Genomic DNA, 144,179 nt, shown 5'->3' with positions numbered 1-144,179 from the left:
AATATGAGCCATGATGTGGCTGCAAAAAAGGCAAATGTTATTTTAGGCAGCATTAACAAAAGTATAGTTTCCAAATAGTTCCCCTCTATCTGGCAGTAGTTAGGCCTCATCTTGAGTACAGTGTCCAGTTCTGGACACCACACTTTAAGAAGGATGCAGATAAACTGGAATAGGTTCAGAGGAGGACAACAAGGGTGATCAGGGGACTGGAAACAAAGCCCTATGAGGAGAGACTGAAAGAACTGGGCATATTTCACCTTGAGAAGAGAAGCCTGAGGAAAGATATGATATCACTCTTCAAGTACTTGAAAGGATGTCACACAGAGGAGGGCCAGGATCTCTTCTCAATCGTCCCAGAGCACAGGACACGGAATAATGGGCTCAAGTTGCAGGAAGCCAAATTTAGACTGAACATCAGGAAAAACTTCCTGTTAGGAACCAATGACCTAGGGAGGTGGTGGGCTCTCCAACACTGGAGGCATTCAAGAGGCAGCTGGACAGCTACTTGTTGGGTATGCTTTAATTTGGATTCCTGCATTGAGCAGGGGGTTGGACTTGATGGCCTTATAGGTCCCTTCTAACTCTACTCTTCTATGACTTTATGATTCTATGTGTTTGACACTCCCATTGTAATTAATGTGCACAATTAAAATCTTTTGTGGTTCACACCTACATAGGAGCATAGGAACCTGCCTTATACTGAGACAGACCTTTAGTCCATGCAGCTCAATGTTGTCTACAGCTCTCCAGAGTTTCAGACAGGGAACATTTCAGCTCTTCCTGGAAATGCTGGGGATTAAACCTGGGACCTTCTGCATTCAAAGTAGATGTTATATGACTTAGCTATGGCCCCTGTAATTTTATCTAGCCATTTCATTGCTTATTGGAACAGTTACACATCCAAAAAGAAAATGCTCTCATGTGTTTGTTTTATTGTGAAAGAAATTAGATGTAAGAATGAAAGAGAAATGAAAAAGAACCAGTAGGCATCTCATATATGTCATATATAGTCCCTGATATTTCTTTATATATTGGTTATAAAATGAGTCTTTATGCACTTGGAAGAGATAAAATTATGTGTGCTTCTCTTGAAATTCAGCCCATAAAAGTTCCATTGGTTTCCATCTCAATCTTATGCATGTTTATGAGGAAGCTGGTCCCACTGTGTTATACTTGTACATCAGATTGCAGCCCTAAATCTTCTACTGAAAATAACAGGAAGTAAAAGTGTTTAAACTTGTCCATATTATGCATTTACGACTGCAGACCATAGGTCATGTTACAAAATTCTGAAAGTGCGTGCGTGCGTGCGTGCGTGTGTATGTGTGTATAATTATTAGGACTGCAACATTGATTCAATTAATTAATTAAAATGATTGGTTCATATTTTATAGTGTGTCTAAATAAAGCAATAAACATTTTAAAAATGTTTTCAACGGCATGTGCATACTGCTTAATCATAAATAACTTTATTAAAAATATGAGCACTTACAGAAACTACAAATGCCATCTTTGAAGAGGCATATCCTTCTGTATAAGAGTGAAGGCAGAATGCCTCTTTCAATATATCTGCTTCAACAAATGTTATGTATCATCATTTTTGCTTTAGAAACATTAACTTTGAATGTAACTAATGTTGGCTATTACCTTTAATTTAATTGACAGAGCAGTCCAGTAAACTGAGCTAAGATTACTTTAATCAGATGGCAACACTAATTATTATTGTGTGGCACAACACTACATACCTAAAATTTGATACTGATGTTTATAGTGGGTTTGTAACTGACAAACAACATAGCCTGCCTGAAATTGGATACTAGCTAATTGGCACATGCCATTGGGTGCAGAATCTGGTAACAACCTGGTAAACTAAGGAAGTCAGTAATGTCCATGTCCTTTCTCAGTACACTACTCAAGTGCAGCCAATGTTATTGATGCTGCAGTAGCTGCATTTGGCAATCATAGCTGTGTAAGTACAGCAGTGGCCCTACCATGGCATGACGTCCTAGATCAGCTTCTGAAAGTAGCAGAGCCTCCACTGACCATAGATTTAGCAGTTGATGCATCTCAATAATAATTGTATGGCTTAATCATTCATAATACCAAGCTGTACATCTTCTAATTCTTATCCATGTAAAGGGAAAGGTCGTTCCTAGTGGGATTTAAACAAAATTCAAATGTGATATGTATAACAACAACAACAAAAACCAAACAGACAAGCTATTTTGAGATGAACTTTAATGCAGGTAGCTGTATATGGCTGAGAAGAAAAGACCTTGTGATAGAAAAGAATTTTAAGAAACAAAATTAATAGATTTCTAGGAAAGAATGGCATAAACAGCTATCGTGACTAAGATGGTCTTTACTATGAAACCCTTATCACATCAGATAGTAATGAAGTATGACATTTAAATCCTTAGCCATTCTAAATGGTGACTCAGAAAATGGAACATTGCTGATATCTTTGACAAGGAGAATGTATGAAGTAAAAGGAGATGTCGAGTTCAGATAAGCTATTTATTTTTACTGACCCCAGTCAATCTCACCCTTGTTTTTCAAATATTTCACCCAACCAACAGGCTACAGGATATGACATTCATTAAATCTGTCAGAAGAAGCAGGCAGATAAATAGACAGCAAGGATTAGCAGAAGTCTATGAAAAGGAAGGCATACATACCTGCCTTTTGCCAAAGTGGTAGCAATGAAAAGGAGACTTGGCCGTTGCCTGCCTTCCACGCTGGGTGCCACACTTCCAGGTGGGGCTCAAAGAAATGAGTAGAAACAAAAACTGTGGGTTCAAGGAGGTCACCTATTGCCAAGCCCAAGTATGTGTGGGCAATTCAGTGACTATGAATGGTTACAATGCAGTCCTCTCCATCAGGGGTGGAAGAACACAAACATGGGGGCCAAATGTGGTCCTCTGGATCCCTTTGTCTGGCCCTTGGGACTCTGCCCAGGCCACACACCCTAACTCAGCCATACTCTTCACTAGACCTTCATATTTCCCTTAAGTCTTTTTGCCTGGCTGGAATGTGTCCTTTAATGTGTCTTAGTTGCCTGGATGGAGAACAAAAGGATGTGTGAGCATGGCTAGAATCTAGTCTACTGTACAAAAGTAGCAGTTACATTTTTTGCTTTGCCCACTTTCACTTCTGGCTCTGCCCACCACTGGTATGTAGCCCTCAGAAGGTTGTCCAGAAGGGAATGCAACCCTCCATTTGAAAAAAGTCCCCCATCCCTGCTGTACGTGTCTACTCAGCAAGCTTATTCAAAGGAACCTGTGTATAGGGCTGCAACCTTAGTGTCAGAAATGTACATTTAAAAAAAAAAGACCATTCTTATTCAGGTTTAGAGGGATTTGCCTATTTAGGAATCATTACCTTTCTCAACAAATAATTTCCTTAAGTTATTCCTTGCACCTTTAAGCACCTGCTATGCTCAAAACTGTAATAGGTAAGGGATATTTAAAAAAAAAAGTCTTAGGCATGATAAGGGTGACAGTATCAGAGGGAATCTTGGTTGGGCAGGACTGGACAAATCTGATGGGTTGAGTTTAGAGTACTGCCATTTTGAGGATCACCATTCACCACTGATTTTTGCCACCTAAGCCAGATTTTTTTTTCCTTTTTAAAAACAAGCTCTCATTCTTTAAATCAAGGGTGGTGAACTTCAAGCTAAGGGCTAGGTCTGGTTGACTTTAGCTGCAAGTGGCCTGCCTGAATAGGGCTTTTGTTTTCAGAATGAAGTAGGGTGTTGAATGGTGGTTCTGGCAATGCATTGTGTTTCTGCATAGCCCACACACTGTGGTATGGTTAAAATTTTCCTCTTACTAGCAGGGCTGGCTTGCTGTTGAACATACTGAGGTTTCCAAAAGAGCAGGGAATCTATTCAGCTACAGATCTAAAGGGATCTGAGCTAGATGAAGAGTTGAATCAGCAAATGCTAAGGATCTTTACAGCCAACCCTCCTGTCCCATCCACACCTGAAGCATTCCTTTCTGAGTAGGTCTCATGGAAGGGAGGCATCAGGCTGCCAAATGGAAACCATGTCTTTTGATCTGGGTTTCTGCTTGGGCTCACCCCTGTCTCAGCTCCTGGAGTCCTGGGATAAGCATGGAGGATCTGGAGCTAGGGGCTAGAATGCGTTAGATTGGACTTAGTCGCCTGAATTTCCAACCCTCCTTGAGTGGTTATCAGTCTCCCCTAACATCCTTTGATCCCTGTATGTGATACAGCTGATGATAGGATTATCAAATCCTGAGGAGGACTTGTCTTGTCCTAGTTCTGTTCCACTTCCAAGGGCATGACACACACCCACAGTGCCAAATCACAGTCCCCAAGTAGCATTGTGATAATGTCTATGCACAAAATATTATCAAAAACATCAGAAAAAGGAGAGGGTATTTTCAGGTGGTCACAAGGCTGATATCACTTTACAATCTAATTTTGAGACAAAGCATGATAGGATTGTGCATTCATAAAAAGCAATAGTTGTGGAATTCATCATCAATTAGATCTGTTCACTTTATTCCTGCCACATTGCAAAAGCAGAATTCAACTCGGGTTGTGGGAGGAGAGAAATCTAGGCTGCTGTCAGAATCCATCTGCTGTAGATCAGGAAGACTTCCTCCTCTCCATGTTACATGCATGACATTTCAAAGGGGGTGTTGACATGTTAATACTGCTAGTGTGAGGGGAAAAATAATTTCCTTCATAAGTGCTTGAAACCTATCACTATTTTTCTTTTTAAAAAAGGAAAATTGCATTTTCCATTTCTTCCCCTATTTTTTCAAATATCCTTTGTTATGATTACTGTTATCTCACTGTTCTGTAACACTGACTGTTCCAGTTAACTGGTTCCTTTGTTGCATTTGTATTAACTGTGTTGCCATTTTAAAAAGAGAGAGAGAGGAGGTTATCCTATCTGGGAAACAGAGGGGAAAAACTGATTGTCTTGCCCTCAATCAGCTAATCAGTACTTTCACGCACAAAGGGCTTTAAGTACGCTTTATTTCCACAAATTTCCTTCAGCATTAATGTCAAGTGTAGTTGTTGGTGAATGAGTTCTTTTCTTTCTTTCTTTATCAGTATGAAAATCCGTGGTATTACCCAGGATAAAAACAACTATGGAGCACATAAGAGGTACTGCAGTGTTCTTAGAGCTTACTGTTTGAGCTATTCATTAGTCCAAACGTAGAGAGAAATCCTCCTCCTTCTTGGCTTTATTTTTTTCTCCAAGTGGCATTGTTTTCACATCAGTTTAGCAGTAAAAGATTTAACTACAAGTAGAATTGGTTTTTGAATGAATTGAGTAGCAAATGAAAGCAAATTAGAGGGGATTCAGCTTAAGCCATCCCTTTTTTACTGAAGTGGGGAAAACTCCATTTTGCAATCTTTCAAAATATTCTATAGCATAAATTGCAGGCAAAAGAAAAAAGTTAATCAATAAATATTATTTTAGAAAACTATGCATCGAAACTTTCAAATAATCTGGTTCTGACTATACTTCAGACCTTATAAGTCTTAATAGCGTGGTGGAACTTTGCAGAATTTTGTCCTCATCTTTGGAGGAGGAATTTGATATAGCCATTTGCAAACCAAGATTCCTCCTTTCTCTTTAAATCTCCTTCAGAATTGGTATGGTACCCCAGTCCAATTATCTAAATTTCTACCCCAACAGCTGTAATAAGCAGCATTCCAAAAGTGCCACACAGCCAGTTGACAGTGGCAAGATTAGGGGGATTTGGGTGGGAGAACTGAGGACATTTTGAAGGTTTAAAGGCAAAGGGGCAATCTCTGGATTGTAACAACCTGGCAATCCTAAAGGCAATTTGTGTTCCCCTCCCATGTATGCAAAAATTATATAATGGTAAATTCCACCACCGCCACCTATGTGCAATTCCTGGAGAGATTAGCCCTGATCCAGACAATCTCACATGTAGCATCACACTGCTGTGAGCAATAAGCTGGTCCTTTAATGAATATCTGATTTGTCATCCAGTCCACATTCTGTTCCTCCATTCCCAATAGACCTCAGAGGAAAATACCTATCATATAAATTCATCATATATATTCAGGAAGACATTCTCGTAAACAACCCACTATTCCATGCATCTGTGATGGATCAGAGTCAAGAACTCCAGAGACATGAATGGACTGTTTAATCTTCTTCATAGGCTCCCTTATTTATTTGTTCAGTTTGCTGTGATGATCTTCACACTGTTAGTATTTCTCACTTGGCCTGAGAATGAGACTGTGATCTGCAGTATAGCACTGTCTATTCCCAATGTCTGGGGTAGTTTCTTTTTAAAAGACAAGTACAGGGTGAGGAACTGCTGGGAATAATTGCATTTTTAAAAATGAAATTTGCATCCAATCACCTTGTAGTACCTCAAGATTGCATGCAAACTACAACTGGAAAGAAATCTATGTCCAGAAAATAAAAATGAAAATACTCAGCTAAAATCTGCAGGATGGATGGATTTTATGACAAGCAAGTGCCCCTCATAGTCACCAATAATCCATGTGGGAGAAACTGTAATAGGTGCCCAACAAATTTTAGGAAAAGAAAATTCATTAACGGAGATCTGTTTCATAATAAATAATTACTGTTTCAAGAGCCAGTTATAGGAAACATAGTTCCCAGAAACTCAGTACCTGAAAATGATGAACAGTTTGTGCCAGACTACCAGACTGGCTACTTCATTTTGGTTAATTCACATGACTAGTTAACGCCTCATTCCTTTGATCTATCTCATTATTTGTGATCATAATTTCCATGGACTGTCAATGGTGCAGAGTAATGCAAGAGCCACAATATCAAGGAAAGCATAAAATGGCCAGGTTGTTGTGTGATAATTGTGTGACAGTCATGCAAATTAATTGGATCTATGAGCCGACTCTAAATCATGAATTGCTAGTTAATCTTTCTGTGTTTCAGCAGCTTATCCAGAAAGCTGTCACTAGCAAAAGGTTGCCACCCAAGGGAAAATAGCCAAGGGAGTCCGCTTGACAGGGAGCACTTTGGGGATGATACAAGGCTGAGGATAACTTTATGTATATGTAATATTTGTATAGAGATTGTTTTATTGGATAAATGATACCAAAGGTATTCAACAACTACTGTCCAGGTGCAATATCCCCTTCCTCAGCAAGGTGTTCAGGAAAATTGTGACTAGATAGCTTCCGACATTCCAGGAGGAAATAGACTCATTCTACTCTAGAATAAGTTGGATTTGATGGCCTTATAGACCCCTTCTAATTCTACTATTCTATGATTCTATGATTCTACTCTGGTTTCAGGAGTAGTTCCATCCTGAAACAGCGTTTGTTGCCTTGGCAGATGATCTTTTTCAGGAGATAGACTGGGGGAGTGTGATTCAATTGATTCTTCTAGTTGGTCTTAGGTCTGAGAATTAAGACACGCAATTTACATTAGATGGGGTTGAACTCCCCCTGAAGGAGCAGCAGGGCTGCATTATGACTTTTGTGGGCCCTAGGCACTTTTGCCTTCATGGGCCCCTTCCTCCATAATAATATCAATATTAAAAAATATTTTTGATATAATTTTAAATACTTCAACATTTTGGTTTCTTTTCTGTTTTAAGCAAAATTTAACAGATTTTCGTGGGCCCTAAAAAATTCATTTTTTTCTGATGTGAGAAAAAAATTAAAAGATTTTCTTTGACCCTAAAAGGTCATTTTTTTTCTTCTGATTTTAAAAGAAATTAAAATATTTTCATGGGCCCCTAAAAGTATCATGGGCCCTAGGCACTGTGCCTACTGTGCCTTATGGATAAGTCGGCCCTAGGAGCAGGTGTGTAGCTTTGGGGTACTTCTAGATCCAACTTTGTCACTGGAGGCCCAGGCTGGCTTACTAGCTACAGGTATTTCTGGATAAAATCATGTTCTGGTAACATCTTGATTGGATTATTGTAACATGCTCTAAGTGGAGCTCTCCTTGAAGACAACTTGGAAACTGCAGATGGTGCGACATTAAGTAAGAGCACTGAGAGCACTGAGTTGAAGCTTTATGACACATTTCTTAAGGAACTGGCTGTCAGTATATCTGAATACAAGATGGTGGTGATGACCTATAAAGCCCTAAATAACTTGGGGCTTTAATACTGAAGAGTTCCTATCCTGAGCTCTTCCATGGAGGCCTTCCTTAGTGTACAACTTTTGGGTACTGCACTTTATGTAGTGATACGGGAGATAGCCTTTTCCATATTGGTACCCCATTTATTTATTTGATTTATATCCTACCCTTCCTCCCAGCAGGAGCCCAGGGCAGCAAACAGAAATGCTAAAAATACTTTAAAACAACATAAAAACAAGCCTTAAAATACATTAAAACAAAACAAAGTTAAAAACATTTTTTTAAAAAAGCTTTAAAAACATATTTTAAAAAAGGGTTAAAAACATTATTAAAAGCATATTAACAAGCAATTCTAACACAGATGCAGACTGGGATAGGTCTCAACTTAAACGGCTTGTTGAAAGAGGAAAGTGTTCAAAAAGCGCCAAAAAGATAGCAGAGATGGCGCCTGCCTAATATTCAAAGGGAGGGAATTCCACAGGGTAGGTGCCGCCACACTAAAGGTCTGTTTCCTATATTGTGCAGAAGGAACCTCCAGATAAGATGGTATCTGCAGGAGGCCCTCACCTGCAGAGTGCACTGATCGACTGGGTATATAAGGAGTAAGATGATCTTTCAGGTATCCTGGTCCCAAGCTGTACAGGGCTTTGCAAACCAAAACTAGAACCTTGAACTTGGCTCGGTAGCAAATGGGCAGCCAGTGCAATTCTTTCAGCAGCTGGGTATCATGTTGGCGATACCCTGCCCCAGTGAGCAGTCTCACTGCCGCATGTTGCACCAGCTGCAGCTTCCAGACCAACCTCAAGGGCAGACCCACATAGAGTGCATTATAGTAATCCAGCCTAGAGGTTACCAGTGTGTGGACAACAGTGGTCAGGCTATCCCGGTCCAGAAACGGCCACAGCTGTCTTATCAGCCGATGCTGGTAAAAAGCACTCCTAGGCACAGAGGTGACCTGGGCCTCTAGCGACAAAGATGGATCCAGGAGCACCCCGAAACTACTAACCTGCTCTTTCAGAGGGAGTACAACCCCATCCAAAGCAGGCAACTGACCAATCATCTGAACTCGGGAACCACCAACCCACAGTGCCTCCATCTTGCTAGGATTCAGATTCAGTTTCTTTGCCCTCATCCAGCATACCAGGCAGCAGTCCAGGGCTTGCATGGCCTCTCCTGTTTCAAATGTTACAGAGAAATAGAGCTGGGTATCATCAGCATACTGCTGACACCTTGCCCCAAAGCTCCTGATGACTGCTCCCAAGGGCTTCATATAGATGTTAAATAGCATTGGGGACAAGATGGTACCCTGCGGCACCCCACAGCACAACTGCCAGGGGCCTGAAAGACAATCACCCAATGCTATTCTCTGAGAGCGACCCTGGAGATAGGATCGGAACCACTGTAGAAGAGTGCCTCCAATACCCAGCTCACCAAGTCAGGCCAGAAGGATACCATGGTCAGTGGTATCAAAAGCTGCTGAGAGATCAAGTAAGAATAACAGGGTCACCCTCCCCCTGTCCTTCTCCTGATAAAGGTCATCCATCAGGGCGACCAAGGCCGATTCAGTCCCATAACCAGGCCTGAACCCAGACTAGGATGGGTCAAGATAATCTGTTTCATCCAAGAATACTTGCAATTGCTGTGCCACAACCCTCTCAATCTCCTTCCCTAAGAAGGGGGTATTTGCAACTGGTCAGCATTTGTCACAAACCAATGGGTTCAGAGCCTAGAAGATCAAAAAGAAATAAATTGCAATTACTGTTACATGGTCCCCAAAAGGAATAAATTACTATTGCAATTACAATTGTTCTGAAAGGAATTTATTTCTTTACCATTACTCAAAAGTATTCACTACAATTACAGTTAAGTTAAATGATACTAGAGGTATTCGACAACTACTGTCCAGGTGCAAATATCCCCTTCCTGAGCAAGGTAGCCTAAAACATTAAAAATAAACACACATACAAAGAGGTAATAGAATAATTCCTTTTATCTGTAAGAAAGCAGTGGTGGTCTCTCCACTGGTAAAGGAGGTGGGGAGGGAGGCAGAGGCCACCACTCAGATCTTTGCACGTCAAACCAAGTGAACACACACTCATGCAGCAAGAGTCATCTCTCTCACTCAACCATTTTCCAGACCCTGCCCCGCCACCAACTAAGGCACACCCACCCAAGCAAACGTTTTCCCCATGCAAAAAAGATAAAATATTGCAAATGCAGGAAATAGCCAGGGAGGGTGGCAGAGGCCACTTCACACACCAAGTGTGAACACAGTATTCACACACAGAAGTCATCATCTTTTCCCTCCACAGTTCTTTATATCTATTCCGCTGCTGCCTCCTTCTCCTCCTTTATCCACATCCTTGCCCTCTGGCTCCTTTCTCCCTCCACTCTATTCTTCTCCACCACCATCTGTTTTTTAAGCAACTGTTTTCTCCACTCCACCCCGTCTTACTCTCCACATCCTCCCTCATTGCCTCCTAAACACCCACAGAGCATGAAGGAAGAGCAATGCTGCGTAGAAGCCCAGTTTGAGGCACATGATTTTCATTCACGAATCAGGGGAGCAGAAGACTTCCCCTGCTTCCCCCCAGTAATGCTCAAAAGTAATGCTGAACATATTACAATTACTCCTCACAAGTAATAAAATTACTCCTTGTTCTACTACAAGCAAAATGTAAAGAAATTACCTCAAAAGAGTAATAAATTACAAGTAATTCATTTTTTGTAACTAATTACTTCCAAGCTCTGGTATTCGTGTATTTTATTGATTTTTATACCAAGAGGACTTGATTACTGGACAGTCTAGAAATGGCATAAGTTATATAATTATTGTTGTTATTATTATTAACCTGCTAAGTGGTTGTTCCTTCTTCTTTATTAGTCTCCAAATACCTATGCTCAGTAAAGCAAGTGAAACCGTGTTGTTGGTTTCAGTAGGACAGACGGTCAAATCCTAATATAGGAAAAATTAATTGTAGCACATCTTCCTCCCTGCTTACTTTTTCTGTGCTGGAAAATACCTCAGAGGGAAGTCTCTGCTCTCATGCCTCATATTCACATAATTTTCTTTACTGGTATTATAATCAAAATGGATTTCCTCTGAACCTTCATATTTACTGTTCACAGAATGCTATCTTAAAATGTGGATTTTTTTAGTTCTCATTTTCAGAATTAGTGGGCCATGTGGACATGGGAGAATACTGCATTACTATGGCAAAGACTGATCCTCCCTCTCACCTTTTTCTGCCTTTATTTGATTTTGAAAGACTGTACAACTGCAAGACCAAAAACCCCAGTATAAATTGTTTTGCAATGGAAGATGTATGTGGACTCTCAGAGTACCTTGTTAAGTCATTCAGAAACAATCAGAGTGTTTCTGGAAATGGGACAGGCTAGACTTAGTCCTGTCCTCCTACAGTACTGGGATGGACTGGACTTTAATGGGTCTGCGCAACCCCATCTCTGAGTAGACATGTACAGGGCTGTGCTAGCAATCAGCCATTTTGCCTGTACTAAATCTAGCCCACATACTTTCAAGCCATTGTTCAGGCTTATGTAAGACTTAGCTGAAGTTAAGCATTCCAACAGGCTTTCTCCTCAAGGTTCTCTCTTGACATGACAATCATCTCATATTTCATTGCCCATTATATTTTACTGCTGGCTAGGCTCTGAACCTATGTTCTCACTTCCCTGAGGCAAAAGAGTAAACAAATTTGGTATCAATACAGCAGAGTACTAAAACCCTCCGTGTAATGCAGGAGTACCTGGGGAAGACACGTTCTCTGTTCTTACCAGGTATACCACACTGGAGTAGGGGTAATAGTTTAATATGGTTGTTAAACTATATTTACCAAATTCTGTACCTACATGGAAATTGCAAGCCCTAAAATTATCACTAACAATGATGGCAGAAAGTTGGTTGGATCATAAATGAGTTCCCTGTTGCCATGTTTCTGTGGTATGAATGTTCTGAATGTCTTAGAAACAGAAGTAGCAAAGAGAACTGATTTTGTGTAATGGATAATTCAGAAGATTGTGATACCCAAATATTTAAGGTGCTTTGAAGAACTCTCTCTGTTAATAGGCCATGCTAAATTGCTGTCACATAAAAATTGTAGCTTCCCCGCTATGCAGCTGGAAGAATACTGTGGGAAGACTGCAGAATTTCTGGAAATACATTCTATACAATAGTTATATAGCATACTGCTAGAGGGACTTGTGATATATCAGAAGGTAATTTGTGTTAATGAATTTTACAGCTCTAGATGCTCCACCGTTGTGCTCTTTGCAGGTCTCATGTCGTGAATTCTAACAATTGCCATGCATTTCAGCACTTGTCTTCTCATAGTGTTATACTATCACCAGCAGAATAAGCCAACATTGTTATTCTGCTTGATGAGCAAAAAGGATGCTCTGTATTTAAACACAGGCATAAGTTTTAATGGTATCATCTATATTCAGCCTTATACCTTTTTCAGTACAAAGCTGTTATTATAGTTGGGTGTTTCCCTTACAGTTTAATAATATCTGCCTTTTATAATTTAAAGTCATTGCTGCATAGGAACATATGAAGCTGCCTTATCAGATCATTGGCCCATCTAGCTCACTGACTGGCAGCATAGTGTCCACGGTTTCAGGCAGGGGACATTACCAGCCCTACCTGAAAATTCCCAGGATTGAAACTGGGATCTTCTGCATGCATAGCCGGTGCTCTGTTGCTGAGCTACACTCCTTTCCCCCAAGATGGCACTAGAATAATGAATAAGCAATGAAGTTATTAGATTTCAGAAACAATTTCTGCAGATTATTGTTAAATATATTTGATTATATATCACTGTTATGTCCTGCCTTTGCCTTTTCTTTGGTTGCCTCCACAGGAGGAAGCTTTAGCAGTGCTGAAGCATTGCTGTTTCATAATCAGGGGAAGTACAGTTTTAATTATGATTCCATACAATACTTAATATATTCTGCAGTGCCCATGACTACAGCAGAAGCAAAAGTGCAGCCTTATAGCAAAATCCCAAGGATGTTGAGTGAGAAGAAAGTCTCATTCTGTGCAATATGACTTCCTGGCTGGAAAATATGCACAGGTCTAGATTAATTCATTTTAAAAGCTGTCACATTACAATCAAAGCTAGTCATACCATTGGGGTTGGAGGACAAAGGATGCATTATGACAATGAGGACACTGAACTTGTCAAGGATTATCAATACCTTGGCACAGTTATTGACCAAAATGGAGATAATAAGAAATCAAAAGAAGGCTAGGACTGAGGAGGGCAGCTATGAGAGAATGAGAAAAGGTCCTCAAATGCAAAGATGTATCACTGAACACTAAAGTCAGGATCATTCAGACCATGGTATTCCCGATCTCTATGTATGGATGTGAAAGCTGGATAGTGAAAAAGGAGATAAGAGAAAAATCCACTCATTTGAAATGTGGTGTTGGAGGAGAGCTTTGCGCATACCATGGACTGCAAAAAAGACAAATAATTGGGTGTTAGAACAAATTAAAACCAAAAACAGAAAGTGGCAAGCATCCAAAGAACCAGAAATAAAAAAGGGGGAAATCCCAAGATGCTGAAAAATGTGTTTGTTTGTTTATTTATTTATTTTAAAAAGCCCAAAGCATTTCGGCCACTGGATAATCTGGCCTTCGTCAGGGGATGGATTGGTCTGCTATGTTCTTTTCTAGCAAAATTGCTTGAAATTATAGATGACCACAAAGAAGAATTCACATGAGCGTGTTTATGTATATGCATCTCTAAATCTCTTTGTGGCCGAAACGCGTTGGGCTTTTTTTGAAAGTAAACTACGTATTTTTCAGCATCTTGGGGTTTCCCCCTTTTTTATTTTTGGCCTTATAGAACAAATTAAACCAGAACTATCACTAGAAGCTAAAATGATGAAACTGAGGTTCTCATACTTTGGACACATAATGAGAAGACAAGATTCACTAGAAAAGACAACAATGAAGGAAAAATGGAAGAGAGTAGAAAAAGAGGAAGACCAAGCAAGAGATGGATTGATTCCATATAGGTAGCCACAGACCTGAATTTACAAGATCTGAACAGGGTGGTTTATAAGAGATGCTATTGGAGGTCACTGATTCATAGGGTCACCATAAGTCATAATCGACTTGAAGGCATATAACAACAAATAGGGCTTCCATGTTATAATGAAAACTGCACTAAAAGGGTTAAAAACCAGTGAGTACTACTGGTTCCTAGAGAGGCAAAAAAAAAAAAACCCACTGCCACTGTAGCTGAACAACGGACGAGGATGGAAGAAGGAAGGGTAACAGAGAGGGAAAAACAAGTTAACACAAATAAAACTCCACAGACAATGATTAAAGAACTTAGAGAAGGCTCACAAAATAAGAGTCCCTTAGAAAAAAAAATTCCAGGAAGGAAAAAGGTGGGAGGGAGGGGGACTTCAGTAAACATATTTTTAAAAAGAACACTGAGGGGGGAAAAATACTCAGGGCTTATCCACAGAGTAAATTACTATGTTTCTGGTGCTACCAGTTTCCACAGTTCACATTACTGGCAAACAGAAGCTATCACACAGTTTTCCCCCTGTAAATCTGTACTAACCCAATCCTCTGATAATCCGAAAAGGGAAGGAAAAAATGTCTCCACTCCATATCTCTAGTGCTTGCAGATGCTGTGCTCCGATGCTTTTATGTGTGTTTGTCAATTGTTACCTTCTCCATGCCCACTTCTTTCTCCTCCCTTCGTTCATTTTATTTTTTGCAGCTTACAGCTGCTGTCCCCTGTTCTGCAATGCTTTTTATGTTGCTGAAAACAGTACCATTACGTTCTCCCCCCCCCATATTTTGTGCACAAAAGCATAACATTGCTCAAGCAAAGATTTATATTTCAGCTGTATTGTACCAGTGAAAATACAAATAATCATACTTCTGGGTTGTTGGGTTTTTTTAATGAAACCTACTGGTGGAACAAACTGAGCATGCTCGGTTGCCAGGTAATGAGAGGGAGTAGAAATGTTAAATTAGAGGGTGTGGTCTTTAGGAAACTGTGTGATTGATGCTTCCCCTCAAGTGTGAGTAGAAAACACTGTGTTTGCAGCTGGCACTGATCCCGTACTGTAGACAGTGCAAACAGAAAACGGAGGTGAAAACAGCGTTTTTAGCACAAAGTTATGCTCCCATGTGGATAAGCCCTCAGAAACATCCAGGAGAAGCAAATGGAGGACTCACCAGAGACAAGGAGCACAGAGAAAAAAAAGTGATATAAAACAGAAAAATAGGGTATAGAGTATTTTATTTGGGGAACATGGTTATACCCACAGTATATCTGATTCTGCAGTACCGTATGACACATTATAGCAAATGTTTATTGTATTATTATTTGTTGTTGTTGTCATCATCATAGTAGTAGTACAGTGCTTGCACTGTTGTGTAGCAATGGCAATGAAAAGTAATAGTAGTAGTAGTATACTCTGGATTCTCTTCTGATATTATTATTATTAGCTTTGGGCTATGTTTAAAGGTAATCGGTGGAGGATGTGATGTGCTCATATCCTAAAAATTTAAGCACCACATTTTCCACAAATTTGTGCTCAAAGTAGTTTACAAAAAAAGTATAAATACAATAATACAACCATAAAACATATTTATGATTATAATATTGCTATAGCACTAATAGTTTAACAGTTAACAATTTGTTTAAAATATATGAAAGACAATTAAGTGAGTACAAAGCTTACCAGCAGACCTGTTAATACCTCAAAGTACCTCTAAATCTAATGACAGTAGTAATTAGGACACAACCCCATTTTTTCCCTAGTCTCAAAAGGTAGAAGACCCCTCACAATTATTTTGGCTGCTGCTCGCTTATGAAGGCTCCAGAGACAGGAAGGTAGAGCATGGCAGATGGAAGCAACCATCACCTGATGGCAAACACAGTCCCTCTGTAACAAGCTTAGATTCCTTGTGTAACTCAGCTGCAGCTTCAGAGGACAAGAAGCACTTTGGTAATGCTGGTGAGTGCTCATCCTGTGGTAGAGAAACATTTTCAGCCTAAGGGCCACATGTCAGTAGTGGGTAGGACCAGAAGCAGAAGTGGGTGGAGCAACAAATGTCAGGCAAAAAAACTCAAAGTGGGTGCAAAGCAGAGCCAGTGAGGATGTGACTGGGCAAGGTGTGTGCACTGGTTAGAATCCTGAGGGTCAGACAGAGAAGCCTGAACAACCTGAGTTTCCACATCCATGCCTCAGTGGTTCACGTCTGTTCCCACAACTCATCTCCCAACAGACAGGAATGACTTTCTGACTCTTTCTGGATGGGTTTTCCCTCCCCCAGCTGTGTACACAGTAAAAAATTGCTTTGGAATTTGGCTTAGTCTGGATTTCCTACACATATTGGTTTCTGTTCTCTCCATATAATCAACAAGATCCATCAGGCCAACAGAATTTATAAAACTATAACCTGATAATCAATGATCTAAAATGACATCCCTGCATCATACTGAAGGGAAGTCAATATACTAACATCTGCACAGAGTAACTCTGCTACTCTGTTCCAGTCAAGTTTTATTAGCGGTGCGGTGTTCAGAATCTTTGTGTTGTTTAAAGCACATTTTCGTCTTTGCAACTTCCCTAAAAAAACCAAAAACCTCTTATTCTCTCTGTACCACCAGCAACACCACACATACTCAACTATAAATCACAAAAAACAAAACAACAGATAGATTGCCGCATTACAGATCAATATACCGAGGTTCAGATGTTATTACACAACTGCTGGAGCTTGGCTCCTGTGGTTAATGATATCATCTGGACCCCTCAATTGATTAAGAACAGGGTAATCCATTCTTCCCTATTCATTACCCTACCAATAATGACTATAGATTTGATTATTTTGGAATACAAACAATATGCTCAAAACTTTTCATGTGTACATAAAAAGGGCAGTTGTGAAAGCATTCTGAATATAAATAAGGTGTGAAAGAATGTTCTGTTTAACAGAAAATATTTTATTTATAAGGTTTGGCATTTTCAGTAAAAAAAAAAAAAACAACACACAACCACTTCACGAATGAAGCATGGAAAATGATGGAGAAAAACAGATGGTCCTCTTTTACTGTTTATATAATTCATTTTCACTGGAGCAAAATACAAAACCTTGCTATGTTCCCTGAGAGGGGAAAAGCCTCTTATTTGATGGCAAGCAGGAGTGCTGCTTATCTTTTCTCCATAGTCTTACCCCCCACAATGGTAACTTCTTTTATCTCTCCTGTCTTTTCTTAGGTATATTTCACTGGGTGTGGGAGTCTTTATTTCGTGTTTAACTTCTTGTAATGAAAATATATAACAAGACCTCCCTGCAGAAATGAGATGAAGTCCAGAGAGCTTTACAGAGCCCACTGCTTCTTGGAAAACAATTCCCCGTGGCACTCACATATTCAAAATATCCGCCCCAATTTGAACTGAGAATTGAAAGAGGTGCATGAAGTGGAAAATCCCAACAGCACTATATTAATAAGAGCAGAAATTCTTAAAGCTCTAATTTTGTGGAAGTTGTGTCTTACTATAATAATATTTGCCCACACCCTCGTTTTATTGAAGCTATTATAAGCTATTGAAGTGCTATAAGAAAAATGGAGAATTACAGTGAATTAATTAATGTATACCTAGATAAAGGATCTTAAGACGCTTTGAAGTCTTCACCAATTTGCAGGAATGACACCAAACGGAAACAAGGATGTTCTATAAATCAAAGAATATTTTAGGATCCCACACAGCCACACAGATATATACACACTATCAGTGACAGATACTTCCTTACCTCTAATGATACATTTGCAGGACAGACATTTCAAAAGGAAGTATTATTTTTTTATACAGTATGAATCCTTTGGCTCAAATTCTGGCATCTATCAATCATTCCATTGTATGCTACTTATCACTGTAGTATCTCAGAACTGTACAAGGATTAAAAACATGGTAAGACCTGACAGAGGCAGTCAGTTGTACATCCTGCTCAGCATGAACAGAACCCTTACTGGGAGAGTGATACCAGACCAGACATCAGGCAGAACTCTCATTGTAATCCTGCTCCTTTGAACATGCTGTCACAAGTTTTTCCATTGTCTGTTCTTTAGTGATGCTGCCATCAACAGTTGAGTTTTGCACCACTAATAATGACAGATGAATCCAATGACTCATGATTAATATTTTCTTACGATGTGGGTTCTAGATTCTTATTGAAAGGGATGTGGTTGTTTTGCTCTCCATCTCTGATAAACAGTTGTCATAATTTATATTGCATACTTCTACATACAAACAACTTACAACTTACTGGGAATTCTGTTGGTGTACCGTCCACCCTGCTGCCCAACGGCTTCCCTAACTGAGCTGACAGATGTAGTCTCGGAGGTATTGTTGAGGTCTCCCAGACTATTGGTACTGGGAGACTTCAACATTCATGCCGAGGCTGCTTTATCTGGGGCGGCTCAGGACTTCATGGCCTCCATGGCAACCATGGGGCTGTCTCAATTTGTTACTGGCCCAACGCATGTGTCGGGGCATACTCTTGATTTGATCTTCGCCACTGGACATGGAGATGGTGATCTGGAGGTGGGGAGTTTTTTCTCGACCCCATTGTCATGGACAAATCACCGCTTGCTGAAGTTTAGGCTTACAGCTACCCTTTCCCTCCGCAAGGGTGGAGGACCTATTAAGTTGGTCCGACCTCGGAGACTAATGGATCCTTGGGTTTCCAAAGGGCTCTGGGGGATTTTCCGGCTGATAAGACAGGCGCTCCTGTCAAAGCCCTGGTCGAACTGTGGAACTCGGAAATGACCCGGGCCGTGGACACGATCGCTCCTGCGCGCCCTATCCCATGCAGAGCTCATGCAGCCCTGTGGTATACCCTGGAGCTGAGAGCGATGAAGCAAGAGAGGAGAAGGCTTGAGTGCAGATGGAGGCGTACTCCTGACGGATGCAATTATGCCTTGGTAAGTGCCTCTACTAAGTTGTATACAGAAGCAGTGAGGGCAGCGAAAAAGCGATACTTCGCTGCCACTATTAAAACATCTCTCAACCATCCAGCGGAGCTCTTTAAAATTGTCCGAGGGCTTTTACACTCTAGTCCTCAGGAAATTATAGAACTGTCGGAAACCCGCTGTAACGAGTTCGCTGGGCACTTCCAAGATAAAATCTCATGCATCCGCCGGCACTTAGACTCCAGTATTATGGCAGCTGAACCTAATGAGGTATCCGGAGCGTGGTCTTGTCCTCATTTATTGGATGAGTTTCAGTTGGTACAGCTCGAGGACGTTGACAAGGTGCTTGGACTGGTGTGTGCAACCACTTCTGTACTGGATCCTTGCCCCTCTTGGCTAGTGAAAGCTGGCAGGGTTGGAACAGCAGGCTGGGCCAGGGAAGTGATAAATGCCTCCTTGAGAGAGGGAGTGGTCTCTAGTCGCTTAAAAGAGTCGGTAGTGGGACCACTCCTGAAGAAACCTTCCCTGGACCCAGATAATTTGAACAATTATAGACCGGTAGCGAATGTCCCATTCCTGGGCAAGGTCTTAGAATGGGTGGTCGCCAGCCAGCTCCAGGTGCTCTTGGATGAAACCGATTATCTAGATCCGTTTCAATCCGGTTTTAGGCCCGGTTTTGGAACAAAAACAGCCTTGGTCGCCCTGTATGATGACCTATGTCAGGAGAGGGACAGAGGGAGTGTTACTCTGTTGATTCTCCTTGATCTCTCAGCTGCTTTTAATACCATCGACCATGGTATCCTTCTGGGGAGACTCACGGAGTTGGGAGTTGGTGGTACTGCTTGGCAGTGGCTCCGCTCCTACTTGGTGGACCGTCTCCAGAAGGTAGGGCTTGGGGAACATTGTTCGATACCCTGGACTCTCCATTGTGGAGTCCCGCAGGGATCGGTTCTGTCCCCTATGCTTTTTAACATCTACATGAAGCCGCTGGGTGCAGTCATCAGGAGCTTTGCAGTGCGTTGTCACCAGTATGCTGATGACACGCAACTCTATTTCTCCTTCTCATCTTCTTCAGGTGAGGCTGTTGATGTGCTGAACCGTTGCCTGGCCGCGATAATGGACTGGATGAGAGCTAATAAACTGAGGCTCAATCCTGACAAGACTGAGACGCTGTTGGTGAGTGCCTTCTCTGCCCAGATGGTGGATGTTCAACCTGTTCTAGATGGGGTTACACTCCCCCTGAAGGAACAGGTTCGTAGCTTGGGGGTTCTTTTCGATCCATTCCTGTCTCTCGAGACTCAGGTGGCCTCGGTGGCATGGAATGCATTCTATCACCTTCGGTTGGTAGCCCAGCTACGTCCCTATCTGGAAAGCGACGACCTCACTTCAGTTGTGCATGCTCTGGTAACCTCTAGATTGGATTACTGCAATGCGCTCTACGTGGGGCTGCCTTTGAAGACAGTTCGGAAACTACAGCTAGTGCAAAACGCAGTAGCTAGACTGTTGACAAGGACCAGGTGGTCCGCACATATAACACCTGTTCTGGCTCGTTTGCACTGGCTACCTATTTGTTTCCGGGCTAAATTCAAAGTGCTAGTTTTGACTTATAAAGCCTTACACGGCGCGGGACCACAATACCTAGCAGAACGCCTCTCCCGATATGAACCTACCCAGTCACTACGTTCAACATCAAAGGCCTTCCTCCGAGTTCCAACCCACAGAGAAGCTCGGAGGGTCATTACAAGATCTAGGGCCTTTTCAGTGGCTGCCCCCGAATTATGGAACAGTGTCTCCGATGAGGTGCGCCTGGCACCTACACTTCTATCCTTTCGGCGCCAGGTTAAAACCTTTTTATTCTCCCAGGCATTTTAATCTATTATTTTAATCTATTTTTAGCTCTTATTGTATACCAGGTTGTTTAATTGTTTAATATGTATGTTTTTACTGTTTTTTGTGATTCTATTGTATTTTATTCCCTGTTGTGCACCGCCCTGAGAGCCTTTTGGCTGTGGGCGGTATAGAAATCGAATAAAATAAAATAAATAAAAAATAAATAAATTTGTTTTCCTCCCTTTCAAAAGGCAAAAAGCTCTGCATTGACAAAGGCAGCCTTGTAGTTAATGGACCCTTCTGGATGAAGTGGAAAGTGAAGCCCTTATTTGCAGTGTGACTGTGTTGAGTCAACTGTAGAGGTTGTGACAGCAATGCACCCTTTGGCTCATATTGGTCAATCTGATGTGATGTCTTAGAACTCTAAGGAGCACTCTAAATCTGAGAGAATAGAAAAGGCAGAGAGGGGTCTTGACAGACAGCCTGCTCTGAGACAAAGTAGATAGGTTGAGAAAAGGTTCAAGGGAGACCAGAACAAGAAATTGTTAGGGTCATCAGTAGAAAGGAATATAGACGCCTGAGGGAAGAAGAGAGAGAAGACTATGAACAAGCCAATCACAGAATATTGAGAACTGGGAAAAGAATACGACTTCCGGGAAGGGTGACTTAGCCTGTGCCTGCTTTTGAGACGGGCTCCTGCCTCAAAAGAAGCTTATTCAGATATATCAGTCAGATTTTTTTTTTTTTTGACTGATTAAACTTCTCCCGGGTAGGGAGAAACGAAGAGATTAACCTCAAAGCCTATTTTTGTTGGGACGACCAGATCTCATTAATTTATGGGACGAGGTCCAGCCGACGAAGGTGGGACGGATTTTCAACAACAAGCTCTATCTGATAAAGCGAACGTTCATCTTATCTTCTAAGAGAGAACGCACTAACAGGCAAGCACCCTTCTTTCTATATTTTTCTTTTACTTGACTTAAATTGTTGCTGTTTAAAAGAGATTTGCCAGATTGATCGGTTTTTGACATCTCACTGGGGAGCCATAACTTCTCTCTGCTACTCACTAATTAATAGCTTATCTCTGTTTTTGTTGCAAAAAGCTGTCCTGGATTTGCATTCTAAAGATATACACAGAAGAGGGATTTCTATTCCAGATTTTTATTTTGAAGAATATTATATTGTCTGAGACTACTCTCTTTTTGGTCTATTTTATTTTGACGAATCTGTTTCCTGACGACCGCCATTAATTGTTTCGATCCTGGGAACTGCATTTTGTTTACTTAAGCATGGAGAGATAAGGCTGTCTGCTCTGTTTATACTGTGATGTCACCAAGTTTGGAGTATTAACCCAATTGTTGCTGAAATAAGAAGTGGTTTTCCTATATTTTTCTTTTAAAATGGCAATTAAGAAAGTGGCTGAGAATCTGGAAATAACTATGTTTCAGAAAATAATGGATGAGATTGAGATAACGAAACAAAACCTGCGACAGGGTTGTAAGGAGCTGAAAATTGAATTGAGTAAAATGAAGCAGGAGATTAAAGATATAGGGGTCCCTGTGAGAGAGGTGACCCTGGAAGGGGTCCCTGTGAGAGAGGAGACCCCGGAGATTGGAACAAACGTGGAACAGGAAAAAGATTTGGAGTCTATGGACTTTAGAAACAAAATCTATTGTTTGGAGACACAGGAGATTAAAGACATAGGGGTCCTTGTGAGAGAGGAGACCCTGGAGACTGGAACAGGGGTCCCTGTGAGAGAGGAGACCCTGGAGACTGGAACAGGGGTCCCTGTGAGAGAGGAGATCCCGGAGATTGGAACAAACGTGGAACAGGAACAAGATTTGGAGTCTATGGACTTTAGAAATAAAATCAATTGTTTGGAACTCAATGTTATCTCTGAAGAAATTAATGAAGATTCTAGAGATAAAGTTATCAATGGCATGGATAATCTTCTGGACTGGAATGATGTGATGGAGCCCAATATAGAGAAAATCTATGGAATTAACTGCAGCCATGTGACAATGGAAAAACTTTCAAGAGATGACCCAGTGTATTTTGAAAAAAAGAACAGAGATATGATTTTACAGCAGTATTTCAGCAACCTATTCAGAATGGATGGCAAGAAAATATTTGGGATAGAGGTAATTCCCATCAGACTCTTACTATATGACTATGGCTTTGACAGCAAGATTATTATGGAATACTGATAATGGAAGATTGGATACTGAAATTACTGGACTTAACAAGACTACTGAAGATGGAAGATGGAAAATGGAACTAATAGGGATAATAGAACAATGGCTACTGAAATTACTGAACCTAACAGATTCTGATGTGATGGATTAATTGAAATGTTTATTTTGACTATGGTTATGACAATAAGATTATCATAATTAGTAATGAGATGGATTAATCGATATGCTTATCTGGAAAAAAAAAATTGATAGATATATTTCTTAAAGAATTGAAACCTCTCTTTGACTTTTTGTGGAAAGAATAAAGTAATGTTTATGAGATTTGATGATTAAGTAAGATAACTACTGGAGGAAAGTGATTTTATAATATGACTTAAGAGACAGGATTGTTATATATTATAGACTTATAACTGATTTGATCTTTGACAAATGGGAAGTCAATATTTTACTCTTTATTTTTTATTTTTGTTTTTTTTTTCTTTTTTTCTTTTTGTTTAACTATTTTTGATTTTGTTTTTTGTCTTTGAATGTTTTATGATTTCGTCTTGTATGTTTTATGAAAATCTGAATAAAAATTATTGAAAAAAAAAAAGAGAACTGGGAAAAGAATACACATGAAACTATGTGCAAAAAGAAAGAAAAAGTCTCTATATCGTTTACAGGAGGTGAGGGGGGTATCACAATAAAGAATGCTGTCTTGAAGCCAGGGCACTACTTTGGAAGTAGAAGATAGAAACTTATAAATTATCAAGAGCATATGAGAACAAAACTAATTATGATAAAAAGGAGGGTTCTTCACCTGAGCAGCTGTTGCCAAGTGGGGATAATTTATAAAGCTGGGAAGAGTAGGCATGACCAGTGGGTTGACATATGGATGGTTTGAAAAAAGTGGGATGTTTGAGTATTTGAGTTAGCCCTGGCCTTTCAGGCTGGAGATTCTTTTGGTGACATCCACACCATATATTTAAAGCCACTTTTACATCATTTTAATAGAGATGACTCCCCCCGTAACCCAAAAAAGAATCCTGTGAACTAGTTTGTTAAGGGTTTTGGAAATTATAGCTCTTTGAGGGGTAAACTGCATTTCCCTGGATTCTTTCGGAGAATCCATGACTAGTTAAAGTGGTATCAGTGTCCTTCAAATGTATGGTGTGGATGTGACCCTTCTCAACAAAGGTGGATAATCAGGATTTAAATTATGTGGGGAGCCTCCATGAGTAGAGGAAGCTCCCTGCTTTGCAATGTCATCCTACAACTAATGAAGGAATGTTGGAGAATTCTTCTCCTTGGGATCTTTTGCTGGGGGTCCTTTAAGTAATCAATGGCACAGGCTTAGAGCAAAAAGGTAGGCCATTATTAATTTACAAGCATATGCAGGGTCAGTCCCCCAGAAATCTTAAGAGGACTGCACTGAGGCACTGTGTGCAAGCTCTTTTATAGAGTACAGTTACAGCATGTGACAATGATTCCACCAATCTCATGAGTTCTTGCCCACATAACATCACAGTTCCTCCTCTCTACAATTGTTCCAAACCAATCAGAAAGTATTAGCTAACTCCAGTGGTGATTCCAAGATTCTGTCAATCTCATTAATGTCTCCATTGTCCTACTGTCTCTCAAGACTAATGAATTTTGGGACTAGTTGGAACAGTTACTATTGTGAATATGTTTTCAAGCATACTTGGTACATTCAATTGTTTCATTGTTTCTGATGGGTCAGGCTGACTCAGGTACACCTGAAATATTTGGACAAGTTCCCTGAGTTAAGTTTGCCTCAAATCAGGGTGTTTGGGAATGTATGAGCACCCCCAGTTCTATTCCTTTTCCATAGGGGTTCTTATGTCCTTATACTTTCTCAGAAATTCCATTCCTTTACTTATGAAATAAATAGCTCAAGAGAGGGGATTATTTAAAAAACGTGAACTTCATTTTGAAGCCACACAGACTAAGGAAAAACTGGGTAACGCTGGTTAACTAGTATCTTTCAGCCTCAGGGATATAGAGGAGGCAGGCCACCCCCTCTTTCTTAATGAAAACACACTTATAAAGTTGTAAAATCATTATAAAATCTCACTATTTCTCTTCATTAAACCCTTAATAATTATTACAGACTTTTCCCCTAGGCGGCATTATAGCTTTACCCAAGAATCAAACATGGACAATTCCTACTTATTACATCAATCACAGCTTCTCTCACAGGTTAAACGAAACTTGATACCAAACAATAAAGTAATCAAGCATCTGTCAGTCAAGCATCATTCAGGTCTTGGCAAAGAAACAGAAGGTCCCTGTGACTGCTGCTGTTTGAAACAGGTTTTCCTTACATATCTGATCGAGGCCTATGGAATTTTAGGGTGCTCTCTGAGCCTGAATCTCAGGTCTTAATAGGCCTAAAGTTCAATGCTTAACTCTTTATGATTTTAAATAATATGCCTTCTTAATATCTATGATTATATGTGTGTGGATATATAAAATTCCCCATTAGGAATGGGGGGGAAATGAAATGGGGATGCACTGGAGGGCATTGGAGCTTTATGACACACGCACACATACTCCTGCAAGTGATAATGTCAGTAAGCAGAACACTTGAAGAGGGCTAGTATTAAATTTGGATCAGACTGTTCTGGGGTCAGTTTTCTATTCAGCCATGTTGTTCACTGGATGGCTTTATATCAATCACTGTTTCTTAGTTTAATCCAACTAAAGGGTTGCTGTGAGATAAAATGAGGAGATCTTATGTACAGTGCCTTAAGCTGCTGAGAAGAAATTTAATTTTAACCAATAGTGTTTACATATGGGGCCAGATATAAAGTTTTATAAGGATTGGAATGAACAACTGATTTGCCTTGAAATCAGTGAAATTTTAATGCTTCTGTCCTCCCCCAACACACACACACTGCTCTTTCATTGGTGATAGTGGGAATCTCAGAGAAACCGGTATAGGCCCGAGTGCATTGGAATTATCTTAGTCCTATCTTTCTAATGTCCCCTTTTAGAAACTAGAAGGGAATGTCACTGAGGAATTTGAAAGAGAAGGTTGAATAAATGATAAATCTTATCTTTATCATGCTGGTGAATATCCTGGGCTCATAGCCATGAATTCCTCTTTTTTTATCTAGGCCTGTATACAACCTTGGCAGCTGTTCTGAAACATCTACCACTACCTCCCCATTGTGACTTAATCCTTCTCTTGAGACACCAGTTCTAGAGGTCAAATTTCTCTTCTGTTGCTGCAGTGCTGAATAAAATGACAAACTAAATGGAAAATATGAAGTGCAATGTTGGGCTAAAATGAAGTAATTCAGGGAAATGTGAAATGGATAAACTTATTCCTTAAAATAAGCCAGTTCAAAATGCATTTGCCACAATGAGATGTAACTCCATGGCCTTCATCTGCTTATTCAGACGGATAGGTGTGTAAAATAGCCCTTGATTAATATCTTCCAAATATATTTCACTCCAATTAAATTGTGTTCTAATATATAGCCTAATATATAACGATTACACTGACAACATACAAAGCTGTGTACTTCCAGAATTTACTCTGTATAAAAGCTTCTTTCAAAATAATATAACTATAATAATATTCTGATTTTTATTTTCTGAGAATTTTCTTTTTCAGGCTACCCATGAATTGTTGAATGATTTCAGCCCTGTACACTGGAAAATATTTATTGAAGTCAGCCCTCCTCCAATTTCACTGCCTACATATAGAATGGGGAATTTGAGAGCACATCTGTTGATTGAAGTTATCCACTTCCAGTTAGGGTTGTAGCAGGGTATGGACTATTTCTAGTCTGCATCAGTTTTGCATATGTTCATTGAAAAAGTATTCTATCCCATTTTTGCATGAATCTGTGATTTTATTTTTTAAAATCTGAATGAAAATTCATATTTAAATATGTATTTAAATGTGTATTTGATACCAATGTATGCATTTCTAAACAAATAGGATATAACATTTCCCACCCCCTTTTTTTAGCCAAGAGAAAGTTCAGAGAAGCGTGAAATCTAAAGGATGGTTACATTCCAGTCCATGTATTATTATGTAAGATGTGAAGTAGGTCAGTTTGCTTAAAAATGCAGACTGGATGAAATTCTCCTCCATACTTAGTAAAAGATGCTCCTTACCATCGACACAATTTGAATCTTCAGTAAGAGCACTTTCACACTTTGTATCAGATCCTTCAGAGGAAGTGCAGCCCCCTCTAGATAGGTTGAATCCCGCTCATTCATACTGCAAAACCACCCACTAACAGTGTCTCTCACTTTAATTGAGCATCTGTGTTTGTTTGTTTTGCCTCATCCAATTTATTATTGTGGCCAGGCACCAGTCCAGCATCATCACACCCTCACCTAGCTCCAAAGAGAAGGAGAAAGAGAGCTGTGTGTCACCTGCAAATTAATGACAATACACTCCATTCCTCAAATGACCTTGCTCAGCAGTTTCATGTAGATATTAAATAGCAGAGGAAATACAATTGAACTTTGTGGAACCCCAATGTGAAGATGATACTCTATCAAGCAGAAATCCCTATAGCATCACCTTCTTGACATGGCCATCCAGGTAAGAGTGGATACACCTCAAAGCAGACCTGCCCACACCCAACTCATATAGCTGTACCAGGTGGATGCCTTGGTCAATGGTATCAAATTCTGCTAAGAGTCCAAGAAGGATCAACAGGATCACACACCCCTTGTCATTTTTCCAACAATGGTCCTTCCACAGGATGACCAAGGCTGTTTCCATATCAATACTAGGCCTAAACCCAAAAAGTAATCGACTCAGAAAATCTCATCCAAGAGTGTCTGGATCTGTTCTTGAGAACATTTCCCAAGAAGGATACATGTGCCACTAGTCTATAATTATTAAGATCTTCCAGGTTAAATGAAGGTTTCTTCAGGAGTGGTCTCACTACTGCATCCTTTAAAGAGGTGTTGACTACCTGCTGGATCCAAGCAGCTGTCTCCCTCTTAAGGAGGAGAGAAGATTTAGTTTCATTTGTTGTGGTAGTTTGTTCAAAGCCTGTTGTTTCAAATAACAAGAAAAAGAAAAAGGCCCTTAATATGGCAACATGCTTAAACATATCAGACATATTATGTTTCTTGATATATCTTTTCATTTCAACAGTTATTTTGAGATTTTTTCATATAGATGTAATAAGTTAATGATAAAACATAGATCTGTCTTCCATCCTCACCTATAACATATTTGGGAATCAAATTATATATAATTTGACTTACATTACATTATATTAGTTCTGGGCATCTTTAATGACCGCGAGGATCATTCATGATGAAGTATTGGCTTCTAGTCTCCTTGGTGCTGCCCCTTATTTTTCTACGATTATTTATAGTATTAAAATTACACACACAGCATGAATACCACTTGCTGGGTATCACAAGCAGGTGAAAGCACTCATGTTGTGCCTGTGAGCTTCCCATAGGCATCTTGTTGGTCACTGTGAGAACAGAATGCTCGACTAGATAGGCTTTTGGTCTGTGTCAGCAGGGTTCTTTTTATGTTCTAATGTTCAAAATCGTTCTCTCTCTCTCTCTCTCTCTCTCTCTCTCTCACACACACACACACACACACACACACACACTCACTCACTCACTCACTCACTCACTCACTCACTCACTCATCACATGCATACATAGAGAAAGAATGGACAAAATGCCTATAAGCCCAAATTAACTGAACCACGTTTCCTTTATTAGAACACCAAAGCAGTCAGTTCATGCTGTTCCCATTCATTCTACTTAGGTGTCCACTTTTATAAAATGAGAGTTCCACTTGTACGTAGCACTTGCAGCTTTATCTGGATTTCCTAGCCAAACACTTCACAAGCACCTGAAATGTTCAACAACCCCTAAAGAAGCACATGCCTACTCTTGAACAGAGACCTTTTGATTTTCTTTTCCATCAGCTATCAGCAATGGCAACTCTTGTCTAATGTCATTTTAAGTACTCCCTCCTTCTGATGTACCAGATCAAAAGTAGAAGGGAAATGAATATAATACATAAATTATCCAATGTAATATAAAGCAAGCAGTGGTGTCTCTGCACACTGGGTCATTCGTATTATGAGAAACAGCCGTGAAATTAGCAGTAATGAGCATGAATAGCTGGCTTGTTAGGTGCTGTGGCTGCCTTACTTCATGCAATGAAGCATTTCCTGCCTTCATTGTAACAAACTCTCAAAGGATTTTATTCTGTTCTCTGTGATCAAGTGAATATACCTATGGACCACATCCTCAGCTGGTATAATATTGGTGTTTCTTCATTGGTTTCACAGGTGTTAATTCATATTTCTGATACCAGCTGAGTTTGTCTTTTGTCTCTCAAATTCTGGAAGATTCCAGAAAATAACAGCCTGTAGCAACAGAAGATAAAAAAATGTTGTCACAACACAAGGATTAATTGGTTTATTATGGTATGAACATATGTAGGTCACAGCATACTTTATCAGATCTGGGAAGATGACTGAGAAGATGGTGGGTATATCTATGTTTATTTATCTGTATCCACATATTAGTGGAAGGGAGAACTAAAAAAAGCAGGCAAGGAAAACAAGCAAAAACCATTATCTTGACAAGTGGAGTGTTAAACATGAATACAACCTATATACTTTATGGAACATCAAATACAAATACTAAGTACAAATGCAACACATAAGAAATGGGGGACAATTACTATTTGTAGTGAAAAAGCATCTACAGTCCTTATTTAAAGGCAAAGTAATACAGCCAGATTTGTAAATTTAGCAGTATCTGTCTCCCACATTTTTAAAAAATATGAAAATGGAAATGGACTGCCTTCAAGTCGATCCCGACATAAGACAACCCCATGAATAGGGTTTTCATGGCAAGCACTACTCAGAGGGGATTTACCATTGCCTCCCTCTGAGGCTGAGAGGCAGTGACTGACCCAAGGTCACCCAATGAGCTTCATGGCTGTGTGGGGATTCGAACCCTGGTTTCCCAGGTCATAGTCCAACACTCTAACCACTATGCCACACTAGTAATGCTTAAATCAGAGATAGTGAATGACTTAAACTTTTAAGCATATATGTGCATGTAGGAAGCAAATGAGAGTTGCATGGTCTGTGTATGCTAGGGATGTGCATGGGCCCCAAGATTCACCTTGTATCTGTGACTTTTTTTTTTTAAATGATCTGTTTCTGAGTCACTCTGTGCTATGTCTGCTTCTGTTTGTGATTCAGGTTTCAAGCCACTGTGTATGACACATAGCTTTGTGTTCCCCATTCATTCTATGGGCAATCCTGTGATTTTAGGAAGGGTGGGATAACTGAAAATGGCTATGACCTTCTTTTCATTTTGGCAGAAGCAGATGAAATTTGCAGGCATGGAAGCCCCACCAGGGTGGATGAAGATTGTCAAACTGCAGATAAATAAGTCCAAGGGGTTTAGTGAGAGAAGTAAAAGGGAATCACTTTCATATAATCCATATTAGGACAATACATTTTCTAGGTCAACAAGTTTCATATTTCTAGGGGGATGTTCTTATCTTAATATAATTAAGATATGGATGAAAGCTGTGTATTCTTGCTGATATACTGTTTTAAAAAATATTAGGTGAGGAAATATATGACATTTAGCGATGTGGCATACAAGCTCTAGATAGTACAGTTGATGTTATGTTAGCAAAGCTGATGATCAGATATAGAAATAGGCTTAGGTTTTATTTACTTCTTTATTACATTTATATCTTACCTTTCCTCCCAGAAGGAGCCCAGGGTGGCAAACAAAAGCACTAAAAACACTCTTAAAACATTAAAATAAAACAGCTTTAAAAACATATAACAAAACAGCTTTAAAGACATCTTAAAAAGTAAAACAGATGCAGACGGGGTGGCACTAGAGGGCATCCAGGTTGGGCCCTGCCTGAGGGTGCCTGGGTCCCAGAGGGGCCCTGAAGGGCCTTTCAGGGTGGGTGGGGCATAGTGCTCCCATCCCGCGATCTGCAGCATTGTCGGCTCCTGACCCTGCCATGGATCACAGGGAGGGAGCTCCCAGGCATCCCCCTTCAACTGTGCAGGCCCATAATGCCCACCTGCATGCCCCACCTACCTCTCCCATTGAGGTGTATGCTGGCTGTGCTGCAGGTGCATGCCTGCCATCAACCAAGATAGTGGCCAAGGCTTCCCTAAGTGGCTGATGCATCTGCTGCCATCTTGGGTGATGGCAAGCATGCGTGCACACATTCATACATGCGCACACACATTCATGCATGCGTGCCATCAACTAAGATGTTGGTGGAGGTATCAGCCCCTTAAGGAAGATTCAGCAGCCATCTTGGTTGATGGTAGGCATGGGCGTGCAGTGCAGCCAGCATTTACCCCAACAGGAGAGGTAGGTGTGGGTGGGCACCGTGGGCCCAGAGCAGGCTGGTGCCCAAGAGCCCAGTCATACCTGGCGCTGGCCCTGGACGCAGACTGGGATAAGGTCTCTACTTAAAAGGCTTGTTGAAAGAGGAAGGTCTTCAGAAGGCCTCAAAAAGATAACAGAGATGGTGCCTGTCTAATTTTAGGGGAGGGAATTAATAATAATAATATAATAAAATTTTATTTAGCAGACGCCCATCTGTCCGACTGAACGGACACTCTGGGTGACGTACAATATAAAATACAATATAAAATACAATCTGCTCATATACATAATCATCACATTATTAATATCATAACATCTCATCTGAAGACCATCTTACATTAATACAGTGTAAAACCTAACCCACCCCAGAGATCCCATAGGCCTGCCTGAAGAGCCAGGTCTTCAAGGCTCGGCAAAAAGTCAACAGGGAGGGGGCATGCCGAAGGTCAAAGGGAAGTAAGTTCCAGAGGGTGGGGGCCACGATCGAAAAAGCCCTCTCCCTGGTCCGCACCAACCTAGCTGTCTTAGTCGGTGGGACCGAGAGAAGGTCCTGTGAGGCTGATCTTGTTTGGCGGCATATTTGGTGATACTGGAGGCGCTCCTTCAGATAAACTGGGCCGGAACCATATAGAGTTTTAAAGGTTAAAACCAACACCTTGAATTGGGCCCGGTATACAACTGGCAACCAGTGTAATTCAATCAACACTGGGGTGATATGATCGCGGCGGCGGGTCTGCTTTATTAAGTGTGCCGCCGCGTTTTGTACCAGCTGGAGTTTCCGGACCGTCTTCAAGGGTAACCCCACGTAGAGCGCATTACAGTAGTCTAATCGAGAGGAGATCAGGGCATGTATCACTCGTGGGAGCAGATGTATGGGAAGATAGGGTCGCAGCCTCTGTACTAGATGAAGTTGGTACCAAGCTGCCCGGCTCACTGCAGAAACCTGAGCCTCCATAGACAGCTGGGAGTCCAAGATGACTCTGAGACTGCAGACCTGGTCCTTCAGGGGCAAACTCACCCCATTAAGTATCAGATCAAAATCACCCAACCTTCCCTTGTCCCCCACTAGTAATACCTCAGTCTTATCGGGGTTCAGCTTCAGCCTGTTCTCTCCCATCCATCCACTTACGGACTCCAGGCACTTGGACAAGGTATCCACAGCCAACTCTGGTGAAGATTTAAATGAGAGATAGAGCTGCGCGTCATCCGCATATTGGTGACACTGCAGCCCAAAACTCCTGATGATGGCTCCCAGCGGTTTCATATAAATGTTAAATAGCATGGGAGAGAGGATAGAACCCTGTGGCACACCACAGTTGAGGGGCCAAGGGTCTGAAACCTCATCCCCCAACACTACCCGTTGATATCTACCGGAGAGATAGGAACGGAACCACTGTAAAACAGTGCCTCCTATTCCCAGTCCCTCCAGGCGACTCAACAGGATACCGTGGTCGACGGTATCGAAAGCCGCTGAGAGGTCCATGAGGACGAGGAAGGTATGTTCTCCCCTATCCAACGCCCTCCTCATATCATCCACCAGGGCGACCAAGGCTGTTTCAGTTCCGTGTCCAGTCCTGAAGCCCGACTGGAAAGGATCTAAATAATCTGCTTCCTCCAAGTGTGTCTGTAGCTGCTTTGCCACCACACGCTCAATTACCTTGCCCAAGGATGGTAAATTGGAGACTGGGTGAAAGTTGTTTAAATCTTGGGAATCCAAGGAGGGCTTTTTCAGAATAGGTCTTATCACTGCCTCCTTGAGGGGTAATGGCATTACACCCTCCTCCAAGGATGCATTTACCATTGCCTTGATCCCATTGCCCAGTCTCTCTTTACAGCTCATAACGAGCCATGAAGGGCAAGGATCAAGTAAGCAAGTGGTTGGTTTTACAGTAGAGAGCACCTTGTCCACTTCATCAGAGAGAAGAGGCTGAAACCGATCCCAGCAGACCGGATTGCAACTGGCCGCCTCTGGACCCCTACTTGTAACCACGACGTACGGAATCTTGTCCTTTAGGTGCTCGATTTTATCGGCAAAGTGTTTAACAAATGTGTCACAGGAGGCTTTTGATTGTTCCATAGTTTCCTGCGCTACTGGACCGACCAGGCTTCGGACCACTTGGAACAACCTCCTGGGACAGCACTCTGCCGACGCAATAGAGGCAGCAAAGAATTGCCTCTTTGCTGCCTTTGTTGCCCGCTGGTAGGCCGCTATTGCCGCTCTAACCAGTGTCCGATCACCTTCAGTGCACGATTTCCGCCATCGGCGCTCTAGTCGTCTCACTTCCTGCCTCAGACTGCATAACCGTGGTGTATACCAGGGTGCAGTCTGAGTTCTATTCAGGAGAAGAGGACGTTTCGGTGCCACCCGGTCTATTGCCCTAGTGATCTCCCTATTCCACTCCATCACTAGGGCTTCGACCGGGTGGCCTTCAGTTAGCTCCAGATCACCCAGCGCATTTAGGAATCCAATAGGCTTCCAAAGGATAGGTGCCACTACACTAAAGGTCCACTTCCTATGTTGTGCAGAAAGGACCTCCTGATAAGATGGTATCTGCAGAGTGCAGTGATCAACTGGGTATGTAAAGGGTAAAACAATATTTCAGGTATCCTGGTCCCAAGCTGTGTAAGGCTTTGTACACTAAAATCAGAACCTTGAACCTGGCCCAGTAGCTTTTAGTAGCGGGTTAACATGTTGGTGATACCCTGCTCCAGTGATCAGTTGCGCCTCCACATTTTGCACCAGCTGCAACTTCCAGACCAACCTCAAGGGCAGCCCCACACAGAGCGCATTACAGTAATCCAACCTGGATTACCAGTTACCAGTGCATGGACAACAGTGGTCAGTCTATCCTGGTCCAGAAACAGCCACGCCTGTCTTACCAGCTGAAGCTGGTAAAAGGCACTCCTAGCCACTGAGGTCTCCTGGGCGTCTAGCTACAAAGATGGATTCAGGAGCACCTCCAGGTTTTGTGGCAGGGATTAATCTTTTGATCTGTCTCTTGACTAATGATTATATTGGTATTCATCTGTCAGACACTGTGGACTAGGAGTAGCCAACATGGTGCACTCCAGATGTTGTTGGATTGCAACTCCCTTCATCCTTGACCATTGGCTCATGCTGGCTGGGGTTGATCGGAGTTTGAATCCAACAACAACTACTATGGATACTAGCCATGATGGCTATGTTCAATCTTCACTGTCGGAGGCAGTATCCTTTGAATACTAGTTCCAGGTGGGGAAAGTACTGTTGCACTCATGTGGGCTTCCCATGGGCATCTGGTTGGCCACTGTGAGAATAGGATTCTGAACTAGATGAACCTTTCACCTGATCCATCAGTCTTAACAAAACTGTAAGGGAACTACATTGACTAGGAAGCATGAGCGATTAATACTTCCCGATCTCATCCAGAGAAAACATTGTGTGTGTGTGTGTGTGTGCGCACGCGCGCGTGCATATGTATGTATGGTTTTCATTTATAAACTTCCCTTCTATTTAATAGATTTAAATATCCCTTGTGGATAGATGCAATTTACTGTATATCTCTGCATTTCCCCATGGGAGACATCTATACCATTGTCTGCTGCCATGTATTTTTGCAGCAGTTGCCATGGTTTTTGTTTTTCTTTCTCCAGCTCCCCAGAATGACAGTATATTTGGGCCATTTTAAGATTAAAAATATGGTGACTAGGTTGCTTGCCAATAATGGATCCATGCTTTTGCTGGCACTGCTGCATACATTGACAACAAAATTAAGTTTTGAAAAAAAATTAAGGAACTTCCCCTGCCACCACAGGTCAAAGTAACTCCCCCATCCCCAAAGGCAGCAAATGGCAGCTCCCTCCATAAAGCAATCTTGTATTTGCCCCATGATCAGATACCTGAATAGCCTTCCCCACTTCATCAGAATTGCTCAGTCAGTCAGTTCAGTCAATCCTCATCCTAGCCCCAGGCATCACCCAGAAAAATTCATCTGATATCCTCAAGGAGATAGAAGATGGAGATACCCTTGTTTTTTGTACTTTACATCTTGCAGTTAATACCTCTGAACATGAAAGCTCCTTTCTTAGCTATTAAAGTCAGTATCACCAACCAAGAGGCGCCATTTATTTATTTATGTATTTATTTCATCAACGTATCTTTATCATTAAAATAATTCAACTCATTCTCACAAATGGAAGGTAACTAACATCGTCTTTTTTGCACTTGGCAACATCCTGTAATAATGGATACCTCATAATGCATTGAAATATGAATTGTATTGAAATTATCAGCATAAATTGTGCTATATAAAAAGGAAGACAAACCTCTTGGGAGGTTCAGGTCCCCAAGCCTCCTAATCACTTAACCATGCTCACATCAAAGATTTAAAGCCTTACATCTTCTTTAGTAGCTTCCGGCAGCTCACAGAGGAATTAGCTGGTGCTATTTTTAAAAGTCAGCAATTCCATCCACTTTCTACATAACTACAAAGTGCAGATTGTCAGCATTCTGCCCTCCTCTCCCTGCAAAACTGTTGGCAGACCATCTGATGTAACAAAGAATGATAAAGGGAAGCAGCAAATCAGAAAAGTGACATCAAGGGCTGCTGCATAAAGCATATATTTCTGACGTGAAGGTGCAACCTCTGTGCAGAATTAAAATTTGATTTTGTTATTGCTGTTGCTGTTAAACCTGTGGTTTCATATAAAAATAATGCCACAGTTAATCTCTGCAGAGAATGTCACTGCCTGTGATTTCTGGAAGGCGATGCTGAATAGAAGATGTCGGGGCTCTCTGAGAGAAACCCTTCCTCCCCCCCCCCTTCCACGGAAGATGTATTGTTTCTAATTGGTTTTTAGTATATTGTTGCTTGCCAGTTGCTTCAACTCCTGTTGGCAAATTGCATGTATTTTAGGAGTTGCCTGTGCAAAAGATGACCTATACAAGGTATTGTGTTAATACAGCACTAGAATACAATGAAAAACTGTAGAACAGGCTCCCAGGGGACAGCTTTTATAGATACTTTTTTAAGAGAGTTGCACTGCCTAGCTCTATGTGTTGTTTAATGAAACCCTCTTTCCCCCCCTTCCATCACCATGTACATTCCCATTGTATATTAAGGGTGTTCCTTTCATCTTTCACTTCAGAATGTGATTGATGCTTGCCACATTGTAAGTGAATAATGTATAGTTTTGAATATCTTCATTAGTAAAAGAGACTTCAGATATGCCAAAATTGCAGATGAACAATAGGAGTTGTTCTTATCTCCTCATATCATTGTAGCTGAACACAAGTGATCAGGCAAGGACTGTCTTTCTTTTCACTCTGCCCCTTTACTCAACCAGTTTCACTTAAAGTCTACAAAAACCAAGTGTCAAATTGCCTGTGTGAAATTAATTTGTGAAACTAACAGACTGAAGAGACTAACAGACTACGCATGCCTATTCAGAAAAAAAAGCCCCATTGGGTCCAGTGGGGCTTCTTTAAAAAAAGAAAGGTAACACTGACAAATCAGTGAACAGAGCATTTAAATCTGCCTGTATGCACAGTACTTGACATTCAATACCACAGCTTTTGTGGGTGGGGTGGGTCATCCCAAGCAGAACACGATGCTGCTGTCACATGCAGATTTAATGCTATCAGATTTGGGATGAATAGAGACTGGGAGTGTCTAGCTTACCTCAGAAATAAAATCTCTTCTGCAAGTTCATCTTGCTTTGACAATTTATTACCAGCAATCTGGGGTATAGTTGTCCAGGGTCTTGGGGGGTCTGAGACCCTTTACTTTTCTGGGAATAGGGCCCCAGCAGGGTTCCTATGTCTCTAGCATCCTATGAGCCAATCACCATGAAAGGGGAGTGTGTTAGCCACTAGGAAGAGTCTTCTAACATGCTTCCTTGTCCTTTTCCTGCTGATTGGAGCCAATCAGAGTGAAAGGAGGCAAGTCATCCACTGGGAGGCAAGTCATCCACCAAGAAGACTCTTCTCCGTAGCTAACAGTTGCCCCTTTCATGCTTATTGACTCCTAGGGATGTCTGTCGTTGTGGGAGAAGGCATTAACAAGGATCTCATTTTCAACTAGGCAGCAAAAATGGGGGAAGGGGGCGTGGCTGTGACTAACATGAAGGAACCCTGCACTTCTGAATTTGCCACTATACTACTGCCAGCAATACTACCCATTTTGCTACTTGCAGTGGACCCCAAAGATTTAAAAGGTTCTCCCATATAATTCAGACATCAATTCCTGCCTTCAGCTATTACACCCACACCCATAATGCTACCAGAAGAAGGTTGCTTTGTCTAACTACATGGCAAGCTACATGGTCATTTACAAAGCTGTGCACCACAATCCATGGCACATCATCATAATTTTCACATTGTGTGTATGTCAGCAGGTGGTGATACACAATTGTAACATCTCACTGATCACAGTTGGAAGTCATACTAGAAATATTCCAGGTGTCCATTGCCCTGCCCACTGCACTGGCAGTACTGATGGGAGGATCTGTCAGTTTCATGTCTCTCAGTTTCTCATTTTTCCAATCTTTAATTCAGTTCTCCAGATTTTAAAAAAATCCCCATGAATATTCTTCACACACTTAATTGGCAAAAATAGATAGTGGATGCCAACAGATCATTAGGAAGGATGTTTTCACACACTGTTAAAGTGCTGGGAACTTGGCCTTCAAAGGCAGCTGCAATGAATCAAGCTGCTACAAAGCAAGGACACTGACCAAGTGAATGGATAAACAAAGGCAGAAGCATGAGACCCCCCCCCAAAAAAAACACCATCCCCACAGGTATAGCTAGTTAAAGTCACAGGTGCAAACTTGCACCCAGGTCCAGGGGCTCTTTTGGGTAAATGTAAGGGTCCCTAAATCCTGCTCAGGGAGCCTCAGCGCAGGCCCTGGCCAGTTGGGGGTGCTGTGTAGGGCCCAACTGGGATCTCCGCTGTTGCTTGTCCGGGGCTTCCAATGGCTGAAAGGAGATATAAGATAACAATTGTGTTATTAGCTGCTTTATCTGTCTATTGCCTGCCTGCCTAGAAACATCAGCTTTGCTTCAATAAAGCACTAAATTTTCTCCACAAGTGTGTTTTATGGTCTTTGAAATCAGAACTTTCTTGCCTCTGGCAAAACATCTGAGTACTGTCCTCCTGTTTTCTCTTGCATGCTTTAAAAAAATAAATCCAGCTGCCTACAAGAAGCCTACAAGAAGCTAGCTAATGCATGGGGCTCTTGCTGCTGCATGCGCTGAAAACAGAGCAAGGGGTCTTGATGATGTGCCATCACTCTCAGTGGGTGTTGTATATATTTTAAGTATTTTACATACATTTTTACATATTTTACATGCTTTTCTTGAATTCCCACTGAGAGCACCTGTGCATCATCAAGATGTATAGTCAAGACCATCGCTCCCAGGGGCACTTGCATTGTTTTCAACACATTTGATTGATTGATTGATTGATTGATTAGATTTATATCCCGCCCTTTCTCCCAGTAGGAGCCCATGTGGCAACAGGAGCCCCACACACTGTCACTTGCAGGGGGCTGTACCTACTTTTTTAAAGCAACCAAGAGAAGACAGAGAGGTAGTCATTCGACTACCTCATATGAGATCTATAATGCAAATGGGGGATTCAGCAATGTTCGAACTTCAGAGTAGATGCACAAGCCAATCCACACATTGGCCAGGATGGTGCAGATCAGATGATTCTACATCAAGATTTACTTTTGTTGGATTCCCATCCCATCACCAGTAGTGACCACTTTCCTGGACCCAGGGCCCAGGTTGGCTCACCCAACAATACCCAGTTAAGCTGGAGCTTCGGCTATGGGGAGGTAAATAAATAAATAAATAAATAAATAAATAAATATCCCACACATGTTTGGTTGCAGACCCTGTTGCCCAAGTTCACCCATACATTGTATCTCATCTTGACATTTCTGCTGTACGCTCACAAATGCCTGCCCTGATGATGAAGGGGGACAGGGTAAGCCTGAAGTTATATGCCTTGTTGTAGTTGTCATACCCTGTTCCTGTCACTTCTAACATCCTTCAATTAATACCTGTGGCTCTCCTCTCAACACTGTGGCTTCCTCCTCACTGTCTGTAATTCCTCTTCTCCAAAATAAATTTTCTGAACAATAATTGGTTCTGCCACATAATTCTAAGAACTCAGGAGCACAGGAACATAGGAAGCTGCCAATGTTCATTGGTTCATCTAGTTTGGTATTGTCTATGCTGATTGTAAGCAGTTTTCCAGGGTTTCAGACAAGAGTCTTTCCCAGCCCTCTTTGCAGATGCCAGGGATAGAACCTGGGACCTTCTGCATGCAAGGCAGATGCTCTACCACTGAGCTATGGCCCTCCTTCTGCTATCTCTGTGCTCTGCCCTTAACAGATAATACATATGGGCATCTCTCATGTTTTGGAAATGTCTAGGAGCAGATCATCCAGCTGTGTTTCCATGCCAGCTTGCCACCCTAGCTTTTCTGGATCTCTAGGCCTACATATGCGCCCAATCCCACTTCTACGTACATGGCAGAATGAATGCCCAATAGTGGAAGCATTCTTGTCCCTTTGACAATAACACAGTACGTCTACTGAACTACAATTTTGCTATGTGAAAATATGTTGTATCATATAGTCTTCAAGTCAGAAACTGAGTTTTCATTAGTCTACCAAGGGGTTAGAACCCACTAACTGAATTAGCTGAAATTCCTAGAGACGTTAATCTTGGAACAGATGAAATTGAAAATGGATGGCAATTAAAGGCTAATAATTTTCAGCTACTACTTTGACTACCAGATGTTCTGAGCCAGACAGAAAGTGTGCAAAAAAATTAGAAGATGGAAGACATTTTTTTACTTATTTTGATAGAAGCGTTACCATGTATAGAAGATACATTAGTACTTCTCTTCTTACCTTCACTTACTATGAACCCAAACTGTCTCCTGTTCAGTTACATCAGCTAATTTCATCTGTTCTGTGACTGTTCTCAGACTTTTGCTCAAAAACTTTTAGCAAATTTTAAAATCTCCTTGGTTGGTACCTCAGTCATCCTCACTGCAACATGATGATTTAAAGCATTCCCAGTTCACAAAAAAATAGATTAAAGTCATCAAGAAAGAATACACCTGAGATGAGCTTTGAATTTTGGATGTTCCCAGATATCAATCTGACTTTCTGTCTAATTGACAAAACCATAAGCTCAGTAGTGAAGCATTTGATAGGCAAAGATAAAGGCAGCCTCACTCTGTAAGGTCATCTCCTTAATAAAGCCCATATAAGAACTCTCAAAAGTTTTTCCATGATTGTTTAATATTCGAGTTACATCAATGTATTAGCAGAGCTTCAAACCCTGTCACATTACACCTTTAGCATACCATCTCTCCCCTCAAAACTATTTCTCCTTTCACTGATTGAAGACACATCAGAGAAAAAGGGATGTCTTTGGGTCTCCTGCGCTTTCCTTTTAATTAGACAAAAGAGCAACTTTTCTGTTGCAATGTTATTGGTTATCATCATGGCAATTTTGTTAAATCATTTACATCTCAGTTATTTCCCATGATAAATCTCTGGTCTTTTAGAATCTTGCAGCATTTGTTACCTGTTGAAACATGTTTCAATCTTGAAAAATATATAGGCTGTTTACCATTCCTGTTTAGAATGGCCAGCTTTTTACAAATAGCTTGCAGAATTGAATTATTCATCATTTATATAAATTAGCCTTATTTGTATAAACAACAAAAGTTAGGCAATAAAGAAAGGTATTTCCTATCTGTTCTATGAGACTACATCAGTACTATATATATTTCTACCCTGATGGTGCTTAACATTTAAATAATAAATGCTCATAGCATTGCAAATAAGTAGGCTTCATTTGTTTCAGGGCTATTATATAAATGGATACTTACTTAAGTGGTTCATTAGCTTCTTTAATCATGCTTGAATAGCCATCATCAACTGTATGGTTTTTGGTTTGAATAGCCATCATCAACTGTACGGTTTTCCAATTCCAGCAGCTAATTTGTTTTAGACATTCGTATCTCTTGCTACATTTGGAACTTCATTTTAGGGATCATCTTTATTTGTATTTGCAGTGCTCACTGGTTTCATGGATATATACTAGGGATCCTGGGATCTAGTACTTTGCTTGTAATATCCTCAGATCTGCCATGTGAGTGATTTAGATTCAACGTCTAAGCTTATTTTGCTGGGGCTTGCATTTCTTTTCAACTGGTGGAAAAGGTCTTTTAAAGGCAGAATTTCCAAAAGCATTTCTTACTTAGCTTTGCTCTTCACTCCAATGTGTTCAGGGGAAAGAAAGGGAAAAAAACTTTCTGAACATTGTGCTTTACACTTTTCCTTTTCCATGTTCAATTTTTAGCCATCTTTCTAAATAGGACTCCCTGAGGGCATTTCTGATACTGCATTGCCCTTTGTTCTCTTTCTCTGTGTCTTCAAAGGGCTTCTCATTCTGATGCGGATGTCATGAACCAGCCTGTGAGGTAGTGGCATGAGAAAAGAAGCCTTGGAATAGTATTCACTTATTTGGGACTCTGTCACAACTGCTCGGGCAGATTTCAATCTCTCTTCATTTTATCTTTATATCCTATCAAATCAGTTAGGTCAAAAAATAATGATTAATTCAAGGCCAACTTGCAAACTTCATTGACAAGCAAGAATTGCAGTCTGGATCTTCCAAGCACTCTCCATAGTTCATCACACTGCTTGGGGTCTTTAAGAGATTATGGGGGTGCGAGTGGAGGGAATACATGTTTAAAAATAATTTGATTTTTGCATTTCTGTATCTTGATATGTTTGTCTGTCTGTATGTCTATATTTCTATCTATCTATCTACCTAGCTGATTTTCACTGGTGGTGAGAAAGCAGCTACAGCTTCATTGAAATGGAATAGGATCAGCAACTAATCTGTGCTTTCAACGTATAGCAGTGCACATACCTTTAACAGCAAGCCTGGCTTGCATTAGTCTTGATAACTATGGCCAAGCTGCAGTATGCAATGTATATGGTATAGCTATCTATATAAAAGGGTTATGGAAACAATATCCAAAGCGCTATGAGATATTCACATAAATGATGCGATATTGATAAAACTCATATTCATAAAAAACAAGATATAATGATGGAAAATGAGTACTTTTTGGTTCCTGTTTATGCTAGGCAGCTGAAATATTTTGCTTGCTATATAATACAAATGATATCTCACTACTTCAACCAATACAATTTATCTCCCCCCTTCATGCAGGCAACTCTCATATAAGCATATCACAGTTCTCCTTTATCTTTCTAGCTGGGGAGTTGAATCAACCACCTTTTTATTATTATACCAGTTGCAACCTCATCCTGCCCATGTTGATTTGGAAGTAAGTTCAATTTACTAGCAATGTATCATAGACGTAAACATGAGGAGAACTGTGGCCTCAGGTGTAACAGGTGTTACCATCCATGTTTCTCTCAATGGTTCTTTTCATTGTTTTGAAGGACTGGATCATTTCTAATTATAAAACAAACCAAACTAATTGCTAAATGGCATCAGACAGTTTTCATATGGGGAGGGTGTGATGTTCCTGTAAGTTAGCATCTGTAAATATGGTAAGTGCGGGTCTATTAGGTGATGTATGGTAAATGACTGAGAGAGAAAGGGGGAGTACATGGGTTAGAAGCTGAAGTATGCTGGATGATGATTGGCTGAGTGGCTGGCTGGCTGGCTGAAGGTATAACTGTGAGGATAAGAGTTGTGTGAGGGGGGAGAAGTTGAGTTGGTTGGAGTGAGGTCGTTTGGTGAGGGTTGGTTGGAAGAGTTCTGAGGGAGGTTTGGATTATATTTGGCTGATATTTAGAAAGTATATAAATGAACAGAAACATAAAGAGTGACAGTAAATGAAAACATACGCTTGTTAAACAATCCTAAGTAATCTTGTTATTTCCTGGTATTATTGAATAAATACTTATTTGGTTTACCAAAGGCCTGATCCTTGTCTGGGGAATATACATACCAGAAGGGAGGGCAAGGTAATTATCAAGGCTGAACAGAAACAGTATCTAATGGTGGCAGCGGTGAAGGGAGATATTGTAACAAAGACAAGTATCCAGAGCAACCCAGAGTTGTATGCTTTATAGAGACAGATACAAGGTGGTTGGGAACAGCATAAGCACTCAGTCACAAAGTAATCTGCTATAGAGAGACTCAGGCAAAGTCTCTGGGAGTATTGGTTACAGGATGTGACTGGTGGTGTTGCCTAGCAGTGGGATCTAGTGAGATCTGTGCTAGAGCGGAGTGGAGAAAACATAAAAATGACGATCCTGACTGGCAGTGTCCCTGGTGGTGCCTAGGGAAAGGCAGTAGCCACAAGCAGGTGGGAACCTGACAGTAAGAGCCAGGGAAGGACGCCACAGAGGGGTTTTTCTGTATTTCTTTTAGCTATTGATATCCATCCCATTTTACTAAGTTCTGTCATTCCAGAACTCTGTCTTCAGATTCAGGTTAAACAGGTTAATCAGGTTAACAAAATCAGAAAGTTTGGCTTTAAATAATGTTGTGCTTTCATGGGAAACACAGAGTCAGTAAGAAAAATATGAGACCTGGATCGTGTCCCAACATATGTAACAGTATTAGGGATGGAAAGATCTGCCCATTTCGGTTCTCTCAGTTTCTCATTTTTCCAATCTTAAATATCAGTTCTCTACATTTCTGCAGCAATTTGCAATTTTTATGAAAAAAATATTCATGAAAATTCTCCAGGATTTTAGTGTAAATTTCTCAGAGTAAATACATGTTTGTAGTCAGTTGTGACTAATGTACACATTTTGCAAGCAATTTCTTGTCATAGAATGCATTTCTGTATGTTATTTTCACTCATATATTCATATTTATACACCTTTCCTCTAACATATGCATTTTTGTAAACATTGCTTAGTTAGCGAATTGCATTGCAAAATTCAAATAAGTGCAAATTTCAAAGGATGACTGTGTTTTGGTTCTCATGTTTCAGAAAGTGCAATTTGATGGATTTGGCTTGAAATGTGATCTGAATTTCTCATCCATCCCTAAACAATGCACATTCTGGACTTGGCTGATCAGGAGGAAGGTGATCCAAAGGTGGAGGGCTGTATATTAATTCCTTTGTCATGGGCAGATAATCTCTTGCTGAGATTTAGACCTATGACAGCTTTTCCCCTCTGCAAGGGTGGGTGCATATTAGAATGGTTCACCTCCAGAGGCTGATGGATTCCCAGGAGCTTTCTAGCTGATATAACTGGCACTCCTGACAAAGCCCTGGTCAGTTTGTGGAATGCAATTGACATGATCACTCCTGAGCATCATCTCCCATTTGTTCTGTGATATACCCCAGAGCTGAGGGCAATGCAGCCAGCTGGAAGACAACACAAATGCAAGTGGAGAAAGGTTCCTGATGAATGCAATCTGCATTCACAAACAGGCACAAAAAAAACCCTTGGGGTTTAAGAATGTTCCTATAGACAACAGATATTTCTAACAAACTTTAAAAAGCAGGGAAATTGGACAGCTATAGTGAATGCACCAGGGGAGCAGGAGACCCGACCTCCTCTCTGAGATATTGTACTGCCCTACAAATTTGTAAAAATGCAAACACAGTTTGGCCTTTCACAGTCCAGTCCACTTCCTGTGTAGCTTGGAAGGTTTGCAGCAATTCATAGTGAGTTGGTTCAGACTAAATTAGTTGAACTTAGCTGTCATTAAACCAATGGGACTTAAATTATGACCAACACTGATTTCAATGGGACCTAATTTACCAGTCTGGATCCATCCTGTTGTTTTTCTCCTCAAGTCCATGGCTGCAGTTCAGCATAGTTAAGCCACTTAAACTCTGTTACAGACAATTTTAGCAGGAAAAGTGTGATACTCATCTTGTCATTCTGCCATATTATTAATAAATTATTGTAAATCTGATTTTAATGGATAATCTGAAAGTATATAAGTCTCCTCATTCCAACAATTCTTCTAAGAATTCAGTAGTGCAGGTATTTAGAGGAAGGCACAGCTTTAGACGTTCCTTGTTTCATTTTTCAGGATGCTGTCTCCTGGGAAAACACACTTTCAAAGTATTTTTTGTAAAACTAGCACTATCAGAAACATCACTTATGTGTTATGTAGGACATTTTCCTCCCACTTCACATCTTCGCTTTTGTTTGTTTTAGTAAGCAAAGCCATTTCTTTCCATTCCATTCTTCACTATAATCTCGAACAAGGCCCATCAAAGAGAGTTTGTTGTGAAGGCAGGCCCACTATGTGAAGGCAGGCCTACTATGTATGAGAAAGGGAAAGATCTTCTCTAGGGATCCAAGGTTTAACAGGATGTTATCAAATGGCACTTCAATACACCTTCCTTTCTTCAAATTTCTCCTCCAAGAATGTCTCAGAAAATGTAGATTTTTTTTAAAAAAATCTATGTAGAATAGTTCCTGCCTGGCAAATGGATCCTCACCTTTTTATACAACAAATGCAGTTTATTATTTAAAACCAGAGCTTGGAAAAGTTACTTTTTTGAACTACAACTCCCATCAGCCCCAGCCAGCATGGCCACTGGATTGGGCTGATGGGAGTTGTAGTTCAAAATAGTAACTTTTCCAAGCCCTGTTTAAAACCCTCATGATTGTGCAGGGTTCTAAATAGCATGTGAAGCCTCCATGCGTACAGGAGGCTCCCTACTCTAAAACTTCACCCTTCAGCTCATGGAGGGGTGTAAAGAAGGGGAAGGTGATATGATGGGGAGCGATGCCTGCCAGGACATCCCAACTCTCCCTCATGAGATGGCAATCATATGAACTCACAGAATGCCTGAATCAGGCTACACACTCATTTATCTCTGCCATTTTGTTACCAGTTCCCCAGATTGCAGAAACCCATTGGGATCTCTTTGCAATCCACTTTGGTTTTCATCACCCTGAATAATTTGCAGTAAAACGTAGCTATTTCACAGTTTACCCCTAATTTTAGATCATTAATGAGCCTTTTTTTAGTGTTCGTAATGTAAAAATAATAATGAAGTATATATGTCATTCTATATCATATGATATGTATGCTGGGAAGCAAGAACATACTTTCCCACCCCACTGTCCCAGCAAGCATACCCCTTCTCTGACAACTCTGGCTATCCACCAGGGATCTGACATTCAAATATGGCCTATGCATATGCAATCAAATTTGTTTTCCCAGATTATGCAGTCAATGTAGATTAAATCCAAGAATCTAAAGCATCTATCTGCATTTGACTTTATGTGTATAAACCATATTGAAATATTGCAACACTAAAGCACATTTAACATACATTTCAACCACACCCAAAGAATCCTGGGGGCTGTAGTTCCCCCCTACAAACCTACAATTTCCCAGCAGCCTAAACAAACTACAGATGTCAGAAGCCATGTGCTTTAAGCTTACTTTAAATGTATGGTCTGGATGTGGACATCAGAGGATGTCAGAGGTGAGGCAGACAATGGGAAAGAATGTTATTGCTCCCTACTAGAGCTATTGACTGAATTACACTCACATATGGAAATGTTAACATCTTGGAATGCAGCCACATTCTGCAATGCTTATTGACATGTACTGGAGTCTTATCACATTAATGCACAACACATCCCTGGTAAATGGCTACTAGTCCATAGTGAGCTGCCAGTCATTTAGACAAACCCAAAGTTATGGAGTATATTAGAAATCTAAATAAGTAAATGAAGAAGCAACCATTGTAAGGCTATGTATAGATAATGAAATGCAACCACTACTATCATTATGGTGGACAAGAAAATCCATAGGCATTTGACTGTAACCTTGTTTTTCTTACTCAACAACGATCTTTATTGCGTAGTCTACAGACCATTGCGAACAACCCACTTACAGAACAAGTACGGACATTTTAACAAACAAAGTATAGACTTTAAAACTAAAAAATGTAAACAGTTCAATAAAATCAAGACCTATGCCTAGTCAGGTGTTTCCTGACCTCCATGGCCTGATTCAGAAATTTGTCCACTCGTATTGTGATTTCTTTATCAGAGCCCTGGAGGAGGGTTGCTAGAAGTGCACTCGTGGAGCGACCTGGGAAGGCTTGAAGAACAGGAATTAAAAGGTCATGTCTAGCACCATCATAAAATCTACAATTAAAAAGGACATGAGAAACCATCTCCACCTAAGACATGTCACAAGGGCAATACCTATGAATCCTCGGGATCTTATCATACCTGCCCTCTAAAAGTTTAGAGGGTAAAGCATCGAAGCGAGTCAGTGAGAAGGCTCTTCTATACTTGGGGACAGAAAGCCAACATAGGTAGCGCATCCCTTCTTTGCTCGGGGAGTCTGCCAAACCCAATGCGCGGGGGGAGCAGGGACCAGAGGCTGCAGCAAGGAGCTCTTGGTTGTCAATGTCAACTAGTCACCGTTTCACCATTGCCTTGGCCCCGCTGAGTTCCATTTCAAGCAGGTCTACAGGGGAAAGACCTACTGAAGCAATTTTCACTAATACCAATTTGGACCAGGATGTATTAGATGAATCACTTAAAATCTGTCTCACATATGACTCTTGGGTAAGCATAAAAGAACACCAAAGCCAATAATGAATAGTATAGAGCCATGCTAGACAGTTTATGGAATTTAAACCAGCTTCCAGCATAAGGGTAGCCCCAGAGACACATCTGGGCACACCAAGGATAGATCTTAAAGAGGCGTGGAGAAAGCCTTCAAGGTGTCCCTTGAAATAGGGGGTCCAGATCGGGGCCCCGTATAACAACATCGGGATTATTTTAGATCTGATAACACGTACTGCAGCTGGAACAAATTTCCTTCCTTTAAAGAAATTTCCAACTGACCATCTCTTGAAACCAGATCCCCAGATACTTGAAAGAGTTGACCAGTTCTATTCTGACAGAACCTAAATACCAAGGAAACCTGGCCTTTCTTTTAGAGAACAAAATTACTTTGGATTAATAGTTAGAGAATTACCATTACAGTAATCTGCAAAACCCAAACATAATCTTTTTAGACCCAACTGGGTTTGAGATATTAAAACCGCGTCATCTGCATAAAGCAGGATAGACACTTTGGCAGACCCTAGTTTGGGGGGGTGGGATTGTATCCTTCCCAAGACAGAGGGAAGATCAGCCAAGTATAAGTTGAATAAGGTGGGGGCAAGAACACATCCTTGTCTAACTACTTGTGAGGAGCGTATTTCTCATGAAAGGTGGCCACCGTGGCTACAGCGAACTTGGATGGAGGTGTTATGATATAAAGCCAATATCAAAAACAGAAGTCTCTTCTCAATAGAGAGAGATTCTAGTTTGCTCCACAGACATTCACGGGAGATGGAATCAAAAGCAGACTTCAGGTCAATGAAGACTGCAAAAAGTTTACCTCCATGAGGCTTGGAGTATTTGTACGCCAGCTGAGCTAGGACCAAGCAGTTATCGAGAGTAGAGCAACCTGATTTAAAACCATTCTGCTCTTCTCCCAAGATGTTATTTGCGCTTACCCACAGTTTCAGCTTGGAATCTAAATAGCTGGCATACATCTTACCCATGATGGAGAGCAGACTAATTGGCCAATAATTGCTCAGGTCATTTTTAGGTCCATTCTTATAAATAGGGATGATAAAGGCTCTCAACCAAGTTACGGGGATCAGTCCCAATTTATTAATTACCGTAAAAAGAGAGGCCAACAGAGAAGCCCACTAACTGATGTTGCATTTCAGCAACTCAGAGGGAATACCATTGGGACCAGGGGCCTTGCCCAACTTAAGATGTGTAATTAATTCCACAATGGTATTAGGGTCAACAGGGGGCCACTCAGGGATATCAGACGTCAAAGGGAGAGGGGGTCTGGAACCTAAAGAATCAGGATTGTTGAACACAGCCCGAAAATGCTCCTCCCAGATGTCAGCTGGAATGTGACAGTCGGGGCTTCCCTTATGGCTACCCAGGGCTCCAGAGACTATCTGCCAAAAATACTTGGTACTACGCGTAATAGTTGCTGCTATAAGCGTTCACCAAGAATCCCTGACTGCCTCATTGTTGTTCTTACTCAATATTGTGGCTATGAATAGTTATGTTGAATCCTGGATAGGAGAAACCAAAGCAAGCCATATTACTTTCTTGTACACCTTAAACTATTAATCTGGTGTGCCAGCCTAACAATGTTAGTTATGATGGGGTGATCTCTGCAGAGACTTTGAACCTTTAAGGGTGGTTGACATCTAAAACACAGTTTGAATGGATATAGCATGTGCTGAAACATAGCCATTTTTGCCCTTTAGAAACAGTGTCTTTTGTGAATTGTAAAAATAAATTCTACAGAAAAGCCCTTAGCAGCAGGTGCATCTGACATGTATCTGTCATGCTTGCCTGGTAACCTCACCTTTTGTCTTGAGGACTATATTTAAAATGTGACAGATGTTTGGTTCAAAAGGCCTCGGAGTGTAAAGTTATCATTCCCAATAAAAATATGTAGTTCACTTTCATGATTGCCCCCCTCCCTACATTTCTGTTTTATTTGTAAATCAATGAGTACACCAGTACAAATAGGTCTTGGCAATCGTTTATATTAACAAAAAATGAAATTTGCATTCTGCTTGCTTTTAGCATTAAAACCCTAAACAAGTTTGGACCAGGTTACCTAAGGACCACCTCGACCCATGAATCCTGTCCAGCAGCTGTACTCCTCAAATGGGACACTCCTGAGAGTACCACATGCTTCAGAGGAGTGCTTAGTTTGTGCTAGAAATGGGGCTTTTAGTGTTGCAGCTTCAGTCCTCTGGAATCAATTGCCAGCTGAAATTGGACAGTATCCAGCATCATGATGTTTGGGTGCTTGCTGAAAAAGTTTTTGTTCAAGAAGGTTTTCCCTCTGGCATGACCCAGTAATTTATGGAATAATAACTGTACATCTGTAGAAATTGTTTTACTGTTTTTAGACTTTGTATGAATGGTTATATTGTGTCAGAGCTTGTAGAAATTAGGGATTGCTTGAATTTCACAAAAATTGAATTTGACACTGGATTTCCTATTCACCTTTCCTGTCTTCATGGATTGGTTTTTTTCTAGTGGTTTTCTGCAGCTGAAGCAGATTTTTTTTAAAAAAATTGCCTCAAAATATTGATATTAATATCAATATTTTCCTCAAAATATCGATATTAGTCTTGAGATTTCCCTCAAAATACTATTAATGTTATTTCATTTCAAATATCATTTTTTTAAAAAAAAATCCTATGAAAAAAATATTTTAAAAAATATCAGTATTAATACCGATAGTTATGTGGGGGGGAAAGGACCAGTATTTATTTATAGCAAATAGTGAACATTGATCCCTGATAAAGCCATACCAGAAGAAAATTCGGTACCAAAATGCGGATCCTATGGTGCATGTGTGCGTGTACGTGTGTGTGTGTGTTTAAACTTATACTTTTTGTATTTTATTTCATTTTTATCTTGTATGCTGCTTCAGTGACTTTGTAAAATAAATAACACAAATAAGCATGTTCCTGACTAAAATGGACATGTCTCTGCCCCAAAACCCTGCCTAAAGAAGCAACAGATTTCCCACTGATTTTCTCTTCTGCAGCTTGACTTGTTCTGTGCTGAAATGTTAGCTTCTAATATATAATATATGGTAGATGTTGCTTCCCAATATGCTCTCCTAGTTATCATTGTAACTAGAATGATTGTAGCGCTGCATCTTGGGCTAGTCTAGAAGCAGGACCAGTCCAAGACATTTTGCTGTCTGAGACAAAGAATAAAATGGAGCACCTTTCCTCATTCCATGTACTGAAGTCATCTGCTCCTGAAACTGAATCTTCCTTCATCCCAGGGACAGGACCGTATCCTCCTGATGACACAACACTGTCTTAGGGGGCTCAGAACAGGCCATGTGATACATACAGCTCTGTCCTCCAGCACCTTGTCACTACTCCTTGATCCCCAGCATCTGCTACTTGAGATGGCTCCCTCACTCAATTTACAGGTAGGGCCAGCATTGCCAGGAAAGAAATGACTTAATTCTTGCACACATTCTTAGTTCCTAGCTAGATTTTTCTAATAATCAATGAGTTTGGGGCTAATTTGTCCCAAATTTCAGCTTTCTGTGCAGCCTGAAAGTGTGGTACCTATTTAAGAGTCATCTTCCTGCCTGAGTTTTTAGTTTAAGACTTTAAATTGTCTTCCTTCCCTAATGCTATAGTAATTGCATGTCTTGGGCAGTGCAAGGGCCAAATTGCAATTCTCTATGTGGCCTAGTCATTTTTGTTACACTTTTGAGTCCCAGATTTTGAGAAAAAGGTATACAAATGTGTAGATTTCTGCATTTTTAGTAATCAGAGTTTATTGGACTATATGCCTTCTAGATCTCAGGGATCTTGTATATTTAATAATCCTTGTGTGTGTGGAGAGAGAGAGAGAGAGAGAGAGAGAGAGATGCTCTAAGAGTCAAAGCTCAGACTTCTGTCTCCTTTGATGCTAACCACAGTCTATTTCTCTCTGTGACTCCTCCCAAGCAGGTTGGATGTGTCAATGGATAGCAGCTATCAGCTGAAAAAAATTACCAGTGCTCAATTAAGCAAGCACCTTCTAGCTTCTACAAAACAAAAGATTAATTAAACAAAGGCCTTGAGCAAAGGGGAAGGGTTGCAGCTCAGTGGTAGAGCATCTGCTTTGCATGCAGAAGGGCCCAGGTTTAACCCCTGGCATCTTCAGGTAGAGCTGGGAAAGAAACCTGTCGGAATCCTGGAAAGCGGTTGCCAGACAGTATGGACAATACTGAGCTAGATGGACTCAGTATAAGGCAGCTTCCTAACTTCCAAAGGTCATCATCTAATTTGAGAATGTCTTTCACCTGTCTTTGGCTACTGTTCTGATCCCTAGTGTGGAGCTCTGCAACCTGGTGATTTTTTCCCCTTTTACTGCTTCCTTTTCTTTCTGGGTATCCAAAGGAAACAATGCACTATTTCTGTCTTGAGCAGCCTTTCCCAACCAGTGTGCCTCCAGATGTTGTTGGACCACAACTCCCATCTTTCCTGACCATTGGCAATGCTGGCTGAGGCTGATGGGAGTTGTGGTCCAACAACATCTGGAGGCACACTGGTTGGGAAAGGCTGGTCTAGAGCAATGAGGTTGGAGAACTATTTGCTTGCCAAACCACTCAAGAATGAAGAGTTGTGCTGAGATTAAATTCAGTTCCATATTTGAGAAAGCATGAAGAGATACTCACTGAAGGCAAGCCTGGCTTCACCTTCTTACACAAATTCTGAGAAACAGATGGGTAGTTTATACAAGATCAGCCTCACAAGAACTTCTCTCGGTCCCATCGATTAAAACAGCTAGACTAGTGCGGACCAGAGAGAGGGCATTCTCGATTGTGGCCCCCACCCTCTGGAATTCCCTTCCTTTTGATCTCCGACATGCTCCCTCCCTGATAGGTTTTCGCCAAGCCTTAAAAACCTGGCTATTCAGGCGGGCCTATGGGATTGGGGAGGATTAATTTTTATGAGGTTTTAACTGGAACTGGTTTTAAATTGATTATGATTATGTTTGCTGGTATATTATGTTGTATATTATGTACTGTTTTATTATTGTAAGTCACCTAGAGTGTCCACTAACCTGGACAGATAGGCGACCAATAAATAAAATTTATTATTATTATTATATTATTCCTACAGACATCCAGCAGATGATAAGAATGACAGTTGTTACAGTGGAAGGGGGGACTCTCAGTCCCAGGGGCCAAATGAGCCCCTCCAAGCCTCCCTATCCAGCCCTTGAGGCTCTGTCCAGACAACACCCTCCCAGACCATACCCCCTCATGGACTCTGTGCCCTCCTCTAGTTATTTTTCCAGGCTGTAATGTCTCCCTGAAGTGTGATAATGCATTTTGTTTGCCTGGATGAAAAATGGAGAGAGAATGTATCTGGCCACATTCACCACTGCTATGTGGTCCCTGGTCCCTGGAATGCAGGAATTTGGCCCTTGAGCTGAAAAAGGTTTCCCACCCTCATGTTAACAAATGAGGGGAGAGAGGAAAAAATAGCACCAAAAACAGAATTTCTTCAGAATATTTATTTATTTATTATTTGATTTATATCCCGCCCTTCCTCCCAGCAGGAGCCCAGGGCAGCAAACAAAAGCACTAAAAACACTTTAAAATATTGTTATGAGCATGGGAGTTGGGATGGATGGTTCCTGTGGGTCCCCTTTCCAGCCTCTGATTTGGAATCCTGTGTCTTGGAATGAGGAACTCTCTGCTGGTCAAATGAGTCTTTTGTTAACCGAATAGATTGACCAGGTAAGATAATGGGTCGATCAGTTGCCTAGCAATTCTGAATGGGCCAGGGAGGCCCTTTTGTCATTGAAACTCTTCAGGAGAGGATCCCCCCCTCCTGGAGCCCAGCAGAGGCTTATAGTTTGAGTGTGTGTCTAGAGAATTGCTGGGAACTGGAAGGCAGGCAGAGAGATGGGCTCTCTGCACCATGGCATTTGGGATGCCTCCTGCAACCCAGATGGAAAAGCTGGATATTGGACTGCTGATGCATTGAATCCCTCCAATCTGAAGCTCAGGTTGGAATGTGTGTAAATAAATAAACCATATTTCATAAAGACACCGCAGTCTCTGCTGACCTTCTTCCCAAAGGAAACCAAACCCTGGATGAGTGCAGGGACCCCAGAAATCTCACCACTTGGAGATCCGGGGAGGTGCACAACAATATAATAAAAACAGACCTTAAAATACATTAAAACAAAACAACTTTAAAAACATTTTTTAAAAAAGCTTTAAAAACATCTTAAATAAAAAGGGTTAAAAACATATTGTTTAGAAAAAAGGTTTTAAAAAAACATTAAAAAGCAAAAAAGCTTTTTAACTCTCCAGTACTCTCCAATGTTTCTCCAATGCCATTCCCACTTGCCTCCACACACACCCCATTTCAAGAAAGATGCAGGTGGTTCTGTCCAAGGAAGGAGGAAGGTCATGTGTGACCTCTGATCCATTGGGGGAGGGGTGGTGAGCAAGGCTTTTTAAGCTTGCTCTGCCCTCCAATCTCCCTCTTCGTTTGCTTGTGGCACCCGCCCTCCCACTCTTTCAGTATGAGTTTAGCTAGTAGCCATTTAGAGGCTGAGTAGGAATTTGGGGGGAGGCATCCTTAGCCTCCCCTTTGGTTTGCCTACTCCATACTGTGGATTGGCTTCTTGAGTGGCAGGGCTGCTGCCAGTTTTTATGGAGTTCAGGCAGGTGAGGAGGTTGGAGTGTTAGTATGAGGTATACTGAGGCAGCTATGGGATTAGGGATGCCCTTTGGGGAACTAGTTTTTAGGCCTGGGGTGCACCTGGGGGTGCCTCTGGGGGCCTATCTTGTGCATTCTGGTGAATGCTGGTACAGTGGGGCCTGGATGCACAGGGTGGGTGACTACCCAGGGCTCGTCTAGCAAGGGGGGCCACAGCCTATGGCTGTTGACATGCCCAGGAGTCTGGGGGGGATGTTCCCCTCCAGAGGTAGTTTTAGACTCACCTGCCCAAACAGGTTTAATTTGGTTGATTTGGTTGATTTGGTCTGCAGGTTCTCAAAAACTGATTGTTATATTTTAATAAATATAACATTTTCCCAATCTTTGTGTCTTGAGTCTTTCTTGGTGGTGTGGGGGCAAAATCCGACGTTTCCCCCCCTTCAAACATGAACCCAGTAAATTTCAGGAAAGCCCCAGTTTTATGTAGAAAGTGTCAGAAATGCCCACCATCAGTTTGTGCATTTACCATTCAAGACTTTTCCTTTTGCACAAATGAATCCTCAATGAGTTTGGTATCATTCCCACAAAATGCTAATTTCACTGTAAAGATTTGAAACCTCTAAACATAATTCAAAAGTTATACAGCCTTGTGCATTCTCCATTTATCAGAACAGCCAAAGCCTATAAAGCAATGACATTTTCAAACTGTTAGAAGTGAGGAAATTATATCGGAACAAATGAGGATTAAGTGTCCCTAAATTAACATCTAACCTTCTCAAATGCACACTTAGCACAAAGTTAGCCTCCTCAGTGCTCAGCTCACACAACTTCTACTTCAGAAACAACCCCTCAGAGTATGAAGACTGGATCAAATGTTCACAGCCCAGTTCACCAAGCAGTTAATCCAGAACACCTGAACTGATGTTCATTTTTGCTTGCATTGCTATATACACTTCCAGCTAATTGTATTTTAGAATTGAGGGACTAGCCCAATTGAAAAAAGTAAGGATCTAATCCTAAGTATAGGTTTTAGCCTCAAGTGGTGGCTTGAGACACTCTACTCAGCAAGCTGGTAGTTCTGCTCCTTCTTAAGTTTTTTTTTGGCAGAGGTAGCCTGACACCCCTAAACTGAAATTCCACCCCCACAGAGGTGTATCTGTCAACTTTATCGTACAGCTTTTGTCATATGCTCAGGATGTATTTCTTTACCCTGGCACTTGACACCAATGGAAATATATTTTAGGACCCACCCTATCCTTCTGATTTTAAATTGTTTTAACTGATTTTTAATATTGCATTTTTATATTGTTGTAACCTACCTTGGGGCGTTAGGGTGAAGGGTGAGAAACAAATAATAGCAATAAATACCCTGCCAAATACTGAACAGAATTTTATGCTTCCAGACCAAATGACAAATCTGGGAAAACAAAATTCTCCTCACCGCTTAGCAGAACAACACAAGCTAGCTTATTAAATGGTTATACACACACTGTGTTATGATCACTTTGGAAATGCATTGTGATACCCAGGTTAGTCTGTGCTGTGTGTTCTGCAGTGTAGAGGAAGCAGAGATCTATTTATTATTATTGATTAAGCACATAATATCTCAAAAATATGCAATGTAGGCAATGTTCATCCATAAACTTCATCCAGAGTTATGGTATGTACCTGTACTGTACAATGTACGAAATACTGCAAGAAACTAAACAAGAATAATAACATGTTTAATTTTAAATTGGATATCAGTTGGCCAAAATATGTGAAAGTTCATTGAACATTTTAAGCAATACCAGAAGATTTTATTAAGGAAATGGAAAGTGTTTCACAACATTCCTAAGGGACCAACAAGTTGATAATTTAGGAGAAAAGCACACACTACATTAAATTGGATAACAGTTTAATGGAGTTAAATCCTTCATAGGGAGGAATAAGAGCAAACAGCCTCACTACTTAGAACAATTTTGATTTTGTAATATGGTTTCAGTAATTCTGATTCCCAAACAAATTATTCCAGTTTGGCTTCACTGAATTCAATGGGCTTACTCAAGATAAAGTCATTTGAGGACTGCATTCAGCAAGGTGCCACAGTTGTCAAGGTTTATTTAGCCTCAAGCTCTATGTCCAGGAAACATTTCTTCTCAGACTGAAACAATAAACATTTTAGTTATGATGAAACATTAGAAAACATGGAAATGCATAGTTAGAATAGAAAACATTAATCTTGTTGATCAGCTTTCATAATAGCAGGACTTTCTGTGACAGCAGCAGCCACAAGCAATCTTAGGAGTGATTTTCAAAAATATAATATCCAAAGGAGGAAATGATCTTCAAAAAAAAAAACAGCCCCACCAAAACAACATTCTTTCAAAAGCAGATCAGCCAAATCCTGCTGTGAAATAATTTTATCTTGTCCACTTGTTATCACTTAAGGCCTCTTCCTGATTTCTCAGTTGTATTCCTTGTATGCTTTCTCTGCATGATACCTTGAGGTCTGTTCCAATTTATTTATTTAGATTTCATGCACAGGGGTAACTCCTTGAGACAGAGCATCTCATTTTCAGGACACCCCACAGATATCAGCAATTACACCAAAATACAAAAGATTTCCATCCAAGCAAATAATTTGGTTTCTGGTGAAGAAGAAAGGATATCTCACTTCTGAAAGGGATTTTTTGTTTCTTTCATAACTGTGAATGACCTGGGAGACCCATCTGGTCGTTCCACAAATGAGAGAGAGAGACCTTTCAAGGGGAAAATATTGCTTATTCTATGAGAAAACAATTTTCAATTAAAAAATAAAAAAAGAAAGCACTTGGCTTATATCTCTGCATGTTGGAACCACTTTGAGTTAGTACTATTATACTCACTTAAATTCTATATTGTCTAATAATACCTGTGTGTAAAGCATAAAATGCTCTCTCTGCAATAAGCAATTCCACAGAGCCACAATGTTACCCTCATATCCCTGGGAATAAATAAATAGCAATCCAGACTTACCAGTAGGTTCCAATAGCTTTCTGGTGCTCTGGTGCTATTACGCTATTATCTACCTCATTTAACTATTCATCCTAGCTAGATTTACCATTCTTTGGTGTCACCCAACCATCTTTACTGTCTCCTTTAATTGTTCTAAAGCTGCAACCATGACAGTCTGGTGATGCCACACTGTAAAGACAGCCAGGATGAATATATAAAGGGTTGGACCAGAGTATCACTGCAACAACCAGAATAGCCTATTATGACAATGTATTCTGGTAACTGCCTTATAATGAGCCAAACCATTTTGGTCCATCTTGATCAGCATTTGTTAATCTTTTTGGGATCACATGTTAGGAGGGCAGTGCAAAAAGTGGGTGGGATCACCTCTCTCTCTCCCTCCCTCCATCCCCCTCTCTCCCTCTCTCTTACATCCCCCATGTATTCCCATCTACACATGCATCCATACACATAACACCGATATAAATCTATTCTCACAAGTAAAACTCACCCATTCATTTTCACTCACTCACACACACCCATACTCTCCCTCTCTCCCCTACATAAACACACAAGCATTGGAGCTTTCCCCCCCTTTACTGCAGCAACAGGAAAGGGGATCTCTATTGAAACACTGGGTAGCTGTTGACCCCATTCAGATTGGGAGTCATGCCTGTAGAACCACAAGAACTGAACAAACATGTGCATCAACTTAAGAGACAATCAAAAGAAGCCTTTATGTACTTAGTGTCAATACTGAAGTCTAAGCTGCATATTTTATTCATAAAAATTACCTTTTTCTGTACTTAAAAGGCCTTCCTTTGATTTAGAGTTGTAACCTCCTGTCCTGCACCAGGTTAGCCTTTGAGTTATTAGTTTTTCATTTTTTAGCCTTGGGCCAGCTGTTTCTAACCTTTTTGTTGTGCATCAATGGTATTCAGCCTTTTGTAGTTTACACCAATCATGTAGCAATGACCTTATATACTTTCATCACCCATCTCCCTGAATGTTCAAATTCACATCTAGACTGGCAGCTTTACTGTGTAGCTCCGCACTTCTGCGCTCCAAGTTTTCAACAGACACCAGTTCTGCTTCAGCAGGCTCCGGCCTTTGCTTTCTAATATTGCACTGGAGTCCAAATTACTGAGATAGCAATCTCTGTAGGCCATTTATTGGGATCCATTGTTCATCCTGTTCCCATATTGCAGTATTACAATCTTTACAAGAAACTGTAGCAATTCTCAAAAGAAATCTTTCTCCCCTTTACTCCTGGCCCCTATTCATAGCTTTTAAAAGAAAAGAAAAATGCAGGCAACTGGATTTGGTTTTTTAAAATATATATACAAAATAAATACAATGCCCCTGTGGAGGAAGAAAGTATTTGATTTTGTCTACATATCCATTTTATACCAACATATCCTTCACATCATATGCAGTCATTTTATTGCTTTCAAATGTTATTTATTGCAGGTTCAGTTTTCCTTCTTTACTTCATAAAAATGCATTGATTCAAACAAAAGAGAAAAGCTAATCTTTTGATGGATTAATATCCTACAACTCCATCACACTGATACAGGGTGAATGTGGAGCTTTATCAAACATTATATGTTAAAAAAAGAAAAGTGAAAACAAGCATAGCACCTGCTTCCTTTTCTACACAACACACAAAGATAACAGCGAACATTTGATTATTCAAATTATGAACAGAGAAAGCAGCTAAACGTCAATATAGCTGGCATAGGAACATGTGTTATGTTGTCCGTCTATAGCCCAGTATTGTTTGCTCTGACTTCTCCAGAGCATCACATGCCACCCTGTCAATTGAAGATGCCAAGAATTTCTCCTTGAACCTTCTGCATGCCCTGAGGGTATACAATGCAGCCACCTTGCTGAAGCTAAGGAACGCTGGACCTGAACAGTGCCTTTGGGTGTTTTCATATGTTCTAATGGGTTAAGATGTTTTAGATTGCCCCAAGGAGTCCAGTTGCCCCCCAGCTGGCAGTTGCAGACAAGGAAGGGGCTGGCTTGTGCAGCTGTGGCAAGCTGAGCAGGCCCTAGCCAGCTGGGGAGGACTAGCTTCAGAGGGAGGCAATGGTAAACCCCCTCTGAATACTGCTTACCATGAAAACCCTATTCATAGGGTAGCCATAAGTCAGGATCAACTTGAAGGCAGTCCATTTTCATTTAATTTCATCTAAATCATCCTCATGTATGTGGGTTCTTATCCCATAGCTGGGAAATTCAGATGTTTCTTGTTTCTTTGTGTGTGTGTGTGTGTGTGTGGTCATTCCCCTGAATTCTTTTAGTTCATTGTAGCCAATAGCCTATGTTCCTTTTTGTACTTCTGGTCCAATTACTACTTTAAGAGATGGTATGCACTTTGCCCATAATACTGACATCCAGGATCGGTACCCCACTAGTAATGTACAAAGTGGACTATGTTTTCAGCAGACAAATGTTACATGGGTATATGAGTTTTTCCCCAGACCTCAGATGTTGCAGTTGCTACCCTGCAACAGAAAATCCCAAAGGAAATAACTTCAACCTGGAAATGTCTACCAGAGAAACCTGATGTTAATGTTTACTAGCCTTCCATATTCCCCAGATGTTCCATGGTCTGTGATTCTGAAGTGTTCATCATTCTGATCACAATCACTGAACCTCATTGGACCCTGCACACTTTCTCAGATTTACAATTAGCCTACTTTCCTCCAGACCATCTCCCCAATTCACATCTGACTTTGCTAAATCTGAACATTCTACTGTGCAGAGTAGGAAAACCACTACAACACACCCTTACACCCACAACTCTTCACTTCTCTTCTCTTCCTTTCCCACCCAAACCCACAAAACCCTGGCCCTGGCCACTTTGGATCAAAGAATTCACACTCAGGCTTACTACTGGTGGTCAGATCTTTTTGATATCTGTTTTTGATAGGATGGATAGATGAACATTCTAGGCCTTGAGTAGACAATGGAATGGAGGCAGCATCCATGCTTCATATTTGTTGAAAACTCCAACTTGCATACAGTACACATAAGTCAGAGCAAGTCCATTCTCAGATCCTACTGAAGTAACTGGGATTTAATGCTTTATGAAGGCTATGACTGGACAACCTTCTTACAGACCAAGAGCCAACATTTAATAAATGACCTGCCACCCTGGGCTCCTACTGTGAGGAAGGGTGGGATATAAATTAAATAAATAAATAAGAGCAAGGATGTGTAATTAGAGACCAAAAGTCACATTGCATAGCCACTATTAATTCACTAATAGGCAAAAACCTTGCTGTTAAGAACTCTCAGAGGCATATGTTACCAAATTCTTCCAAGCTACACAGGAAGTGGATTGGATTATGAAAGACCATCCCAAATTGTGTTTGCATGTTGACAAATTTGTAGGGCAGTACAATATCTCAGAGAGGAGGTCAGGTGTCCTGCTTCCCTGATGCATTCACTATAGCTGCCCAATTTCTCTGCTTTTTAAAGTTTGATAGAAATATCTGTGGACTATAAGTATGTTCTTAAACTGCAACGTTTTTTGCCTATTAGTGAATTTCTCTGCTTTTTAATATGGGAGGTAAGAAATGGGATCCTGTACAAGTTTGCTGAGAATGGGTTGATCGTTTGCATGCTTATTGAGTTCAGTGGGATTTACTCCCCTGCAATCATGCTTAGGTTAGGTGAAACTGACCACAGGGGATGGCAATGGGGAGGGAAGGAGGAGGGAAGGAAGGGCAGAGGGGAGGAGGGGGAGGGGAGGAGAAGGACAGGGTTGATCATTTGCATGCTGATTGAGTTCAGTGGGAATTACTCCCATGCAATCATGCTTAGGATAGGTAAAAGTGACCGAGGGGAGGGACGGAGGACTGGAGTGGGCAGGGGAGGAGGAAGAAGGAAGAGGGGTGGGGATCAGGAAGGGAGAGGAGAGGGGAGGAGGAGAAAGGCGGTCTGATCATTTGCATGCTTATTGAGTTCAATGGGATTTACTCCCATGCAATCATGGTTACTATAGCTAAAACTGACCATGGGGGAGGAGAGGGAAAGGGAAGGGGAAAGAGCAGATTGGAGGGGGGCAAAGGAAGGGGGAGGGGAGGGCAGGTTTGATTATTTCAATATTTTTATAGAGTTCAATGCAACCATGCTTAAGATAGGTAAAACTGACCATGGAGAGGAGGAGGGGGAAAGGGAAGGAGGGGATTGGATGGGGAGGGGGAGGGAGGGGCAAAAGAAGGGGGAGGGAATGGGCAAGAGGGAGTGGATAGGAGGGAGGAGAAGTTAGGGTGGGTTTGATGATTTGCATACTTTTTGAGTTCAGTGGGATTTATTTCTGTGCAATCATGTTTGAAAATGGAAATGGACTGCCTTCAAGTCGATCCTGACTTATGGCAACCCTATGAATAGGGTTTTCATGGTAAACAGTATTCAGAGGTGGTTTTACCATTACCTTCCTCTGAGGCTGAGAGGCAGTGACTGGCCCAAGGTCACCCAGTCAGCTTCATGGCTGTGTGGGGATTCAAACACTGGGCTCCCAGTCCAACGCTGCCCTGGGGAGGGAGGGGAGGGGGAGAGGAAGAGATTGGGTGGGTCGGCACTGGGCAGAGGGGAAGCCCCGTTCCTTTCCAAAAGGAAAACATTGTGAACAGTATCATTGCTTTTCAGTGTTTCCCCTAACTTTATATTCTACAGCAGGCACAAATTTAATCCAGAGCTATTCCTGGCTGCATCCACACCAGGCCTTTATTTCATTTTGGGCAGTCATGGCTTCTCTCAAAGAATTCTGGGAAGTGTAGTTAGTGAAGGGTGCTGAGAGTTGCTAGGAGATGCCCTGTTCCTCTCACAGACCTTCAATCAGAGTGGCTGGCTGTTAAACTGGTCTGGCCACTGGAGTTCTGTCAGTGGAATTCACAAACTACACTTCCCAGGATTTGGGGGAAGCCATGACTGTCTCAAGTGAAATCAAAGTATGGTTTGGGTGTGGCCCCCTGATTAGCCAAATCAAGCAGCTGTGAGTCTGACTTTTAGAACACTGACAGTTGGTTCTTACTGAGCATGCCCACCGCTATCATTCAGTTCAATGCAAAATTTATTAAATTAATTAAAAATCACCCAGGCATTTTTTTTAACTTTTAAACTCCAGAAGATGAAGGTCAGAGTATGGGGCAAGGTCAGGATTAGGATTACAGGTACTCTGTGAACATGGCTGATGAATTTCAACAGATTATGAAAACTCTGACAGAAAAAAGTCCAAAAGGGGGCAGGGGTTTCCCCCCTTCTCTTTTTAGACTTGAAACTCTCTATTTTGTGTATCGCCATGAAAATTGAGAGGGTTGTTAAGCAAGCATTTCTGAGTTTAGGACTATAAGTTTTGTAAGGTTTTGTTTTGAAATGAACTTATGGGAAGCATCAGAATGGCATGGGGATATTTTCGATTTAACATTGTGGAATGTGAAAAATCCATGCTAGCTATAGTATACAGCCACTCTTATTCAGTTAACATCATAATTTCATCCAATATTTTATTTTCTATACCACTGTAAGGCATCAGAGGTATTGAACTGTGGAATGAAGCACCAGACCCAGGCACCTTACCGTCTGTGTCACCACGGTTCCTTGGCAGTAGAGCTGATTGTCTACTCTCTGCTGTTCTTCACTTTATGCTCCCAGAGTCCAGCAGCAACCAGGACACCAAGTTGGAGGCTACCAGCTGTGGAGCCAGAATGGCTTTCTGGCTCAAAGCCTGATGCTTGTGAACAGGGGACCACTGAATCTGAGTCTGGCAGGCAGGAGCCTACTGACCCAAATGCCACCGCATCAGGGTTTGAAAACTTGACTTTCATGGATGCTGTCCTCTGGACCTGAGGAACTGAAGGCCTCCCACAGTATCTCACCAGTCTGATGGTGCAGGGAATGATTCAGGAAGGAAGTGCTCATCTTCAGGCCTGAAGATTTGCCCTTTAAGAGGCTCTAGTTCTCTAACAACTAGAAGAGGTAGACTGGAGGCAGAGGCTTAAAAGGCTCCAGTTCACTTCCAACTCTAGTTGGAGTACGTTTTTACTAGGAGCTCTCCATGGTGCTGTAACAACCAATCTGTCTCACAGCCTTGCTCCATGGGCTCTTCCACAGGACCAGGGTAACTTCCACACTATACATTTAAAGCATTCTTAATCTTACTTTAAAAGTCATGGCTTCCCCCAAAGAATATTGGGAGCTGTAGTTTGTTAAGGGTGCTAAGAGCTGTTAGGAGACCCCTCACAGAGCTGCAGTTCCCAGCACTCTTAACAAACTACAATTTCCAGTATTCTTTGGGGGAAGCCATAGGGGTTAAAGTGGTATAAGAGTGCTTTAAATGTAATATGTGATTGTGACTCAGAATAGGGCATTCAGTGCTTCAGATGATCAAAGAATGGAAACAACAAATTCAGCAGAATTCACATGACACAAAAGACCTGGGTGATGCTCGGTTCTCAGAGCTATTTGTTGCTCAGGCACACTTACAGCTCTTTTTCTCCCACCCACACATCTGCCTGATTCCCAGCTTGATTTATACAGCCATGAGAGTGGCTGTATACTATAGCCAGCATAGATTTTCACATTCTGCCAAGTAAAATTGAAAATACCTCCAAGCCATTCTGCTTCTTCCCATAAGCACATTTCAAAACAAAATCTTATACAACCTATAGTTCTGAACTCAGAAATGCTTGTTTAAGAAACCTCTAAGTTTTCATGGCAATACACTAAACACTCGGAGAGAATCCAGAATTCAAAGTCTAAACCAAGAGTAAAACAATCCAGACCCCTGTTGGATTTTTTATGTCAGTGATCTCATAGTTTGTTGAAATTAATTAAAAGTCAGCTAGGTTCATGGAGTACATGTAATCCTATTACTGACCTTGCCCCAAACGTCATCCTCTGCATTTCAAAAGTTTAAGAAATGCCTGGCTGATTTTTAATTAATTTAAGAAAATAAACATTGGAGTCTATGATAGCACAGACATGCTCAGTGAGAACCAACTGTCAGTGTTCTAAAAGACAGACTCACAGTTGTTTGGCTTGGCTAATCAGGGGGTCACGCCCATGCCAGACCTTTATTCCACTTTAAACAGTAATGGTTTTCCCCCAAAGAATCTTGGGAAGTGTAGTTTGTGAAGCATGGTGGGAGTTGTTAGGAGACTCCTATTCCCCTGACAGAGCTCCAATGGCCAGAGTGGTTTAACAGTCAGCCCCTTTTCACAGAGAATTCTGGGGACTGTAGCTCTGTGAGGGGAATAGGGCACATGTTACCAAATTCTTCCAAGCTACACAGCAAGTGGATTGGACTGTGAAAGACCAACCCAAATTGTGTTTGCATTTTGACAAATTTGTAGGGCTGTACAATATCTCAGAGAGGAAGTCAGATCTCCTGCTCCCCTAGTGCATTCACTATAGCTACTCAGTTTCCCTTTTTAAAAATTTGATAGAAATATCTGTTGGCTATAGGTGCATTCTTAAACCACAAGTTTTTTTTGCCTATTAGTGAATCCTATCTTGGATCCAGATTACCTCCCCTGACAACAGTAAACATTATATTACATTGATCTAATTTTAAAAATGTTTATTGTATTGTTGATTGTATTTTAATATTATTTTGTTATTCATTGTATTTTTATACTATTTTATGTTCACCGCCCAGAGAGCTATCGCTAGTCGGGCGGTATATAAATTTAATAAATAAATAAATAAATAAATAAATATATACATGTACATGTGTATATATATATATACATATTGTGAGTTTGGGGAGTTGAGAAGGATAATTCCTATGAGTCCCCTTCCAGCCTCTGATTTGGAGACTTGAGCCTGGGGGTGAGAAACAGATGAGTTTCTTTTGTTAATCTAATAGAGTGGCCAAGTGGGTTAATGGGTCTATCAGGTCCATCAACTGGTGAATGGGCCAGGGAGACTCTTTTGTCATTGAAACTCTTCAGGAGAGTGTGTCCCCCCTCCTGGGGCTGAGGAGAAGCTTGTGTTTTTAGTTAAGTCTGAGAAAGGCTGGGAACCGGAGGCAGGCAGAGAGACTGGCTCTCTGCACCATGGCTTTGGGGTGCTTCCTGTAACCCTGATGGAAAAGCTGGATATTAGACTGCTGATGCCTTGAACTCCTCCATGCTAAGCTCAGGTTGGAATGTGTGTCAATAAATAAGCCATATTTCATAAAGACACCACAGTCTCCGCTGACCTTCTTCCCAAGGAAACCAAACCCTGGGCGAGTGCAGGGACCCCTGGAAATCTCACCACTCGGAGATTGTGGTGGCGTGCAACAATATACTATATAAATTATATACATATATGTACATATATTCTGTACGTTTCAACCACTTGTTGAAACCAAGTTCTCCTAAATATGATATAATTTATTATCATAGCAACACCAACAAGCTATTAATCTGTCCAACAACAAAATAATTGTCTTAGAGTGCAATCCTGTGGAGTGTCACTTGCAGCAAAACAGAGTGGGCCTTCCCAAACCTTTTACTTGGGAGGTATCTAGGGTTGCCAGGTTCAAGGCCTGAGACTGATCCTGTATCTTTAGGAGAAGAGAAAGTCAGCCAAGTGCAGGTGTTCTTGCAACCCTGTAATGGGAAAAACCACAAGGTGGAATTCTCCCTTCCCTCTGCACAACTTTTAAAGATACAAAATACCGCTTGGAGGCTGGGCCTAGCAACCAAGAGGTCTTCTGTATCTTTAAAAGTTGTGCAGGGGGAAGGGAGAATTCCACCTTGTGTTTTTTCCCATTACAGGGTTGCAAGAACACCTGCACTTGGCTGACTTTCTCTTCTCCTAAAGATACAGGATCAGTCTCAGGCCTTGAACCTGGCAACCCTAGAGGTATCCATAGCAGGGTGCTTCCAGTGCTTCTTAAAAATACAACTCTTTCCTTGGCTTTTAAGCACTGGTTCCAGTCAACGTATACTTCTGACTATGTGTGCTAACTGGGGCTTTTGTTTGAAATGATTTTACTGTATTTTTTATGCTGTAAACAGCTTTGGATTTTTTTTAATGGCAAGTGGTATTGAAATGCTTTTAAATAAATGAAATAAATACAGCAACTTACCTGGGAGTAAGCCCCAATGTGCTCCATGGGACTTATTTCTGTGTAATGAATACTTGTTATAACCTTCAGCGTATACTGCTGGGCAAGTACATGGGCATTACCCACTGGAATAAATCTGAATCCATTGGGGAAATTCCCAATTTTCTTCAAAATTCCTTAAGGGATCTTTTGGTATACTGAGCTCTGAGCATTGCATATTCTTTTTCCTTTCTCTCATTCAACATTTCCTTTTGCCTTGCAGGATTTTTAAAAAAATAGTTAACACAATTTTACCATTTCATTTTCTCTTGAGATATTCACTACATCTCCCAAACAAATCAGTTTCAATTTTTCTCTTGCTACCCTTTTTTGTGCAATGTGTACTTTTGACTTCAAATGAAATGATAAGCTTTTACCACAGTGATTAGCTGCACCACTTATCTACATATAACCATCATTTTACTTGATGCTTTTACTTGAGTCCTCCAGCTGGCTTGAGACTTGGGATTCACTGCTCACTCCAAGATGCTATGCTGCATTATTCTAAGATATGCCTATATCCCATAGCTGGTGCTGATAAATATATTGTGGGAGAAACTGGATTGGTCAATTTGCTAATAAAAATTCTGGAGTTCAAAAGAGAGGTAACATTTTTTATAATAAAAGTTGCAACTTAAGAGTAAAAAGGGATGAGTGTGTTATAGAAATAATACCTAATTACTTATGTGCACACTGAGAAACTGAAAAAAAGCTATCTTTTGTTTCTCTCAATCTACTCCCAATCTATTTCAGTGGTGATCCCGAATTCTAGCAGTATGAGAGAGAGAGAAAAATAGCTATTTCACAATTAAAAAGAAATATTAATAATGAAAGTATTCCCTCTCCCACAGGAACAGAAACTAAAAAGATCACATCCACACCATACATTTAAAGCACATGGCTTCCCCCAAAGAATCCTGAGAACTGTTCTTTACCCCACCAGAGCTACAATTCCCAGAAGCCTTAAGAAGCTCCAGTTCCCAGGTTTCTTTTGGGGTAGCCATGTGTTTTAAATGTATGGTGCTGATGTGACCTAACACCGGGGCAATTATGAGAAGTTATTCAAGGGACAATCATAATTAACCCCCAACCATGATCAATGGGAAGTCATAACATGGGCAACATCTACGAACAGGAAAAGATATAAAATATAGAAATATTAAAAAAAAAATTCAAAGCACTTTGTCCAAACTAAACAGTTGGTGATGCAATTGTATTTTATCACCTAAACAGTTTGCAACAAACCAGATCTAAAAAAACATAGGTAGACAGTAAACACAATATGTTGTCCAGGTGCTCTGTTAAAAAATGAGTGAACAAAGGATAGCATTTCAAAGAAAGGGGCTAGCACGGAAGCAACCTTAGAAGGAAGAGTACTGTGCCATTCCAATTTTAGCGACATTGAACTGATGCAGTAACTGTACCTTGATTTGCAAGATGGATGTATGGTGAATCATTTACTCTGCACAGATCCACTTAATTCACATTTTCAACACAGCAGGTTGATAGTGTAAATTGGTCCTCAGAGATGTAATGATCATGGGAGCTGACATAAATTTCCTCTTAAATCTTTCTTTCTCTAATTAAGAAAAACAAAATATTGCTTTCTCCTGTCCTGGTGATCTGTCTATTTTTCTGCACTGAAATGATTTCTTCTTGCTTCTTTGAAAAACAGGATACACAAATCACCAAATGTTACCAAGTTAAAATATTTTGACCATTTAGATTGTCATCAGAGAGAGTCCTTTGTCTGACACACAGAATTAAAATTGAGAATTGGGGAGTTTAAAATCACATGGCTAATTGAATTACTCCTGATGTTCCTTCAACAACAGGGGCTTTGTGTTAAGTATCTTTACAGGAAAAGAGTGGAATTTCACTAAGTACCTCCAATCTGAATTGTCATAGGATAGATTGCAGGACAGATTCTTTTAAAAGCCTTATTAAAAAGATTTACTATAAAGGGTAGGAAAAATCAATTCATTTTTATTCATGGTTACTGTAAAAGGAAAGATATTGGTCTAATTACAGCCATTTCAGACCACTTTCTAGCTAGTTCTATTGAAAATGATCCTACCTGAAGTGGGAACCATTGATCAAAATTTTGCCATCTCTGCTGTGCAGTCCAAATATGCATTCTATAGCTAATTAGAACAGTGGTCTACAATGAATTTTATAGCTGCATCAGAGTCTGGAGTTATGTTTTGTAGTTCCCACTACAAATCCATGACTGCAAAGGTCAACATCATTGCTCTTGATGTTTTCCAAATTGTAGCACTTAAGTAAGACAAAAACAGAATATGTGAAAAAAAGAAACTGAACCAACATTCATTGCCAGACCCTTGTGTTTTATATGGGGCTACATGTATACAAATATATTTCCCAGGCGACCTTGAGTACCTTGAATATTGTAGTTACAGCATTTTAGGCAAAATTAAAGAATATTTTGCAATACATAGAGGAAACAGAGTGACCATACTACTACTTCTCCCCCAGTTGTCACTGCTGTACCACTACTACCACCAATATGTTTTGGGATGTAGTGGTGAACACTAATACAAGTCAACCTTGAATTTGGATGGATCTGGGTTTGGCTTGGGATGGTGTGAGTTAAGGCTTTTAGAACTGGGGAAGTTCATACTACGTGATCTTATAGATCAAGGGTCATCAGCATGATGCCCACAGCCACCGGTATGTCCGACAGTACTTCCTATGGTACCCATGAAAGATCTTAGTAAACATCCCTCAAATATCTGCAGTGCGTGAAAGACAGTTTGCTCTTCCTACTCTGCTCCTATTTGCACTCATTTGGCCTCTACTACATTAAACATGCCCCCTCATACATGCCCACATTTCACTGGATGTCAGGATAGATCACCAGTTCTCTTCTGAATGGAGGAGGGATGTGCAAAGCATCTCTCTCTGAGTGACGGCAGTAGTGAAGTGCTTTTTTTTTTTAATTGATTGGGCAGGGTGATGAGGGGCATGCCTGGTCTTTTTGTGGTCCTGTCTCTTTTTCTGATCTTTTTAGATGTGGCAGCCATTTGTATTATGCTACATCCCTCATGACAGTCATTTTGTGACTGGTACCCACAGCACTTTCTCAAAATTTCTAGACTGCCCACTGACCCAAAAAGGTTGGTGATTCCTATAACAGATGTTTAAAATAATTATCCAAATTGCTTTCTTATTTATGTCCATCACTTTGAGAACTCTACTTAAAATCTTTGGCATTTCCACTCTTCCATAGAAACCAATGCCTGTTTTGGGTCCTCTTCAGAAATGAAAACTGGAGCATCCAAAGCAGAAAAAGGTTCCTACTTGGCCTTACCTGTGTTGACGCTCTTTACTTTGAAATAGTCTGCCTTCTGCAAGTTGTGTCATAAGTGAGAATTGGATGGACCTCCCCTTAATAATTGATGCAATTTAACCCACAGTAAAAAATCAGCATAATAATAACTATAACAACAATAACAATAACAACACCAATAATGATGATGATGATGATAGATTTATTTATTTTTATTTTTATTTGTTTCATTTATAGACCGCCCATAGCGAATAGCTCTCTGGGCGGTGTACAAAAAGTTAAAATACAGAATATGACAATAAAATCAGACTACACACAATAACATTATAAACATTTACACATTTAACAGTTAAAATGCCTGGGAGCATAGCCAGGTCTTAACCTGACACCAGAAAGACAACAGCGTGGGCGCCAGGCGTACATCTTCGGGGAGGCTGTTCCACAGTTCGGGGGCCACTACAGAAAAGGCCCTGGATCTAGTAACTATCCTCCGGGCTTCCTGATGAGTTGGTACCCGGAGGAGGGCCTTAGATGCTGAGCAAAGTGACCGGGTAGGTTCATAGCGGGAGAGGCGTTCCACAAGATATTGTGGTCCCACACCGTGTAAGGCTTTATAGGTCAAAACCAGCACCTTGAATCTGGCTCGGAAGCAAATAGGTAGCCAGTGCAAACGGGCCAGAACAGGTGTTATATGCGCTGATCGGCTAGTTCCCGTCAACAATCTGGCTGCCACGTTTTGCACTAGCTGGAGTTTCCGAACTGTCTGCAAGGGCAGCCCTACGTAGAGTGCGTTACAGTAATCCAGTCTAGAAGTTACCAGAGCATGAGTAACTGAGGCGAGGTCATCCCTGTCCAGATAGGGACGTAGCTGGGCTACAAGCCGAAGGTGGTAGAACGCATTCCTCGCCACCGAGGCCACTTGTGCCTCAAGAGACAAGGAAGGATCGAAAAGAATCCCCAAGCTACGAACCTGTTCCTTCAAGGGGAGTGTAACCCCATCTAGAACAGGGTGAACATCCACCATCTGGGCAACACAGTGAAGTACAACACAGTGAAGTACAACACGGTGAAGAAAAACAGTTAAATAGTAGCAAGTAAACATCAGCTGATTGTTTTATGAAGACTTCTATGAATATTTTAAAATTGCTAGTGTTTTAAAGTTCAGAGTATGTATGTGCAAATCCAATGGATGAACATAATAAAATTAAATCTTAGATGGCACTACAACACACATAGTTTGTTAAAGGACAATAATCCAACATAAATTCTGATTCATACTGAATCATACTGATTCACACAATAATCTTTAAAATAATTCAGATTTCAAGGGGCACAGCATTGGCAGTTAGTTTAGGCCCTCTTTTTTCATTTCCCTTCACATGTAAAATAGGGAATGAAGCTACATCTGCTGGCTCTGCCCATGATGTCATGCACCCCACCCGTCCCACGCCACAATGTATGTGTATTCTATGCTAAGCTTGTAAAGCTATACTCACAGAGACTTCCACAAAGACATCCTGTGTGACTGGGGTTCCAAATTCTTTCTTTTTCTTCTGAATTACTGTGGTGAATAGTGTGACAGGAGATGTGGCAAGCAGCTGGTCCTATATACTTGTCTGCTGGGATCTTACAACATACTAGATAACACGATAATGCTAAGGAGCCTTTTCACCTCCCATTGTGCAACAGCATTCATCTCACACAAGTCTGGTTCAAAGCCTACATAGCTGCAGGTACCTTTACACAATTTTTGCTTTAAATGTATGGCAGTCTAGCAAGGGAACCCCAACTGACAAAGCATCTCAGCCCCAGTGGCAAAGTATCAAGGTAACAAGTAGCTTGGGCAGCTGTGCAAGAAGAGGGTAAAGCACCACACATTTAGTTTATGTATTTTATTAAATCAGCAGTAAAACTGTACATAGTAATAATTGTGTGCCAGGAGCTAAATCCCAGTGAGGTAAATCTTGTACACCCTTACAGCTCAGGAGCTGAATCTTAGGCACATGGGGAAGAACAGTAGTTCACTGGTAGAGCATTTGCATTGTATTCTGTCACCAGGAAACCACTTGGAGCTGATTGTGAGGGCCTGCACCTGCTGTTGAGCCAAAGAGACAGTAAACTGGGGGTGCTGCTGGTGTACCATCCACCCTACTGCCCAGCAGCTTCTCTGATGAAGTGCCAAAGGCCAACTTGGCTTTGGTATTGGAGGAGCCCAGAATGACCGTCCTTGGTGATTTGAATGTCCATACTGACTAAGGTTACCTCTAGTAGAGACCTTACCCCAGTCTGTGTCTGGGTTGGAATTGCTTTTTAATATTTTTTTACACCTTTTTTACACCTTTTATATGTTTTTAAAGCTTTTTAAAAATGTTTTTAAAGAAGTTTGGTTTTAATACGTTTTTAATGCTTGTTTGTTTCAGTATATTTTAAAGTCTGTTTTCATGGTGTGTTAAAGTGTTTTTAGTGCTTTTGTTTACTGTCCTGGGCTCCTGCTGGGAGAAACGGCAGGATATAAGTCTAATAAATAAATAAATATATAAATAATGTTCTGGCTCGGGACTTCATGGCCTCCATAACAACCATGGAGCTGTCTCAAGTTGTCACCAGTCCGACACATAGGGCAGGGCACACCCTCAACTTGGTTTTTGCTCCAGATGGAGGAAGGGGTGTTCTGGAGATGGGAGGATGGATGTCATCTACATACAATTGGTGTTAATGGATTATAGGGCATAGTATTACTTAGTCTTGTAAACTACTTAAATCTTTTGTTATAATCAAGCAGTATATAAATTTTGATAAAATAAATATTCTGGCTTCATATCTCATGACATTAGACATCTAACAGTTGAAAAACTGGATACCAAAATATCTCAACCAAAACCCAACAATGACAATACACATTCTCTACTATTCACTTCAGAGTCTTATAGGCACCATTGCCTTTAACTGTATTTTTGAACTTCTTGAGATTGCCGAAGACAAGAAACCTTGAAAACAGTAATATATTTTCCCCTATTGCTTCATGAGGATAAAGATACAAACCCCGCAATATTATGTCAAGCACATATGGTGCCTATTATCATTTAATCAAACCACCTTGCCATCTTCAGTGAATTTGCCCTCACAATGCACTTGTGAAATTAGTGCTATTACCAGACTACATTAGACTTCTGTGTAATTGAGGTGCTGTTATTTGCCCAAGGTCATAGAGGACATTTGTGGTAGCACTGATCTTCAGTCTCCAAAGTTCAAGTTTAGTGCACTGGGACATGCTTCCTGTATGTACAAAGTGACTTTGTTATAATAGAGTCCCCAGCCCTAGAGAAAATTTCAAAGAAAATGGGCATACAAAATGAATACGATTAATTAGGTGGCAAGATCTCTTCACCTCAGAAAACACTGCAGAATTTCTACTGGCTCTAATTCAGCCAGCCTAGTACTGAGAAATGAGGCTTTACACTTTCTTGCATTGACTTCTAGGATGATCTGCATGCATCTGACACAATGAAATTCTCTATATACTTTTATTAACTTTGAGTTTATGCAGAAAGCCTACATCTGTATCTGTGTTTTACAAATACAGTATATTGTCATTCTATCACTTAGTAAGATTTTGCAGTGGTAATATTTTATTATTTATTATTTTATTTATTATTTGGATTATATCCTGCCCTTCCTCCCAGCAGGAGCCCAGGGTGACAAACAAAAGCACTAAAAACACTTTAAAACATCATAAAAACAGACTTTAAAATACATTAAAACAAAACATCTTTAAAATCATTTTTAAAAAAGCTTTCAAGACATCTTTTTAAAAAAAGGTTAAAAACATATTGTTTAAAAAAAGTTTAAAAACATATTAAAAAGCAATTCCAACACAGACGCAGACTGGGATAAGGTCTCAACTTAAAAGGCTTGTTGAAAGAGGAAGGTCTTCATAGGCACCAAAAATTAACAGAGATGGTGCCTGTCTAGTATTTAAAGGGAGGGAATTCCACAGGGTAGGTGCTGCTACACTAAATGTCTATTTCCTATGTTGTGCGGAACAGACCTCCTGATAAGATGGTATCTGCAGGAGGCCCTCACCTGCAGAGCACAGTGATCGACTGGGCATATAAGGGGTAAGACAGTCTTTCAGGTATTCTGGCCCCAAGTTGTATAGGGCTTTGTACACCAAGACTAGAACCTTGAACTTGGCCCGGTAGCAAATGGGCAGCCAGTGCAATTCTTTCAGCAGCAGAGTGACATATTGGTGATACCCTGTCCCAGTGAGCAGTCTCGTCACCGCATTTTGCACTAGCTGTAGCTTCTGGACCAACCTCAAGGGCAGCCCCACATAGAGTGCATTACAGTAATCCAGCCTAGAGGTTACCAGTGCATGGATAACAGTGGTCAGGCTATCCCGGTCCAGAAACAGCTGCAGCTGTCTTACCAGCCAAAGCTGGTTGTGGATGGGATATATCTGCATGATGATGATGATGATGGTGATATTCATTAAAAAAGACAGTCAGGTGTAATACAGCAGATCCCAAAATGTATATCTCTCAGGTGTCAAAGGCCAGGGTTCGTCTTGAGCATGTGAAGAAAGCTGTACAATGAAGGTACCAGACATACTTCTGTGAGGAGAAAATTCCACAGCAGAATGTCCTCTGCTGTCAAGAGGGCCCCCTCCATGGATTTTAACTCCTAAAGGATCTGTAGGGAAAGAGACGGTCCTTCAGGTATTTGGGGCATGTCCACATCAAGTGCATTGCAATAATCCAGCCTGGAATTTACAGAAGTACAATGGCCGTAGCCTCTTTTGCATATTTTCTGACAGTATTTTCTGTGCTAGACTGGAGCCTTCTTCAAAGTTCCCATTAAGTTTTGGAATATCCATGTTGGATGGTGAAACTGGGCCCATTTGGAAGCAGGGACCCAGAGAACTCCCAGTGCAGCCCTCTGCATCTTTGTCTGCCTCCATCTCTTCTACATGAGAGCCAGAGTCTCATGCTCACTTATCACTAAATATTAATCAATATCCATGTGAATAAATGAATCAATAAACACACATTATAAGGTGATCTTCATCTATAATGGTGACATACCAAATATGCATGAAGCAATGTGTACCCTTATTACCTTTATTTCTATTCCCCTTCCGCTGCAAACATCATGCTATTTTAATCTTCAGTTTGGGGTATAAAGGGAATAATTCTATCCTTTCCACAGCAGGTTACCAGCATTATCAGTAATAAGAGACCCAGCCACCTTGATCAGTAAGGAGGGGGATAGAAACCAAAGAAAATGGTAACAGCTTTTACAGACAGCTTATATGAATGGAAGTGAGCAGAATAATAAACGTGTAGTTTTCCTAATTCTCCTAAACAAGCAAATCTCATAGGATTATTTTTTTAAGTTTGGAGGGTAATGTTATCAATGGCTATTAGCCGTGATCGCTTTGTACTACCTCCAGTGTCAGAGATGATAGGACTCTGAATGATATTTGCTGGGGAGCACAAGTGGAGAGAGTGCTGTTGTCCTCAGGTCCTGCTGATAGGTTCCCATAAACATCCAGTTGGGCGCTGCGAAAGCCATTTGGTCTGATCCATCAGGGCTCGCCTTCTGTTCTTGTTTGTTTAATTAAGCATTTCATTTTCTGTTAAATTACCTTCCATTTTTTTTAATCTCAATCAACATTAGATTGCAGATTAATCTGAAATGATCATAGTTAGTAATGCTGGTTTTACTCTTACACCTGTAGCTGTCAGTATTTGATTGTTAAATGGCAGCTACTGGAAAAGGGAGATGAAAATAAGAAAATTCAGGTCTGCCTTTTCATTTCTTATTGCTGTCAGTACCTCCAGCTTGACTATAAAAAGAAACTGCATTTCTTTGACAATTCAAAGAAAGAAAATGGAATAAAGCCTCCAAAGTCAAGGCTTCAGCTATGTCATCGTTCTTGTGTGATGTCAGTATCTGTAAATGGCCCAAAGACAGATCAATAGGTGAAGACTCTCTGGTGCTCCAGGTTTCCTTCTACAAAGGGAAAAATGTGGCTTGTTCTGACTGTAGCTGCTACAAGGTATTTCTGCTTTTATTATTTCAGCATTTTCTTCAGTGCAAACAGTGTGTGAATGTCTGTTACCAAGAAATAAGAAACCAGAATATTGTGAAAACACATACACACACACAATTTATTTATTTATGAACACATTTGTAAGCAATGTTATACTCAAAGTATTTAGCCAGCTGGTTACTGCTAGACATTGTGTGCTCCAGAAGTCCTTCCCCTTGGTCAGGAGTGATTAACCTCCGGACCACATGGAACAGCTCAGCTGGGAAGCTTCTTGAGGATGTAATGGAAGCAGCAAAGTAGGATTGCTTTGCTGCCATCACCACCATGTGGAAGGCCCAATTATGAGCCTGAGCATGTGCTTGGTCAGCTCCGGAGCAAGATTTACACTACTTATGCTCTAGCCCTTGCTAGACATTTGAATATCCATCAAAAGGCAGCACTGATATAACTGGCATAGGGCCCTTTTGCCCTGACATCACTCTTTGTAGTGACTGTGTTTACATGGAGAGAATAAATATTACAATGGCACTGATGGCCCATGTAATTTTTCTGGAGCAAAGCCAAACAGGAATAGAGAATTAAATGGAGATGGATAGCTAAGTGAAACAGGATTTTCACATATACTGAAGGGAGAAAGTGTTGTATTGAGGATTCTTAGGCTCAAATCTTCAATTGGTCATGAATTTCATTTGAGAGAGTCCTTACAGCCCAGTTTTGGCCATTCCTTTTCCTTTTCCTTTTCCTTAAGAAAACACAGAAGGGAGCATGCTGTCAAGCCCCTCCAGCACAATCCATCCATCCATCCATCCATCCATCCATCCATCTCACTTTCCTCCAGGTTTTACTCCTCTGTGGGTTTGAAGGCAAAGTTCTGAAGAGGAAGGCTTTTCTACTCATGGGGGCTACCTGTGCAACTTACAACTCTTGTTGTGCAGGCAAAAACTAAAATAATAATGTAGACACAGCACTGAGGTAGATGGAGATGTTTAAATCTCTCTTCCCACACCAGTGCCTTGATAGAGATGAAAATTGCCCTTCCCTGGTCATCAAACTCTTGATAAGTAGTTGAGAGAGGATGATGAGAGGACAATGAGTAGTTGGGAAAGGAGAGAGGGTTGGGTGGCATGTAACCTCCAGAGGGTTGGTCAAGATAAATGCAGTTCTCAGGTGAAATAAGGTTAGTCACCTCTGATTGTCTTAAAAGCCAATCGTAATCGCAAATAATTATTATATTATTATTATAAATTTATTTATACCCTGCCTTTCGGCCAAAGGGCTTCAAGGCAGCTTACAAAGAAAATAAACACAAGTATAAAAATACATCAATAAAAGCAATACAATCTACAAAAATTAAACTAAATAAGAAATAACATTATTTAGGGGAAAAATGTCCAGGAAAGAAACTCAGAATAAATTGCATACATCTACCACTGCTCTGCTGTGGGACTGAGATGGGTACGAGTTTCCCCCGGCATGACATCTTCAGCTGAGTGGGAGAAATAGGAACAGAGGCAAACATAGTGCCCTGTCCAGGTTCTTTGATGCCAGGAGCATGGAGCAAAGGACAGAGAGTCTGCGGGCTAGGGCAGGGCGCACCCATCTTCCCGTGGGGGGGCGAAGGAAGCAAGGCATCCTCCCTGAGGGTTTAGTCGTTGGGGATGCAGGTGGGGTGGAGCTGGTCTGCACTGCCGACACTGCCGGTGCTGGAGCTGCTATCGCTCAGGTCGTGGAGCCCGCAGGGCAGGCTAAGCTCCAAGGAGCCACTGCCGGGGCTGGGCTGGTGTCAGGAGACGCAGAGGTGCATTCCTCCTCGAGGGCCAGGCAGAGCTCCTTCAGCTCCAGGTTGTCCTTGGCCAGGCACTTCTGGAGGCCCTCCAGGTCGGCCAGCTTGTGGAGGCAGGCAGCCACCTTGTCGCACAGCACCTGCGCCGCATAGTGCCCAAAGAGCTGCCAGTGGTGCACCAGGCGCTTGGCCTTGAGCCAGTCCTTGTCAAGGAAGCAGCACAGGTTGCGCAGCTCACAGTTCTCAGCCTGCCGCCACCTGTTAACCGCCTTCAGCTTGCAGATCTCACGGAGGTGCTCCTGCAGCTGCTGGTTGACGCCATCTTGTTCTTTCTGCCGGGCTGGGAGGAATAGGAACAATATCCAGATAATGTCATAAGAATGCAAAATACAGCACAAGGGATGGCATATGAATGTTAAATTATATGCAAAAGTGCCAAACATTTGGCTTACAACACTTGGTGGTCCACAAAAACAGACACAACACTTTGAATATACACAGTGTTCAGTTTGACAACATTGCTCTTTAGAAAAGGAGAATGACATGAAAAGCTTTAAGATATGATTTTCACCTTTAGGAGAATCATATGATGTCCCTTCAGCAACTGTAACACTTTAGGCTGCAGGTGAGGGGCCATGGAGATGTTGCACAACTGAATGTTCCTTGCCATCAGAACTGTGGAATCCTAATTTAATTGAGAAAAGGCTGTAGCCTCTCCCTCTCCCTGCCATGCTAGGTGTCAAGAGCCCTATTCAGATATTCTAACTGTGGGCAAAATCAACATGTGGACTGGGATTCCGGCTGCTATTCGTGCCCTTAACCTCCATGCATTGATCAATTCATTTGTAAAAAGAGCCTGCACATGTGTCAATTGCATGAAGATAGGCAGTACTGTTCACAACAATCAGCAGGTGTGGAGATTGGGGAGAGTGCCTGCCATCATAATCCTGATGCCTTTTCCATATGGTCATTATACCCACAATCAGTGGAGACTTGTCCATTGAGGTTAATGGAGCACTGCCCCACCAACCTCAGTCTGCCCTCATCCAGCCTCCACTTCTTACTTGGCCATCTTCTTACTTACAAACCAGGGGGGTAGTATTGCCTATCAGCTTCCTTCTCCCTAGTCTGTGTTGCCACTTGTAGAACCCAGCAGAGAGGAAGATGGAGACAAAATTAGAATTCGTTGGCTCTGCTTGTCAATGGCTCTGGCTCCACCTACTCTTGGTGTCCCTGTCTTGCACCCTACCAGTCCCAATGGGCACCAGCCACCTCTGCCCACAATATTTGCATCGGGTTTATGTTACACTTTCTTTCATCTCACACTCAGAGTTAAGCATGAGTTATAGAGGGGCAGAATAGCTATTGGAGAAATCTCTTCAGGGTGCTGATATTTCATGTGGGATTGTAGAGGAGACAAACATCTAAGGATTAAAAGTTAATAACATGTTTAATATTTTTGCTGGGCATCAGAATGGTCTTTGGGCATCACACTTACAATGGAAGGAACCATACACAGTCAAATAACTTTACATCTATGAAATGGAGCTTCTGCTCGAGACAGGAGGTATTGCCGTATCTTCTTGAGCAGGCTCAAGAGAAGTGTTAGGGTCTAATAGGCCAGTGTATTAAGTCAGGAAGATTCATGTAATTTACTCCCAAATTAATAAATCACTCCCAAGCAGGTTGAAGAGAGGGGGAGACAAAGTAAGAAGAGTATCCTTTGCAAAGCAAGGCCTGGTTTGCATTATACTGATTCACTACAGATGATAAGTCATCATCATTTGTAAGACAAAATAGTCTTGGTTCAGACATGCAAGACAAAATGAGTCAGTGTGGAGTAATGGTTAGAGTGCCGGACTAGGACTGGGAGACCAGGGTTCCAATCAGTCATGAAAGTGGTTGATCTTGGGCCAGTCACTGTCTCTCAGCCAAACCTACCTCACAGGGTTTTGTGAGGATAAAATGAAAAGGGGGTAGAGATGGATGCGAATTTTGATTCAGTTCAACCCAAATTGATCAAATTCACTTTCTGAAACAATATGAGAACTGAAAAACAGCCATCCTTCGAAATTCACACTTATTCATATTTTGTGATGCAGTTCACCAACCAATGTTTACAAAAATGCACACATTCGGGAAAAGTATGCATAAAAATGAATTTATAAGTGAAAATAACATGCAACAATGCATTATATGAAGATAAATGGCTTGCAAATATGTGTACATTAGTCAAAACTCCCTACAAAATGTATTTTTGAGGAGAAATTTGCATTTAAATGCTGGAGAATTTTCATGAGGATTTTTTTTTAAAAAAAAGTCTCAAATTGCTGCAGAAATGTGGAGAACTAAATTTATGATTGGAAAAATGAGAAACTGAGAGAACTGAAATTGACAGGTCTTTCTGTCCCTGGGAGGGGGAGAACCATGTGTGCCACCTTGAGCTCCTTGGAGGAAAGGTGGGATATAAATGTACTAAATAAATAAACATTTCACATCTTCTGTGAGGAAAAGGGGACATGGACTGATGTGCAGTTAGGAACCAGAGGTCCGAACTGCTTCAGTTCCAGCCTCAGTCCTAGTTGCTTAGGTCCACATTAGGCACTACTGGGTATTCTTTTTTACTAGCACATTTCAACCATCCCTTTACTGTGATACTGAGGACTCTGCTCCTCATTTTGTAGTCATATCCCCATGATGTGATCCTATGTATTCTGTTCGCTATTTCTGTCACATTCATGTCAGCTAGCTCCCAAACGTGTAGTGTGAGATGGACTTTCAACATGCAAGCTTGTTTGCCAGGTGGATTTTCCCTAGCTCTAATTATAATGAAATATAGCTGTGCAGTCTGGTCATGAACGTGCACTTGTAAGCAGAAATAAATCTGCTTAAGTAGCTTATTTTAAAGGATGCTTGTGTTCTTCAAAGTATACACTTGCTGCAGAGAGAAAAAGGAGCAAGTTTTGCAGTTTAGTGGAAAAACCTCAAGCCAACAATACTTCTGCCACGAAAGATGCTGCAGGGAATCATGGGTAATTTCTACTCATTTGTCTAAGAGAGGAAATTGATTATTTATCCTTCAAAGTAAATGCCCGTAGGGACAGAAAGTTGCAGTGTCTGAAAGGCATGCTCATTTTAACTATGCTGTTATTTTGTGAAAAAAGTAGTTGTTGATTCCCACCCATAACTTGTCAAGTGTGTCCATCTGTGAAGTTTCAACCCAGAATGAAGAACCTCAGGAGATGTTCAAATAGGTAAGTGGCTAATACCATAAAAAAACATATTACTTGATATATTATTTCTGCACTTGGCACTTAGATATTACCTTGACAAAATAACGTTTTGCCCCAGACTTTAATATTCTATGTTTTAGCATATTGGCTTTTTTCACCTGGATTCTCCAAGAAGCTGGGCACTTGATTTCATCTTAATTTATAACCTTTCCTTGGCTAAGAGCGGATAAAAGTTAATTTCAAGACTGGTAAGCGAGAAGGTGGTTAGACAGGCAAAATGTGTCTAGATTTTCAAGAGACAGCTGGACAGCCACCTGTCAGGTATACTTTAAGTTGGATTCCTGCATTGACGAGGGGGTTGGACTCGATGACCTTATATGCCCCTTCTAACTCTACTATTCTAGGATCATCCAGGCTTAATTTGTACCCAATCAAAAAATTGCTCAGAGCAATCTTGCCAGATTATCAGTTTGTAATCCACACTAGCAATCTCCAAAATGTTTGTTTTATTGTTGTTGTTGTTCAGAAACCTTGCACCAAGCGAGAGAGGGACGAGGAACAACTCTAGACTTCTCCTAGATCTCTATTCTTTCTCTTAGCCTTTGGCCTTCCCACTGTTGTTGGAGTCTAACTCCTATGAGATTCAGCTGGCAAGGCCAATGATCACTGTTGATGTGAGTTGGAATCCAGCAATATCTGAAGGACCACAGGTTCCTCATTCCTGTCCTAGGCTACAGTGATGAAAGACTATAATGCTTCTTCCACCAAACATGATTCTTCTTCCTACTTCCAATCCTTCCAACCCATCCCCATCTCTCTCTCACACACACACAAAAGCTGAATCTCTCAGCTTTTTTCAGTCTAATCCATCTGCTGGGGAGTCAAAGCTTTATTTATTTATTTTTATTCCTGTTTAGGTCAGTTGCAATTGAAGCTGTTCAAAGATTTACTAATTGGCTGGAGGCACATTTTATTTTATAAGATTTCTTACCCACTCTTCTTCACAAAATCCCAGACTGTCTTACAACGATATACTCATACAATTAAAAACAAGTAAAACAGTTACAAGTGAAAGCAGCACAGTAGAGTGTTGGACTAGGGCCTGGGAGACCAGGGTTCAAATCTTCACTCAGCCATGAAGCTTGCTGGATGACCTTGGGCTTGACACAGACTCTCAGCATAAACTACAAGGTTGTTGTGATGACAAAATGGTGAGAAGGGGATATCCATGTACACCACTCTGAGCTCCTTGGAGGAAAGGTGGGATATAAATATAATAAATGAATAAATAAATATAGGTTAACAAAAACAAAAGAAGTGGGTAGCCCCAAAATAACGGCGAAATACCAGGTAAAGAGGTGGATCTTCAGCATATGGTGACAGCTGTACAATGAAGATGCTAGATACATCTCTGTGGGGAGAGAGTTTTCCTATTTAGGAGATGCCACAGAGAAAGCCCTGTCCCAGGCCTCCATTGCCCACACCTTCTGAAGGTGGCAGAACTACCACAAGAGACAGCAAATATCATGTTATAATAATTTCTTACACAGCAGGGCAGGGCAAGTTAATGGGTCTAAACATTTTAACCTATTACAGCTAAGAGTCAGCAACAAGGGCCATGGAGCCTTCACCTTGAAATGTTGATTCTCTTTGCAGCTGAAGAGGCATGACAAGGTGAAGTGTGGGTAAAACAAGGGCCACATCTATTTAGATAAAGCCAATTAAATAAATGATTATTCAAAAATAATCTGCAGAGTGATTTTGTAGGATTTAGCTCTCAAACAAATAATTGGGTAAGGACACCTTGCCATGTGAAAGGGGGTGGTTCAAGCCCATTCCCCTTCCACCAGCCCCAACCCCACAGGGTTAAGAAGGCCATCCTGATCCATCCCCTCCCAGTGAGTGTTACAAGTTAGCCCCAAAGGTGAGCCTTTCCCTGTCAATAGGCTTCACCAAGCCAGAAGACAAGTCTCAGGTCCCGCTCTTCATCTTAAAGGGTGCCTAAGGGTGCCCATCAAGCCCTACCCTATGAAATTCCCACACATATCCACCAACGTGACCAATTAACCTAATTACAGTATTGACTACTTGGCAAAGAGCAACAAAACAGCCAAATTCCAATTAAACAAATTAGCCTAATAAAACAAGTCAATCAGCCAAATTGAAAGAAGCACAGGATAGGCAAAAAACTTGTCAGCAAACAAAGGCCAACAAGCTAAAAATTCCTTCCCGGCTTCATATGGAACTAGTAAAAACACATACTGCCCTGAGGGGGGGTGCTGTACAAGACTGGGAAAAGGCCTAGGAGGGGAGGAGCAGGGCTTAAATAGTAGCGCCCTACCCCACCCCAGTGCAGCACTGCATGTGTAGCCATGCTCGTTCTTCCTTGACACAGCTGGAAAGCCCCGCCACTGCTGAAGTCCTGAAGGCCTGCCATCAAGGCGGGAATTTTATGGAATCAAATTTGAAATATCTCTTTATTGGGTTGATTTGATACCTACCCATGTTGAAAATGAAATGTGATGTGTAACTCCACATCATCATAACTCTAGCCAGTCCACCAATGGCCTCTCTCTTATCACAAATCACTCCCACAGAAGTGGGAGAAATGTCAGTTGGCTTCAAATTTAAAGGTAAACCTACCTAATCTGCATTTTCCAAACAGTGCACCAACCAAAACACAGCCATCCTTTGAAATTCACACTACGCCACATTTTGCATTGCAGTTCTCCAGCCAAGTAATGTGTACAAAAATATTAGTGAAAATATACCATACCAGAATGCATTATATTAGGGAAACATTTGTGCAAAAATATGTGTCTTAAGCAGAACTGCATGCAAAATTTGTATATTAGGAGAAATTCACACTAAAATGCTGATGAATTTTCATGAGGACTTTTTAATTATTATTATTATCATCATTTATTTATATAGTGCCATCAAACAAAAACCACTCCCTGCCATAAAGGCATACAATCTAAATAAAATAAGGACAACAAAGGGAGGATATATATTTTTAAAAATCAAAAAGACCCTAAACCGACGTTCCAAAAGCTTTCGAAAAAATGAAGTTTTTTTTTAAATAAAAAAAACACCACAAACTGCTATGGAAATGTGGACAACTGAACTTCAGATTGGTAAAATTGGAAGCTGAGAGAAACCAAAATGGACAGATTCAAACATCCTTTTATGCTTACACAGAAACTCCTCAGGCATTATGTAAGCATTAGGTTTCCACATGAGGTGAGGGAGCATGAAAGAGCATGCTAGCCCCATTCAGCTAACCGCTGAGATCCAAAGAAATGTCACATTTATTTAAGGATGAAATCATCTTTTGTCTGGGAGGCTGCTGATGAAATGCCAGAAGTGCATTCAGTTTGTCCAGCATGCACATTTTAGTACTTTGGATCCCGGATTGTAATATCTGCATTGGGATATGATTGTTGAACCCAAAACTGTGGGGTTACAATGTACGAATGCCGAATCTTGAGAAATTTACAATCATCATTGTACAGAGATGGTTAATTTCTCATGAGTCTAATGCTGAGTAGCAGATGCTGCCTTTGCAGGAACACATGGGAAAGGGTCCATCAGATGGTGAAATAGCAAGTATTTTTGAGACAGTTCCAAAAATACAACTGAAAAGCAGAACCCATCCTACAGTCCACCTGCTAGATGTAGAATTAGGGAATTGTTTGCATTTCTGTTGTAACTAAATGCTTTTATATGTAGATAATGAGCTTTTAGGGAAACTTGAGCAATGGCAAATGTTTTTGGATGAAATTATTTCAGATCTGTATACTCTTCCACAAAGTCTTTCAAAACAATATGGGGGGGGGGACTAAAACAAGATGAGCAACTGCTTTTCTGGGCATGAAACACAAAGCAGACATATTTTCTTCTCTCCCCCTCCCTCTGTTCCCCTTTGCCACTACTCCATGATATGCTGCTTCAGTAATTAAATCAAGAAGTTGTTTAAAAGTAGGAAGCACACAATTTGATGACTGTGCAGAGCAACAGATGGGCAACCTGCTGCCCACGGGCCACATGCAAGACCCAACCTCATTTTGTGTGTACCCCCAATGCTGTCCCATTCTTCCACATGACCAGAGTTCCTTCATTTCTCTTTGGGGGCACAGGAAGCTGTCATATAGTTATGACATCTAGCTAACTATGATGATCAGTGGCTCTCTAGGATTTCAGACAGCGGTCTCTCCAAGCCCTATCTAGAGATTCCAGGGATTGAACCTGTGTGCATAACAGATGCTCTGCCACTGAGCTATTGTCCTTTTTTTGTGTCTCCAAGTACAAAGTACAAGTAGTGTGTGTAGCACCCTAAAGGCAGAAAAGAATTACTTTCCCTTGGTTTCCAGAATGGTAGCTTTATTGTCTACCAGCTGTATTGGTTTGTTGAACAACAACAAAAATCCTCTGTGCACTTATTTGAGGGTAACCCAATCAAACCTAGCACAGCTTCATCCTGAGTACTCTTGACTAAGATTGGGAATTCTAATATGAGGTAGCCATGATGAAAATTGAAGCAGGTGGTCTTTTTCCCCAGTATAATTAATGTCTCTGTCTCTTCTCACAGGCTCTGATTCTGCCCACCACCAACCTTCAGTCCTCTACAGACCATACCTGTCGGATGCTGATTATGCCAAGCTGGAGCTCCCATAACCTCACCACTGTCTCACCCCATTCCAGTGAGTGGTAGCACTGCTGCTACTGGGAATCAGTACTGCCTTTCCACATACACACCCATGTGCCACTGCTAGTCAAATGGCATTGGCATCTGTTGTTCCAAGAAAAAGCTTTTTTAAAAAAACAAAAACAAAATCTTCACTGAGTACCTCTTAGCTCTTTGACACACTCTAGATCCTGCCCCCAAAATGTTGATTTATTTTGCTACCAAGATTAATAATCCTCATTAACAGTCTATGAGACCCTAACTATGAACAGGTTCATAAATCTGGATGAAATTCCTCTTTGTGTGTGGGAGGAGGAACCAGCTCTTGATTATGGAGAATGAAGCAGGAGAGCTTTTACTGAAACCCACAAGTTCCAACCACTGATTCTTCCCACTTTTAGCCAATCCATGGCTCCCTTTAGCTTTCTAAACTCTCTCTCATAACAGGCAAAGGAGCCAGGCCCCTTCTGCCCCCTCCCTGTAATTTGAGCACTAGGAGGAACAACTGAACATGTATCCTCCCCATGCACATAACGTGATATGTGAGCCATGCACAATGTACATAATAGCCATCCATAGAGGCCTGATAATAAGCACAATCTTTTCTTCTGTTTTGTGAGAGGGAACAACTCCATTTGGCCAAGTTCTGTCTAGCACTCCATGTGTAATACGCTGGCCACACATTACTGGCAGCTGCTCTGCCACTTCAGAGGTGTCTTTGGCCAGGTGAATGTGTGATCTGGCTCTATGTGTCATCCTTGGCCAAAGCACTGCTTTAGATAAACATATTTGGTCTCGCTGAAGAGAAATGACTCAATTTGTCTGGTTTTTATCTTAAAGCAGGCCACCCATGACAGGCCTTAATAAATTATGCATGAAATTGATTTAATCTCTGTTGGAAACATAATTTGTTTTGTAGAAAGTCCTGTGCGTTGTTTAGTCACACATTCATTGCAGGCACTGGCTTCTGGGTCGAATTCTAGACATAACATGTTTTAGAAACTTTTTCAAGCCTTCCCACCCACTCACCAATACTTCCCATTTTCTGACTGAAACTATTAAACAAGCTAAAATCCTGTCATTAAAATGGAGGCTGTGACTCATGCCATCGTCCAGCCATCATAGACCGTGATTGAAAATGTGCAGGAGACAGCAAGATAGGTAGCTAGGTATTTCTGTGAAGCTTCAGCTCCTGTGGCTGATAAATCTAGCTATTTTAAAAACAGCTTAGCAGTAACCATCTACACTAGAGCCTTTTACTGCTACTAAACCACTGTTGTGCTGCAAGTATTTGGAAAAGCAGTTATTTCTGGCAAATTTCCCCCAGTAAAAAGGGGCTGATCCTATGCTGTACATATGGTCCTATGCAGTGAGGGCTGGTGGTTCCAATGTCAGCGGAGCAGTGAATCCACTCCGGATTTTAGTCTGAACTTTCAAGAAGCTCTCCAAGGTGCTTTCAGTTTGGACTAAAACCCAGAGCAGATTCACTGCCCTTCTGACATCAGAGCCACCAGCCTCCATTGGCCCTATGTCTTCCTGTTCTTTTTCATAAGTCATGAGTACAATTAGCCCTCTTTGGTGATCAGCTGCAGGTTTGCCTTTCAAAATTTGATTTTTTTCATAAGACTATAATCAGCTGAACAGCAGTGCCTACAAACCCTGCTTTGCTGTGTGTTTGCCTTCCCCACACCTGATGTCATATATAATGTCAGGTATGGGGGGGGCATGGTTTAACAAAAATGGTCTTGCAGGCCAAATTAGATTCCCCACCACTGCTGGAGTGGTATACCAGCATTAATGTGGTTCCACTGATTTCTAATGTGAAATTAACATGCATGGTGGAGGGAGAGGAATAACACTGAGAATGTCTCCATTTCAGCTGCCTCTGCCATTTTACTGTGCATGCAGCTGAAATTGTTATAGGGGAGTGTTCTCTGGCTGCCAAGAAAACCAGAGCTGTTCCTGGCCACAGTGAAACACAGGAATACTGTAATACTATAGATGTGCTCAGATAATGGTGACCAAGGGTCTCCACAGGGAGGGTGCAAGAGGAGTGCTCCCCCCAAAAAAATTCTAAATATAAGAGTGGGTAGAGTGGGTTGCCAATGGCCTGTAGGAACAATTCATAGATGTCCCCCCCCCGGGAAATATTTCTGTGGAGACTCCTGATTGTGACAGAAAATCCAGAAGGCACTTGCAAGGTGTAATGATCTCAGGTATGGAAGCAGAAAGTACTGGGTGGAATGGCCAGGGAGACCTGGAATGGTAGTTAGCCCATCACCAACACATCTTACTGTAGGTAGCAGAATAGTTATAGGTCTGGCTAATCTGAGTGGATTTGGGCTTCAGGTGGAGACAGCCCTGGATTGCCCCAGGTCGAGTTGGGCCTCCCAGAGCACGGAAACAGACACACACATTCAAAATGAGCAGTATTAAAGCCTCTGCTCACCAGCTGGTGAGTGGAGGGTTCAAAACTGCTAGAGGCTTTAGATTGGATCAGGGAACTGTGCACAGCACTACTATAAATTAGCTACACAGGGAAGTGAATGCAGTCCGATCTCATCTGTAATTGAAAAATTGTGACAAACAAACTTCAGGAAAGAATGAAATAATTGCAGAGAAAAACACTCCACGTTAGGATCTGTGAACATTTTCTGGAAGGGTACTGAGTAAAAAGTGAGTGATCAAACAGTGGCAATTCCAGATTAAATTATCATTGTGGATACCCTGCCCCCAGTTCATCAGTCCAAACAGAATGTTACTAAAACTTCAAAGGAAGTTTCAGCTTTTGTCCTCTATATGTGCATATTTATACTCTACTCTCGAAATCAAGTATGGAACACCCAGGATGGAAATTTCTGCCAGAGTAGGAAAGAGTATATCCTTGTGACTCTCTGTGCGGGCAGAAAAAAAGTGGGGGTTCACAATGGCCACTCCTCCAACACCTTCCCCAAAGCCAAGCAGCCATTAATTATTGCACACAAGGAATGTCAGCAACTTTATCTGGCATACAGGTGCTAGCCACATGATGGCTCCGGAAGAAAGGAGGAAACTGAATATGTTGGGGGCAGGAGAAGTAGGAGATCTGCCCTACTCACTATTTTTTCATCTACTTATTTTTTATTCTGAGCAGTGCCTATCCAAGGCAGCTTATAAGAAGATAACCACAAAACATCAATAAAAGAAAAATGCAGAAGCATCCATCTCCCCTTCCAGTGCACAATTTGTCCCTATGCCAGCCTGCTACCATGTTACATGACCTCCTGGGGCATCTTGGGAGTTGAGAAGCAGCAGCTGCTAAGTCTGCTGGCTCTTATGGTGCTGGCAGAAAAGGAAGAATGTGCATCTGGTTGCCACTGTGTTCCAAGTGTATATTGGCATGTAGCCATTTCTGGCTGTCAATGGGAATATCAGAAGTGCACCCTACATTTGTTTTACTGCAACTAAAGTGAAGAACAGGTGTTAAACTAGATGTGTAGAGCAGGTGTGGGGAACCTTTGGTTCTCCAGATGTTGCTGAAATACCACTCCCATCAGCCCCACTGAGCATGGTCAGTGGCCAGAGATGATATTTATTTATATTATTTCAATTTATATACCGCCCTTAGCAAAATAGCTCTCAGGGCGGTGAACAAACAAGATAAAATACAATATATCATAATAAAAATACAAAAACATATACAAACAAACAACAAAAAGCACAGCAAAAACAAAATAAATACTACAAAAATTAAAAATACAGATTAAAAGATTAAAAAAGATTAAGAAGATTAAAATGCCTGGGAGCATAAAAAGGTCTTTACCTGGCGCCGAAAAGATGGAAGTGTAGGCGCCAGGCGTACCTCTTCGGGGAGGCTGTTCCACAACTCAGGGGCCACCACAGAAAAGGCCCTAGATCTCGTAACCACCCTCCGGGCTTCCCGATGGGTTGGTACCCGGAGGAGGGCCTTAGATTCTGAACGAAGTGAGCGGGTAGGTTCATAGCGAGAGAGGCGTTCCACAAGGTATTGAGGTCCCACGCCGTGTAAGGCTTTATAGGTCAAGACCAGCACCTTGAATCTCGCCCAGAAGCAAATAGGAAGCCAGTGCAGACGCGCCAGGACAGGTGTTATATGCGAAGACCGACTGGTCCTCGTCAATAATCTGGCAGCTGTATAGGAGTTGTAGTTCAGCAGCATCTGAAGGGCTAAAGGTTTTCCACACCTGGTGTAGAGCATGTCTGTATATGTTAAACACATGTTTACTTCCTTCACATGTAAAGCAAGGGTGGGAAGGTCCACTTGTTACACATACAGGAATGTGTGGAGAAGTTAAACAACTTTGTCCCCAGCTTTGTCACACTGTACTCCACTGTTTTGAGCAGCTCTCCTACTGCAGTGGGGAAGTAAACTTGGCAGGGAGGAAATGATGGTTAATCCTTTTTAACCCAGAGGTCACATTCACTCTTGGACCACATACCAGCAGTGGGTGTGGTCACCACACACTATTGCATTCACAGCACACTCACACACACAAAGCCCCTCTTCAGCATCAGCTAGGTAATCTGAGGTGGGGGTAGGTTTCGCTGTCCTCAAACGTGCTCCTTTTGCTGTAAATAGTCGGAGCAGTTACCACCACCACTTTGTGTGTGAATGAGGCTAACACATGTTTGCCATACACATTGCTCTTGAAATGACATATAGGGAGTGATTTGTAATATGTGGGGCATCTAACAAACAAGCTGTGCCTATGTCTGGACCACAGATGAACATGGTGATCCATGGAGATGGGCCTGCTTTAACTCCTTTTCTTTCCAATTATACCAGCACTTTTGTACCACAGGGCTGGCTCTGTGAAGCCCTGTCAAGCTCCAGCCTTCCACCTCTTCTTGATCAGACCAAAAGGTCAGCATCTTGTTCTCACAGTGGCCATCTAGGTGACTATGGGAAGCCCAGAAGAAGGTCATGAGCCCAACAGCACTGCCTCTCACTTGTGCTCCCCAGCAATGTTACTAAGAAGCATAATGGCACTGATACCAGAAACAATGAATAGTTGTCACCCTGGGCTCCTTCTGGGAGGAAAGGTGGGATCTATCTATCTATCTGTCTGTCTGTCCATCTGTCCGTCCGTCCATCCGTCCGTCTGTCTAAACAAACAAACAAACAAACAAACAGTCATTCATAGCCTTATCTTCCATGAATTTGTCTGTTCCTCTTTTAAAGTTGGTGGCCATCACTGCCTTCTCTAGGAACGATTCCATAGCTTAACTTTGCACTGTGTGAAGAAGTACTTTCTTTTATTCACTCTTAGTCTTCCAGCATTCAGCTTCATTGGATGTCCACAGATTCTATTGTTATGAGAGAGCGAGAAAAACCTCTCTATGCACTATCTCCATGCCATGCATAATTTTATATACCTCTGTCATATCCCCTCTTACTTGCCTTTTCTCTAAACTACCCCCCTTACTTCACCCATAATCCTCAGGGGCTGCTGCCCACTGGCCTTCATCTAAGTTATATCAGAAAGAGACAGAGAGTTTAAATTTCACTGTCTTCTTCTTTGAGAGCTTTTGTCTCTCTCTGCCCATTCTTGCTGTTGTCCCAACCTCATGTTTGCACTAGTGCTGATTGTGCCATGAGGGCTGGCATGTATTCTCCAACTGAAGGCCTGGTGATGGAGTGGCATGGCACTCTCTCAAGTATTCAGAAGAAGAGTGGAAGAGCTGTGAGTCCTTGACATGGCAATGCCTTCCTACAGTCCAGTTATGAGATCCTGACATACAGTGGTGTCAAGGCACCAGTAGTATCTGGTGCCCATTGGGACTGGTAGATCAGAAGTCAGGGAGCCCAACAGTAGGTGGAGCCAGAGCCAATGGCAGGCAGAGTTAACTAACAGTTTTGTCACCACCCTCCTTCCTGGTGAGTTCCATCACCGCAGCACTGAAACTAAGTTGGAGGAAGCTGATACCCTCTGGATTGGATATAAGGAAGACGGCAGGTGGGTGCCAGCTGAGGAAGAGTGAGGTTGGTGGGGCAGTGCCCCATTTGTCCTAATGGGCCAGCCTCCACAGCAGGGAACCATTAGAACATGATAAGTAATCACCCTATATCACATTGCTTTCGCTGAAGTCAGGGATATGAATATTATACAATAAAGTTGCCCAGAATAACTTATTTGCCACTATAGCATAATAGTTTTGTTGTTTGAGTTTTTAAACAATGTTATTGCCCTCTAATAGTTTTCCTTTAAATATATTTGAGCAATAAATATTTCCTACTGCAAAGCTATCACTACCTCAAAAGAAAAAAATAGTATGAGACACACAGTAAATGAAAATGAAAAAGTCAGTAATACTGGTCATCAAATGAACACTCAGGGAATTCTATGAGAAATTAAATTGGTTTGATTATAATTACCAGGAGACTTCATGTTTGTATAGATATTTTGGGAGTGGTGGGAGGATAGAAGAACTGCTTATATACATAAGTGGAAAAATAGAAAATGAATTTTCATCTATCCTGAAATGCAATAAGCAAAATGTGCAAGAAAGTATCCTGTGAGCAATATTATTTGACAAGAGAGTCTAATGCAAATCCTTCTAAAGAACAGACCAACAATATAAAAAACATTTTAAAGAAAACCTCAAGTGCTAGAGCCATCAGCAAGCCTCCTGTTGTAACATTAAGCCAGCCTCCTAATTTGCGCAGACTGTTAGTGAGAGCTGTGCTTAAGCCACCTATCACCAATCCTGGGTCTCATATTACATCAAACAAAACATCACCTGCAGGTCCTGCAATATAATTTATGTCATTGAATGCAAAAGACCAGGATGTCATATCCAATACGTAAGAAAAACCACAACTGACCTACACACATGCTTCAGAAACCACAAATCGGCAATCTTAACCAAAAAAAGTGGAGCAACCAGTTGCAAAACATTTCAGCATTGAGGGTCACAGCCTGTTGCACTTTTCTATAACAGCGATAGAGATGCCAGCAGATCCAGCGGCATTGACTAAAAGGGAGAACTTGTGGATATACTCTCTGGACACATTGGCACCACATGGCCTGAACTTGGAGGACAGTACCGCCACTACTTAGCTTCTGCAAATGACGCATTCGGAGCATTCCATCCTCAAAGCTCTATAACTGCCACCTTGGTAACAGCATTTGTATGTTGGCAGCTGATGAAGGCGGAAGCTGAAACGTTTTGTTAATACAATAAAAAAAACTCTGTTTTGTTAAATCACAATTACGTACATGTATTTTTAGGTGATGTTCACAGAAACAAAACAATTTTTTTTTAAGTAATGGGAAATCCATCATCATCATTTTCTATCACTAAAGTAGTCATAGTATGGGTATCCCAATGAACTTCTTTAGGAAAAGTGACGATCTATGAATTTTTTCACATACATTGTGTATATGTGAAGCACAAATTTGGCTATTTTCCATGGCCTTACATAGCAAGCCCCATTTAATATATGTCAAGAGGGCTTTGCTTTGCATTGGAGTTAAAGACTGGCCGTCCCAGGGCCAAATACAGTAGAAAGAAGCTAATTATTCCAATGGCTGAGCAAAATGCTTCTCCCTGACTTGGCTTCCTAGACTCACAGTTATATTCCTCAGAATGGTGATCTTTTCCATGAGAAACGTATGCAATAAGAAAATTCCCCAAATTGGTGGTACGCAACCATGTACAACCACATAAGCAACCATTATCAGCTTTTGTATAAGCTAGAAATGATTGGGAAGGTATATAGTTAGTGTTTTACCTCACTTCCCTCCTCTTGGAATAGTTCTTTGCATTTGCACATACAAACTGCAGAAAAGCAATCCTGACAAGATTGTACATCTGACCGCAAAAAGATTTTAATGATGCACATATGTGCTCCTGTGCATTGGTAATCTTGATACAACTGTGCATATACTCAACATTGTAATAATAATAATAATAATAATAATAATAATAATAATAATAATAATAAAGTAAAACTAGTGCATCACCCTTATTAGACACATTACTGCTGTTGCCCACTGGTAATTCTGCTCTAAAGTACAAACAGTATTTTGTGCATGTAACATGTCAATCTGATTCTAATTGTCTCAGGTACATCTGAAGCTAATGCAAGAATGAACACTTTCAATATACTTCCCAGGCTTTCAGTATATTCCCTTCCCCCTAAAGGCTCAGACTTGTGATGGTTCATTCACACATGCAGGCCACACTTGGTGCCGTGTTTACTAAAATTGCTTCAGATATGTATTTACATCATTGGATGACTGGTGATAACGTGCAAATATGAATGGACCGCTTTAATATAATATCAACGATTGAACTTTTTGATCATTATAAACACCACAGGTTGTATCCAATAGTGGTTTTGCACTAGGAGAACCCACTTCCACTTTCACAAGGAGAGGAACCCGATTTTCCATGCTTTCCTCATACCTCAAAAGCTGCTCCTGAAGATTGGGGACTCTGGAACAGTAAGGGATATTGTCACAGGGCTGCAGGAGGTAGGGTGATGAGCAAAAATTTGCTATCCTGCCTTGTATGTAGAAGTTCTTTCTGCTAATGTAAATCCATGTTTGATACAATGGAATGCTTTTCAGTGTTGTCAGTCACAATACATGCATTTAGTCTATGACCTTTGGTCTATGATGTCCATTTCTCTCTTGCAAACAATCACATGATGCAGCTGCATCTTGGATAAAGAACATATATTTGCGGATCCACCCAAAAGCACTGAGTCTCCAAGATCTTCCCAGGTAGACATCTCCTTAACCTACATGCTTACTTCTGCAATGCCCCACCTTTCTGCTTAAGGAATATTGTGTTCTGGATAGCAATGGTTGATCAATGTCACCATTTGATAGGTGGGTGGCTCCACTCCTGCCTCACAGTGGCTGTATTTGGCCTCTTGGATCCTTTCTAACAATATGACAATGATTTATAGGGACATCAGGGTTTGTTCCTGAAAACAGACTAATTGCATTGTCCAATAGTTCATTTGTCAAAAACAAAACAAAACAAAAAACCATTAGCAGTCACTTCCAATTGCCTGTTCCTTTTGTTTTATCCCCTGCTGCTCTTAATAGTCTTAAAATTAAACCTCACAAGTGAAGATCAGCTAATAATATTATCAATATATAATGTGTGCATTTATTTCCATATGGCTTATACTGCTGTTTATGCTGGTAACAGGCACAGCCACTGATTTTATTGGCTCTTTGTTACTCCTCCGGAATTCTGGCATTTTACTCTGTATACTTCTGTATCTCTTTCTTAAATCAGGGAGTTGTGAAAAATGATGATGTTACTGTTATTGTTCCCAGGCATCACACTGTGTCTGAGCCCAATCTTTGCCCTTTCTCCAAAGCACAACTTGCAGAGGTAGCTGTTTTCAATGTCAGCCTCCATTTCTCCCTATGTTTTTTTCTTCTTCTTCTCGATGACAAAATTATCTTTATCTTCCTTGGCTTGTCTGAAAATCCAGAGTGATGTCACTAGAACCCTGGGGGTTGTTATGCAGTGGCGGCAGCAGCAGGAAACGACTGTGGAAGGCAAGGCAGAATTTTGAGCTGTGCTTGGCTTTGTAATAGCAGCTTCCTCCTTCTGGATTTGTCCATTTTGATTTTGCAGTTCAGTCGGCAATGGCATGTGCTGTTTGCCTCCTGTCTGTTTTGTAAAAGGAAAGGAGTCATTTTCTCTTTCAAGTGACACATTTGCAAAAAGGAACCTCTCCAAAGTTTCTATAATGTTTGACACAAAAACTGCATTCTTTCCTTGGATGGAATAGCCATTGAGGATTGCATGATTTGGGGGATATTCCAAGAGCTTTGGATAACTTCAATAAAGCAGGCATGGGGAGCATGTAACCCAGGGTGGAGAACCTCAGGACTGGGGGCTGGAAGTAGCCCTCCAGGCCTCTCTGTATGGCCCTTGGATCTGTCCCCAAGCCGCACCTCTCCCCAGGTCACACCCCTCAGTGTCCTTGCTTTACACTCTACTTGAGGGTTTTAGCCCAGCTGGAATGTGGCCTTCAACTCGTATAATGACTCTGGTTTGCCTGGATGGAAGATAGAAAGGGATGTGTGAGTGTGTGTAGAAACTCACCTATCATACAAAGGCAACATTTACATTCAGCGCTCAACTCACTTTTGCCTCTGGCCCCACCCACCACTTGCCAAAACGTGGCTGTCGGGCTGAATAACAACAACAATATTTATTTTTGTTGTCCACCTCTCACCTGGAATGCAGGTCCCAAGGGGGATTACATAGATTTAAAAATACAAATACATAAAACCATTCCGAAATATAAAAATACAGAAGCATACAAAGATCCGTACATAAACAAAACTATAATTTATTTATTTATTTATTTATTTATTTATTGCACTTGTATACCGCCCCATAGCTGAAGCTCTCTGGGCGGTTTACAGCATCAAAAACATTAAAACAAATATACAATTTAAAACACATATTTTAAAAAACAATTTAAAATACATTATCAAAATTTAAAACAATATAAAAACAATTTAAAACACATGCTAAAATGCCTGGGAGAAGAGGAAAGTCTTGACCTGGCGCCGGAAAAATAACAGTGTTGGCTCCAGGCGCACCTCATCAGTAAGGTCATTCCATAATTTGGGGGCCACCACTGAGAAGGCCCTCTCCCTTGTTGCCACCCTCTGAGCTTCCCTTGGAGTACGCACCCAGAGGAGGGCCTTTGATCTTGACCGGAGTGTAGGGGTGGGTTCGTATTGGGAGAGGCATTCCATCAGGTATTGTGGTCCCAAGCCGTGTAAGGCTTTATAGGTCAAAACCAGCACCTTGAATTGAGCTCGGAAACATACAGGCAGCCAATGCAAGCAGGCCAGAATCGGTTTTATATGTTTGAACCGTCTGGTCCCTGTTACCAATCTGGCCACTGCATTTTGCACAAGCTGCAGTTTCCGAACCGTCTTCAAAGGCAGCCTCACGTAGAGTGCATTGCAGTAATCTAATCTGGAGGTTACCAGAGCATGGACAACTGAAGCCAGGTTATCCCTGTCCAGATAGGGACGTAGTTGGGCCATCAACTGAAGTTCGTAGAAGGCACTCCGTGCCACCGAGGCTACCTGAGCCTCGAGTGACAGAGATGGTTCTAGGAGAACCCCCAAGCTACGAACCTGCTCCTTCAGGAGGAGTTCGACCCTATCCAGAACAGGTTGGACATCCACCATCCGGTCAGAAGAACCACCCACTAGCAGCATCTCAGTCTTGTCTGGATTGAGCCTCAGTTTATTAGCCCTCATCCAGTCCATTGTTGCAGCCAGGCATCGGTTCAGCACATTGACAGCCTCACCTGAAGAAGATGGAAAGGAGAAACAGAGCTGCGTGTCATCAGCATACTGATGGCAACGCACTCCAAAGCTCCGGATGACCGCAACCAACGGTTTCATGTAGATGTTGAACAGCATGGGGGACAGAACTGACCCTGTGGAACCCCATACTGGAGAGTCCAGGGTGCCGAGCAATGTTCCCCAAGCACCACCTTCTGGAGACAACCTGCCAAGTAGGAGTGGAACCACCGCAATGCAGTACCTCCCACTCCCAACTCAGCTAGTCTCCCCAGAAGGATACCATGGTCGATGGTATTGAAAGCCTCTGAGAGATCAAGGAGAATCAACAGAGTCACACTCCCACTGTCTCTCTCCCGACAAAGGTCATCATACAGGGCGACCAAGGCTGTTTCCATGCCAAAACCAGGCCTGAAACCCAACTGAAATGGATCCAGATAATCAGTCTCATCTAAGAGTGTCTGGAGCTGACCTGCAACCACTCGTTCCAGGACCTTGCCCAGGAATGGAACATTTGCTACCGGCCTATAGTTATTAAGATTTTCTTGGTCCAGGGAGGGTCTCTTCAGGAGTGGTCTCACTACTGCCTCTTTCAGGCAGCCAGGAACCACCACCTCTCGCAGAGAGACATTAATCACTTCCCTGGCCCAGCCGGCTGTTCCATCCCTGCTAGCTTTTATTAGCCAAGAAGGGCAAGGATCTAGCACAGAAGTGGTTGCACTAACCTGTCCAAGCACCTTGTCAACGTCCTCAAGCTGCACCAACTGAAACTCATCCAAGAAATCTGGACAAGGCTGTGCTGTGGATACCTCCCTTGATTCACCTGCTATAACACTGGAGTCTAAGTCCTGGCGGATGCTAAAGATAAAGATTTTATCCTGGAAGTGCCTAGCAAATTCATTACAGTGGGCCTCAGATGGTTCTACCATGTCCTTGGGGCCAGAGTGTAATAGCCCCCGGACAATTCTGAAGAGCTCCGCTGTGCAGCAGATTGATGATTTGATAGTGGCAGCAAAATATTTTTTTGCTGCCCTCACTGCCCCTAAATACAGCTTACCATAGGCACTTACCAGTGTATAATTGCATCCACCAGGAGTTTGTCTCCATCTGCACTCAAGCTGTCTCTGATATTGTTTCATCACTCTCAGCTCTGGGGTATACCATGGAGCCGTACGAGGTCTACACAGAAGAGGGCACTGAGGAGCAATCATGTCAACCTTCCGGGTCATTTCTGTATTCCACAGTTCAACCAGGGTTTTGACAGGAGCGCCAGCCCTATCAGCTGGAAAACTCCCCAGAGCCCTTTGGAAACCATCCAGATCCATTAGTCTCTAGGGGCGGACCAACTTAATAGGTCCCCCACCCTTGCAGAGGGGAAAAGCTGATGTAAGTCTAAACTTCAGCAAGCAGTGATCTGTCCATGACAGAGGGACTGATGTAAGGCCCCCCACATTCAGATCACCAACTCCATGTCCAGATGCAAAAACCAAATCTAGAGTATGCCCTGCTACATGTGTTGGGCCAATGGCATTTTGGGACAGTCCCATGGTTGTCATGGAGACCATGAAATCCTGAGCCGCCCTGGATAAGGTGGCCTAGGCATGGATGTTGACATCTCCCAGAACCAACAGTCTGGGGGATCTCAACAGTACACCCAAGACCACCTCCGTCAGCTCAGCTAGGGAGTCTGTTGGGCAGCGGGGTGGGCGGTACACCAACAGAATCTCCAGTCTGTCCCGCTGACCCAACATAAGGTGCAAACACTCCAGACCAGTAGTCACATGGACAGGGTGCCTGCAGAGGAAGATGGAGCTCCTATAGACCACAGCAACCCCCCTCCCCAACCATCAGGTCTACCCTGATGCTGGACCAGGTACCCTGGTGGACATAGCTGGGATAAAGTGACTCCCCCCTGCTCACCCACCCAGGTCTCGGTTATACATGCTAGATTGGCTGCCTCATCCACAATTAAATCATGAATGAGTGAGATCTTATTATGCACCGATGTGGCATTTAGCAGCAGCATCCGGAGGCCTAAGAGCTGGCTGATAGGGCAACCAACAAACCTGCGGGTGTGGGTAGGACCGGAACAAAGCACAGCCATTAACTGCCTGGGCCACGTTCCCCTTACCTGGCAAGTCCTCCTCACAATGCCATATCTCCCTCGACCCGTCACTACACTAATTGGGGGGCCCCTCAAATCTCCCCACATGGCTCTGAGTCCTCTCTCCCAGGCACATGACTGAAGACCCAGAAAAAAAAGGCAGACAAAGCAGGAGCCACCTCAGCCAGCCGGCTTATTTATTCCCTCCAGGGGAAGGGACAGATGGAAGAAATCAGCCACAGCTGGCTGAGTACGTGGGGCCTGGTCCTGCAACCGGGAAAGGGTGGTGGTGGTGGTAGCTGAGCAGTAGCAGCACCAATATTTTAATATCCTTAAAATCCTTAAAAACTTCAGTACAAAGAACATAAGAACATAACAACATAAGAAGAGCCTGCTGGATCAGGCCAGTGGCCCATCTAGTCCAGCATCCTGTTCTCACAGTGGCCAACCCGGTGCCTGGGGGAAGCCTGCAAGCAGGACCTGAGCGCAAGAACACTCTCCCCTCCTGAGGCTTCCGGCAACTGGTTTTCAGAAGCATGCTGCCTCTGACTAGGGTGGCAGAGCACAGCCATCATGGCTAGTAGCCATTGATAGCCCTGTCCTCCATGAATTTGTCTAATCTTCTTTTAAAGCCATCCAAGCTGGTGGCCATTACTGCATCTTGTGGGAGCAAATTCCATAGTTTAACTATGCGCTGAGTAAAGAAGTACTTCCTTTTGTCTGTCCTGAATCTTCCAACATTCAGCTTCTTTGAATGTCCACGAGTTCTAGTATTATGAGAGAGGGAGAAGAACTTTTCTCTATCCACTTTCTCAATGCCATGCATAATTTTATACACTTCTATCATGTCTCCTCTGACCCGCCTTTTCTCTAAACTAAAAAGCCCCAAATGCTGCAACCTTTCCTCGTAAGGGAGTCGCTCCATCCCCTTGATCATTCTGGTTGCCCTCTTCTGAACCTTTTCCAACTCTAGAATATCCTTTTTGAGATGAGGCGACCAGAACTGTACACAGTATTCCAAATGCGGCCGCACCATAGATTTATACAATGGCATTATGATATCGGCTGTTTTATTTTCAATACCTTTCCTAATTATCGCTAGCATGGAGTTTGCCTTTTTCACAGCTGCGGCACACTGGGTCGACATTTTCATCGTGCTGTCCACTACAACCCCAAGGTCTCTCTCCTGGTCGGTCACCGCCAGTTCAGACTCCATGAGCGTATATGTGAAATTAAGATTTTTTGCTCCAATATGCAAAATTTTACACTTGTTTATATTGAATTGCATTTGCCATTTTTCCGCCCATTCACTCAGTTTGGAGAGGTCTTTTTGGAGCTCTTCGCAATCCCTTTTTGTTTTAACAACCCTGAACAATTTAGTGTCATCAGCAAACTTGGCCACTTCACTGCTCACTCCTAATTCTAGGTCATTAATGAACAAGTTGAAAAGTACAGGTCCCAATACCAATCCTTGAGGGACTCCACTTTCTACAGCCCTCCATTGGGAGAACTGTCCGTTTATTCCTACTCTCTGCTTTCTGCTTCTTAACCAATTTCTTATCCACAAGAGGACCTCTCCTCTTATTCCATGACTGCTAAGCTTCCTCAGAAGCCTTTGGTGAGGTACCTTGTCAAACGCTTTTTGAAAGTCTAAGTACACTATGTCCACTGGATCACCTCTATCTATATGCTTGTTGACACTCTCAAAGAATTCTAATAGGTTACTGAGACAGGACTTTCCCTTGCAGAAGCCATGCTGGCTCTGCTTCAGCAAGGCTTGTTCTTCTATGTGCTTAGTTAATCTAGCTTTAATCATACTTTCTACCAGTTTTCCAGGGACAGAAGTTAAGCTAACTGGCCTGTAATTTCCGGGATCCCCTCTGGATCCCTTTTTGAAGATTGGCGTTACATTTGCCACTTTCCAGTCCTCAGGCACGGAGGAGGACCCGAGGGACAAGTTACATATTTTAGTTAGCAGATCAGCAATTTCACATTAAAGGTAAAACCTTTAATCAAATGCTTGAATAATTGGTCTTCAGTAGCCATCTAAAAATGGAAAGAGAGGGGGCTGATCTTACCTCACAGGGGAGGGAGGTCCCCCTCTCCTGCTGTAGAGTGCCACTGTCTATAAGAAAGTGGGACTCTACCTCCCATCAGGTACATACTGCTTACTTAGCACCATGGACTCCATCTAGACTTCTACCCTGCACCAACTAGGCAGCTGGTACAACCAAGAGGTGTTTTTCCTGCCCCCCTTCTACTCTGGCCCATGTGAGAACAGGGCTTTTGGAATGGGGGGTGTTGGTCCATCAGGCCACACTGCTGCCAGCCAAGGGTTTGGAATGCACTCTAAAATGGGATTGCCCACTGCAAGCTAACTTCAGCTCCTTGGAGGAAGGGCAGGAAACAAATCAGTTATATATATAGAAATGAATCAAGCCTAAAGTGTTTTTCTGAATGAATGACAGAAAGAAATTGATGTAGGGATATATTTCAAGAGCTATCCTCATAATGCTATGATATTCTTAGACACTATCCAACAAATATTAAGCACTTTTACGATCCTTTGATTTCAATAGGAAGAATTTAAGTGTGTGTTTACTTCTCCCACTGAAATCAATAATGCTTATAAATATTTCATTTTAGATGCTTTGTGCCCTTGAATATGAAAGATATTCAGGACTACATCGAGCTGCAGAAAAAAACCAGAGTAGGCTAAAATACTATGCAAAGAAACTAATACCATCAGCTGTATAGGTGGGCAAAGTTACTACTCCTACACCTTCCTACTGGGAATGATTTTTTTCCTGAGCAATTTGTGGCCTCATCTACTAGGGTAAGAGAAATAATTGGAACACTGTCTTCATAGTCCTCTCATGGACAAATGTAACATATGATCCTTGTGATTGCAGACATGACCAACAACATCTGTGATTTTGGTAGCTGGGGAAAAAGTGTCACTGTGATCATGAGCACTGTTGTCAGTCCAAGCCATGGCGGGGGAGATAAAGAAGCTTTCTTTCCCTCTGTTAGGGATAAATTGAAACCCCCAGTGCCAGTAAAACTATAATTCACTTGTCTTACCTAAACCAGCTTAGGCTTCATGGGAAATAGAACCAAAGTGGCCTTTATATGACTCTTGATATAAAATGTCGGTTTATTTCCTGGTGACCCGACCCTTACCTACATTCCAGTGGCTCACATAATAAAAGCCGGTTTAAGCTGGAAACTTCCCTACTATGCATTTCTGTATCACATTTATGCTTATGGCCTTGCTTATTGTTACAAACGTGCATTGCATAGAAATGTCAAACGCTATTCCAATGCCCCTCATATCCTTGACTTGTACTACTCCTTTGATATGCAAGCAGAGTAATATCATGTCTGTCTCCAGTTTAGGGGGCGCCCAGTTGCAGCTGGGCCTCCCCTCAATAGTTGCCTTTGTCTGTTCCTGCATAGTGCTTATCTCAAGGACATGCGAAATATGCAGACATAGAGTCTGAGAGATAGTCTTGATGTTTCTACTTTGTCCTTCCCCCTGTACCCCTTTTACCTCCTTACATATGCCCCAAAGCTATGACAGTTAGCAATTGCTTCTTTTGTATTTTATGACGTGAACCCGATATTGTAAACTTCGGGGTAAGCCTATATAAACCCTTGAACACCAATAAACGAGGTTCCCATGCTGGCCTGCTTCGGCTTGTAAGTATTGGGTCCCCTTTGCAAAGGTTTTTGTCACGTGCTACTTGATCTCTGATAGTGGGTTCATTTGCACTCAGCTCCGCACTCTTCCCGGGTGTAATAAGCGAGTTGGGGTAGACAGGGCGGCTTGCGTGTTGGGTTTGGACCTAACACCTCTTTCATCCCCCCACCCACTGCTGCTAGTGGTGGAAGGCAGAGTAGGAAGCCAACAAGGTGCCCAGGTGACTGCTGCTGCTGCTGTGAACAGTGCCCAAAAGAAGAGCTTCTTTCTCACATAGCAGCAGCAGGTGCTTGGAAACCACACAAGAGATTTTGATAGGTGGGCAGGGCCACCTGCCTGTCAATCACATGATGTAAACTTGGCTGATGAGGTCAATCTTGAAAAGGCTCAAGCTGAACCTTGAAGGGTGTCTGGTAGCAAATTGTCAGCCAGGGCAGCTCCCTCAGCAGAGGTGTTATATAGTGTTGACAGGATGGCACAGTCAACAACTGAGCTGCTGCACTCTGCATCAGCTGCAGCTTCGAGACTAAGCCCAAGGGAAGCCCCATATAGAGCAGTAGTCCATTCCTGAGGTTACCAATAACATTCATACATGTTGGTGTCCACATATGGCCTGATATGATACAGTCTAAGGAAAGGTTACCTACTTGTTTCTGTATGAAACTGGGCCAAAGTGATAAGCAGGTATGAAACCCGTAAGCTTGAGAATTACAGGGATTTAATTGTGAATTGGAGGTTTTCTTTGGCTTAAGATGTAGAACCGTTTGTCTTTTGGACAAAGGCCAGTAACAAAGTCCAGAAGTGACAAAGGCCAAAGAGATGGATTGTACTTATGTATTTAAGTTTAGATTATTATTTTTGTAATATTGAATTTATTTTATGTTTGCTAAATTGTTTATTTTTGTCTTATTTGAATGTATGGCTATGTTTTGTAAATTGACTTCTCTCCCCTACCCCAGTACTTTTATTTTGAGTGTTTGTTGTAAGCCACTTTGGACACAGGTCAGTGTGGAAAGGTGGCATATAAATAAACCCAATCAATCCATCCATCCATCCATCAATCAATGCTGGACTGTAATTAGGTTCTCCTCTATAGAAAACCCTAACACAGGAGCTCTGCATAGTTCAATGATCAATCTCTCTGTTATAATAGAGATGGGGAATGTTTTTCAGCCCAAGGAGCGCATTCCCTTCTGTTCAACCTTCCAGGGGCCACATGCCAGTGGTGGGCAGGGCCAGAGGCAAAGGTAGGCAGAGCAATAAATGTAAATGTTACCTTTATACAGTAGGCTAATTTTTTTCACATTCGCACATCCCACTCTATCCTCCACCCAGGCAAGCAGAAGCATTGTCAGAGTTCAAGGATATATTCTAGCCAGGCAAAAATACTCAAGGAGGGTGCACAGTAGGACAACAGGATGGCGTGTAGCCTGCGGAGAGTCCTGAGGTCCAGATAATGAGGGCAGGAGGATTGCATTTGGCCTCCAAGCCTCAGGTTCCCTATTCCTGTCTTATAGAAATGAAGGGCTATAGCTACATGCATCTAGATTTGTACATAAAAGTGCAGAACACAGATTTTCTTATATAAAAAGGCTTTGTTCATGACCTGACTGTTATTGAAAGGTATGGTTTATTGGGACGCAATACGAAGATGAATTTCGAGACTCACATCCCTTTTTGCAATTAATTCTGAAGGAATTCATGTTGACTTGAAAGTGAACACCACAAAAGCGAAATCTATGCTGTTACACAAGCCACACTATAAAAATGCAAATGCACCTTGACGCATACCTTATTCATGAATCCCTTAAAGTGTTCAATCCCTTTTAAAAAAAATACAAAGCAAAAGTAAGTCCCTCCATTTGAAAAAGCTGGAACATAGAATATGTATTTAAAAGGATAAATTATACATCAACATTGTATATAATTTATTGCTTATAAAAGTTTTATTAAGGGCACAAGAAGAGTTGGATGTATGCAAATACAGCAAACAAAAATAAATATTTTGATAAGCCAAGCACACTTTTGTACATAGTGTTATTTTGTAAAAAAAAATGTTGCCTAAGAGAAAACATCCTGGAAAAGTGGCACTCAATAGGCTTTCAATATTCATGCTTTGGTAATGTGTCATGATGCTTGGACTAGTGCACAGACAATGGCCATGCTAGCTCAATTCAACCAATTTTTTTGCTAACATAAGCATTCATCCAATATGACCAAGATTTCTGTTTGCTATGTGCAGACCACTGTGAAGTCCTCATTTCAGCCTATGGTTACCAATCAATCCATCAATTTGCTGAGTAAGTCTGCAGACCATATAAGATACAATAGAAACAATTTTTTTTAAAAAAAAAAGCAATTGTTGAATGCATGAATCTTAAAACAAATAACTACAATCTCAATATAAAATTTAAAATAATAAAAACATTATGAATGCCCAACATGACTTAAATGTGGTTACCACGGCTCATTGATCAGACATTTTTTCCCCTGAAACTGGCCACCTTTCCTGCAAAGAGGACAACCCTCTGAGTCACAAACTGGTTATATCCTCTTAAGAGAATGTCAGTTTACCTTCAACCTCCCAATTTCTCATACAGTCAAGAGATGGGGATAAATAATGTTCCCTCCTATTGGGATAAACCAACATTCCAGTAAAGAGCATACCACATCTTCCACTTCATTTGCTCCACATACACAAAGTCTGTCTTGCAGTGGAATGCTCTAAAATCTCCAAAGAGATGGGTAAAGGCCATGTGTTTATCCCTTTTCATTGGGAGAAACAGGTATTTTTCTTCCTGAAATTGGATTTTAGCCCTCGCTAACCATTTCATATACCTTGTGTTTGACAGAGCAGCTATATCCATCTATGCTCTGGTGTCTAGTATTCTTTGCTTTAAAACATTTCTTATATTGGGACTAGAAACTCTCAGAGCCTCTACACTATAACCATAATTAAATAACAATTTTGAGAAATGACACAGCCAAGATTTTTCTAACGTTGTAGACGCCTGTTCGTTTAGACATTTGCGAGTGAAGGGACGAAATAAGACAAGGACACATCAGCTTGGGTTGAACAAGGGCCACTTTATTAAACTATACAAAAACACCTTTTAAAGTGACCTGCAGAGGGAAACCAAGGTGCGGAACTATCTATAAGCAAGCATCTTGCCATACAGCTCACGGGCGACCAGCCCCTGCTTGAGACAAGGGCAAGCCCCATCTGCTTACCCCTTCTGCCAGCCACACCCAGTAGGTGAGTAGGGGGACCTTCTCAGGTCACCACCCCCCGGGGCCACACAACCCTCGGGTGGATGAGTTAAGTTGGCCCCAAAAGCAGCCCATATCCTGCCCTCAAGCCGCAAAGCTCTGACAGACAGGCCTCTGGAACCGCCAATCACCTCCACAGGTGCCTAAGGGGGTCACCGAGCTGTCCTTACCTATTTCCCTTTCCGCACCTTCCCACACCAGTGCCCCAATTATAAACTGCCCTCCTAAGGCAATTAAACTTCGACCATAACAAAATAGCCAAATTAGCCAAATTCACCTATTAATCACAACGCCCCCTAACCCGATTCCATCCCACTCTCACAGTGTGGAGTAGGCAAAATACCTGCCCGCCAAACAAGGGTGGGCAGGGTACAAATTCCTACTTGGTCCCAAAGCGACCATTGAGCACACTATAAGAGAGGGAGGGCAGGGTGGGCGTCACTCGCTGAAAGAGGAGGTAGGACGGGCGGCCTGGCCTTAAATAGGCCCATGGCCCCTCCCCTCCCTGCCGCACGTCACGCACACATAACGCTGCGACACACGACATTGCCCTTAACAAAGATGGCCACGGGAGCATCGCTCCCTCCTCGCAACTATGCCCCGCTTATCCATGCTGTGCAGGTAAGTGGGGCTTCATTTGCGAGTGAAGGGGCGAAATAAGACAAGGACACATCAGCTTGGGTTGAACAAGGGCCACTTTATTAAACTATACAAAAACACCTTTTAAAGTGACCTGCAGAGGGAAACCTAGGTGCAGAACTATCTATAAGCAAGCATCTTGCCATATAGCTCATGGGCGACCAGCCCCTGCTTGGGACAAGGGCAAGCCCCATCTGCTTACCTCTTCCGCCAGCCACACCCAGTAGGTGAGTAGGGGGGCCTTCTCAGGTCACCACCCCCCGGGGCCGCACAACCCTCGGGTGGATGAGTTAAGTTGGCCCCAAAAGCAGCCCATATCCTGCCCTCAAGCCGCAAAGCTCTGACAGATAGGCCTCTGGAACCGCCAATCACCTCCAAAGGTGCCTAAGGGGGCCACCGAGCTGTCCTTACCTATTTCCCTTTCCGCACCTTCTCGCCACAAAAAGGGGACAAATCTCTATTTAGTCCCCTTTTACCCACTGCCGAGAAGCACCTCTCGCAGACACCTCTGCAGGTCTGCCAAAAAGACGTTACCTGCGTCAGACAGGTGAACGCCATCGGCCCTGTACAGTTCACCCATCCAATGCTGAATGCAGGGTGTGAAATAGCCAACCCCCCATGCCCCAGAATAGCCAACCGAATTTGCCGGTTGGCCTTCTTTCGCGCTTGGTCCATCCCTATCGGGCTCCAGACACCACGCCAAACCCTTCGTGGGAGTATGTCTGACCAAAGCAGATGTACCCAAGGCCGACGTTGCCTTATTAACTGCATGCCATGCATGCCTGCCAAACTGAGAGCCATGCCCTTTCGTTGCAACTGAGGGCCATGCCCTTAAGTAACCAAGGCCATCGTTGCCTCCTGAACTGCATGTCCGCACATGCCTGCCAAACTGAGGGCCATGCCCTTCCGTTGCCTCCTGAACTGCATGTCCGCACATGCCTGCCAAACTGAGGGCCATGCCCTTCCGTTGCCTCCTGAACAGCATGTCCGCACATGCCTGCCAAACTGAGGGCCATGCCCTTCCGTTGCCTCCTGAACTGCATGTCCGCACATGCCTGCCAAACTGAGGGCCATGCCCTTAGGTAACCGAGGCCATCGTTGCGTCCCGAACTGCATGTCTGCACATGCCCGCCACCTGAGGGCCTTGCCTCAAATACTGAGGTCATTCCCAACTCGGGGAATGACCACCACATGCGGAGATGTCCGCACTGAACCAAGCTGGAACAAAGTGGATAGGAGACCATCCCAAAGTATTCCTCGCCAGCCAAGCCACCACACTGCAGCCCATTGACTGAGGCCTAACTGTAAGCCCAGGATAGGGTGCGCAGCTGCTCCATCCCTGTCCAGCAACATTGCCAGTCCATCAATGTTATACAGGTACAACTCCCTTCCATGGAGACATCTGATTGCTGGAGGGCCCGTCGAGACAAATCTCCCTTGGATCCAGCCACCACCTCACCTATCCTAAAAGCTCCAAAAACCAGCATAAGGGCTGCTGCCTGGAATAGTCTGGCTTCATAGCTTGAGGAGCATACTGTTTTTCACTGGCCCACCATACTCAATAAAATGTCCTGTAAGAAAGGGCAACGGGGATCGAGAGTGGCAGGGTGTTCTCTAGCCCACCCAGCTAACATACGGCAGACTCTAAAGTCCCTGGAATAAGTGGGGAAATCATCAGCCTTTACCTCGAAGTGCTTGGACTGAGAGGCCCAGTCTCCAGCCATTCACTAGGCAATCCCAGCAGGTGACTCACTGAATAGGCCACTCTGGTGCATAGCCCTTGCCGGCCCAGAAGTCCTGGGAAAAACCCCTCCTGCATTCTGATAGCTGTGGAGCATGCTGGGGCGACAGACCGGCTTATGGCCATCTTTGACTCTGCTCCCCAATCTCCCAATGTGCGGTTGCACAGCACAGCTGAACCGCTCCACCTGAGTCTACCTTACCATGCCCCAAAAGAAAACATTAACATCTGGGCACTAGAGAACAAAGGAACAGACAAGGGCCATAACCCTACCGTTCCGAAATAGAAGGAAGTCACAGACCTGTCCCATGACCATGTTATCCCACTAAAATGGATGGGAGAGTTCCCAAGCCTCACTGCCTATAAGTCCAAGCCTGCAGCCAGCACAAAAACCCCGATGCATCCACGGACTTCCAGTTCTACATCCCAGCCCTACCTAGAGATGCTATGGACCTCCAGCCTGCAGTTCAGAGGCTCTAGCCCTGAGCTACGTCACGTAATTCTACAGCAAGTTAGTTAGTTCAAGAAATTAGAGCCAAACTGCAGGTTACATTTTATATTCTGGCCCAAATCATTTGGTCTAGTTTTCCCACACTCCTGGAGAAGAACTAACTAACTTGCTGTAGAATTACGCAACATAGCTCAGGGCTAGAGCCTCTGAACTGCAGGCTGAAGGTCTGAACTGCAGGCTGAAGGTCACAACAAGCATTAAATTATTATACAGCCACAAACCTGAACCTGTAGTAAGGCTGTGAAAGCCCTGCTACGACCCCATAAACCACCAGAAAAGACTTCTAATACCTGGAGGGCAGACAAGAAACACTTTCTTGGCCTAACTGGCATGAAGCCCTTACTGACTGACCACATGAGTATGACTGGTGGTGAATTAGGTGGTATGCCCAGGAAGGTTAACACTGGGCAGGATGGTCCATTGACACAGCCATTAAGATGAACCAGTTACATAGCCATTCCATAATCTGTGACATCAGGTGTAAACATGCATCCAAATATTTTACCCTCTCGTCCCGACAGCCCCTTCAAGGAAGGAGCTGAAGCGCTCCGTCCGAGAATAGAGCAGCCTATATGTAATGCTCTACCTCATAGAATTGACTGAAAAGGCAAAAGCCCAGCAGCTATAAGTCCCCTTGTATCCCCACAGTAGATGAAAAAACAGATTAGATGTCATACTTTCCCATAGGCAGTGCATTAACTAACTGGTAGGAAGCCATTACTGATTGCCATTGCGTCTATGCCCAAGACAAATTTAAGAGTGCAGGCCCTTAAGGCAAGCCCTGAGACTACAATATGGGATCCAGAAACTGAAAGAAAACCCCATAACAAAACAAACCTCCCCAGGAACTGGGCAGTCTGCAAGCAAGGTCCCAGTACCTCGAGCTTAACAGGGGAGGAACGCTTTCCTTGAGCAGCTACTGCTGGGTGCTTCTCCTCACCGCTGTGAGGGCCACTGGCCTCATATTTCCCTGTTTCACATAAAGAAAGGAAATAATTTATGAGTAAGCACACTTTCCCAGCCACCATTTTAGTGCAGCTAACCCAGTTCCCCAAAGCACAGACACTGGGGATATGGCGCTGCCACCCATATTTGGCCGACTGCAGCGGCCTCCCCCTTGTAGGCTTCCAAACACCTATCATAATAGATGTCCAAAATGCAAAATTAACATCCTATATCCCTTTCTAGTAAATGATATCATAAATCCAAGAGCAGCAGATGCTGAAGATGTGTTGCTGTCACCAATATGTGGCTGCACTATAGCAGGTTTTCCAACACATATCAAAATAGATGAGCCAATGCAACAGTTGCACGCTATATGTAATTCCAGGTAATGATATCAGAAGTCCTAACTAAAATGTAATTTCAGGTAATGATGTTTCGTTGTTGGTGCCACAATCCTCAGTAAAGGGGGGAAGAGTCTGCCTGGACCTTAAAAGGCAGCCCTATGTCAATAAGAGTCTAAGATCCTGTGATATGAGGGATCTAGGCAAATCGGGCTTTCCTCTTTATTCCTATTCCCCAATCAATATGATTACCATCTGCTAAACTTTCCATTCCTAACTAAATTCAGGTAAATGCCTCTTCTGTCTCAGAGTGAACAAATAGCCTGAAATTAACACTTGGAATGCAAAAGGACCGCTCACTTAGAGCGATTTAGACATTTTCTAGCAAACTGTTATCTCCTCCCTTATTATCATATAACTATGAAAGGCCCAAAGGCTAAAAAGGCTCACTAGGCCCCACCAATATACTAGTATGTAGTATAATAATCATATAATTAAGTACTTCAAACCTCATACATGCCCGGGCCTAGCAAGAAGTTGTACCTATGCCTGGGCCTAGCAAGAAGTCATAAGCCTCACGAAAGGGCTCTGCCATCACATCATGCATCCACCCTGTAATAATATAATAAAGAACCAACCTGTGTATATCATCAGGGGGGGCTAAGCTGGATAACCTGTGGGGGTGGGCAATCCTCCCCCTATGTCTGGGCCTAGCAAGATGTCATAAGCCTCACAAAAGGGCTCTGCCATCACATCATGCATCCACCCTGTAATAATATAATAAAGAACCAACCTATGTATATCATCAGGGGGGGCTAAGCTGGATAACCTGTGGGGGTGGGCAATCCTCCCCCTATGTCTGGGCCTAGCAAGATGTCATAAGCCTCACAAAAGGGCTCTGCCATCACATCATGCATCCACCCTGTAATAATATAATAAAGAACCAACCTATGTATATCATCAGGGGGGGCTAAGCTGAACCTGTTGGGGGGAGAGTGCTCAGAGGGAACTTAAACTAGAAGAATTAGACACAATTTCTTTTGTTCGTCCCTTTTATTCTGATTTATTTTTAATTTCCCTTTATGTGCATGAGTCTGTCTTTAACCAGTGTATTAGCATGACTATATTTAATTTTGTTTGTATATCCAGTATAGTCTCATTTATTTTTAAACTTCCTGTGTCTTTCTTTTAACCAGCAGCAGCACTAACGTCGTGCTGCTCAATAAAAAGCCTCAATCAACTCCTCCACAACTGCTAGGTGGGGGGGTATTGGACATGCCGCTGCTAGGCCCCACTACGAGGCCCACTGGTCAGGTCCCTTTACAAGGCCTGCCCCAGTCGCAGCCACGCCGCAACGCTACCACCCACAGCTGTTGGGGCTCCCAAAACCCCCTCTGGGGGTAACCAATTAGGCCTAATAGGCCCAACCAACGCCGACTGTCCTGCAGCTTTCTCTGCTATGTCCCTCGTCGTCCTCTCGTCACTCGCTGAAAGAGGAGGTAGGAGGGGCGGCCTGGCCTTAAATAGGCCCATGGCCCCTCCCCTCCCTGCCGCACATCACGCACACATAACGCTGCGACACACGACGTTGCCCTTAACGAAGATGGCCGCGGCAGCATCGCTCCCTCCTCGCAACTATGCCCCCCTTATCCATGCTGTGCAGGTAAGTGGGGCTTCATTTCTTAGGGAGCCTTAGGGACATTTCTTAGTTCACTCCTTTGAACTAACCTGCACCAACCATTATTATAATTATAATTATATCATCATAATAGCTGTTGTTGTCCTGGGACCTACTGGTGAAGGGTAGGTTGTTTCTTATTGTTATTGTTTGTTATTGTTTGCCCACCCTTAACTAATCGGTCCCAGAGCAGGTTACAAAATCTAAAATACAATATTAAAAATAATTAAAACACATTTCAAAATATATTAAGAAGCATTAAAACACATAGTTAAATAACCTAAGGTGAATCAGATCTGAAACTGCCTCTATTCCAGATTACCTTAATCCTGAGTTATCTGCCTAACATCCTTAGTAGCAAAGAATATTCAAGGAGAAAATAAATACTATTTGCAGATGTCCTAGTCCAGTACCAAGAGATGGTGCTTTAAATCACTCTGGCAGCTGTGACCACAAGCTGAGTCCAATCATGCACAGTGGCTCAGCATTGTCCACTGCAAACCTTTTTTCCTGCTCTCTCTCTCTCTCTCTCTCTCTCTCTCTCTCTCTCTCTCACACACACACACACACACACACACACACACAAATATAGCAAATATTGCCCTGCACATGAACAGCACCCACATGGTGGGTGTCATGACCCTTCCAATATCAGCAGTGAGTGGGAGGTTCCCGAAGTGCCACAGTGCATAAGCTCACCTGTGAAAGACTCTGGGGAGCATTCCTTGAACCTCTCTTGAGGGAATATACATAAGGGTCAGCCTCTTGGCCTGGGTCTGATGGTTTAGATCTCTCAAGAAATCTCTGTTACATCAGATCTTTAACTGCCAAAGGCTATCAGTTCACTGAGAAATCCTCTGTTGAGGAGACAACAGGCACAACCTTAATCCAACCAACAGCATACACTATATAGCAGTACTCCTTTACATTTGTCATAGTTGCAGCTTGGCACAGAGTTCTGGTTGTCATCAGGTCTACTCAAAGTATACTGTTATGACTTCCATCCAGATCAACAGCTTGGACCTGATTCTAATCCAAATAAAGTTGGAGCAGCCAGATCATTTGGAGTACCACAACAGATACTGATCCAGCCCCCAACATCACACCAGAGCCTGAAGCAGGCCATAGTCTGTCAAACCCATGGTCTCCCAAGTCATGGATCTCTGAACTGTGACCTCCAGAGACAGTAACACCTGAGGTTGCACCCTGAGGAACTGTCTCCCTCCACAGTAAGGATCCCACACAACCTTATGGCTCCCCATTAGTACAAGTTGCAAACCTTAAAGAGAGGAGGTAGAGTACTATCCCTTAGACCAGAAGACTGTCACTTTAAGGCCTTCCACTCTTCAGGAAAGAAATGGAACCCAGAGGATGTTGATCTAGCCCTGGAAGGATAAAGGATCTCAGTTTAGTCTCATATCTTGTCAGAGCAAGTTAGGCTGCATTCACACTGTACATGTCGTGTCCAGGACGAGACCCAGGAACCAGACCAGTTGGTGAAAGCAATTCAGTTTTTATTAACGTAATATCCAGACAAAAACTGTGCCTTCTCATGAAGCAACACTATCACACATATCCTGCGGCATAGAAGAGAGTTGACAGAACAAGGACTCCCTATTCCCCCTGTCCCTTAAAAAGGGGACTTTCTGGCGCGAATTCTCTCACTGCGCCTCAAAGTGCTCTCATCCACACCCCTCCTCTCTCTCCCCCTTGTCCTCTTCTGCTGTCTCCTTGTTCGTGGTGAAGGGGGAAGAACTGCCCCCTCCCCTTCTGAGGATTCTGACTCAGGTATGGGGGAAAGTGGGGGGGCATGCTTGAACCGTCAGGCTGGCTTTTTCCTGCCTCAGGAGGCAGTTGAATTCCCCCTTGCCCTCTCTCCTTGTCCAACTGCTCTAGTCTTGAAAGAGACAGAGGCGTGGGAAGCTCATGGGAAGAATCTGTGTCTGTGAGAGTTTCAAGGTCTTTACTGCTAGACAGTTCTATCTCTGGGATTCCCCCCCTTCCTCAAGTGCTTCTTCACACAGTTCTGGCCAAATAATCTCTTCCCCCTCCTCATCCTCTGAAACAACAGAGCCCCAATCCTGCATCCTGACAGTACATGTATTCCACTATTATTCCACTTTAAACAGTCATGGCTTTCCCCAAAGAATCCTGGGAAGTGTAGTTTATGAAGGGTGCTGAGTGGTGTTAGGAGACCCCAATTCCCCTTGCAGACCTGTAGTTCCCAGAGATTCCTGGAAAGAGGGATTGATTGTTAATCCACCCAAGGAATGGCGTTCCCACTTTGGGGGGGTGTTTGCCGCCACCCCATTTAGCAGAAGGCTCGGGAAGGTTCTAGAAGGATTCAAATGGGTCAGGTGGTGATTCTAGTCCAATTGGGTGATGGGGATTAGTGGCTATAGGTGGGCCCTTTATCCCCCATGATAGGATACATTTTCATCTCCCACAATTATTCCAGGATGATGGTGTTCATCTGTTGGAGAGTGGGTGTGATCTGTACCTGGAGGATCTCAGGTTGGGTTTGGGGGCTCTCTCTTTTCATTGGGCTGAGGGGAACAAGCTTCAGCCGATCCCTTCTCGTGGCATGGAATTCGGGCAGGTGAGGTAATTGGGGAAATAATTGAGGAGGCTGAGACATTTAGATAAAGGGCACTCCCTAGTGAACCATCACTGCTTAATGTCTGGTGGGGATCTGGGAAGTGCACTTGTGGGTCCGGCTTGGGCATCACGGTGCACGCCTGTATGGTGGGGCCAGCATGAGGAGGTTGGAACCACATACCTGGCTCCAATAGCAAGGAGGGATAAGTTTTCCCACATCGTTGGTGTGGAGTTACAGTCCAATGTAACTGACCTGACCTGAACATTGGAGGGCGAATTCCCTTCTAGTTAGTTTGTGCCTCACCTGCCCGAAGGAGTTAAAATTGGATTAATTGTATTGAATTGATTATGGCTTAATATTTGTTATATTTTAATAAATATAACATTATACCATATTTGTGTCCTGAGTCTTCTTTGGTGTGGCGGCAATTGTAACTATCTGAGGGGAATAGGGGCCTCCTAACAAGTCTCAGCACCCTTAACAAACTACACTTCTCAGGATTCTTTGGGGGAAGCCATGACTGTTTAAAGTGGAATAAAAGTGTGGAGTGAATGTGGCCTTAGGTCTCATCCAGATGACTGTATAATGTGTGACATGATCGCTTTGTGTATTCATTATTTTTTGATCGTCCATACGACATTGCGCGCTTTTGCGCATTTTCGTGCGGTTAAATCCGCTTTGGCACTAACGTGAAAAATGTGATTTGCTTTTTTAAATTGGGAATCATCCGCTGCAACATTAGGGGCTCAGATGCAATACCACAGACTTTAGAGCAGGAGGCATTCTGTGGGCAGTCCTTGGGCATTGCCCCATACCCCTTCCCTCATTCCCAGCCAATCACATATTTCCACTTTTACGCGTGTGTGCAAAAGCCTGGGAAAACAGAACCAATCAGAGCAATGGTGTGGTGTTGCGGGGGGCTCCTCCTCTCCTTGCCTATGCAGGCTTCCTTGAGAGAGCTGCTGCTGTACAGCCGGCTGCTTTGGCAGCTGCAGGCGTGGTGTTGACGGCCCGCCCGCCTGCTGATCCAACAGCCCCCACATGGCACTATTGCCCACTCCCCCACCCCTGGCATTGCCTGTTGGACTTGCAAGCCCCAGTTGGGGCTTGCGAAAGCAGCCTCCAACTCCACTGGTGAGAGGTTTACTTGCCAAGGGTTTCCAGCTGGAGGGGGGGCCTCCTGGCTAGCAAGGGGCACCCCTTTTACTCCCTGTGGAGCCTCTGACACTCCTTCTCCCTCCCCTTCTGGGGGATCCCCCACTTCCCTTTCCTCCTCCTTGTTGCTCTCACTTTCTGGCAACCCCCTCTCGGCAACCTGCTCCACAGTTTGCAGCTCGCCCTTCACTTCCCAGTATCCAGCCTCCAAGAGCCTGGCCACGCCCCTGCTGCTTTGCTCTGGTCCTAGCCTCAGAGAGCTGGCAAAACAAGCCTCCAAAGTCTCCAAAGAGAAGAGTAGGGGTGTGTGAGGGGTGGGGGAAAGCTGACCAAGTGGGGCACCTCGCTGGGAGCCTCCCCTCCCTCCCTCCCTCCTCCCTTTCCAAGCGCTGGATCACGCCGCTTCCTTCCCCTCCGCTCTGCTCGCCGCTAGACCTCTGCCCACCTCCACCAACTGCCCCTCTTGCCAGCTGGATGGAGAGCGCCTGCCACAGCTGTTCTGAGAGGTGACCTGCCAGCCCCTTGTCTTCCCCCTTACCTTCCCCCCTGCTTCTCGCCGCCCAGTTCTTGCTCAGGCTGGCAAAAAGGGCTTCCAAAATGCTTTGAGAGGGAAGTGCCTGAGAGGGGGCGACTTGGGGAGACTCTGAGGGGTCCTCCCCAGCAGGGGGCCTCCCGCTCTCATCCTGCCCCCCCTGCTGGCCTGACAAACACACAGCCATCCCCACCGCTCTGACACATGACTCCCGCTCCTCTTCTCCTTCCATGGAGGCTGCCAAAATTGCCTCCATTTCTGCTGTGGAGGGGGTTGCCTGGGGTGGGGGGACTGGAGGGGCCCAGGGGCCCCAGGGGGTTGTCCACCACCACCACCCCAATCCCATGCCCCCCACCACCACCCCAGCAGCCTGGGAACCCTGCAAGAGCATGCTTTGGCTAGGAACCCCTGGCTGCAGGCCAGGATTTCATTCTTGCCTGCAGCCTTCTGCTCTCTCTGCTGATTGAGACTTGCCAGCCTTGTGTATCTCCAGAATGTTTACTATCCATAAAGGCAAAAACACATACATTCGTTTTTGTGTAATATCGCAAATATAAGCACACAAAAATACAGGAATTATTGGCATATAAGCACCCCCCGCCGGCCCTGCTCCAGAGTGGCGAGTGGCAAGGGACTCCATTACACCCATAGGAAATTCAAACTTTTGCGCTCTTACAGTCAAGTGCATGCGTGATATTGTGCTTCATTGCAAAGGGGAGAGGAGCATACGTCATATTTTGTGGACCAATTGGCTGATAGGGGGGAGTGTTATGGGCAAAGCTGGGAAAAAGCAAGAAGAAGTACGGGTCCTCCCACTGTGTGTGCGGGCGCAAAAAAGCATTTTTTTAAATCGGGAAAGAGTGAACACACAGGCAAAGTGAGGACTGTCAGATGACAAACCGGATATGGAAAATGTGGATTATCCCGCTCCGTTTGGATGAGCCGTTAGTCACTCAGAGCTCTCCAAGGTCCTGCAATTCTAGCCAGCCATGCCCCATGGCTTTCTACTTGAGGTCAGAACAAAACATCTACCAGGGCTCATCTGTATTTTGTATCTATTGTGTACCTATTCTGTATATCTGTATCTCAGTCTATTCTGTATCAAAATATTGATTTTTATTTACTTACACGATTTCTTATTAGCCCTTCACCAGCCAGAATACTATTATGCTGCAATCACAGCATGGGATCCAGACTAAGTTAGTTGAGTTAAGGTCCCATTGAAATAATGACTTGACTCAAGATGCATTCATTTCCGTACAATCTGAACCATGTTGACGCAGAAATAAGTACTTATGAATTCAATGGGGCTTACTCCCAGGTAAGTGAGGTTAGGTTCACTTAATCTACATCTAGCCCATTGCTATTCAGGTGCTGATCACAGTAGCCACCACCCTGCCTCTAAGATATAACTTAAAGGAATATAGGAAGCTGCCTTATACTGAATCAGACCATTAGTCTATTCAGCTCAGTACTGTGCACTAGAAGAGGTTTTGCAGGAATTCAGACAGGGGTCTTTCCTAGTCTTCCCTGGAGATGCCGGGGATTGAACCTGAGACCTTTTACATGCAAAGCATGTGCTCTACCATTAGCCACAGCACTTCCTCTTATCTCTTTGATCTGTCAACCAAACTAACCCTAATCAGTGCCTTCTACCTGTTATCATCCAGATTGATCATTAAAAGCCCTGCCTGATATCTGCAAGCTATAGAAATTGATCCAAAGTGTTAAGCAAGTATGCATCCTATAAGCTTAAGAATGATGGTGATTTAGAGAATAGGGGATTTTATTTGGCCTTAGATGTGGAACTGTAGATCTGTTTTTCTGTTAGATATGTCATTTGCTCAGCACCTCATTTGACAGTAGTCATGCTGCATACATCAGCCTTAAGAATGGGCAAAATGCATGGAATTTATTCAGCTTTGTGCCACTCAGCACTCTTCATCAGGTTTACCCTAATGAAAAATGTAGTGTGGCTTTATCTCAGCCTATTAAAGAAAATTATATCTATAGTTAGAAACTTAATGGACTGTATACCTAGCTCTGATTCACTCAGGATTAGTGATTAACTGAAAGAAATTGCTTACATTTATACTTCAGCACATCTATTTGAGCAATATATGCTATATATATATATATATATATATATATATATATATATATGGGAGGCAGGAGAGAACTCTACCAGCAAAGCGGTAAGTAAGTGGCACTATTAACAATAATCTTCTAAAAGGGAAAAAAATGTATTGCTTCTTCCACAAAACTGATTAAGACTGTAAGTATGGGATACTCTAATAGAATCACTCTGACCAACAGTTGCTTGGTCAAGGAGAAGAATTCCATACCTTGCAACACTGAGAGCCACATGGGGTGGGCAGGTACACTCATGAAATTGACACTCTATACATATGCATGTATCTGCTTTTATCTGTGGAATCAGTGGAAATATGTCCTTGAGTTTGGATAACCCCTGAAATTATATAGTCAAATTAATTTTACCAGTATTTTTCTTTCATTTTAATAATTTCATTTCAGCACTTCTAGCCTAGATGCTGTTTGGGGTTGGGGGGGGGAGGTGGAGCCTGCTGTGTTATGCTTGACATCACTCTCTTTATTTAAAATTTATTTTCACATTCTCAGAAGCTGTCATACAGCTTTTTGTACTTAAAAGAATTTTTGACATCACATACTCAGTGTTAGTCTTCCAGTGAAACCTGCTGAGTGATTCTGAACATCTGAGAATGTTATTCCATCTCATATTCAGGGCTGGCTAATTGATAAATAGAATAGCTGTCCATAGTGATGGTTATGTTTGACATATGCTTTATATGTTTCAGGCAGCATTGGAAGTGGGAGGAAAGAATAACAGATGGGCCCAAGACCATTTGGAAGTGGAGGTAGCAGGACAATGGCATCCCCATGCTGCAAAGTATCTCTCCTGGCCCAATCATGGTGTTGCATCAAAAGGAGGCAAGGAAACATATTGAGACAGTATGCACATGCATACATACATAACTTGATATGTCATCATTTGATCGATTAATATGAAACAATGACTCACAGCTAAATGGTAAATAAGTTTAGGAACAATGTAAGTTGATACGAAAGCTCTGTGTTTTATCTGTGTTAGGTCATTCACATATGTCTAGTCACCATCAGGTGATGTATTTTGATCTTTGAGCCAGCACTTAGTACAGGGGAGGGGAACCTGTGACCCTCCAGATGCCATTGGACTCCAGCTCTCATCAGTTCCAGCTAACATGGCCAACAGTCAAGGATGAGGGGAATTTTAGTCAAGTAACAGCTGGAAGGCCGCAGGTTCCCTGCTCATGACTGAGTAGTTACCTGATATTATTGTTAGCAGTAGTAGTAACATTGATTAGACTTAATTGTTTGTTACCTGAAATTCTCTAAGCAACTTACAACACCATTAAAAATACAAATAAATTTATTTATTTATTATTTTATTTATACCCCACCTTTCCTTCCAGCAGGAGCCCAGGGCAGCAAACAGAAACCCTAAAAACACTTTAAAAGATCATAAAAAGACCTTAACATACATTAAAACAAAACAATGTTAAAAACATTAAAAAAAACTTTAAAAACATCTTTTTAAAAAAGGGTTAAAGATATTAAAAGACATATTAAAAGCAATTCTAAAACAGACGCAGACTGGGATAGGTATCAACTTAAAAGGCTTGTTGGAAGATGAAAGTCTTCAAAAGGGGCCGAAAAGATAGCAGAGATGGCGCCTGCCTAATATTTAAGGGGAGGGAATTCCACAGAGTAGGTGCCGCCACACTAAACGTCCGTTTCCTATATTGCACAGAACGAACCTCCTGATAAGATGGTATCTGCAGGAGGCCCTCACCTGCAGAGCGCAGTGATCGGCTGAATATATAAGGGGTAAGACAGTCTTTCAGGTAACCTGGTCCCGAGCTGTATAGGGCTTTGTACACCAAAAGTAGAACCTTGAACTTGGCCCAGTAGCAAATGGGCAGCCAGTGCAGTTCTTTCAGCAGTGGGGTGCCATGTTGGCGATACCCTGCCCCAGTGAGCAGTCTCGCCGCTGCATTTTGCACTAGCTGCAGCTTCTGGACCAACCTCAAGGGCATCCCCACATAGAGCACATTACAGTAATCCAGCCTAGAGGTTAACAGTGTGTGGACAACAGTGGTCAGGCTATCCCGGTCCAGAAATGGCCATAGCTGTCTTATCAGCCGAAGCTGGTAAAAGGTACTCCTAGCCAAGGGGGTCACCTGGGCCTCTAGCAACAAAGATGGATCCAGGAGCACCCCCAGACTATGGACCTGCTCTTTCAGAGGGAGTACAACCCCATCTAAAGCAGGCAACTGACCAATTATCCGAACTCGGGAACCAACAACCCACAGTACCTCCGTCTTGCTAGGATTCAGATTCAGTTTATTAGCCCTCATCCAGCCCACCACCGAGTCCAAGCACCGGTCCAGGACTTGCACAGCCTCTCTTGATTCAGATGTTACGGAGAAATAGAGCTGGGTGTCATCAGCATACTGCTGACACCTCGCCCCAAATCTCCTGATGACTGCTCCCTAGGTCTTCATATAGATGTTAAACAGCATGGGGGACAAGATGGTACCCTGCGGCACCCCACAGCACAACTGCCAGGGAGCCGAAAGACAGTCACCCAATGCTATTCTCTGAAAATGACCCTGGAGACAGGTTCTGAACCACTGTAAAACAGTTCCTCCAATACCAGCTCACCAAGTCAGCCCAGAAGGATACCATGGTCAATGGTATCAAAAGTCACTGAGAGATCACATAAGAATAACAGGGTCGCAGTCCCCCTGTCCTTCTCCCGATAAAGGTCATCCATCAGGGCAACCAAGGCCGATTCAGTCCCATACCAGGCCTGAACCCAGACTGGGATAGGTCAAGATAATCTGTGTCATCCAAGAGTACTTGCAATTGCTGCACCACAAACCTCTCAATCACCTTCCCTAAAAAGGGAATATTTGCAACCAGTCGGTAGTTATCGTAAACCAATGGGTCCAGGGTGGGCTTTTTCAGGAGTGGTCAAATCACCGCCTCTTTCAAGGCGGCTGGAACCACTCTCTCCCACAATGATGCGTTGACCACACTCTGGATCCACTTGGTCAAACCCCCTCGGCAAGCTTTAATAAGCCAAGAAGGGCAAGGGTCGAGAGGACATGTTGCTGGCAGCATCATCGCAAGCACCTTCTCCACGTCATTAGGCCACATCAACTGAAACCGTTCCCAAGAAATTGCAGCAGACGTTGCACTGGACACCTCACTGGGGACTACAGTAGATGTGGAGGGGGCATCAAGACTGCTATGGAGGCGAGCAACTTTACACTCAAAGTGCCTTGCAAACAATTCACAGTGGGCCTCCCAAGGGTCTAAAACTCCATTTCCTGGAGTTGATGTCAACAGACTCCTGACAATATGGAAAAGCTCCACCAGACGGCTACTTGAGGATGCGATGGAGGCAGAGAAGTGGCCCACACAGTAGGCATGGTTATGATGTTTTACTCGTGCCCAATCAGCCCCACAGCACGTCTTTCGCCACTTGCACTCTAGCCGTCATCCAGCCTGTTTCATTGCCCTTTGCTCACTGGTGTACCAAGGTGCAGACCGGGCTCCACAATGCTGGAGAAGGCACTCGGGGGCAACCGTGTCAAGAGCCCAACGCGCCCCACTGTTCCACAGTGTGACAAGGGCTTCAACAGGGTCACTTGCTCTATCGACTGGGAACTCCCCCAGGGCATTCAGGAATTCAGTGGATTCCATTAGGCTCTGGGGGTGGACCATCTTAATCTGTCCACCACCCCTGCAGGGAAGGATTGGAGCCATAGGCCTGAACTTCACCAGGAAGTGATATGACCATGACAATGGGATGACATCCACCCCCCCCATCTCCATACCACCCCTTCCTCCATCTGGAGCAAAAAACAAGTTGAGGGTGTGTCCTACCCTATGCGTCGGGCCAGTGACAACTTGAGACAACCCCATGGTCATCATGGAGGCCATGAAGTCCCATGCCGGAACTCTAGAGGCAGCCTCAGCATGGACACTGAAGTCATCCAGCACTATTGTTCTGGGCTCCTCCAACACCACAGCCAAGATGACCTCCACTAGCACAGTCAGAGAAGCTGCCGGGCAGCAGGGTGGACGGTACACCAGCAGCAACCCTAGTTTACTGTCTCCTCAGCCCGACACCAGGTGCAGGCCCTCACAGCCAGCTCCAGAGTGGTTTCCTGGTGACAGAGATGGAAGTTCTATAGACCACAGCAACTCCTCCCCCCTGTCCCTGTAGCCTGTGCTGGTGTTGCAGAGTATCCAGGTGGGCAAAGCTGGGTCAGATCAACTCCTCCCAGCTCACCCACCGAGGTCTCAGTAATGCACACCAAATATATTATACCATACAACAGAAACAAAACAAAACCATTACAGCCAGAGGAAGCTCTGGCAGCACACTAATAACAAGCTTCCAAAGCAATCCTATGCATGCCTACTCAGTCAGAAGTAAGCCCCATGGAATTCAATAGGGCTTTACTCCCTGCTAAGTCTATCAAAAGCCTGGGGGAAAAGGTAAGTCTTTACCTGACACCAAAAAGATGTCAATGCAAGTGCCAGGCAGACCTCACTGAGGAGCACATCCCACAGATGGGGAGCCACAAATGAAAAGGCCCTTTAAGTATGTGTTGGAAGCTTGGCAGTGGAGTTTCTGGGGGACTGTGTAGGGTAGACTCAGTTCCAAAAGAAAAAAAGGAGAATATAATTGGCTCTACTGCCAGTTAGTGGTACAGAGTAGTCAATGCCTCTTAAAATATATTCATCCTCAATTCTGGAACAGCAAGTCCAGTTATGATTGGACAAACTGACCAAAGAAATTATTCATGTCCATTTTGAGTCATACCCGGTTCCAAAAACAGCACTGTGAGCATTAGTCTTGTTGTAGGGTAAGATCCTTGTTACATTTCTTTTTAAAATCTTCCAATATTCAGCTTCATCAGATGTCCACAAGTTCTAGTGTTATGGAAGAGGGAGAATCTATCCACCTTCTCCATGCCATTCATAAGTTTATACATTTCTATCATGTCACCTCTTCGTCTCCTTTTCTCTAACTAAAAAGCTCCAAATACTGTAACCTTTCCTTATAGGGGAGTTGCTCCATCCCCTTGATCATTTGGGTTGCCTCTTTGGAACCTTTTCCAGCTCTGCAATATCCTTTTTTAAGTGAGGCAACCAGAACTGTACACAGTATACCAAATGCAGTCACACCATATATTTGTAAAACAAGATTATATCGACAGTTTTATTTTAAATTCCTTTCCTAATGATTTCTAGCATGGAATTCACCTTTTCCAAAGCTGCCACACACCGGGTCAACATCTTCATCAAGCTATCCACAATGACCCCAAGGTCTCATTCTTTGTCAGTCACAGCCAGTTCAGAGCCCATGAGTACATATTTGAAATTAAGATCCCCCCCTCACAACATGCATTAATTTATGCTTGTTTATTTTGAACTGCATTTGCCCTTTTAACGTCCATTTGGGGAGGTCTTTTTGGAGCTCTTCACAATTTTCTTTTGTTACAATGAACCTGAACAATTTAGTATCATCAGCAAACTTGGCCACCTCACTGCCCAACCCTAACTCTAGATCATTTCTGAAAAAGTTAAACATCAGAGGTCCCACTTCTGATCCTTGGGGGACTCCACTTTCTACATCCCTCCATTGGGACAACTGGCCATTTATTCCTGCTCTCTGCTTCCTGTTACTTAACCAGTTCCTGATCCACAAGAGTGCCTTGCCTGTTATTCCATAACTGCTAAGGTATCTTTGGTGAGGTACTTTGTTGAAAGCTTTTGGAAAGTCAAGTATACTATGTCAACTAGATCACCTCTCTATATATGATTGTTGTCTCAGAGTGTCTCATGGCTAGTGAGACAGTTCTTATCCTTGCAGAAACCATGCTGGTTCTGCTTCAGCAAGGCTTGTTCTTATATATGCTTGGTAATTTTATTTTAACAATACTTTCCACCAGTTTTTCCGGTTAGATGTTAATCCAACTGGCCTGCAATTTCCAGGATTCCCCCAGATCACTTTGTAAAAAATGGTGTTACAATGGCCACTTTCCAATCCTGAGGTATGGCAACTGATCTTAAGGACAAGTTACATATTTTTGTTAGAAGATTAGCAATTTCACATTTGAGCAATTTCACTCTCAAGTGGATGCCCCCTGGCAATTTGTCCATTGTTATTTTTACTACTAGGACTAGAATTTTGTCTCTCATCACCACTATCTTTCCTCGTTCAACAAGCCTTTTAAGTTGAGACCTATCCCAGTCTGCATCTGTGTCAGAATTGTTTAATATGTTTTCTAATAATGTTTTCACCCTTTTTAAGGTTGTTTTTTAAATGTTTTTAATGCTGTTTTGTTTTAATGTATTTTAAGATCTGTGTTTATGATGTTTTAAAGTGTTTTGTGCTTTGTTTGCCACCCTGGGCTCCTGCTGGGAGGAAGGGCGGGATACAAATTAAATAAATAAATAATACATAATAAATATCTGCCTGAGTTCCTCAGACTCCTTTCCAGCAAAAGTTAATTCAGGCACAGGGATTTGCCCTATATCCTCCACTGTGGAGCAGATTCAAACAATTATTTCAGTTTTTCTGCAGTCTCCTTATCCTGCTTTAGCACACCGTTGACTCCTTTGTCATCCAAAGGTCCAACCACCTCCCGAGAAGGTCTCCTGCTACTAATGTATTCAAATAATTTTTTGTTGGTCTTTGTATTTTTAGCAATGTGCTCCTCAAAAAATTTTTAGCATCCCTTATTGTCTGCTTGCATTACTTTTGCCAAAGTTTGTGTTCCTTTTGGTTCTCCTCATTCAAACAAAATTTCCATTTTTGAAGGACTTCTTCTTGCCTGTAATAGCTTCTTTGATTCTACTTGTTAATTACACTGGCATCCTCTTGGCCCTGGTGGTGCCTTTCCTGATCTGCAGTTCAATTGAGCTTCTAATATTGTGTTTTTTAAACAACTCCCAAGTATTTCCAAGTGATTTGACCCTCTTGACTTCACCTTTCAACTTCCTTTTTTATCCATCCCTTCATTTGGGACAGTTCTCTTTTGAAGTCAAATGTACTGTGTTTGGATTTGGTCATTGATCCCAACTGGTTAAACAACACTTGCATTTTGTACCAGGTTCTGAGCACCACTTAAGATTAAGCCCAGAGTCACTGTCCCTCTGGTCCATTCCATGATCAACTGTTCTAGAACACAGTCATATTGGGTATCCCCTTTTTGTGTGTGACTGGAACACATATGTGGCCAATCTATGTGAGGGTCATTAAAGTCACCCATTACTATAATATTCTTTTGAATGTTTCCTTGATTTCTTCCTGAGCATTTTGATCAGGGGGTGATAGCATGTCACCAGTGCTAAATTACTGTTGGGGCCCAGTATCTTCTCCCACAATGATTCTGTGGAGGAGCCTGCCCCTTTTGAAATTTCTAGCTTCTTGGACTCAGTGTTTGACATACTGAGTGACATCACCTCCAGTATGTCCTTCCCTGGCCATCTTATACAGTTTACATTCAGAGATAACTGTGTCTTGCTGGTTCTTTCCGTTCCACCAGGTTTCCATTATTTCCTAGCATATCAGTGCTGCCTTCTAACACCAAGAACTCCTGTTCATCCATCTTGGTTCGGAGCCTTCCAGCATTAGTGTATAAACACTCACCTGCATATACAGTGTCTCTTTATGTGTCTTTGGCACTTGTATTTTGGCCTGTGGTGCTTTGGCCTCTCTGGATTGCTATCCTGTGACCCTGCACCCTCAATGCCTACTTCTCTATCTTCTCCATTGACATCTTCACCATCCCCAGTGTTTTTGGTGGGTATCTGTCCTACTACCACCAGACACTTTGGGTGCTGCAGCCTCTTTAAATCTCTTTAGTGAAATTAAATGAGACATCAGTAGGGAATTTTGATTGGCTTGAAATAAAGCCAAGCTATTTCACATAGTGAAGAAGTTTGCTTTATTTCTGAAAATCTGGCTGAAATGCTTATTTACATTCATTGGGTTAAAAACATACCAGGTTAAGAACTTCCGTGTGAACACTCTAGCCACTATTTATTTCTTGTTCTTATGCTTTTCCTTTTTATATCGCACTGAAAATGATCGGTTTCCCAAAGTAATTTTGAATAAAGAAATCCTACACACAGAGACCTCCCCCCCAAAATGGCATGGATGTGCTGCTGTATTAATAAAATTCCACTGCTTTCTTAATAAGTAAACATTCATCATTCTAATTCAGTATGTTATACTCACAGGATTTGTGCTGATGGTAACACAGACAAGAAAAGCCCACAGAAGCTGCATATTTCTCTTTCTCATGCAGCTCTTGACTCTGGTATATTTTACTATTCAGAAACACAGCAGCAGCCTCTCCCCAGTGAGACTTCCAGGATCATCCTCTGTAAAATCTGCATCAAGGAAGCAGATAGTAACAAGCCTCAGTGATTTATATTGTTATTATGTGTCAAACAGATCCATAGCATATATGGGGATATGAGCTACTAGGGGAGGAAGGTAACATTTTTTTTAAAAAAAAGCATTGATCCATTCTCCTCCAAATGTACCCTACATAGACACAAACATTTTCAGTGTGGCAGATCTCATAGTACACTCTCTCTCTCTCTCTCTCTCTCTCTCTCTCTCTCTCTCACACACACACACACACACACACACACACACACACCTTTATCTAAGGAGGATGGTCAGTAGGAACACGGGGTGTGTGACTGAATGATGAATACAGAATATGCATTAATTCCCTTTTCTCACTAGCACAGATTTTAACATTTCATCCAAGTGATTCCAGGCAGACCTAGATTCTGCACCATGATTCCATTTTGATCATGATCTTACCCGTCCTTTGCCATAAGGCCCAGGAAGAATAAAATATACAAGTATAAAACAAATGCAACAGTTACAGCCATAAAATAAGAAAAGAGCAAACACAATTAAGATAGTTTCATATATAAAACCATTAAAAACTGTTCGATACATAAAAAATACAAACATTTAAAAAACAGTTCCTCATATAAAAACAGGTAAATAATAGTTTCAATACAGATGCAACCTGGGACAAATATATACATGTAAAAGTCTTGTTGGAAGAGAAAGTTCTTCAGTAGGCACCAAAAGGAAACAGATGGAGCCTGTCTAATATATAATGGGAGGGAATTCCAATGGATAGGTGCCACATCATGAAAGGCCTGATTCCTATATTGTATGCAGGGCCTGCACTCAAGGGCAGGCAGGGCGGGCCCTGGCTGAGGGCCCCTGCTGCCCAGAGGGGCCCCTGAAGGGCCTCTCCTTAGGTTGTAGGGGTAGCACTCCCCTTCCACAATCTTCAGCAGGGTCGACTCCCAATCCTGCCGCAGATCACAGAAACAGAGCTCCTGGGGGGGGGAGCAGACCATGCAGGCCCACGGCGCCCACCACACCTCTCTTCCCTTTCTGTGAATGCCCTGGGCACTGGGCACGCAAGTTGCTGCCATCAACCAAGTTGGCAGCAGAAGCTTCTCTAAGGGGCTGATGCCCCTACCACCATCTTGATTGATGGCAGGCATGTGCATGCACACAGCATAGTCCACATGTGTGCTATCAACAAAGATGGTGGCAGGGGTATGAGCCCTTTAGAGAAGACTCCACCGCCATCTTGACTGATGGCAGCAACTTGCACACCCAGCACGCAGGGCATTCACAGAAAGAGAGAAGAGGTAGGTGGAGCAGTCTTGCATGAATGGGGGAGGAACAGGTTAGGTTTGCTTTTGGCAGACATTCCCAAACTGCTTGCAGATTGGATCACAGCTCCCAGTTGGGTTACACACTTCTCTAGCAGTTCTGATGCACAAAAAGTCTGCACAAAACTGTATATTTTATGTCAGAGATGATACAAAATGTGTATTTGAATGGATGGATGAATTGAAAAGCTTTGAAAAGTGTACATTTTATGTTAAAAAACTGCACATTTCACATTAAAAAGTGCAAACAAAATGAAGGACTTTTTCTGCATTCTTTCAAAAAAAATCCACACAAAATGGGACAGAATGGGTCTATGATTGAGCACTAGCAAGACTGAAATGAGATGAAATTAGGCTTCTCAGCCATCCCTTACTCAACACACAGGGCAGCAGCACACAGCTCTATAGGTTCCCAGATCTAGCCCTGGCAGCTCCTGGTAAAAACCTCCTTGAGGGGTCAAGCCTGCATGCATGCAGAAGGTTCCTGTTATCTCCAGTTATATAAGAAAGGATGACATTCCTTTGCAATGGAAAAGACCTCAAATATCTGCCTGGAGAGCAACTGCCAGTCAGAGTACTCCAGTCTTCCTCAACTTGATGCCCTGTCATCCCTGACCATTGGACATTCTGGCTGGGCTGGTGGGAGCTGTAGTCCAAAACATCTGAGGGACACCAGGTTGGGGAAGGCTGCAGCAGACAATACTAGGATAGGTGGACCAATGGTCTGATTTAGTAGAAGGCAACTTTGAAAGTGACAGTTGCACAGTTCATGCCTGCATGCTAAGAGACACACATGGCAAGTGAGATCTAAGATATGCATCTCCCATTTAAAAAAAATAAAGATTAATTAACAGCCCCAGATAACTGCTTTGATGACTGGGGAAGCAGTGTCACATTAACTCTTCTCCCCTTGTTCCCTTTACTTGATCTAAATTGCTCCATTAAAGTTGCCCCCTATAGTTTTATGTTTTCTTCCACAAAGCTAATAGTAGCTGTAGGGATGGTGATTTATATTGAAAAATCAGTGCAGTGGGGAAAGGTTAACACCTACTCCCTCAGTACCACTTCCCTGACATTCTAAGCAGTCATATGGGGCTGCTAATTAGTTTTTAATAAATAAATCAGATCATTTGGGTCATGAATCTCATGCACAACCATGTGTAGTTTGGCCTTGAGTGACAATAATACTTCTGATTTTTATTTTTTTTTAAATCACCAATCCAGAGTTTTGGTTTTTACACAGACACACACATGCGCGCGCACACGCACACACACATGCGCGCACGCACACACACACAAACAAACGAACACACCTGGTGGTGATTCAGAGATCGACAAATCAGCAGGGATGTTTTTTTCCTCCTCCTTCCTTGATTAAAAGATAGCCTTATTTATACTGCTCTTAACCTTCACTATCCATAGAAATGTTGCCATTCTTTGTATACTTTCCCAGGATATTAAGAACCACCAGGGCTCCTGCTGGAAGGAAGGGTGGGATATAAATCAAATAATAAATAAATACATAAAAATGATTTCTGCATCTCCCTCTGTTCTCTGCAGGAACCTGGCCTTGCAAAACCACAAAACAGAGCCTGACCTTCAGAAGAAATGTCGTAGCCATTTAGATATAATACAGCTTGACTTCTAGTCATCGCTGCTACTCAGATGTCTCATATATTTAACATGCACTCTATCTTTACATCCTTAGTTGCATGTCTTTTCCTTCTCCTTGTTAATTACATCCCACCCAATATACTGGTGTTGCCACATTACATACTTTGACATTCACATTCCATTAAAGATAGCCGCAAAATTTCCCTAGATTTTATGGAACCCAATGGCATCCTCAGACTGCAGCACTGTATGAACCAGAGCTGCTTTGGTTCTACTAACTAAGGGTGGGGCAATAACCATTAAAAATAACCGTTTAAAAACCAATTAACCATTAATACCATTAAGAAAACCATTGACCATTAAAAAAACCCTTTCAAATTAGTTGCCAGTAAAGCAAGTGGCAAGAATAGCCCACCCAGTTTGTTTTCGGTGGTTGTGTTCATCTCAACAGAGATGTTTTCCTGGGTTTTACCCATGGCCCTGGCTAAAACATCAGACTTCACCTCCTGGCACAATCTCTGGAACCACTCTAGCCTCACCCAAATATAATATTTTTATTATTATTCCAAGATTTGGCAACCCTGTTTGATCTCAGTGCTTGCCAAAATGGCTCCTGCGGCTGACAGTATATAATATCTTGTTATGAAATTGGGAGTTGGAGAGAAGAGGGTTAATGGATCCAGGAGTAATGCTGGGGATTGGCAATTGTCCTGGCAAAGTTGCCAAGTATCTATTTTGTTAGGGAAAGTATAGCCTGATGCCTCTCAGTGGCTTTTGAATTGTGAGGAAATGTCTGAAAGGGGCAGTAGTGGCCAGCTGATGCAGGTGGGGCTGAGTTACTCTTCCAAATTTCCAACACCGCAGGTTACTACCACCTACCAAGAGAGAGGCGTGAGACATGGGGAACTCAGTACAATGTGCCATGTGGCAGCAGAGCCAATCTGATGTTGCTGCCACCATGCACCAACATTTTAGCACAATTTTTTCCTAATATGCACATTTTTGTTTCAAGTTTAGTATACATTTTTGCAAAGCAATTTTCTCTAATGTAATGCTTTTTAGTTTATTTTCACTAATATGTGCACTTTTATATATACTATGTATATGAATTTTTGTACACTTGGATGAAGAACTGTATCGAAAATTCTGAGAAGTGAGAATTTTGAAAGATGGCTGTGTTTTGGTTTGTGTATTGTTTTGAAACGTGAATTAGAGAGGTTCACCTTTAAATGCAAGCTGAATCAAATTTATGTTCCATCCCTAGCCTCCACCTATGCTACACATCTGTAAATGCACACAACTATTATGAAATGCCAATAAGCCTCTTTCCTAAAGACTCTGCCCTTTGCTAGAGTTGAGCATCATTGCAGGGAATACTGGGCTAGACAGATATTTCTCAGGTCTTGTTTAAGGCAGTGCTTTTGCAAATTAAAAAAATAAACCTTCAGTTTAACATGTGTTAAGGGCTTTACATGTTCACTCAAACTCCAAAATGCCGACTGTTAAGGGCCACACCCTTAATAGTCATGTTATTTAGGCAATATTGATATGGTATAGTATCCAACATCATAGTTAGCTCCAACTTCACCACTGCCTTGGAGCTGGATGGCTGTCAATGGGTGCTATAATTCTATGTGGATTGTATTGGTTGCCAGTTGGCTACTTGCAATGTGAAATGTTAGCTTCAGTTGCATGATAGCTTCGGCTGCATAGACTCCATGTGTCTTTTCCAGGGAACAGACTAACCTTGAACTTAGATCCACCCTTCCGCCACTGACATCTCTTTATAAGCTGAATCTCTATTTTTATATATTTTTCTGCATATTGGCCATCTCAAGCCCTTTATATCCAATGCATTATGTTAACAGTAAGTGGTGTAGAGATATAGTTAAAAACACAGGCTGGTGCTTTAAAAATAAGTTTTGCTGTTCACCCGCCTTAATTCCCCCATTTCTGGGCAGTTAGTCAATGTTTCCCCAGGAAGTGTAAACAAGAGATAAGAACCTTGGGTTTCTTTTTATGACTGCAGCTGCACATGGGATTGCAGTACAGTTAAGATCTGAGTTGGGAGTTAGCAGGTAGACTGAGATTTGGAATAACTTGGCTTCAGTTGTCCATGCTCTGGTAACCTCCAAATTAGATTACTGCAATGCTCTCTACATGGGGTTGCCTTTGAAGATGGTTCGGAAACTGCAGCTTGTGCAAAATGCAGCGGCCAGATTGGTAACAGGGACCAGACAGTTCAAACATATAAAACCGGTTCTAGCCCACTTGCATTGGCTGCCTGTATGTTTCTGAGCTCGATTCAAGGTGCTGGTTTTAACCTATAAAGCCTTACATGGCTTAGGACCACAATACCTGATGGAACGCTTCTCCCGACACGAACCCACCTGTACACTATGCTCAACATCCAAGGCCCTCCTCCAGGTGCCTCCTCTGAGGGAAGCTGGGAGTCTGGCAACAAGGGAGAGGGCCTTCTCAGTGGTGGCTCCCACATTATGGAATGATCTTCCTGATGAGGTGCACCTGGCACCAATCCTGTTATCTTAGGATGTGTTTTTAAATTGCTTTTAAAAAATTGTTTTTAAATTTGTATATTTGTTTTTAATGTTTTTAATTGTTGTAAACCACCCAGAGAGCTTTGGCTATGGGGTGGTATACAAATGCAATAAATAAATAAATAAAATATAGAGATAGAAGCAGTATTTAGAAAGGATCACGTGGTATAATGGCTATATAAGGCAGACAGCCCAAGAGATCAGGACCAGTGCTTTTAGCCTGGTCCGAAGAACCACATCTACTCTACACAATCAGTGATTGTGTAACATGATGTAATATGATGCATAACACGTATTGCTGGTGTACATCCCATGTATGTGAAGTTTATGACCTGATGTTTTGATTCCTGGGAATAGGCACTTATAGCATTATATGTAGATATGTTCATAATAAATGGAACCTTATAAGAACTTCCATTGTTGAACTCCCATTTTTCCTGAGATATCCCTAAACCTTAGTATGCTCTTTGGTGGAACCTCCGACTGTTAGTTCTCCTAGACAGACCTAACTGCTGGCAATATACAGACTAAGGAGAGTACACAAGAACCCTCAATCCAGTGCATTCATGAGACAGAGATGGATTCAGGCCATTTAAATCTAGTGGTGAAGCTTGAACTATTCATAAGTCCCACCTTTGTCTGTTCACTGGAATAGACACATGGAATTTATGCAACTAAAGCTATCATGCAAATACTCAACTGGCAATCAATACCATCCATATAGAATGATGAGTCCAGTGAACCATTTTCTAATTGTAAGCCACAGAACCTACTCCCACCCCTAATTTCTCATTGTACTGGCTGACTGTGCTTCAGCCAGCTCACCCTTAACATACGGCCACAGCTCTGGCCCTATAAATCTGCTTTTGGAATGTATAATTTCAGCCATTACAGAATGGAAGTGTGCTGGGAAAAGACTAGGCTCCCTGATGATTTTCAGCTTCCATATATCACGATAGCTGTATGCACACAGAAGTGTTCTGAGTAGAACCATAATACATGTGTTATTCCATTTAATTTCTGACTTCCACATTTCAGGATTAGTTTAGCAATAAAAATGTCAAATATACACCTAATTGTATCATAATAAATACAGTATTGGAGTAGACATACCATATAAATTCAAAACAATCTGTTAATTATATGCAAGCTATGACTACAAATGAATAATTTCCCATAGACTGGGGAGCACTGACTTGCCAAAAAGAGCCATTTAATGGTTTTATAATGTGATTAGATCAAGGTTGCCTTGCTTTTGTGCAATTCTTCTAAGATTTGTGTTATTCTAGTTTAGGATTTGCATATAACTATAGGTATATATGTATATATGTTCAACCCACTCTAAGAGCTCAGTCTGCATTACAGCTTACACCGCAGCAACAAAACAAACAAGCAGGAGTGGACAGAAGGAGCACAAGTATGTGGTCACACTGGCATTTACAGTTTCTTGGGTTTGATGTTTCACTTTTCTGCTGCTCTTGAGAACCACCTCTGGTAACAAGGATGGTTGTTGGCCAGCAGGTCCAGCAGTAGCTGTGGGGCTTGCACTACAGTGCCAGCAGCAGCAAAACCCAACAAACATGCATTTTGGTTCCTCCTGGCTGCCATTGCTATGTGCTCCCTTGGATGGGGGCAAGTAGAATGTCAGTGGGTCTGGCAGCAGCAGCAGTAACCACAGAAGTGTTGACTTACACTATAGCACCAGCAAAGCAAACAAGTCTGCAGATGTGGTCATGTTGAAAAGGACCATGTGCATGTGGCACTACTCTTGCTTGCTGCTTCCTCTTGTTCCTGCTTCAATGCCTGCACATGCAGCTTGGCATCTGGACCTTCACTAGATAGGTGGTAAAAAATGAGCAAAATAAAAAGCATCTGCTCTTACCCCACAGCAGAAGATGAACATGGGGGCCCACCACAAGAAGTAAAACTACCCCCTGCGGAGGGTGGGGTGGGCTAAGACTCTTAATATTGGGCCCCAAAGTCTGTGGGTATTGTATTGGCATCTCTATATGTCCCCAGCACAGCCAGAACAGTTCTGTCACCACAGAACTGTGGTGAGCTGACTGGGAACATTCCCCCCCATGCCAGACAGTTACTGACATCTGCCAGCAGCACCCATTAATCTGGGAGCAGTTGTTTCTAGGTAGGACCTTAAAGTTCCACAGCTGTCATGGGAAGATGATCCCAGAAGGTATTGTCACTCTGGTGTGGTTTTCTCCCATGACATAAGGCCAAGGGCAGGGAATTCTGAATTTAAGTGCTACATTTCACTTCACAGTTGTATTTGATCAAATCTATAGGCTGATGTGATTGGCAATGCTTAATTGTGGATTATTAATGGAGCTATGATAAGAACATAAGAAAAGCCCTGCTGGATCAGGCTAGAGACATCTTGTTCTCACAAGTGGCCAACCAGATGCACTGGTTAGGAAGGTATGATAGGGCAACTTTTTCTACATTGTTAAAATTTCTAGGGTGTGTTTGTCTAAGTGGCTACTGGAGAAGCAAATTCAGATAGCTGTTAAAAACCTGGCTAGATCTAATGGGGAAGTATGGTTGTATGAAGCAGCCTTATCTTGAGTCAGACCATCTAGCCCAGAATTGTCTAGTCAGAATAGCTGTGGATTTCTGGCCAAGGGAGGTCTTTCGCATTTTCTTTTCTCTGACCAATTTACTGAGATGTCATCAGGATTGAACCTGAAACTTCCTGCATTTGAAGCATGAGCCCTTATGGTTGAGCTATGGAGCTTCCCAAGTGTAGTCCAACTTTTCTGCTTTTTGATACAGCAACACTTACAGGCTAGAGGTTACAGATTCTATTGCTGCTGCACAAAATGTTATAATCTTGAGCCAAGGAGTGGTAGAAATAAAAAGGCACAAATTCTGACCTATATTACCCATGCTATGTAATGTGGGGTGGGGTGGGATGGGGGGGAGTGAATCCTGGAACAAAGACAAAAATGGGATTGTTCAAGACACCAACAGATGGTGGGTATAGTATCTCTAGATTTTGCATTTGCAGGATTTTGTTGACCTAGATGACATATTTAAGCTACTTCCTTGATGTAGTTCCCACATACTATAAGCCAAACCAGAGTAATGAAGGATTGTTCTTGGTTTATAATTCATGCTTTGTCTGGAGTAGGCAAACTAGGAGCCTAGGTGTTAAGCCAAACCATGGCCTAGCTCACAATAGCACAGCAGCAGCAGGATCAGGAGAGGAGCAAAGCAGCTGCAATCTCTCCTCCAGGAGCCCATGTGTTGCACATTTGCATTAAGTCATGGTTGGTTTAGCGCTATGTGCAAACTGAGCCTGCTTTTTTTGACAAGTGCTAGTCTTCCTTCCTTGTTCAGGCACTGTAAGAAAAAGAGCAAGATAAGTAATCCATTTTGTTTTCCCTTCTTCCTGTGCCAGTCCCTACATTCGTTGTATCATATATAGTAGGATATCACTATATTTCCACATTATGGGAGCAAACATTTATTTATTTATTTATACCTCGCCTTTCTTTCACCATGGAACCCAAGACGGCATACATGTGGTTCCCAGGCAGCCTTCCATCCAGGCACTGACCAGACCCAGACCTGCTTAACTTCAGCAAGGTGGTAGCCTCATGTGCCTTCAGACTATAGCCTGGGACATTAATTGGCATTCATTTGCCTTTCTTTTCTCTTTGTTGCTGTGTCATCAGTTAAATGCAAAACAATTTAGTGTAGCCATAAAAATGGCAAACCCAGTACTTCTGGGCTATTTTGTGCTAAATAAGACTGAGCTGACAAACGGTTCATTGTGATTCCTAATATTTTTAGCAATCCCACATCTCTTTGTAAGAGTGTGCATTTAGCTTTCAATAGAACATATCTTCTGCATTCCAGTCATTAATTACAAAACATTTACCACAGAACTGTTGGTATGCATCTGTGCCACATGTGCGGCCTTGATCAGCTGAGTATTTTTTTAAACAATTACAGAGTTAATTTCTAACAAAACAACAGACATCTGCTCTGATCAGAACAAAACAGCATAGATATTGCCACTCTCTCAAACAGACCACCTACTGCATAAGCCCTCATTAGAAAATGGTCCAAAACTCAGCTGCTGCATTAAAAAACAAAAGACTGGAAGTGACCACCAGTGCAGGACAAAAACGTTGGAAATGTTGGAATTCTGTGCTTTCACCAAGATGTTTTTGGTTACCTAACTTACAATGTAGCTCATATTATTAAGAGAACTAATTCAACATGTTTGCCTTATGTATGAAATGTCTATTTACTCTGTTTGTATCCCATCTCATCCCAAAGGCTTGGGCAAGTAATGTTTAAATTCTTTCCAAATATTAAACACTAATCTTCACACCTCTTGATCTTTGATCACATTCCCCTACAACAAATGTGCAGCAATCGCACATCTGTTTCAGTAAAAAAAGAAAAAGAAAATCTCAAAAGATCCTTCAACAAAATAAAGGATGAATATAACATTGAACACAGAGAATACAGGTCTCATCCCACAATATATCCTGGCCTTCACATTACTCAAGTTAATGGGAAAAGACCACGTGAATATAAAGCAGAAGAAAGAAAGACAAAAAATAGAGAGGAAGAAAAGAACTAACAATCTAACTTGTTCTGCAGCAGCAGCAGCTAAGGCACTGACAAACTCAGTCCATTTCTGTAGAGTTGTTTGCCAAGTTGAAGGTTTAGAGATCCATTTTAAATGCGCTGAAGTCAACAATGGTCAGCTTTTGCTATGAATTTTGGTGTTCCCAAATGAGTGTTGTGAATGCCACATGATTGATATGACTCACAGTCTGGGCACATATTAAAATATATACAAAAGATTGATTCACTGCTCTCAAATCCACTTAAAAAGCTTATTTGTTTGGGCTTTCAGGATGTTAAAAAAATTGAGTGACTGGTCATGGTAATTAAATAATGTTTTTATTTGATTTTGGTTTGCTATTTGATAAACTGTTGTTCAGTTGGAAAGGTTGACTCAGGCACAATCCATCAAAACTTAATCTTGACTAAATCTGTAGCCCTATGTACATTTATTTGGTGTAAGCCCTACTAAAGTCAGTGGAATTTGCTTTTCCCTGTCACTTTCCCCAATGGAATGAAACCTCAGTAACAGCACTTGTTCATTTCAATTCTTTGTGACTTTTCTCTTTCCCTTACTTCCCATTCACTTCTTTCCCTTTGCCAAACTTTTGATTGTAATTTCCTCAGGGCAGAGACCTGTCTTTTTTGTTATATCACTCTGCAAAGTACGATGGACCATGTCTCTCCATAACGTATCATGTTGTTACTGCATTAATCTGCATTAATAACAAATAAGAAGAACATATGCGACTGGATTCATGTCTAATTGAAACCAGCAGCTAACATTTACTGGACCATGCCCTCATATCTACACATAGCCTTCAAGTCTACACATAGTCCCTATCCAACTTTTTGCAACCGGCTGACACTTTCTTTATCAGTCCCACAGATCAGACTGCCTGAAATGCTTGATTGTTGGTTTTCCTGAGGAAGCAGACTCTATTCCTATCATGTATCAGGTTGTCAGGAAAAGTGACCTAGAAAACAAAGGCTCTTTCTGCAATTCTCCTTCATGCATGTAGATGTCATCTTGCTAAAGAGCACAACAGGGATCCAGGCTATCAAGGATTAACATGTTTTTATGGCTGGTCCATAGCATTTATTCACTTCAAAGGCTATTTGCAAGAACAAAAAGATGAATACTGAAACATCCCAAATCCAGTTTTGATCCCAAAGGCCTGATTCACACATGCAAACAGCAATATACTGGCTGCTTGAAACATATCCAGTAAGAGGCTGCTACCTATGGACAAGTTGTTTGTGTGCAGTGAATTGTTATACAGTTCCACAACACTCAAAACTGCAAAGACTCCAGCCACTACACCAGACTGCCAATATGTGGTATTGGTTTAAATGCTCATGGTCTGTCACATGTGTCTGACATTTCATCAAATGATATTGGAATTGGGTCTGAGTATGCTTCACCTAATATTAACTGAAGGCTTTAATGGATCCCGGCCCTGTTGCCTAGGGTACATCATGGTGTCAAGCAATGATATTACTTATTTAGAGCTATCTATACACATGGCCCCAGGCCTGGAGCCAAAGGGCAGCCAGGTTGGGCCCTGGCCAAGGGCCCCTGCAGCCCAGAGAGGCCCCTGAAGGGCCCTTCCTTAAAGTGGGCGGGTGGCACTCCTGTTCCACAGTCCGCAACAGCGTCAGGTTCTGCAACTCGATTCTGCAGCTGATCATGGAGAGGAAGCTCCCAGGCATCCCTCCCATACAGGCAGCATGGGCTTCAATAAGCCCACCCACATGCCCCACCGACTTCTGTCTTCAGGGTGAACACCATGCATGCTCCACATGCATGCCTACCATCAAGATGGTGGTGGGAGATAGGTGGGGCATGCAAGTGAGCTTATTAGCTCTGGGCCAACTTATCAGAAGCGGCTATGGCACGGCAGGCCTGGTGCTGGCCCTGCATGGCCCTGACTATTTATTTATTTATTGTATTTATATCCATTCCTTAAAAGAATTCTGCTAGGATCACATACGATAAAAATGACAATATAATGATGACATACAAATAAAAATTACTTACAAAAAACATAAAATCCCAGTATCTGTGATTAAACTGATATTTAAAATGCATGGAGAAAATAATTCCATGCCTGATTCCATGATACCTCAAGGATAACATGTGTATCCAACCATAATTTTAGGTCCTTTTTCTATGCTCATGTCTAAAAGGTAAATTTGGAGCCCTGAGTGGTGTCTCATGTGTCGCATGTGCCACAGAGGCATCCTCCCAGTGGCAGTGCTGCACCAGTCAGGATGGGATGGTGTGAGGTGATGATGATAAGATTAGAGGAGCTCTGGTTTTGCACCAGCAGCCCCTCAGGTGCTATCTCACTCTGCACCATCCACATCTCAATGAGCACATGAGCCGCCACCACTGAGGGCTTTGACAAATCTCTTTGCTCTATATCCATTTTGCTTGTTTACATTGAATATTGTGCAGGATACATGTACTGAGCAGGCAAGTTAAATATCATTTTATCTTAAAACTGTCTTTCTCCCACGGACACACACACATGCAGAGAGAGAGAGAGAGAGAGAGAGAGAGAGAGAGAGAGAGAGAGAGAGAGATACCACAGATACCATGATTCAATGTGGAGTGAAATAATTTACTGTCTAATTCTACCTTTAGGTAGCAATGTTTCTGCAGTCATGAACTCTGGCTATAAGTGTTGATTAGGGCTTCATCGTCATCTATTTTCTGGATGATTAATGTTCACTGGTGGTGTATGGTGGGCGAATGCAGAATGCCCAAGCTGCTTAAGTCAGGTCAGTTCTTTGTCTTAAATTCTCCACCATCTTTCAAGTTGTGGAATTTTCTCATAAGTCATGTCTTTTGTTTGTTCAGCTTGTATTCCTGGAACAAAGGCTCCAAATCCTATTTCGGCACAGTTGCTCAATAAAGTTGCAGTGCACAAAAGGCTAAAAGTCATAAAGCACTTCTCTTTTTTTTTTCTTTGTAGAGCAGAATAAAAAATCTCATTGCAAAGTTGTACAGATTACTCAGTCTGTCTTTTTCTTCACTGCTTCAAGATCTTGCCTTCTTTAATTATGTGGAAAGTTTTAAGCCTTCTGGAACCTTCCAGACCTTGAGTTAATCAAGACCCTTAATCTTTCCAAGTCATTTTACAAAAACTGAGGATGAATTTATTCATTGTAACACTCCATCCATATTTGTAAGCAACAAGATTTTAAATAATTGAATTGTTTTGGTTAACAAGAAATAAAATGAAAAGAAATAAGGTGTGATCTTAAAAGTACATGTTATTTTCAAATGTATTCTTCCACTGAGAATCTAGTAGAGACTTCTGGGGAGGGGGAGATTTTTGCTGATCCCACTTTCCCTCTGCAGCCCATGCAACCTTCCAAATATGATCTACAGGGTTGGTGCTGGAGACCCTGTGGAACAGTTTGAGAGTTGATCATTTGAATAATCTGTGAGGGGGGATCACAGGACCTGTTCAGGCTAGTCCTGCCCCTTGCTGATGCACCTGCTGGAGATGCTCTTCCCTGGCAGTACATTCAGCAAGTGGTGAAATGATCAACATTCATTCATAGTGCACCCAGTGCTTGGAAAGTTCATTTTAAAAAGGAACTAGTCCTAAATCAAGTTCATGTTGTACACAAAGTAACTAGTTCTAGTTTGTTCTTTTACAAAACAAACTAGTTCAGTTCAAGTTCATACAAATTTATTGATTTATTTATTTATTTTATTATACTTGTATACCGCCCCATAGCCGAATGAACTGCTTAGTTCACAGAAAGTTCATTCTTGGCAATTTTGGTTCAGCATTCAGAATGTTACAAGCTGCTGTGCTGACGTACTGAGTAATTCTCCATCTTTGGAGATGCAGTTCTGATTGCAGGTGTAGCCACCACTCACCATACGCTCAGAGGCCCATGTTACCAAATTCTTCCAAGTTACACCGGAAGTGGATTGGACTGTGAAAGACCCACCCAAATTGTGTTTGCATTTTGACCAATTTGTAGAGCAGTACATATCTCAGAAAGTAGGTCAGGTCTCCTGCTCCCCTGGTGCATTCACTATAGCTGCCCAATTTCCCTGCTTGTTAAAGTTTGATAGAAATATCTGTTGGCCATATGTACGTTCTTAAACTGCAAGGGGTTTTTCTTGCCTATTCATGAATCTATCTTACATATTCTTCAATGAAGACAGATGCAAAGAATATAAAGAAGGCTTCCATAATTTTTAGGTAATCAATTGGAGTTGTTGGATTGTTGGATTATTATGTTTTGAAATGATTTGAAACAATTGTTATGTTTTTGAATTGATTGGACTGGGCACTGGACATAGAGATGGTGATCTGGAGGTGGGGAGTTTTGTTTCGACCCCATTGTCATGGACAGATCACCGCTTGCTGAAGTTTAGGCTTACAGCCGCCCTTTCCCTCTGCAAGGGTGGAGGACCTATTAAGCGGGTCCGACCTTGGAGACTAATGGATCCTTTGGGTTTCCAAAGGGCTCTGGGGGATTTTCCGGCTGATAAGACAGGCGCTCCTGTCAAAGCCCTGGTTGAACTGTGGAACACGGAAATGACCCGGGCCATGGACACGATCGCTCCTGCCCATGCAGAGCTCATGCAGCCCCGTGGTATACCCCAGAGCTGAGAGTGATGAAGCAAGAGAGGAGAAGGCTTGAGTGCAGATGGAGGCGTACTCCTGACGGATGCAATTACGCCTTGGTAAGTGCCTCCACTAAACTGTACAGAAGCGGTGAGGGCAGCGAAAAAGCGATATTTCGCTGCCACTATTAAATCATCTCTCAACCGCCCAGCGGAGCTCTTTAAAATTGTCCGAGGGCTTTTACACTCTAGTCCTCAGGAAATTATAGAACTGTCGGAAACCCGCTGTAACGAGTTCGCTGGGCACTTCCAAGATAAAATCTCATGCATCCGCCGGGACTTAGACTCCAGTATTATGGCAGTTGAACCTAATGAGGTATCCGGAGCACGGTCTTGTCCTTATTTATTGGATGAGTTTCAGTTGGTACAGCTTGAGGACGTTGACAAGGTGCTTGGACTGGTGCGTGCAACCACCTCGGTACTGGATCCTTGCCCCTCTTGGCTAGTGAAAGCTGGCAGGGCTGGAACAGCCGGCTGGGCCAGGGAAGTGATAAATGCCTCCTTGAGAGATGGAATGGTCCCTAGTTGCTTAAAAGAGGCAGTAGTGAGACCACTCCTGAAGAAACCTTCCCTGGACCCAGATAATTTGAACAACTATAGACCGGTAGCGAATGTTCCATTCCTGGGCAAGGTCTTAGAATGGGTGGTCGCCAGCCAGCTCCAGGTGCTCTTGGATGAAACCGATTATCTAGATCCGTTTCAATCCAGTTTTAGGCCCGGTTTTGGCACTGAAACAGCCTTGGTCGCCCTGTATGATAACCTATGTCGGGAGAGGGACAGAGGGAGTGTTACTCTGTTGATTCTCCTTGATCTCTCAGCTGCTTTTGATACCATCGACCATGGTATCCTTCTGGGGAGACTCATGGAGTTGGGAGTTGGAGGTACTGCTTGGCAGTGGTTCCGCTCCTACTTCGTGGATCGTCTCCAGAGGGTAGGGCTTGGGGAACATTGTTCGACACCCTGGACTCTCCATTGTGGAGTCCCACAGGGATCGGTTTTGTCCCCTATGCTTTTTAACATCTACATGAAGCCGCTGGGTGCGGTCATCAGGAGCTTTGGAGTGCATTGTCATCAGTATGCTGATGACACGCAACTCTATTTCTCCTTTTCATCTTCTTCAGGTGAGGCTGTTAATGTGCTGAACCATTGCCTGGCCGCGATAATGGACTGGATGAGAGCTAATAAACTGAAGCTCAATCCTGACAAGACCGAGACGCTGTTGGTGAGCGCCTTCTCTGCCCAGATGGTGGAAGTTCAACCTGTTCTTGATGGAGTTACACTCCCCCTGAAGGAACAGGTTCGTAGCTTGGGGGTTCTTTTCAATCCATTCCTGTCCCTCGAGGCGCAGGTGGCCTCAGTGGCACGGAATGCGTTCTACCACCTTCGGTTGGTAGCCCAGCTACGTCCCTATCTGGAAAGCGACGACCTCACTTCAGTTGTGCATGCTCTGGTAACCTCTAGACTGGATTACTGCAATGCGCTCTATGTGGGGCTGCCTTTGAAGACAGTTCGGAAACTACAGCTAGTGCAAAACGCAGCTGCTAGATTGCTGACGAGGACTAGGCGGTCTGCACATATAACACCTGTTCTGGCTCGTTTGCACTGGCTACTTATTTGTTTCTGGGCCAAATTCAAAGTTCTAGTTTTGACTGATAAAGCCTTACACGGTGCGGGACCACAATACCTAGCGGAACGCCTCTCCCGATACGAACCTACCTGTTCACTACGTTCAACATCTAAGGCCCTCCTCCGAGCTCTGACTCACAGAGAAGCTCGGAGGGTAGTAACAAGATCTAGGGCCTTTTCAGTGGTTGCCCCCGATTTATGGAATAGTTTCCCGATGAGGTGCGCCTGGCGCCTACACTTTTATCTTTTCGGTGCCAGGTTCAAACCTTTTTATTCTCCCAGGCATTTTAATCTATTTGTGTTTTTAATCTATATCAGGTTGTTTACTTGTTTAATAATGTATACTTTGCTGTTCTTGTGATTTTATTGTATTTATCCATGTTGTGCACTGCCCTGAGAGCCCTTGGGCTGTGGGCGGTATATAAATCAAATCAAATAAATCAAATCAAATAAATAAATTGCTATTGACGTCTTCATTTGCATTTTTGTAAGCCACTTTGAGCATATTTGGATGGAAAAGTGGCATATAAATTCAAGTAATAAATAATAAAATTTTCTGAAGAAACTTTCTTGCCTCTAACAGCTTCCTTAACTCTGTTTATTAACCACACTGGTGGCTTTGGTGGTCCATTTCCTGATCTGTAGTACACATTCTACCTGAACTTCTATTATTTTTTTGAATAACTCTTAAGCATTTGGAGATACTTGACCTTCTTGACTTTCCCTTTCACCTTCCTTTTCACCAGTTTCCTCATTTTGGTAAGGTTCCTCTTTTGAAGTAAATGCTACTATATTGGACTTTCTTGTCAATTGTTCACTTACATTTATTTCAGACTTCATAGCACTTTGATCACTACTCCCAATC

The 144,179-nt window shown here is 42.3% G+C and overlaps 1 pseudogene; it reads right to left on the bottom strand.

The window, feature by feature from the left end:
* Nucleotides 1-77,831: 77,831 nt before the first annotated feature.
* LOC133386093 (coiled-coil domain-containing protein 85B-like) lies at nt 77,832-127,390 on the bottom strand (annotated as a pseudogene).
* Between the last annotated feature and the right edge of the window lie 16,789 nt (nt 127,391-144,179).

This window comes from Rhineura floridana, chromosome 5 (genome assembly GCF_030035675.1).
Source record: "Rhineura floridana isolate rRhiFlo1 chromosome 5, rRhiFlo1.hap2, whole genome shotgun sequence".
NCBI lineage: Eukaryota > Metazoa > Chordata > Lepidosauria > Squamata > Rhineuridae > Rhineura > Rhineura floridana.
The sequence above is the reverse complement of the archived record's forward strand: the minus strand, read 5'-3'. Positions and strand labels throughout refer to the sequence as shown.